The sequence below is a fragment of the Podarcis pityusensis genome, assembly GCF_964106645.2.
Source record: "Podarcis pityusensis genome assembly, chromosome: 3".
Classification (NCBI taxonomy): Eukaryota; Metazoa; Chordata; class Lepidosauria; order Squamata; family Lacertidae; genus Podarcis; species Podarcis pityusensis.
In genome coordinates this window covers 122897504-123007368 of record NC_138026.1, presented here as the reverse complement: position 1 = coordinate 123007368, position 109865 = coordinate 122897504, and the positions used below count along the sequence as shown (strand labels likewise).

The 109865-nt window shown below is 53.8% G+C and overlaps 8 protein-coding genes across 12 annotated transcripts in view; 4 read left to right on the top strand and 4 right to left on the bottom strand.

Annotated features, from left to right (window-relative positions):
• Positions 1 to 6236, bottom strand: part of ATRAID (all-trans retinoic acid induced differentiation factor) — a 7360-nt gene extending 1124 nt beyond the window's left edge. The window contains exons 1-4 of the mRNA XM_081001239.1: positions 5716 to 6236; positions 3635 to 3706; positions 2608 to 2679; positions 2224 to 2345 (exon numbers count right to left, since the gene is read on the bottom strand). Of these exons, the coding sequence (XP_080857365.1) occupies positions 2224 to 2345; positions 2608 to 2679; positions 3635 to 3706; positions 5716 to 6044 (595 nt within the window). The 5' untranslated portion in view covers positions 6045 to 6236. The remainder of the gene's footprint in view (positions 1 to 2223; positions 2346 to 2607; positions 2680 to 3634; positions 3707 to 5715) is intronic.
• Positions 6237 to 10236: 4000 nt separating this feature from the next.
• Positions 10237 to 18712, top strand: LOC308474515 (uncharacterized protein). 2 transcript variants are annotated; one of them, XM_081000915.1, is made up of 6 exons: positions 10237 to 10367; positions 13470 to 13974; positions 14166 to 14247; positions 14898 to 14980; positions 15727 to 15853; positions 16432 to 18712. In XM_081000915.1, exons 2-6 carry the CDS (start codon positions 13549 to 13551, stop codon positions 18414 to 18416), a joined length of 2703 nt encoding a protein of 900 aa, XP_080857041.1. In that variant the 5' UTR covers positions 10237 to 10367; positions 13470 to 13548; the 3' UTR covers positions 18417 to 18712. The 2 variants fall into 2 exon arrangements, with proteins under 2 accessions (XP_080857041.1, XP_080857040.1); XM_081000914.1 differs by lacking the exon at positions 10237 to 10367 and having other exon boundaries at positions 13191 to 13974.
• Positions 18713 to 28795: 10083 nt separating this feature from the next.
• Positions 28796 to 47505, top strand: SLC5A6 (solute carrier family 5 member 6). The gene is given in 17 exon segments (XM_081001008.1): positions 28796 to 28929; positions 31016 to 31568; positions 32545 to 32610; positions 34593 to 34644; positions 34879 to 34946; positions 35639 to 35793; positions 37049 to 37189; positions 37552 to 37681; positions 38589 to 38677; positions 39541 to 39653; positions 39781 to 39848; positions 39998 to 40084; positions 41657 to 41764; positions 41767 to 41828; positions 43128 to 43231; positions 44922 to 45043; positions 46710 to 47505. Coding segments are annotated over 16 exon segments (1884 nt in total). The 5' UTR covers positions 28796 to 28929; positions 31016 to 31229; the 3' UTR covers positions 46890 to 47505.
• Positions 47506 to 49657: 2152 nt separating this feature from the next.
• On the bottom strand, positions 49658 to 54239 carry TCF23 (transcription factor 23). The gene is made up of 3 exons (XM_081001200.1): positions 53851 to 54239; positions 52415 to 52645; positions 49658 to 51886 (listed from the first exon to the last, which is right to left on the bottom strand). Exons 1-3 carry the CDS (start codon positions 54088 to 54090, stop codon positions 51749 to 51751), a joined length of 609 nt encoding a protein of 202 aa, XP_080857326.1. The 5' UTR covers positions 54091 to 54239; the 3' UTR covers positions 49658 to 51748.
• A 3874-nt stretch (positions 54240 to 58113) lies between these two features.
• On the top strand, positions 58114 to 64292 carry PREB (prolactin regulatory element binding). Its single transcript, XM_081001102.1, has 9 exons — positions 58114 to 58336; positions 59002 to 59215; positions 59603 to 59823; positions 59910 to 59990; positions 61006 to 61130; positions 61211 to 61384; positions 62751 to 62823; positions 63602 to 63752; positions 63846 to 64292. Exons 1-9 carry the CDS (start codon positions 58202 to 58204, stop codon positions 63938 to 63940), a joined length of 1269 nt encoding a protein of 422 aa, XP_080857228.1. The 5' UTR covers positions 58114 to 58201; the 3' UTR covers positions 63941 to 64292.
• Positions 64293 to 65234: 942 nt separating this feature from the next.
• ABHD1 (abhydrolase domain containing 1) lies at positions 65235 to 76455 on the bottom strand. The gene is made up of 10 exons (XM_081001093.1): positions 76234 to 76455; positions 74315 to 74475; positions 73995 to 74174; positions 73106 to 73151; positions 72840 to 72952; positions 69563 to 69736; positions 69340 to 69388; positions 69073 to 69238; positions 68309 to 68986; positions 65235 to 65497 (listed from the first exon to the last, which is right to left on the bottom strand). The coding sequence occupies exons 1-9, from the start codon at positions 76438 to 76440 to the stop codon at positions 68736 to 68738; spliced, it is 1347 nt and encodes a 448-aa protein (XP_080857219.1). The 5' UTR covers positions 76441 to 76455; the 3' UTR covers positions 65235 to 65497; positions 68309 to 68735.
• A 2628-nt stretch (positions 76456 to 79083) lies between these two features.
• CGREF1 (cell growth regulator with EF-hand domain 1) lies at positions 79084 to 86429 on the top strand. The gene is made up of 5 exons (XM_081001183.1): positions 79084 to 79884; positions 80006 to 80077; positions 81418 to 81488; positions 83955 to 84077; positions 85735 to 86429. Exons 1-5 carry the CDS (start codon positions 79808 to 79810, stop codon positions 86106 to 86108), a joined length of 717 nt encoding a protein of 238 aa, XP_080857309.1. The 5' UTR covers positions 79084 to 79807; the 3' UTR covers positions 86109 to 86429.
• Positions 86430 to 87946: 1517 nt separating this feature from the next.
• On the bottom strand, positions 87947 to 107084 carry KHK (ketohexokinase). 4 transcript variants are annotated; one of them, XM_081001156.1, is made up of 8 exons: positions 106901 to 107084; positions 106220 to 106336; positions 101328 to 101471; positions 96079 to 96151; positions 94579 to 94725; positions 92135 to 92223; positions 90718 to 90875; positions 87947 to 88291 (listed from the first exon to the last, which is right to left on the bottom strand). In XM_081001156.1, the coding sequence occupies exons 1-8, from the start codon at positions 107071 to 107073 to the stop codon at positions 88206 to 88208; spliced, it is 987 nt and encodes a 328-aa protein (XP_080857282.1). In that variant the 5' UTR covers positions 107074 to 107084; the 3' UTR covers positions 87947 to 88205. The 4 variants fall into 4 exon arrangements, with proteins under 4 accessions (XP_080857282.1, XP_080857284.1, XP_080857283.1 ...); XM_081001158.1 differs by having other exon boundaries at positions 101337 to 101471; positions 106901 to 107083; XM_081001157.1 differs by lacking the exon at positions 101328 to 101471 and adding an exon at positions 101125 to 101259 and having other exon boundaries at positions 106901 to 107082.
• Positions 107085 to 109865: the final 2781 nt, after the last annotated feature.

Genomic DNA, 109865 nt, shown 5'->3' with positions numbered 1-109865 from the left:
GGAGGAAGAGGACAAGGGAGCGTGACTTCCCCCACATCCTGCAGGTGAGGAATGTTTAAGAAGAGTCTGCGGGATCAGGCCAGTGGCCCAACTAGTCCAGCATCTCGTCTACAGTGGCCAAATACCCCAAAGAACCTCGGAATCCAGGTAGACTGTCTCTGGACCTGGAGGTTCTAGAAGAACAGAAGAGAAGCCCGCTGGGTCAGGCTAGGGGCAAATCCAGTCTAGCGCCCTGTTCTTACACTGGCCGACCACGTGCCTGTTATGGGAAACCTGCACGCAGGATTCGACCAGCCTCCTTTCGGGCTACCAGGGCCAGGCCATGATGTCTCGGTGGTGGAGGCAATGAGACCCCCCCCCAGGGAGCTCCCCAGGTCCTTGCAGGGCTCCCCTCGGTTCCAGCGAGGTCTGAGCAGAACGTCCCACTCAAGGCCACAGGTCTTGTGCAGGAGAAGCTCCTGGCAGCTGGTGCCCCACGAGCCAGATGCATCTGCCCTCCCCTCCTGCAGCCCTTGGCAGAAACACCAAAGAGGGTTTAACCACAGAGCCTAGGGCTTGCCGATCAGGAGGTCAGCGGTTCGAATCCCCACGACGGGGTGAGCTCCCGTTGCTCGGTCCCTGCTCCTGCCAACCTAGCACTTTGAAAGCACGTCAAGGTGCAAGCAGATAAATAGGTACCGCTCCGGCGGGAAGGAAAACGGCGTTTCCGTGCGCTGCTCTGGTTCGCCAGAAGCAGCTTAGTCATGCTGGCCACATGACCCGGAAACTGTACGCCGGCTCCCTCAGCCTATAGCGTGAGATGAGCGCACAACCCCAGAGTCGTCCACGACTGGACCTAATGGTCAGGGGTCCCTTTACCTTTACCTTTAGCCCTTGGCAGAAACACAAAAGAGCTGCCACCATCCTTTCTAGAGTTGTGCCTCGAAGGAAACAGGCGGTCGCCCTGAGCAACTGGGCCATGTGGTATGAGGGATTCTGGGATGGCCCTGGACTCTGGACTGTTTTCCTGCCCTTCCCTGAGCTCTCTCAGCGCTGCTTGTGGCCTGATCTGAACACCAAACAGACACGGCACCATGCCCAGGTCCCAGGGTGGGTTGCTCTCGGCCCACAGGGCAATTCTGGAACCCCTGAATGGTTCAGACCCCCCCCCCACCTCCCACTCCTGCACCTCAGGCTGTATCTCTAAGAATGCACAGTCATGTATTGTCAACCATGAAGAAGGGAGAGCCCTGCCCAGGAAGACCCAGTGCTGGCAGCACTCAAATGCACGTTGTGTGGCATTCACGCTCTCCTGATGCAAAAGGGGTGTTGGAGGAGGAGGGTGTCCCTTCAGTGCACCTTTGCGCTCAGCACGGCTCCAATTCCTACACTGTGGGGGTCAGGTGGGATTGCTATGAGGAATATTGAAAAATGGAGCACGCCATTGTGTCCGCGATGAAAGCATTGCTGTGACTGGGCTTGATTCATTGACAATAATTTCTGATCAAATCCCACAAGCCTCTCCACTTCTGCCCCATCTTCTCTACTGCCCATTTTCTCTACGCCTGACAGGCACGTAAAGCATTCTAGAACACAGACTGGTTGCTTCACCAGGCTTCCTGAGCCATAAAGATAGGAGGTAACTTTGATGTCGCTTTTGTTAATCTTTAGATAGATCTTAAGAGCCAGGAAGAGAGTTTACATGGAGATGGTAAATGCGTCTTTCTTTCCTATGGGTTTATGAGCTCTGGGGGCACTAAATGCATTTCTACGTGGCTCCTGTTTATTTAAATTAACCACATATGCATGCTCAAGTAGGAAATAGTTTCTTTGTAGTTAACAGGATTTCTTCTGATCTGACTTTGTCCCACGTGGGGTTTTTGAAATGCTCAGAGGAAATCTGATTGGTTCTTACGAACACTGTTTAAAAAGTTCTTTTGTGAATAAAACGACCTGGGCCAAGGGCTGGACAGGATTATTATTGCCACCCCTCCCAGAGTCTTGCTGGTCAAGCCTCGTGTGTATTCTATGAATCAGAGTCCAATCCTTCCTTGCTTTGGGAACGCAACACTTCACACAGCATCATCCTGCAGCTCCTTCACTGCGGCGGATATAGGAAGGACTTTGGTGGCTTCCCAAAGCGAAGCTTCCTGCGCCCCACAGCTGCCCTGACCCCCCCCCATTCCACATGAGGCTGCTCCTCCAGCACCCAAGTAGGCCAGCCCCTGCCCACCCCCTCCATACCGAGCCCCCCTGAGCCGTTGCAGGGGTTCCTCTGGCCGTGGCAGATCCGGCTGCTTCCTTGGACGGTGACGTTGTCCCAGCCTTCGTTGCCTCCCGGGCAATCCAGCGTCAGGGGCAGAGCTCTGCGGATCAAGGAGAATTTTGAATCTCACCAAGTCCAGGACTGGTTTCCCCCCAACTGTCCCAGCAGCAAGACTTGGAAGCCATGTCCCAGGGGCCTGCCCTGCAGCACGGGGCCACGGGAGCCACAAAAAGCTTCCCGGCCACCACTAAGCTGCTGTTTCCCAGGAGGCAGCAGCACCAGGGGAAGCCGTCACCCTCGGGCTCAGCTGGCACAGTCCAGGAGAAGCAGGAGCCCCCAGCCCAGCTCTCCACCCCACTCACAGGGTCTGCAGTTGGGTGAAGCCCCGGAAGGCGTCTTCAGGGAGAGGCTCCAGAGGGTTGTCAGTCAGGTCACTGCATTGAAAAGGAGGAAGCACAGTCAGGCCCTGCGCTCTGGTACGGAAACACAGGAAACGGCCTTTTGCAGAGTCAGGCCCACTGACAGGGGCTCTCCAGGGCAATGGTTCTCATACTTTTTTCTCTGCGCCACAGAATAAAAATTTGCTTTGGCTGCACCACCTTTTTAACTGGTAAGAAATACATTGGAAAATGAAAAGAAACTGCTCCTAGCAGTGTGTGATTCATAGCATAGCACCGCACCCTTTGAGAGCCACGGCTCCAGGGTTTGGGGCATGAAAGCTTTTACCAGCCCTTCTTGCTTCTGCCCTCCCCTGAGGTTGAATCTGAGGCCTTCTGCATTCAAGGCACCTGCTCTGCCACAGGGCTGGGGCCCCTTTGCACCCCCATTCACCGCTTCACCTCCTGCCAAGGTCTGCTAACCATTTTTGGTGTGGCACATCACACGGGCGCCACTGCCGCCTCTGGGACTGGGCTACCAAAACCTCAGGGCAAGTGTATCACCTTGAGGCATTATTTCTAGCCTGAAATGGGGTGCAGATGAACAACCCAGAAGAGGGAGCTTGAATACAAACCTCAGGCACCCTTCCTAATACTTCTCTGTACAATGGGGCACCAAGACTGTGACTCAACCCTATTCCAGGGCAGCCTAATCTCTGCATAGTGTTACGTGTGAGCAAGCAAATTCAAAGCCAAGCAGAGACCAGAACTCTGTCATTCCAGCTCCCTCTGAGAAGGCCGGGGGGACAGGACAGGCGACTTCAGGTTAGGACCCAAGAGCTGGATCCGTCCCACCAATCCAGCCTGAACAAAGGAGCCTAAAGAGGGCTTGGAAGGCCAGAGAGTTCCACAGGCACCTGGCTGGCCACTGTGAGAACAGAATGCAGGACTGGATGGGGCCCCTCTGGCCTGATCCAGCAGCCAGGCTCCTCTTAGGTGTTTATGGACTCACATGAGCAAAGCCGTGCTGGCCTCCTGGAAGCTGGAACACGGGTGCTGCAGCGAGCAGTTCCCCAGATCCAGCCTAGAGGGCAAAGAGAGAGGAGCATCAGGTAACAGGAGTCCCCAGTCCCTGCCCTTCCTTCCCTCGCCCTCCAGCAGTTTTGGAGGGGGCATTATTTAAGGTTGGGGGTGAAGCAATAATATGGGGCCCACCCCAAACCTCAGCTGCAGAGCCCCGCACTTCCGTTGGGCCTTTGGAACAGCCGCCAACTGGCAGCATCAGGTCACAATCTGTTCCAGGCTTCCAAGCATAGAATGGTAGAGTTGGAAGGGACCCTGAGGGTCATCTAGTCCAACCAACTGCAATGCAGGTGCCCTCCAGATGTTCATCAGCACCAGCACCATGCAGCTATGCTGGCAAGGGCTGATGGGGGTGCTAGTCCCACAAATCTGGAGCGTATCAGCAGTGCCAGATTACCAAATAGCCAGAGTAGACACCGGTCCAGGGGCCCCACGACAACGGATCAAAATAATATTGATTTCATCCTCAAAGAATTTTTAATTTGGAAGAGAAACTCCCATTAACTCAGAAGCCTACATTATTGCAAGGCCCCCCCCCCCCAAGACTGCCTAGGTGCCTCCACAGGGTTAATCCGGCACTGTGTATCAGGTTGGGGATAGAGGCATCAGTCTTTTGGGGGCCACCTGAGAGCATCATCTCTTCCCCAAGGGCCCACAAGAGATTTTCTGCAGTGCATCAAAGTCCAAGCGGTGATGTGGGCTGAACATTTTCCTCCCCCTGCCCCAGACAAGATGGCCAATTGTTAAGGGATGATGGGAGTTGTAGTCCAGCAACATCTGGGAGGCACAACATCTGCTACGCTTGCCACTGTGAATAATGATAATAATAATAATAATAATAATAATAATTTATTATTTATACCCCACCCATCTGGCTGGGTTTCCCCAGCCACTCTGGGCGGCTTCCAACAAAACACTAAAATACAATAATCTATGACAAGGCATTCACATCGGGCGACTGGAGCAGCTACCCTGCTGCCAGAATCTAAGGTCAGAGAGACAGGTAACATTTCCCAGGTGACTACCCCTTGGGAGCCCACATGCCAGGCAGTGGTGCTGCGAGTGTGACCTGGGAGACCAGAGTTTGAATTCCCACTTAGCTGTGAAGATCACTGGATGAACCTTGGACCTGTCGCTCAGCCTAACTCCGGCTTCCTCAAACTCGGCCCTCCAGATGTTTTTGGCCTACAACTCCCATGATCCCTAGCTGGCAGGACCAGTGGTCAGGGATGATGGGAATTGTAGTCTCAAAACATCTGGAGGGCTGAGTTTGAGGAAGCCTGGCCTAACCCTACCTCACAGGGTTGCTGTGAGGATAAAATGGGGAGGAGAGAACCAAGGCCTTGAGGTCCTTGGAGGAAAAGGTGGGATATAAATAAAATAAATATTTATGCATTCTGTTCTTCAGGCATTTATTTATTAAATGTATATACTGCCCTTCACTCAAGGATAAAGCTACTATTTGCAAAGCTAAGCAAAGTCTGGTGTTGGTTCAAATTGGATTGGGGCCTGCATGTTGACACTGCTGCATTGCAGGGGCTTGGACTAGGCGATCCTTGAGCACCATAGCTGTCAACGTTTCCCTTTCTTTAAGGGAGATTCCCTTATTCCGAACAGGATTCCTAGCAAGAAAAGGGAAAAGTTGACAGCTATGCTTGGGAGTCCCTTCCAGTTCTACACTTCTATGATTCTAAGACACAGCATAAAAGCACAAGATACATAGAATCATAGATCCTGGAATAGTAGAGTTGGAAGGAACCCCAAGGGTCATCCAGTCCAAATTCCTGCGAGGTAGGAATCTCAACTAAAGCATCCAGGACATAAAAACCACACATTAACAGAAAGCAGCGCCCCTCCCGGCATACTGACATCCGATTCGGTGACAGAGGTCAGCGTCTTCATCCCTCCCTCCGCTAAAAACTGAATCATGTCCGGGAAGGGTCCCCTTTTCAAACACGGCCGGGATTCCTTTGGCTGCAGCCCCCCGGCTCCCTCCCGGGCCGGACTCACCCCAGCACCACCACCGCGGCGGCGGCGGCCTGGCCTCCCGAGCAGCAGCAGCGGCCCCGCAGCCGAGCGCCCGGCCTGGAGGCGCACTGCGCGGCCACCGCGGAGCCGTTCCGCACGCGCCCCGGGCAGCAGCCTCCGCCGCACACCGCCGGCAGCTCCGCGCCGCCGCCGCCTCCCGCCGCCGCCAGGCAGAAGCCCAGCAAGGGCAGGAGGAGCAGCAGCCGCCGCAGCCGGAAGAGGCGCCTGGGCGCAGCCATGATGCGGCACGTGACCTCGCCCCGGGAGGGATCACGTGAGCGACAGAAGCCCCGATCCCGCCGAGGGCGCATGCGCAGCCTCCCTGGGCGAAGGGGCGGGGTCTGGGCTGGCCTCGTTTGACATCGGAGCGCGAGGAGAGGCGTGTTGCCGGATCCCGACAGCCCAGGCAGACTCGTGTTCTCGTGGGGGTCCAAAGTCCCTGGGAAACTCGCGATCCAGATAGACTGGCTCTGCCCCTGGAAGCTCCTCCCCGAGGGCAGAAGAAGAAGGAGCCTGCAGCAGGATCAGGACCAAGGGGGACAACAACACCCAAGATACATATATATATATATATATATATATATATATATCTCAATATTGTTGTTGTTGTTTAGTTGTTTAGTCGTGTCCGCCTCTTTGTGACCCCCTGGACCAGAGCGCGCCAGGCCCTCCTGTCTTCCACTGCCTCCCGCAGTTGGGTCAAACTCATGCTGGTAGCTTCGAGAACACTGTCCCACCATCTCGTCCTCTGTCGTCACCTTCTCCTTGTGCCCTCCATCTTTCCCAACATCAGGGTCTTTTCCAGGGAGTCTTTTCTTCTCATGAGGTGGCCAAAGTCTTGGAGCCTCAGCTTCACGATCTGTCCTTCCAGTGAGCACTCAGGGCTGATTTCCTTCAGAATGGAGAGGTTGGATCTTCTTGCAGTCCATGGGACTCTCAAGAGTCTCCTCCAGCACCAGAATTCAAAAGCATCCATTCTTTGGTGATCAGCCTTCTTTATGGTCCAGCTCTCACTTCCATACATCACTACTGGGAAAACCAGAGCTTTGACTATACAGTCCATTGTTGGCAAGGTGATGTCTCTGCTTTTTCAGATGCTGTCTAGGTTTGTCATCGCTTTTCTCCCAAGAAGCAGGCGTCTTTTAATTTCCTGACTGCTGTCACCAACTGCAGTGATCATTGGAGCCCAAGAAAGTAAAATCTCTCACTGCCTCCAATATAAACATTTATAAATACGGACAAGCATGCATTACTCTCATGTTGCAAAAACACATTGAACACCTATATTTGCAGCACACCCAAAAGCCACAGAATCTGTCCATCAAAGCGGAGTGCTCTGAATAATGGCATTCTTGTTTTCTGCCTTGCATGGTTCTTGGGTGAGCAATACTCAGTGGGCAAACTGAAATGAATGAACATGGCTAACTTAAGTCAAGGGGAAATGTGAATTCAGTTGGAGGGGGGAATATGAGATGCCTGGTGGTGCATCCACAGTAGTGGCCAGAAGAGGAAAGACCACAGGGAGAGGAATCGCCCTGGTGCATCTGCAGCAGCAGAACCAGATGCCTTCATCTGCCTCAGCTGCAACGAAACATGTCTTTCCTGTATCGGTTTCTACAGTCACAGTAGGCACTGCAACCTTCTAATGGCTTGGCTTTACCCCTGGAAGAACACTCCTCCATTGTCTCCTGAGATAGACAGATGCCAACCTGTGGTGCCCGCCCTGTGGAACGCCCTCCCATCAGATGTCAAGGAAATAAGCAGCTATCTGACTTTTAGAAGTCATCTGAAGGCAGCCCTGTTTAGGGAAGTTTTTGATGACTGATGTTTTAATGTACAGTGGCACCTCGGGTTAAGTACTTAATTTGTTCTGGAGGTCTGTACTTAACCTGAAACTGTTCTTAACTTGAAGCACCACTTTAGCTAATGGGACCTCCTGCTGCCGCCGTGCCGCCGGAACACGATTTCTGTTCTCACCCTGAAGCAAAGTTCTTAACCCGAGGTACTATTCCTGTCTGTAACCTGAAGCATCTGTAACCTGAAGCGTATGTAACCTGAGGTACCACTGTACTTTTAATCTTCTGTTGGAAGCCACCCAGAGTGGCTGGGGAAACCCAGCCCGATGGAAACCCAGCCCGATTATTATTATCAATAATAGTAATGATAATGATAATAATAATAATAATAATAATAATAATAATAATAATAATATTAATAATAATTCCATTGTGGTGACAATGCAAAAAACAAAAACAGCGTCCTGCTCTCTGTTTCCTCACAGTGGCCAAGCTGTGGGAAACCTGCAACTGCAAGCAGGATCCGAGCACAAGAGCAACTCCCCCTCAGGAGCATTGCTCCCTCTGACGGTGGAGGCAGAGAGGGGCTGGGGAAACCCAGCCAGATGGGCGGGGTAGAAATAATAAATTTTATTATTATTGTTGTTGTTGTTGTTGTTATAGAGCAGAGCCACTGCCAGCCCTCTCCACCTTCATGAGCCCCCCCCCCCCAGTTCTCATTTAAAGTCATCCAGGTTGGTGGCCCTGGCAGCCCCTTGTGGGAGAGAGTTCCGCAGGTGCCTGATGAAGGCTTTGCTTTCCTCCCCCGCCCCTCCTCGCACTCTGGATCCTGGCGCACAGATTGTGTTGCTCCCATGTGCATCCCTCCCTCTGGCAACCTGGCAGGGGTGGGTCTGGTGCTGCTGCTGCCCCTGCAAAGAGGGTCGCTCTCCTGGCAAGCGAGGGGCTGGTGCAGTCGGGGCGCCCCTGCCAGGCACCAGGGGGCACTTGGGCCGCCAGGTGAGCTGGGCTGCAAGGCCTTCCTTGCAAGGGCGGAGGTGCCAACCAGGAGGTGGAGGCCTGCACTGCAAGCAGGAATCACAGAATCAGAGTTGGAAGGGACACCGAGGTCAACCCCAGCTACTTTAAAATGAGGCTGCATTTTAAATTGGTTCCTCCCCTTTCCCCCTAATATATTTCTACTGTGATTTTCTTGTTGTTAGCAGCCCTGAGCCCGGCTCTGGTCAGGGAGGGCGGGGTATAAATAAAAATTATTATTATTATTATTAAATGCAGAAATCTCGACTAAATCACCCATGGCAGGGGCAGAAGCCAAAAGTGGAAGCCAGACTCGGGTTCCAATTTGCAGGGAGATGACAATGGGGAGAGATCTGGGGTTCCGCCTCTGGGGGGCGTGTCACCACCTGCCACTTCCTTCTTCAGGGCCCTCCTCTCTAGCAGGCAACTCTGTCACTATAACCCTTCGCTTTCCAAAACTCTCGCCTTTGTCATTCCTCCTCCTGGATTGAAGAAGGGTGAATGTGTGGCAGGATCCAGGGGGAGGGGTAACAGCAAAGCCTCCTTCATGCAGCGCAGAGTTAAACTGTGGAACTCGCTGCCACAGGAGGCAGTGATCACCACCAACCTTGGATGGCTTTAAAAGAGGACGGGGCAAATTCACGGAGGAGGCGAGGATGGCTCACAACCCGCGATGGCTTTGCTCTGGCTCCGCAGTCAAAAGCAGCAAGGCTTCTGAATCCCAGTTGCTGGACACCACAGGAGGGGAGAGGGCTGATCTTGCGCTCGGATCCTGCTCGTGGTTTCCCTTGGGGGGCAGCTGGGGGGCCAGTGTGGGCGCAGGGTCCTGGGCTAGACGGTTCCCCTGGATCCAGCTGTTGCAGGGCTTGAGGAGTCCAGAATGGAGCCTCCAGGGCCAGAGCCAGTGTACCTTAGAGTACCAGGTGGGGGGGAAGGTGCTCTCTCCCTTGGGGGCACCTGGGTGCCACTGTGGGCGCGGGATGCTGTGCCGGATGGGTCCCCTTTGGCGCGATGCACCTTCCTCAGAGCTCTTCCTGCATGGAGCCTCCCTGGCCAGAGCCAGTCTACCTTAGAGGGCACAAGGCGCTCTCCTCCTGCTTGGGGCGCCTGGGTGCCACTGTGGGCGCAGGATCCTGGGCCGGATGGGTCCCTTTGGCGCGATGCAGCTGCCCCAGGGCTCTTCCTGGTTTCTGAGGAGTCCTGCATGGAGCCTCCAGGGGCAGAGCCAGTCTACCTTAGAGGGCAAAAGGCGCTCTCCTCCTGCTTGGGGCGCCTGGGTGCCACTGTGGGCGCAGGATCCTGGGCCGGATGGGTCCCCCTTGGCACAAGGCACCTGCCCCAGGGCTCTTCCTGGTTTCTGAGGAGTCCTGCATGGAGCCTCCAGGGCCAGAGCCAGTCTACCTTAGAGGGCAAAAGGCGCCCTGTCCCTGATTGGGGGCGCCTGGGGGCCACTGTGGGCGCAGGATCCATAGCTGTCAACCTTCCCTTTTTGGGGGGGGGGGGGAAGTTCCCTTATTCCAGCGCCGCTTCCCGCTGCGATCCCAGATTGTTAGATCTCCCCTAGACTGTCCCCGGACAGGGGAGGCTGCTGCTCCCTTGACAGCTCTGGCCCTGCCTGACTTGAGCCCTGCCTTTTCCCTGCCCATCCCGGGGGGGGGCAGGGGGCTCCCCTTTCTCCTCCTCCGGCCCCCAGGCTCCCCCCGAAGGAGACCAGCTGGGCGCGCCCGGCGGGCCAAGGGTTAAGAGCAGCTGCGCCGCCCTCCTAGAGAGGACAGGAAGGGAGGGGGCGGGTCTTCCGGAGGGCCCCTCTTGTCTCCTCCGGTGAGTCTCCTCTCCCCCCTGGGGGTCCTATGGTGGGGGCTCCTGCAGGGAGGGGCAGGCAGGGCTTTGCAAAGGGGGGGCGAGGGGCTTTCTCCAGCTGGGGCTGGACTACAACTCCCATCATCCCTGAGGCCTGGCCTGGCGAGCGGGGGGTGATGGGAGTTGTAGTCCAGCCCCACCGGGGGCCCCCAGCTGGAGAAAGGCTGGTCCAGATGCTGGACTGATGACCCGGCGGGTCCCCTTCCAGCTCCGCCATGAAAGGGAAGAGGAAGCCTTGGGGAGAAGCCCAGAATCTCAGGCTTGGAAGGCACCCAAAGGACATCTAGTCCAGCCCCTGCAATGCAGGAATCTCGGCTCAGTTCCCCAGTGCAGGCGGCCCTCCACCTTCTGCTCAGAAACCTCCAAGGAAGGAGAGGCCGCCATCAGCCCAGCAGCTCTTCAGTTTTTCTCCTTTCTGCAGGAGGCTGGCTCAGGAGGTCTGGCCATCCCAGAGGAGAGGCCATGGTGGGAAGGAGGGGCAGTGTGGTCTAATGGTTGGAGTGCCGGACTGGGACAGGGTTCGATTCGCCACTCAGCCATGAAGCGTCAGTCACCATCTCTCCGCCTGGCCTTCCTCACAGGGCTGTTGTGTGGGTGAAACAGGGAGCAGGAGAATCCCGTATTCCACCTTGAGATCCTGGGACATAAAAGTGGTCCGGACGTGTAATCAAGAAATGGCAGGGTGCGGGTGGGGTGAAAGAGGCAGCCCCCTCCAGTGCTGAGAGCAATGGGGAGACCCTCTCTCCCCAGCCCCCTCTGCTCAGGCTGCGGCTCCCCAAGTCCCCTGGCCAGGAGTCCCCTGTTAAGCCACCCTGGGAATTGTGGGAAAGAGCGCTTTCCTGTCCACTCACCGCATCCTGAAGAAACTACGGTTCCCAGGATTCTTGGGAGGAAGCCACAACTCTGGAAAGGGCTCTGGTCCTGCTTGGCAGACGCACCACGGGGTCCGGGGTCTTCTTATTGGCCTTTATAATAAGAAGAATAATAATAATTTATTAGTTATACCCACCTGGCCGGGTTTCCCCAGCCACTCTGGGCGGCTTCCAACAAAAGATTAAAAATACATTAAAACATTAGTGAGTAAAAACTCCCCTAAACGGGGCTGCCTTTAGAAACAAGGATCTTAGGAATAATAGGCCCAAATAAATAGGCTGCCTTCTTCTTTCATTTGTGCATCACAAAATGGGCAGAGATCTCCGCAGCCCGGGGTCAGGATGCGGGCTCTTGGTTCGTGAATGGATTTAAACCAAACCAGGAAGAAAGGGGAAAGAGCCCACCAAGCGCCAGGTCAGGAGCGCCTCTGGCTGGGCTGAGATTCAGCCTCCTCGAGAGTCACTTTCCTCCTCTGCCATCTGAAGTCTCTGGGGGGAGGCGGGAGGAGCCGGTGATTGACAGCCGAGCCAGGCCGGAGTGGGGGTGCAGTTCCCCCGAAAGGCCACCAGGGGGCCAGAGCCCCTCTCTCTCTCTGATTGGCTGCCCAGCCAGTCAAAGGGGGCGGAGCCAGCACTTTGGGCGGGAAAAGAAAAGGAGCCGTTTCTGAGGGAGTTTTTAGTCAGGGACAGAGAAGGGAAAAGAGCAAATTATTGATCATTATTATGATTATTATTTTATCATTTATACCCCTCCCGTCCGGCTGGGCTCCCCCAGCCACTCTGGGCAGCTTCCAGCTCATATAAAGCCATAGTAAAACGTCGACCCTGAAAAGCGAAGCTTCCCCAAAGAAGTTTAGTTTAAGAATAACTTAACTTCTACCTGAAAGAATGCCTCTCCTGACCCAACTTGCTTTCACCAACTTTTTGTGTTAAAAAAAAAAGCTTTTCTGGTTTGACCAATTCCTGCCTCAGACTGCAAATCACTAGGTTTTCCCTCCCCGACAGCCTGTGGCAAACAGTAGAAATTTGGTGGGGAACGATAATGAGTGGGCTCTGCTCCAGAGGCTCCTCAGAGATTGGGGTCCAAGTGAACCCCTCATGTCAGCACCTTGAACGGAGCCCCATTGTTGTGGGGACTCAGTGAGGAGGGGTAGAAATGCCATTAATAAAGGGAGCCCAGCCAAACATCTGGGTGCTGCCAGATTGGTCTGGCATGACTTGTTTTCGAGAAACCCCTGCTGGGTCTTAGTAATCACAGCATCCTTTTCTCAGTCCTCACAGACTGACGGTTTAATGATCTGTTCTAGGACCTTCCCTGGTTGCCTGGTATCAATCTCAAGCTCACCGGTCAGTAGTTTTTCCTGTTTTTGAAGATGGGGACAACATTTCCCCCCTCCAGTCTGCAGGAGCCTCTCCTGTTCTCCAGGAATCCTCAGAGCTCTAGATGAAGGCTCTGAGATTACATCCACAAGTTCCTTCAGTACCTTGGATGCAGCTCATCAGGCCCTGGAGATCTGAATTCATTTGAAGTAGCCAGATGTCCAGTTACTCCCTCTTTTCCGATCCTGGACTGCAGCTCCCTCCTTACATCATTTATTCTTTGATTACTAGGCTGGGCATCACTTTCCTTATGCAGCCACACTGTTTTCCTTAGATGCCTCTCACTTTTCTTTCCGGTTGGGACTGCCTGCATTTGGGCCTTCAATATTTCACCTTGAAGAAGCTCCCATTTCTTTTAGCATTTCAGAACATAGGACCTCACCCAGTATCTCCTTAAGTTTTTTTTAAATTGGCCGCCTTAAAGTGAATTCCTGACTACACTCAGCTTGCGTTTCCCTCTGTCTCAGGGGAGGACATGATCACTTCCTCAGTACTTCCACTTGGTTAATCAGTTCCCATCTGTTGTTGAGGACTAGGTCCAAGACAGATGATCCCCTTCTTGTTTCTTCCACCTTCTGGGTCATGAAATTGACAGTGAGGCAATTCTGCATGGTCACTTTCCTTAGACCAGGGCTAGACGCTTCCTTCTCTTTCTTCTTCCTTTTTTCCTGTTAATGAAAGTTCAGAGTCGGGGCTGTGGTGCAGTCCAGCCCTGGCTCCTAGCAAGACTCAGCCACGCTTGCTCAGGAAACATTTCTCTTCTCCTGACCATGTATCAGTCTGATAACAGACCAATATGTTTGCTTTGTAGGCTTTGCTAGCACCTCTAAATCGGACCATCAGAACTTGGCAGAAAACGAAAGGATTCCTTCCGATCTCTTGGAGGCTTCATGAGAGCCCAGATGGATGAGCAAGACTCAGCTGGCCCTGAAGCAGGAGGAGGCCCTGCCCTCCAAACTGGGAGCAGTGGGAGATTATGGGAAAACTCAGAGCAGAAGATCCCGGGTGAGGAGGACCCCCTCTGCTCAGAGGTGCAGAGCCAGCAGTTGACGCAGTCCGGCTCTCAGGAGGCCAAAGGACCCCGAGAGGCTTGCGGCCGACTCCACCACCTCAACTGTCGGTGGCTGAAGCCAGAAAGTCATACGAAAGCTCAGATGCTGGACCTGGTGATCTTGGAGCAGTTCCTGGCTGTCCTTCCGCTGGAGATGGAGAGCTGGGTGAGGGAATGTGGAGCAGAGACCAGTTCCCAGGCAGTAGCCCTGGCTGAAGGTTCCCTCCTGAGTCAGGCAGAGGAGAGAAAGCAAGCAGAGCAGCAGGTGAGAGACACTTTCCTCTGGAAACTCCCAAGGGGCTCCAAGCAAGACAGGGAGCCTTCCAAGATGCTCTCCTAATGGCTCGCCCTCTTTTGAGAAGCAAGGGATGAGATCTGCTCCCCTAGTTTGCTCTGATCATTCCTTTTCTAATCCTTCTCCCCATTCTCTGTTTTAAATCCTTGTTACTCTTTCAGGAAAAGAGTCTCTTTGCAGAAATGGGCCTGGATTCCTGTGAGGCAGAAAAGACTCCGTTGGACGCCAGAGGGAGACCACTGGGTAAGGAGGAACTCGTCTTTCTTCTCATTCTGTGGATCTTGAAACTAATCTTTGGGTTCTGTTCATCTTTAGGGGGGGAGGCACTTGGGGCCAAGAGCCCAAAGGGGGGGAAGATATATTTTGACAGAACAAAAATTTGAAATGGGTACAATGTCAAAATGCACTCAACAAGCAAGACCTTTTCTATGGCACATCTATGGCACTTATCTCCAAGTGCCGAACCTCTAGTTACAGGTAGGTAACCGTGTTGGTCTGCCGTGGTTGGAAAAAGAAAAAAAATTCCTTCCAGTAGCACCTTAGAGACCAACTAAGTTTGTTATTGGTATGAGCTTTCATGGCAGTAAGAGCTGTTCGACAGTGGAATTTGCTGCCAAGGAGTGTGGTGGAGTCTCCTTCTTTGGAGGTCTTTAAGCAGAGGCTTGACAACCATATGTCAGGAGTGCTCTGATTGTGTTTCCTGCTTGGCAGGGGGTTGGACTCGATGGCCCTTGTGGTCTCTTCCAACTCTATGATTCTATGATTCTATGATTCATACACACTTCTTCAGATACACTGAAACAGGCTTCTGAAAGAGACTTCTGTTTCAGTGTATCTGAAGAAGTGAGAGACGCAGGACCTGATGGCTTCCCTTTGACTTTTGTCTCTCGCAGGTGACCGAAGGATGTCCCCCAGACCTCCTCATCCATCTTTTCATGAGAACGGAGGAGAAGCAGCAGCTGTGGAAACAGATCTGGTATGGGGAAAGAGCTTTGTGGGGAAAGAGTCAGAGGAGTGGGGCAGCCAGGGAGCCTCTGGGCCGGAAAGAATTTCTCCTCCTTGGGTTCTGTCAAAGCCTCTGTCCTGAACAAAGATGGACAGTGCCATTGGAGAAGCTCTATGTGCTGACAGGAATGAACAGCCATCTCTCCTTAACTGGGCTTCGGAATGTCACTATTTTTATGATTTATCAGTAGCTGCAGTTATATTTCTATATTGATCGTTAGATGCCAAAATCTAATCAGGCTTCTAAGCAGTTGAGAAGCCATAAAAAACCGTGGCCGGGATTCACCTAAGCAGCCCCATCAGCTGCACAAGGGGAATCCCCCTCCTCCTCCTCCTCCTCCCCCTCTCTGTGCCCCCATGAGCCCCTTGAAGTTGGCTGTAGGGCAGAGGGAGGGTCCCATCGCCCCCCAAGCATCGCACAGCGGGAGTAGAGAAGGGAGCATTCTGTCTGGCAGACAGGAATACTTCCACAGACAGAATAATTTGAAGAACACCATGCGGAGTTCCACCCATTCACACAAAGATTAATACCCATCATTAAAATGCACAGTAAAATAAATCAACTGAAATGCTAAAATAGGCATCCAGACCTAAAATGTGCAGCAAAATAATCCCATTAAAAGAACACAACAATGAATGGGCAGAAAACAACTGAGCAATGTATAGTGGATAATCTTTATGCTGTCTCAGAAGAGGACCTTTTTCCTTTTCCTTCAGGGTCCTCTGTGCTTTGAAGATGTCGCTGTGTGTTTCACAGAGGAGGAGTGGGCGTTGCTGGATCCTGACCAGAGAGCTCTGCATAAGGAAGTCATGGAGGAGAATCGTAGGATTGTGGACTCTCTCAGTAAGGCTTCCAGCTGGATCATAATATATGTTTTGAAATACACACACCCACACCCCCCTACCTACACCTGTGAGAATCCTGCAATATTTTGCTGGCGCTTGACAGCACCTGGGATTCTCATTCCCCACAGCTCACCTTGAATCTACAGTTCTGTCTGCAAGTATTCTTGCCCCACATATGCCTTTTTAAACCATGACCAGGCTGGTCTGAGCTGCCCAGACCTTCTTGAATGTAACTTTCTGTGTGGTGGCAGAAGAAGTAGCAGCTTCTGTGAGGTTTTCTGTTTTTGCTTTGGTCACTTTCTGGTTGACCAAAGAGACAACTGACCTTGCAGATGGAGGAGATTCCATGATTAGGCCAAACAAGATCTATCCTGCCAGATGCCAGGCTGTTTGAATCTCAGGTTCCCATCAATCTGTGTGTCATTGACAGTCAACAAAGGCAGTGAACCCTGTAGTAAGACCTCAGATCTAACTTCCTTCCGTTCTTCATCTATCACAAACATTCATTAGCAGTCTTCCATAATTTGGGGCTCTATTTCTTCCTGAGGCTCTAATCTGTTTCTCTCTTTGATTCAGGTGCTGATGGATTGGAAATTATGAACAAGGGGAACCGTGACAACATTCACACAGTGGGGAAGTTGTATAAATATTTGGAGTGTGGAGAGAGTTATAGTCTGAGCTCCCATTCTACTTCCCATAAAATATATCCTACTGGGAAAAATCGTTATCGGTACTTGAAAGATGGTAAGACGTTTCGTCAGAAGACATTTCTCACTTTCCCTAAAAGAACTCACAGCAGGGAGAAACCCCATCAGTGTTTGGAATGTGGGAAGAGCTTCACTCGCAAGAATAGTCTCACTTTCCATAAAAGAATTCATACAGGGGAGAAACCCCATCAGTGCTTAGAATGTGGGAAGAGCTTTAGTCACAGGGCTGTGCTCAAGGCCCATCAAAGAATTCATACAGGGGAGAAACCATACAAGTGCTTGGAATGTGAAAAGGGCTTCAAACTGAAGAGACATCTCACTTATCATCAAGCAATTCACAGTCGGGAGAGACCATATCAGTGCTTGGAGTGTGGGAAGAGCTTCAGTTGGAAGGACCATCTCATATACCATCAAAGGATTCATACAGGGGAGAAGCCATATAAATGCTTTGAATGTGGAAGGGGCTTCAGGAAAAGGGTCCATCTCACTTCCCATCAAAGAATTCATACAGGGGAGAAACTATATCAGTGCTTGGAATGTGGGAAGAGCTTCAGCCAGAGGGGTCATCTCACTTCCCATCAAAGTATTCATACAGGGGAGAAACCATATCAGTGCTTGGAATGTGGGAAGAATTTTAGTCGGAAGGGTACCCTTACTTCACATGAAAGAATTCACAGAGGAGAGAAACCATATAAATGCTTTGAATGTGGAAGGGGCTTCATTAGGGGCTGCCAGCTCACTTCCCATCAAACAATTCACACTGGGGAGATACCCCATCAGTGCTTAGAATGTGGGAAGAACTTCACTAGCAAGAATAGTTTCACTTCCCATCAAAGAATTCATACAGGGGAGAAACCGTATCAGTGCTTGGAATGTGGAAAGAAGTTCACCTGGAAAAAAAGTTTCACATCCCATCAAATAATTCATACAGGGGAGAAACCGTATCAGTGCCTGGAATGTGGAAAGAGCTTCAGTCACAGGCAGGGTCTCACTTCCCATCAAAGAATTCATACAGGGGAGAAACCGTATCAGTGCTTGGAATGTGGAAAGAGCTTCAGGCAGAAAGCTAAGCTCACAGATCATCAAATAATTCATACAGGGGAGAAACCACATCAGTGCTTGGAATGTGGAAAGAGCTTCAGTAGGAAGAGAAGTCTGACTTGCCATCAAAGAAGGCATACAAGGTATGAACCCTATAAATGCTTGGAGTGTGGAAAGAGTTTCAGTCGGAAGGACCATCTCATATCCCATCAAAGTATTCATACAGGGGAGAAACCATATCAGTGCTTGGAATGTGGGAAGAGCTTTAGTCGCAAGGATAGACTCACTTCCCATCAAAGAATTCATATAGAGGAGAAACCATATCAGTGCATAGAATGTGGGAAGAGCTTCAGTCGGAAGGACCATCTCATATCCCATCAAAGTATTCATACAGGGGGGAAACCCTATAAGTGCGTGGAATGTGGAAAGAGCTTCAGGCAGAAAGCTAAGCTCACAGATCATCAAAGTATTCATACAGGGGAGAAACCATATCAGTGCTTGGAATGTGGGAAGAGCTTCAATCAGAAGGCTTTGTTCACAGCCCATCAAAGAAGTCATACAGGAGAGAAACCCCATCAGTGCTTAGAATGTGGGAAAAGCTTTAGTCGCAAGGATAAACTCACTTCCCATCAAAGAATTCATACAGGGGAGAAACCATATCAGTGCTTGGAATGTGGGAAGAGCTTCAATCGGAAGGACCATCTCATATCCCATCAAAGAATTCATACAGGGGAGAAACCATATCAGTGCTTGGAATGTGGGAAGAATTTTAGTCGGAAGGATACCCTTACTTCACATGAAAGAATTCACTGAGTGGAGAAACCATATCAGTGCTTAGAATGTGGGAAGAGCTTTAGTCGACAGAATAGTCTCACTTCCCATCAAAGAATTCATACAGGGGAGCAGCCATATCAATGCTTGGAATGTGGAAAGAGCTTCAAATGGAAGAAAAGTCTCACTTTCCATCAAGGAACTCATAGCAGGGAGAATCATGGTATTTGAAGATGGGTCTCCTATGTCTTCTCAATCTCCTCTTTTCCAGTCTAAGCCTACCCAGCTCCTTCTATCGTTCCTTAAAAGGCTTGGTTTCCAAATGCTTGATTATATTGGTCACCCTTCTCTGCACAGATTCCAACTTCTCAATATCCTCCTTTGATTGTGACATCCAGAATTGAGCACAGGACTCCAGGTGTGGTCTGACCAATCAGAAAGGAACATAGTATTACTTCCCAGGACCTGGATATTAGACGCCTGTTGAGGTAGCCTAAAATAGCATTACCTTATTTTGCTACTGACTCACCTTGTTGACTCACGTTAAGCTTTTGGTGTCCTAAGACCCTTAGATCCTTTTCACATGTGCTGCTGGCAAGTGTGGTGTTTCCCACAGAATCATAGAATTGCAGAGGTCTAATGGTCTTAGTGGACCACAAGCTGAACATGAGTCAACCGTCTGATGGCATCCAGCATGGAATGTGTCCCTCCATTTTTCAGCATTTTTAGTAGTCTATAGCAGTCTCTGCTCTTTTTGCCTTCCCTGGGAGGAAGGTGGAGTGGATGTCTGAAACTCAATGTCAAACTGAAACTCAATCCAGATAAGACTGAGGCAGTTAGTGGGTGGTGCCCTAGACCAGATGGGTGGGAGATGGCCTGCTCTTAAAAAAAATTAAATTGGTTTTACATAAAGTTATACATGATACCTGTAACCTTTCCAAAACATAAACAGTAACAAGGTTCTTTCAGACCTTCCACCACATGGGTTCCAGTTCTAAATATCTTTTCCCTTTTTTCTGCATCTTTTACCATTATCCATCTCTTATGTAACCATAGTAACCAAAGTTCAGTTCACATTACAAGTGTCCTTGTATCCCTGCCCATGATTTTAACTGTCTACAGTGGTCTTTCAAGTAAACAATAAAATTATTCCAGTCTTTTAAAAATACTTGTTCTTCCTGGTTTCTGATCTTTCCCCTTAGTCTCGCCATTTCTGCGCATTCCATCAGTTTGGTCTGCCGCTCTTCTTTAGTCGGTACTTCACCTTCTTTCCATCTCTGGGCCAAAAACATTCTGCTGTCGTTGCATACGTAAACAGTCTCTTATTTTCTTTGGTAATTCATCACATATTATATTATAACAGAAAAGCCTCTGGTTTTCTGACAAAGGGTGAGGGGAGAGACTCCATCAGGCAAGGCCTCCTTCCACCTGCCTTGCCCCACCCTCTGCTTCTCAATGTGCCTTGTATTGTTTTGTCTACTGTGGCTTGCCGTTGTTTTATTGATTACACTGGTCAACAACAAATTTGTTGTCTGCGTTTTTTCAGCTGATTTAGGATGAATCTGATGTGCTGAATCCAAAAATCACATTGGTTTTGCTCAATCAGGTCAAGTTTTTGAGCTATGGCCACATGTCTTTTTTTACGTTTTTGTTCACATGTACGCTTGTGTGGAGCATTTTAGAAGAAGTTGCTGGGGGTAAAATGCCATGTCGAATAATTGTTTTGATTGGAAATGATTATTTTAATGACAAGAAGTATTCAGGTCCAATAGTTTTGGGTGATTATGTCGAAAAGGGATCAGTTTGAAGTCATAAAGCCTCGAAATCTACCATAAATTGGTGCGGCAAAGCATAAAGTTGGGGGATCAAAACCCCTGGCTCACTCGAGTACATTGAAGGAGAATTATGAAGGGGTGAAGTATGTGCTGGAGAAAATTGGTTATGATCAGCATAAGTGGTTTATTTGTGTTGACCTGAAGATGGTGAACTGTTGGGACAACAGTCTGGCTTCACCAAGTTCCCATGTTTTCTGTGCATGTGGGATAGTAGGGACCGTGCTCAGCATTACACGAAGAAGGACTGGCCTGTGCGGGAGGAATTGGTGCCTTGAAGAAAAAGGAACGTCATCAACAACCCTCTGGTGGACAGAGACAGAATACTCTTCCCACCGCTGCACACCAAGCTCGGCTTAATCAAGCAGTTCACCAAGGCTCTGGACAAGGATGGTGACTGCTTCACTTACTTGTGCCAGGCTTTTCCAGGATTGACCATGGAGAAGTTGAAAGCTGGCATCTTTGATGGTCCTCAGATCCGTCAGCTCATCAGAGATCCAGAGTTCGGAAACTCAATGAACGAAGTGGAACTGGAAGCGTGGAAGGCATTTGTTCTGGTAGTGAAGAACTTTCTGGGCAACAATAAGGCCAGAAACTACGCAGAACTTGTCAACAACATGCTGACTGCTTTCAGAAACCTGGGCTGCAATATGAGCGTCAAGATGCACTACCTATTTTCACATATGGACCGGTTTCCTGAGAACCTGGGTTCAATGAGTGACGAGCGGGGGGAGAGATTCCATCAGGACATGAAAGAGATGGAGACCAGGTATCAGGGTCGCTGGGACGCAGTCATGATGGCTGACTACTGTTGGACTCTGAAGAGAGACCTCCCTGCCGCTGAGCATTCCTGGAGTTCCAAGAAATGGAAGTTCAAGCCCTGAAGTTTGAAAAATGGTGAAGCAACATGCAATTTACGTGTACTTACCTTTATCAATGCCCACCATTCAGTTTACAGTAATCGATGTTTCTATCAGGTCATCAATATATGTTGTTGGAAAAAAGATTTTTTTCTCTTAAAAATATATTTAGGATTATATGTGTTGACAAAAATCAGCTGATAATGCCACAAAAATGTAATCGATTTTGTCACAAGATCTGATTTTTTTCAAATCAACATAGCACAAAAACCTGACCTGATGGAGAGAAACGGATGCCATTTCCTGATTCAGCAGTGCAAAAATACCCTAAATCAGTTGTAGAAATCTAGACAACATTCAAAAAGTAAAGAATTGTTGCCCAGTGTTATACTTTAGATATTATTGTATCTGTTGAGTGGATTTCTGTTTAACTTTTATATGTTATTATTATGTTATACTATTCTAAGTAATGGTTAAATGTTGCTATTTTGATGTAGGCTGCCTATTTTAAAGTTATGTTTTGTATTGCATTAGATTGTTAGAAGATGTACATTTTCTGTTTCTTCAGCTTGTAAACCGCCTTGAGTATTGTAAGATAGAAAGACAGTATACAAATTAAAATTGATGATCATAGAATCATAGAGTTGGAAGAGACCACAAGGGCCATCGAGTCCAACCCCCTGCCAAGCAGGAAAGACCATCAGAGCACTCCTGACATATGGTTGTCAAGCCTCTGTGCTTAAAGACCTCCAAAGAAGGAGACTCCACCACACTCCTTGATGATGTTGGTGATGACAAAAGTTTTCTTAAACGCTTTCTTTAATTCAGTATATATCATTTCCCAGAACGCTTTTACCACTCCACAGGACCACCACATATGATAAAAGGTACCTTCTTTCCTTTTACATTTCCAGCACAAATTTGAGCTGGTTCTATACATTTGTGCAATTTTACTCAGTGTTAGGTACCAACAGTACATCATTTTCATATAGGTTTCTTTCAACAGAACCGCAAGCCGTAAACTTCATATCCTCATTCCATAACTTTTCCCGTGATAAAAATTGTATATTATAACCAAAGTCTCTTGCCCATCACTGATTTAACTTCATCATTTTTAGTATACCATTCTAGGGAGATGGCCTGCTCTTGATGGGGTTTCACTTCCTCTGAAGGAGCAGCTTCATAGCTTGGGGGTCTTCCTGGATCCTTTCCTGTCGCTCCAGGCTCAGGTGGCCTCCGTGGCCCAGAGTGCCTTCCATCAGCTTCGGCTGGTGGCCCAACTACGCCTCTGTCTGGACAGGGATCACCTAACTACTGCTGTTTATGCTCTGGCAACCTCAAGGTTAGATTACTGCAATGCGTTACACATTGGGCTGCCTCTGAAGACTGTTTGGAAACTTCAGCTGGTTCAGAATTCAGTGGCCAGGTTGCTCACCGGAGCAAGACGGTTTGAACATATTGCACCAATCCTGGTCCGACTGCACTGGCTGCCAATTCAGTGTGCTGGTTTTGACCTATTAAGCCTTAAATGGGTCAGGACCACAATTCCTCAAGGACCGCCTCTCTCCCTATGAACCTACCCGGACCCTGAGATCATCTTGTGAGGCCCTTCTTTGTGTCCCTCCTCCTTGAGAGGTCTGGAGGGTGGCAGCACAGGAACAGGGCCTTCTCTGCAGTGGCTCCCCATGTGAAGAATGCTCTCCCCAGGGAAGTTCCCCCAAGCGCCTTTGTTACACACCTTTAGGCACCGGGCAAAAATGTTCCTTTTTAACCAGGCCTTTGGTTGATTTGATTGACATCCTATGGCCTTTTAAAATGTGTTTAGGGGGGAGGGTTTATCGGGTGGTTGTTGTTTTTATTTTGAATATTCTGCGGTTTTATATCCTGTTTTTATTTTGTGAATTGCCCTGAAAGCCTGCAGGCATAGGGCGGTATGTAAATTTAATAAAGAAGTAGAATGTCTCCTCCCAGGATTCTCTCCCCCTCTGGATAAACAGCTCCTGCTGAAGTTGGAGAGGGGCAGCGAGAGCGGCAGTAGCGGACCCAGCACCCCCCTCTTGCGCCCCAGAGGCGCTTGCTCTAAAGGGGAAGGGGAGGCCAAGGCAGCCCCCCTTTTCCTGCTCAGTCCAACACGTGGACCTTCCCTTCCTCTGCTGGGGGAGGCAAGGACCCCTGGACGGTCAGGTCCCGTCAAAGGCAACTGGGGCGCAGAGCTCATCTCGCTTCAGGCTGAGGGAGCCCAGGTTGGTTCACAGACAGCTTTCCGGGTCATGTGGGCAGCAGGACTGAACCGCTTCTGGTCCAAATGGACACCGTGAGAAGTGCCAGAGCGCACAGAAACACCACAGTGGTACCTATTTCTCTACTTGCGCTGGTGTGCTTTGGAACTGCTAGGTTGGCAGGAGCTGGGACAGAGCAAGGGGAGCTCAGTCATGGGGACTGGAACCACAGACCTTCCGCTGGGCAGCCCAAGTCTCAGTGGCTTATAGACCACAGAACCCCCTGCGCCCCACGACCTTCCCTTTTTGGGGGGGAAATCCCCTTATTCCAGCGCCGTTTCACGCTGCGATCCCGGATTGATAGACATCCCATAGACTGTCCCTGGGACGGGGGAGGCTGCTGATCCCTTATTTTCAAATCTGAAAGTTGACAGCTATGGCAGGATCCTGGGCCGGATGGGTCCCTTTGGCGCGATGTAGCTGCCCCAGGGCTCTTCCTGGTTTCTGAGGAGTCCTGCATGGAGCCTCCCGGGCCAGAGCCAGTCTACCTTAGAGGGCAAAAGGCGCTCTCCTCCTGCTTGGGGATGCCTGGGTGGCACTGTGGGCGCAGGATCCTGGGCCGGATGGGTCCCTTTGGCGAGATGCAGCTGCCCCAGGGCTCTTCCTGGTTTCTGAGGAGTCCTGCATGGAGCCTCCCGGGCCAGAGCCAGTCTACCTTAGAGGGCAAAAGGCGCTCTCCTCCTGCTTGGGGCGCCTGGGTGGCACTGTGGGCGCAGGATCCTGGGCCGGATGGGTCCCTTTGGCGAGATGCAGCTGCCCCAGGGCTCTTCCTGGTTTCTGAGGAGTCCTGCATGGAGCCTCCAGGGCCAGAGCCAGTCTACCTTAGAGGGCACAAGGCGCTCTCCTCCTGCTTGGGGCGCCTGGGTGGCACTGTGGGCGCAGGATCCTGGGCCGGATGGGTCCCCTTTGGCGCGATGCAGCTGCCCCAGGGCTCTTCCTGGTTTCTGAGGAGTCCTGCATGGAGCCTCCAGGGGCAGAGCCAGTCTACCTTAGAGGGCACAAGGCGCTCTCCTCCTGCTTGGGGCGCCTGGGTGCCACTGTGGGCGCAGGATCCTGGGCCGGGGGGGGGGTCCCTTGGGCGCGGTGCAGCTGCCTCGGGGCTCTTCCTGCAGGAGCCTCCCTGGCCAGAGCCCGTCTCCCTTGGCGCGGCAGCTGCCCCGGCTGGGGGGCTTCCCCTTGGGCTCTCCCTTCCTGGGGTCTCCCGGCTCCTCCCGCCCCGGCGGGGCTCCCTCTTCCCGGCGTCATCCCCGCGCGCCGGGCGGAGGCGGCGCCTGTCCTTGGCAATGTCAGCTCCGCCGCCGCCAAGCAGCGCGCCCTCCGGCCGGGGAGGAGGAGGAGGAGGAGGGACCCGGCGGCGGCACGTGGGCGGCCCGAGCAAAGGTCTCTCTCGTGGGGCTGCCGGGCGGAGAGCGCGATCCCCGGCGCCCAGGAAGCGCGATCCCCGGCGGACGCCCGGCTGGTAGGGGCGCGCTGGCCCCGCACGTGGGAAGCGGGCCGGCGGCGCGACGCGTGTTCTCTCTCCCTGCCCCTCTCTCTCGGCGGATCCTCTTCGGGGCGCGGGGGGGGGGGGCTCCGGGCGGGGGGCTGCCCGGGTGGGGGGGGGCCGCCAGGGACCCTCCGAGATCCTCCCTGCCATTGAACAGATCCAGAAGGGAAGCTGGGCGCCCGCACGACAGCCCCGCGGGGTGGGCTCGCCTGAGAGAGGAGGGGAGCCGGGCTGCCGGCCCCGCAAGAAGGGAGCCCCCCAGTTGCCACCCGCTGGTCTCTGGGCACAGGCTGGGGTGCCCATTGTGCCCGGGGGTGGGCATGGAACTGTAATAATAATAACAACCGTAATAATAATAATAATAATAATAATAATAATAATAATAATAATAATTTTATTATTTATACCCCACCCATCTGGCTGCATTTCCCCAGCCACTCTGGGCGGCTTCCAACAAAGATTTCCCTGATGCGCCTCTTCCAGTGCAAGTTGTTCCAAGACTTTCTCTTGCTCAGCTGGGGGGGGGGGGTCTCCCCTGTCTTCTTTGGGGTCTAAGTCTCTCCTATTTTTATCCAGAAATTCTCTCGCCTGAAATTCTGATGTCAGTTTATATCTCCTCTTCATGTATGTAAAAGAAAGACCCTCAGGGAATTCCCATTTATATCTAATGTCGGTTCTCCTTAGAACTGTTGTCAAAAACCGGTATTTTGTTCTTGAGATTAAGAATAAAATGGAAGGGACCCCAAGGGGCATGTGGGGCAGCAGGAGTCCCAGCCTTGCTTAGACCCATTCTGGCTCGGTTCCATTCCCCTTCAGAGGGGTGGAGGCAGGGCCAGATTTACCTATAAGATAAGCAAGCTATAGCTTAGGGCCCCACTCTCTTGGGGGCCCCCCCAAAATCACTATTAATATACTTCTTAATTGTATTTCATTTCAACAATTACTTTGATAAAATACATATTTTGTTATGTGCAAATGGCTTGAGATACCTATTAGGTCCATAAATGACCATATAGGTTATAAAGGTAAAGGGACCCCTGACCATGAGGTCCAGTCGTGGCCGACTCTGGGGTTGCGGCACTCATCTCGCTTTCTTGGCCAAGGGAGCCGGCGTTTGTCCGCAGACAGCTTCCGGGTCATGTGGCCAGCATGACTAAGCCACTTCTGGCCAACCACAGCAGCGCACGGAAACGCTGTTTCCCTTCCCGCCAGAGTGGTACCTATTTATCTACTTGCACTTTAACGTGCTTTCAAACTGCTAGGTGGGCAGGAGCAGGGACCGAAAAACGGGAGCTCACCCCATCATGGGGATTCGAACCGCCGACCTTCTGATCGGCAAGTCCTAGGCTCTGTGGTTTAACCCACAGCACCACCCACGTCCCTATATAGTCAATATATTCGACACCAAAAACAGGGACAATTTGTTGTAGAAAGGGCCCCCTTACCTTCAGGAGCTGAGGGCCACATCAAACCTCAATCAGGCCCTGGGTGGAGGTGTAGGAGAGGACTGGCCTTCTGGCTCCAGGCCACCCCGTCCCCCTTGAGCCCCCCCACTCCAGGGGTCTGGGGGGGCCGCGTGACACAGCGTGGTCATCCTGCACATGAGGTGCCACGTGATGCCGACAGTGTGAAGGGACCCCCCCTTGCCTGCCTGCCCCAAAGAGTCAGGCTGGGGGGGGGAGTGCACCTCTAGCCGCTGGATGCGTGACCCGATCCTAGGATCCTAGAGCTGTAGAGTTGGGCAGGGACCCCCAGAGGTCATCTAGTCCAGCCCGCCTGGAAGGCAGGAATCGCAGCTCCAGAATCCCTGGCAGGCGGCTGCCCAGGCTCCGCAGAAAAGCCTCCAGGGAAGGAGAGTCAAAGGGGGCTCTTCTCTCCCCATGAAGACCCCACAGCCCTTGGGCAAGATATCAGGAGCGTCCTCTGAACAGTACGATCTGTTTGGCAGTGGGGCTGGCTGTGGGGTGGGGAGGGGGTCGCTCTTGCTGGAGGGGGTGAGGCAGAGGGATTCCCCGGAGGGGCAGAAATGGCCCCCGGCAAGCGAGGCTGTAGCTGGTTTCCACTGAGCGGCGGGGTGGGCTGGATGTCCTCTGGGTGCCCTTGCTGCTTTAACATCCTTTATTTGCAACAGCAGAGCTCTGGGTGACTCATTGGAGCCTTTGGGAAGAAGCCAGCCTGTTCCTAGCGGACCCCCGGTGGGCAGGAGGCTGGATTGGCAGAGCACCCTTGAGCTCCGCAAGTTGCAGAGGGGATTGGGGCCACTGGCCTGGGCGGTGGAAAATCCCCACTCACTCAGCCGCCTTGCTCCCTGTGAGGTCACGAGTCTCCCTCTCCCCCAATTTGGAGGCTCCAACGCAGCTCCTCGGATGCTGTCCTTGGCTGAAGGTCAGGAAAGCCTAGAGGGGGCCCACGGAGGGCAGGGGGCAGAAGGGGGAGCCCACCTTCCCTCCCCCCAGACCCCCACCCCTCTGACTCATCTCTGGGGTGCAGGAGAATTCGGCTGGGCTGCCAGTCACGTCTCTGGGCAGAAGCAGTTCTTTAATTCTGGAAAATCAGCTGAATGGCGGGGGGGGGACCATTTTGCGGCTGGGCAGGCTTCTGGGAATAGTGAGGGCAGGGAATACTGCTGGGGCAGGTGAAAGACAGGGGAGTCCTGAGGCGGGGGGGGCAGCTGGCCACACATAGCACCCCTCCTTATTCCTGCCCCCCTGTCAGCCGTGGAGACCCCTGAACTCAGAGGGCCTTGAGCCGCTTGGCACAGCTGCAGAGAAGAGGGAGTGCCTGGGTTGCGTTTGCAAGGGGGGGCCCCCCATTGTGGCCTTTGCGTGGCTGCTGTGAGGGCAGGATGCTGGTCTGGGGGGGGGCACTTTGGCCTGATCCAGCTGCAGCCAGACGCTTCTTTGCTTCTTCTGCTGCAAGGCCTCAAATGCCGATACTCTTGCAAACGAAATAGGAAGCAGACATGGCAGCAGCAGCCCCCCTTTTGCACTTCACAGAAAGCCCCCTCCTCGCTTCTCCGGGGCCCCTATCCTGACCCTCAGACCGGCACTTCGGCTTTTCTCCTGCTAGGATCAGACAAGCCCTAGCAAGCCACTGTGGGCCGTAATCCCAGGAACTATGCATTCGGCATTCTGTGGCTCAGTGCCCTGCAGGATCAGTGCCCTCCCGGCTGCGTTGCTCAGCGGCTTCTCCCCCCCACCTCCAGAAGTCATTTTCCTCCATGGTATTGTCTCCCCCCTCCAACTCTCCTTTGAACTTGCAGCCTGGAGGCTGGCTGACTCCTCAAAGTTTGCCAGTTGTAGAGGCTAATCTCCCTCTCTCCCTCCTGCTTAAATGCTTAATCTCTCACCGAGTTTCCCAAGCGCTGTGGCTGGTGATTAAGGAGCCCTTTCCCAAACCTGAGCTTGCTAGGTGGAAGCAAAGCCCTTTGCAAGATAACTCTGCCCCTGCTGCTTGCTTTGCTAAACCTGAGCTGCTCAAATGCTGCGCCTCAGGTCTTGCAATGCACCCGTTGCCTCGGTTTACCCAGAATTTGTTTATTTGCTAGCCGACTAAGCAGAATTTACTAGGGAATGCGGGTGGTGCTGCGGGTTAAACCACAGAGCCTAGGACTTGCCGATCAGAAGGTCGGCGGTTCAAATGCGACGGGGTGAGCTCCCGTTGCTCGGTCCCTGCTCCTGCCCACCTAGCAGTTCGAAAGCACGTCCAAGTGCAAGTAGATAAATAGGTACCACTCCGGCGGGAAGGTAAACGGCGTTTCCGTGCGCTGCTCTGGTTCGCCAGAATCGGCTTAGTCAACCTGGCCACATGACCAGGAAAAACTGTCTGCGGACAAACGCCGGCTCCCTTGGCCAATAAAGTGAGATGAGCGCCGCAACCCCAGAGTTGTCTGTGACTGGTCCTAATGGTCAAGGGTCCCTTTACCTTTACTAAGCAAAATGTCTCCTTCCTCACTCTTTCTCTTCACATGGCTCTTTCTTATTGTAAAATCACAGGCTTGCCGTGTGGGACAGCTCTTTGCCTTCTTAAAATACTTTACAAATATTGGTCATGCCTAGATGAGAATGTGCAAATTGGGAGAATAACAAAGGCTGACATGTGAGTCTGGTTGAAATGCGAGTCTTTCTTATTCTTTTCTGCTCTGCCCCGGGAAGGCTTCCAAGCCACACAGAGGAGCCTCGCTTCTCTTCTGGGGGGGGGGGGTCCAAAGAGGGCAGCCTGGCAGTGCCCCCCTCCTCTCCACGCTGACCCTCGTTCCCCCCAGCCTGCCCTTGCAGGTCCAGCTTTGGGGTCCTGAGCTCAGATTCCAGCCGTGCATCCTGCATGTGGGACCCCCACAAATGAGCCTTCCTCCCCCTTGCAAGGGGCCTGTGCTGCTCCCCCCCCCCCATTGGACGGAGGTCTGCTGGGCTCCCTCTCCCCATTTCTGCTCAGGCTACCAGGAGCTATTTGGGGCTGCAGTTTCACAGCTGGCTCCATCCTGCTGAGTCCCCACATTCTGGGATCTCGGCCGGGCCAGACCGCCTTCCTCCTCCTGGCTTTTATGGGGGCTTCACTCTGTGGAGGTTTGCAAACAGAGGCTGGGTGGCCATCAGGCAGGGATTCTTGAACTGCAGTTCCTGCATTGCAAGAGGTCAGACTGGATGAGCCCTGAGGGTCCCTTGCGACTCTGCCGTGCTGTGATTCTATGAACTCTTCCCAGGCCCCCTCAACAGGGACACCCCCTTTCTCCTTAAATGGCCTTCCTCTCCCCCCCCCCCAAGCCAGGGCATGGATGGTTCCCTTCCACAGTCTCTGCTGGGAGGCCAAGCGGCCCCTCTGCAAGCGGAGAGCAAGCAGGGCTGGATCAGGCCCCTTTTCTGTCCCGTCCCTTTTCAGAGCCCTTGCAAGATCTCTGGGCTTTCCGTGTGGTTGAGAGGACATTCTGTGCAGCTGAGCTCAGGAAGCGTTTTGCCTTGCAAACCTGAGCAGAACGTAAGAGAAGCCCGATGGAACAGGCCAATGTCACAGTGGCCAACCAGATGCCCATTTTGGGAAGCCCACAAGCAGGATTTGAACACAGGAGCCCTCTCCCCCTCCTGCAGTTCCCAGCCGCTGAGATTCAGAAGCATCGCTGCCTCCGAATATGGAGACAGAGCAGAGCTATCCTGGCTAATAACAATAATAATAATAAATTTATTATTTATACCCCACCCATCTGGCTGGGTTTCCCAAGCCGCTCTGAGCCAACAATATAAAAACATGATAAAAGATCAAACATGAAAAGCTTCCCTAAACAGGGCTGCCTTCAGATGCCTTCTAAGAGTCAGATAGTTGTTTGTCTCCTTGAAGTCTGCTGGGAGGGCGTTCCACAGGGCGGGCGCCACCACCGAGAAGCCCCTCTGCCTGGTTCCCTGTAACCTCACTTCTCGCAATGAGGGAACCGCCAGAAGGCCCTCGGTGCTGGATCTCAGTGTCCGGGCTGAATGATGGGGGTGGAGACGCTCCTTCAGGGATACTGGGCTATCCATAGCCCTCTGCTCCTCCATGAATTTGTCCAACCCTCTTTTAAAGCCGTTCAAGTTGGTGGCCACCCCAGTCTCCTGTGGGAAGGAGTTCCACTGTCTAACTGTGTGCTGTGAGAATAACGCCTTTCTTTTCCCGTTCTACAAGTTCTGGTGTAGGAGAAAGAAAGAAGAGCTTTTCTCCACCCCTCCCTCCAGGCGTCATGTTATAAACTCCCATCGCATCTGCTCCTACTTGCCTCTTCTTTTGACTAAAACGCCCCAAATTCTGCTTCTCCTGGGCTGGGCAGATGGCGCCAACAGATTCGTCTCCTGGCGACACCCCCCACTGCGCCCTGGACACCCGGAGGCTGCTTTTGGGCGGCTCAGGCTGTGTGCTTTGGCCCGGGCGCTGCTCCTAGGGCGCTTCTCCGAGTCCTCCCAGCCCCCTCGCTGGGAAGGCCTGGCTCCCCGGTGCCAAAAACACTCCGGGCCGTGAAGATTGGCAGCCGGCGCTTGCCTCACTTGGGGTCCTGCCAGAAGACTTGCTCCCTCTCCGCCTCCCAGTCCTTGAGACAGGGAGATTAGCAGCGGTGAAGGTCTGCTGCCTCCCAGAGCTGGGGTGTCTGGAGGAGGGGGTGCCGGCTGGGTCACGCGCTCCTGGGTCCTTGGGCTCATTCCTCCCTCCCTCTCTCTTCCAGATCGCCTCGCCTGGGTCATGGCAGCTGCAGCGGATCTCCGGCAGCGAGGCCATCGCTTGGCAGGCTGGTGACGAGCCGGCGCCCGGTTTTGGGAAGGCAGGCTGAGTGGCTGGAGCCGGGTTTCAGCGCAGGGGCCCCTCCCGTGATGGCCAAGGGACAGTAGAAGCCCCTCGCCCTCCAAGAGGCTCCGGAGAGCCAGCGCGTGGGGACAGCCATGGCGGTGCTGACGTTTGGCGTGGCCGACTACGCCATTTTCGTCCTGCTGCTGGTCTTCTCGGCCGGGATCGGACTCTTCTACGCGCTGAGTGGCGGGAAGCAGAGGACCACACAGGAGTTCCTGCTGGCCAACCGCAGCATGGGCTTCTTCCCCGTGGCGCTCTCCCTCCTGGCCACCTTCCAGTCGGCCGTGGCCATCCTGGGCGTCCCCGCTGAGATCTACCGCTTCGGCACCGAGTACTGGTTCCTGGGGTGCTCCTACGTCCTGGGGCTCCTCATCCCGGCTCACGTCTTCATCCCCGTCTTCTACCGCCTGCGCCTGACCAGCACCTACGAGGTGAGTGGCAGCGGGTGGGGAGTTGAGGGTCTCCTGGGAGATGGGCTGGCCTGGAGATGGGGTCAGAATTGGACCCCTGGCCCTCTTCCCTCGGGGTCTGTCTCCCGCTGCAGCCGGCATCGAGGCACAAAGTGTGGTGCTCTTTTGGTGTGGTGGCATCTACACTGTGGAACTCCCTGCCTCTTGAAAATCAGGCTTTGTTGCACTCTTTTCGGCACCTGCTAAAAACACACTCTTTTTTATATATAAATTTATTTATTTGGTTTTTCAGTTTAAAATTTTACAGAGATGTATCAGACATAAAAACAAGATTCCAAAGAATCTCCTGGGCTTCCCTCCTCCCCTTTGTGGGTCCTATTATTTATCATTTCCTCCTGCATCTTTTATGATAGTCCAAATCTTTCACATCCCCATTATATTCAGAATTCCCCCTGAAACTACAAGTGATGTTCCAATCCTATTAACCAAATATTCTCACTTAGACAAGCCTGTTCAGGCGTCTGGAAAGTTGGTCTGTTTTTATTTTGTTGTCCTTTTAACTTTTTGAAAGTCTTACACTGTTGGTGTTATTCATTCTTCTTGCTGACACTTTTATCACATTGTCTTCTTGGCAAAACTGAATTGAGATATTTTCTTGGTGGGCGCTGCTGAGTGGAGTCCTGCAAGGAGGCCGGCCGGCTTAGAGCCCTACTGGGAGGCCGGCAGTTGGAGGTTTCTGGCTGTCTCTGGGTCTTCCCTTCCTCTCAAGTGGTGCCTGCAGCTGGGGGAAGCCTATGGGGACGTGGTGGGTGGGTGGGGGTCAGGAATGCTGCCCCAGATGCCCCAGGAGAGCAGGGGGGCTGTGCAGGGGTCCTTGGGCACCATCTTGTGGGGCTCCTGCCCTCCCACCAACAGGGCAAAGGCTGCACCGGGAAGCCAAGCCATATTTGCTCTCTGCCCTACTGACACCCCCAATTCTCTTTGTCGCCCCACCCAGTACCTGGAGCTGCGGTTCAACAAAGTCGTGAGGGTGTGTGGAACAGCCACCTTCATCTTCCAGATGGTGAGTGCAGAAAACTACCCTGGTCTCTCTGCCTCCTCAGTCGTGGGGAAAAGGAGGACTCTCCTTTTTAAGCTTCTGCCTCAAGCTCCCAGTCCTCCTGCTTAAAACTTTCCACGTCTCCCTCCCTCTCCTTCCTTCCTTCCTTCCTTCCTTCCTTCCTTCCTTCCTTCCTTCCTTCCTTCCTTTCTTCTGTTGCAGGAATTTATGTATACGTTGGGGGGGGGGGTTGCCCCTCCAGCAGATGTCATGCACATGCAGCCCACTACCAAATCACTTTTGTGACTTTTGTGATTTGTCCCCACAAAACACTTCATCACAGTTTTTTCCTATCTATTCAAAGGGCCTTTCTTGCACGATACCAAATGGAATAATTCACTGATCAATGTATCTCTGTACTGGCTCACTGGGAAAACTTCAGAAATTCCTATAGACCTGTGAGCTCAGCTACTCAGCAGCCCCTCTGCCTGAGGGATAATTCCTGGCATCCTGATACCTGAGTGCCAGACAGGTAGCCATTCCAGAAATAAAAAACCCAGATGGAGACATAAGGCTGGGAAACAGGGAAATGTAAATATTTCTTTTGTTCCACTGGATGGGTGTTTGGTGGAGGGCAAGGGGAACCATGGGGCAGGGTCCAGGATGCTCAGATTCCTGCCACCAGACCTCCCCTTTCATGATGTAACCGTGATGTATGAGTGATGTAGTTGGGGGGTGACCGAGCAACGGGAGCTCACCCCGTCACGGGGATTCAAACCGCCGACCTTCTGATCAGCAAATCCTAGGCTCTGTGGTTTAGACCACAGCGTCACCCACACGTCCCTAACATGGGGATTAGCAGCTAATAAAAGTTTGGGGGCTCTTTTGTTCGGGGCTTCCATCTTGTTCCACCTGGTGGCAGATATCATGCACATGCAGCCCACTACCAAAATCAGCACAATCACTTTTGTGACTTGTCCCCACAAAACACTTCATCACAGTTTCTTCCTATCTATTCAAAGGCCCTTTGCTGCACGATACCAAATGTAATAATTCACTGATCAATGTATCTCTGTACTGGCTCACTGGGAAAACTTCAGAAAATCATCTAGACATGTGAGCTCAGCTCCTCAGCAGCCCCTCTGCCTGAGTGATAATCCCTGGCCTCCTGATACCTGAGTGCCAGACAGGTAGCCATTCCAGAAATAACAAACCCAGATGAGGACAAAAGGGTGTAATGAACTTGGCTGGGAAACAGGGAAATGTAAATATCTCTTTTGTTCCACTTGATGGGTGTTTGGTGGAGGGCAAGGGGAACCATGGGGCAGGGTCCAGGATGCTCAGATTCCTGCCACCAGACCTCCCCTTTCATGATGTAACCATGATGTAACCATGATGTAGTTTGGGGGGGTGTAACATGGGGATGAGCAGCTAATAAAAGTTTGGGTTCTCTTTTGTTTGGGGCTTCCATCTTGTTCCACCTGGTGGCAGGTGGGAGTCCTGTTGCGACAGTCTTCAATCAAGACCAAGCCTCCTGGCTGCTGTTTTGCTCTGGTCTTCCGGGCTGGTGTCCTTGGTTTTGGTCCAAGGGAGCCCTCAGATTTCTCCATTAACAGTTCCTTCCTTCCTTCTTGCCTTTCTCTTCCTCCTTCCCTCCCTCCTTCCGCTTCCTTCTCCCCCCCCCATGCTGTCTCCCCCGTCCTTCCCTCTCATTCTTCCTGCCTCGGCTGTGGCGCTCAGTGGTTGGCGCAGAGCAGGTTCTTCTCTCTCAGCCTCCCTCCCTCCCAGGGCTGTTGTTGGGCAGGTGGGGGAGGGAGGGAGACCCAGAGACCCTGCGGGGGGGGGATCAAGGTCACGATTCTCCTCTGGAGTCAGCTCCCCCCCCCCCCGGCATGTGGGGTTGTTGTCAGTTGTACGCTGCCTCATCCTCCGATCTCGGGGCGGCTCACAAGCCAAAAAGGGCCTGTGGGGTCCACTTCACAGCGGGTCTGCCTTTCTCCCCACAGGTGGTGTACATGGGGGTCGTCCTCTACACCCCAGCGCTGGCTCTCAATGCAGGTGAGGAAGTGGACCTGATCCTGGTGGGCAAGGCTTTTCCGCACTGCAGCTGGAGCATTTTGGGTGGTCTGGGGGCAGGGAAAGTGGGTAGTCTGGACCCAGCCCCCTCTTGGCTGGCCCAGGGGGTGGGAGCCAGGCCTCCGGGGAAGGGGGGGTCTGATGCTGAGCTGCTGCTCTCGAGGGGCAGGCGCTCGGCCGCTGGGCCCCTCCCTGAGGACTTTTCCTTGCTTGCAGTGACCAACTTTGACCTCTGGGCCTCTGTCCTGACCATTGGGCTGGTCTGCACCCTCTACACCGCCCTGGTGAGTAGGGACCCCGCAAGGGGCAAGGGGGCAGCCTGAGCCCCCCCAGAGATTCTGGGCTGCAGGAGGTTGTGGGCTCCACGGGGCCCCCAAAGAGGGCAAATTCTTAACCACCAGCCATAAACAGAGTGGCCCCTAATTGGGGGTTGGCTAAATGTCCCTTGGGAGTCCCAGCTCCACAGGTCTATGATTCTGGGGTGGGGCTGGAGGGTCTGGTGCCCCTGGGAAAGTCTAGATTGGTGGCTTCTGGCCCCCTTGTTCCCATAAGACCACCCCCAGTACCCCTCACCCTATAAAGTGCATTGCAGTGTCTAGATGGACAGGTTATAAATTATTATTATTTATACCCCGCCCATCTGGCTGAGTTTCCCCAGCCACTCTGGGGAATATTTATTAATTATTATTATTATCATTATTATTAGCAGTTTGCACTCCCCACTAAGGAAGAGAACGACACGAGAAAATCCTAGACAGCGACAGTTAATTCCGTGCTTATTCAAAATCCCATTTAAACCACAGAATGGCTGGACTTGATCCAGGGAAGCCTGATACTCAGGGACCCCCTCAGAGCCCCCCACAAAATCCTATTGCCCACCCGCCAGGGGGCAGGACCACCCACTGTGGAAACCGTGGGACAGTGCGATCGCCCCGAATGTTGCCCCCCGTTAACCGCCCCCTCCTTCCCTTTGCAGGGCGGCCTCAAAGCCGTGATCTGGACGGACGTTTTCCAGACCTTTGTCATGTTTGCCGGCCAGGTGGCTGTGATTGTGGTGGGCACCGTCAAAGTGGGCGGCATGGGGCGCGTCTGGCAGCTGGCGGCAGAGAAGGGCAAGGTGTCCGGCATCGAGTAAGTCGGGGGGGGCAGGAGGGGCGGGGGGGCTGGTCCTTCCGTCTGCTGCCCCGCGGGATGGGCCCAGCAGAACCCAGAATCGGGGCCCCGAGGCCCCTGGCCTTAGAGCCACGGGTGCAGATCCTTCCCTTTGCACTACACCTCTGCACAAGGAAAGCACCTAGGGAAAGGATCTGGGGGTCTTGGTGGACTCCAAGCTGAACCCGAGCCCAGAGGGTGATGCAGCAGCAAAAAAGACCAGTGCTGTTCCAGGCTGCATCTGCAGAAGTCGAGGGTCCGAGTCAAGGGAAATCAGAGTCCCACTTGATTCTGGAATATCGTGTCCAGTTCTGGGCACCACAATTTATATTGGATATTGACAAGCTGGGAGGTGGGCAGAGGAGGGAGACCAAGATGATGCAAGGTCTGGAAACCGAGCCTGATGAGGAACGGTGGAAGGAATGTTTAGCCTGGAAAAGAGGAGACTGAGAAGAGCTAGGGTAAAGGTAAAGGGACCCCTGACCATTAGGTCCAGTCGCGGACGACTCTGGGGTTGTGGCGCTCATCTCGCTTTACTGGCTGAGGGAGCCGGCGTACAGCTTCTGGGTCATGTGGCCAGCATGTGGCAAACCAGAGCAGCGCACAGAAACACCGTTTACCTTCCCGCCGGAGTGGTACCTATTTATCTACTTGCATTTTGACGTGCTTTCGAACTGCTAGGTTGGCAGGAGCAGGGACCGAGCAACGGGAGCTCACCCCCTCACGGGGATTCGAACTGCCGACCTTCCGATCGGCAAGCCCTAACCAACACGCCTGCTATCCAAGCTATCCCAGCCTGCTTAGCCCCCTAAAAACTCTAATACCCCATTTTTAAAATACAATATACTCCCATAGAGACTCCTTACACTGCGTTTAAAACCAAAATTGCATTTGGATAGAAACTGTTTCTCAGGCGGCCAGTCCTAGTCTTTATAACCCTGTACCTTCTCAAGGGCTATCACATGGAAGATGGAGCAAGCTTGTTTTCTCCTGCTCTGGGGGCAGGACTTGAACCCATGGCTTCAAGTGACAAGAAGGGAGATTCTGACTAACATCAGGAGTAACTTGCTGGGGGAAGGGACTCCCTTGGAAGGAGCTGGTGGACTCCCTTTCCTTGGAGGTTGGATGGCCAACAGCCAGAGATTCTTGAGCATTTGGGGGTTTGGGGTTGGTCTAGATGACCCTTGGGGTTCCCTCCCGCCTCGACCGTTCTCTGCTCCCCTTCCCTCCCCAGCCTGAACCCCGACCCTTACGAGCGCCACACCTTCTGGACCCTGGCCTTTGGGGGCGTCTTCATGATGCTGTCTCTCTACGGGGTGAACCAGTCCCAGGTCCAGCGATACCTCAGCTCTCGCTCGGAGCGGCAGGCCGTGCTGTGAGTGGGGCGCCGTGGGGCGGGGCGGGGCGCTTGGGAGACGTGGGGCTGAGGTGACCCCGCCCAGAAGCAGGAAGGGGGCAGCTGGGAGGAGGCTGGGGGTTGGCCTGAGGATGTCCTGGGAGAGAGAGAGAGAGAGAGCTATGGGGGGCTTCTATCTGGGGGGCCTGACCCCTTTTCCTGGCTGCTGGGCCAGAGTTGCCTCCTTTGGCCTGATCCAGCAGCCTCTTCGGGTGCCCTTGTGGAGCCTCCAGCTCCAGTGGCAGTCTATCTGGATTCTATGGGGCCTTTTGGGGGAGAACAGGATGCTGGGCCTGATCCGGCGGCCCAATCCTCCCTCCCTCTTTCTCCCCCCCCTCCAGGTCTTGCTACGCCGTCTTCCCCTGCCAGCAGGTGGTCCTCTGCCTCAGTTGCCTCACCGGCCTGGTGATGTTTGCTTACTACCAGGAGCATGAGCTCAGTGCGGAGCAGAGCAGTGCCTCCTCCGATCAGGTGGGTCAGGCGCTTGCTTACACCCCCCCCCCCCATAAAATCCCAGAGGGGCATTGCGGCTGCCGGTCAGTGCAGGCAATACTGTTACACACAAAAATGGAGTGGGCTTTTGCCGCCCAGCTCCCCATCCAGGGACCCAGGACCCCCCATGTGCGTTATTGATCAGAGAAGAATGCGTGGGGTCTCTGTCCCAGCAGCTGCCCCAGATGATCTTCACGGGCCAGCTCCTGTTGGGGGGGGGCAACTGCCCTCCCTGAGTTGCCCCCTGATTTGCATCCCCCCCCCACTTTGCAAACCTTTACTTTGTTGTTGTTTTTTAAAAATTATTATTATTATTATTGAAATTTCCCAACAAAATTTACCATAATCACTACTAAAAACAAAAACACAAATTGTATTTAGTAATAATAATAATAATAATAATAATAATTTATACCCCGCCCATCTGGCTGGGTTTCCCCAGCCACTTTTACGTTTCTATTCCCGTCTCCCAACTTCCCTTTCTGGTTTATCACTTATTCATTTCTTCTGTGTGTAATTTTCCATACCTTATATATTGAAATTGAAATCATACTTTATTGACATATTCTTAACATTTTACCCTCATATTTATATTTTCTGTTTATATTTGTCCATTGTAAATGTATTACTCGAATCCTGCAAGTGAGTTCATTTCCGTACGTTATTTCTGTATGTACATCATCAAAGGTTCCCAATCTTTCTTAAAGTCCTTATTGTCCTTATCTTTGAGTCTTTTGAGTCAATCCACTTTGCCATTTCTGCGTATTCCATCCACTTTTCTTGCCATTGTTCTTTCATCGCTTTTCCATCTTTGAGCTAATAAAACACTGGCTGCTGTTGTCACCTACGTCAATAAATTCTTCTTGTCTTTTGGTCACTCTGGCAGATGGTCCTCTACTTTGTGATGGACGTCCTGCAGGGAGTGCCCGGCCTCCCCGGCCTCTTTGTGGCTTGCCTCTTCAGCGGCTCCCTCAGGTGAGCTCAGCAGGCAGCCAGCCCTTCCTTCACTGGGGATCTTGAGGACTAGAACCCTTCATTCTGCCCAGAGAGGGACCAGAGCGCAGGGCTTGGCACGCGGGCTCTGCCAGGTTCGGTCACTGCCGGCAGCATCTCCAGGGAGGGCTGGGGGAAAAGCCCCGGAGGGCTGCTGCTGCCGGCCAGTGTTGACATTACGTGAGGCCTAGGACCCACGTATCTATGGGACCGCCTCTCCTGGTCTGCCCCACGGAGGACCTTATGGTCCACAAATAACAACACTTTTGGTGGCCTCAAGGAGGTTAGATTGGTCTCAACTAGGGCCATGGCTTTTTCAGCTGTGGCCCCGATCTGGTGGAACGCTCTGTCCCAAGAGACCAGGGCCTTGCGGGACTTGACATCTTTCCGCAGCGCCTGCAAGATGGAGCTGTTCCGCCTGGCCTTTGGTTTGGACTCAGTCTGACCCTTATGTTTCCCTCCCCTTATGGTCTTGATCTACGGTCTATTTTAAAATGAGGCTGCATTTTAAATTGCATTTTAACCTGTATTTTAAATTGGTTTTCCCCCCCTTCTCTTTCCCCCCCTATTATGTTTTTATTGTGATTTTATTGGTGTTAGCCGCCATGACCCGGCTCTGGGGAGGGCGGGGTTTAAATAAAATTATTATTAGTATTATTATTATTATTATTACTATTACGGAGCCTGTGTTCCTGTGTAGATCTTCCTTCGGAAACATGAGGACTAGAGCCTTGTGTTTATTTCCAGGGAAGTGCATTGCGTCTCCCGGGAGGGCTCTGCCCAAGGGGCTTTTTCTGCCCCCTTCCCTTCGCCTGACACCCCCCCCCCGCCTCTTCTCTCGGCAGCACCATCTCCTCCGCCTTCAACTCCCTGGCCACCGTGACCATGGAGGACCTGATCCGCCCTTACGTGGCCAGCATCCCCGAAGGACGGGCCACGCTCTACTCCAAGCTGCTGGGTGAGCTGCCCCTGGGGGAGAGGGGTTGGGGGGCAGGCAGCAGCTTCCCAGTGCCCCCAGCTCCACGGCTCCGGCCACACAGCCCAGGGGTGCCTCTCCCTCTGACTGGACCCCCTTCTCCCCCCAGCTCTGGCCTACGGACTCCTCTGCCTGGGCATGGCTTACGTCTCCTCCATGATGGGTTCGGTGCTGCAGGTAAGGGGTCAGTAGAGGGGGCGGCTGGGGAGGGAAGAGCTGGATTTGGAGGTGGGGCACGTTGATTTTTTAAAATAATAATTGGGCTTTGGTCTGGATGACCTTTGGGGGTCCCAACTCTACGGTTCTCTGATTCTCTCCCCCCTTAGGCTGCCATCAGCATCTTTGGCATGATGGGGGGCCCTCTGCTGGGAGTCTTCTGCCTGGGCATGTTCTTTCCTTGTGCCAATTCCGTGGTGAGTATTGCTGTTTATTTTTTGGGGGGGGGGGTTGTTAGGAGCTGTTGTTCCCTCACCCCTCTTTCTTTGGGGTCAGGAGCCTTCCCTTCCTCTTCCCACGCTCCAAAGGGGGCAGCCAGGGTTGCAAATGGCAGAATAGCTGGTGGGGTTTTTTTGTGGGGGTGGCTTTTTTAAATTTCTTTTTTATTCAAAGTTATAACAAAACATATTTTCCAAAAACATATCCTTATTCCCCCCCATTTTTCCTCCCCCCACAAAACCCACCCCCCACCCCGCCCCCCGACTTCCCTCAGTTCCAGTCTTTGGTTTCTCCAATAATGCTATTTTCTGCATGTTACAGAGTTGTATAGATCCTCCAACTGTTTAGCTAATTATTATCAGTTTAAAAAAATTGTGGATGTTTATTCAAAACCTGCCAAGGAGTCCAGTTCACTTTGTTGCGTCTTCAAATACTTTGTGAAAGGTTCCCATTCATCCTCAAAGTCACAGTTATCCTTGTCCCGTAGCTTATGTGTCAATTTTGCCAGTTCTGCATAATCCATCAATTTTTCTTGCCATGATTCTTTAGTTGGGATTTCTTCAGTCTTCCATCCTTGTGCTACCAGAACTCTCGCGGCCGTTGTCGCATACATGAAGATGTTTTTCAACTTTTTTGGCAGGTCTTTCCCTACAATCCCCAACAAAAATGCCTCGGTTTTTAAACAAATGTTAAATGGAACATTTTCTTCAGTTCATTGTATATCATTTCCCAATTTTTTAAAATTACTTTACAATCCCACCACATATGATAAAATGTTCCCTCCTTTTCCTTACACTTCCAACATATGTTTGAACTAGTTTTGTAATGGGGGCCTAGCTTGCAATGGGGGGTCAGGATCCCCTTAATACTCTCTTCCTCTCAGTGGGATATTGGCTCTGCCCAAGGGAGGATGGAGAGCAGCAGCAGCAGCTGGGAATACGCAGACATAACATTTTACAAGGACAGAATAGTCGTCACACACAGGAGGAATAAGGATATTGTTTGAATCCTTCACCTATGGGTTTATAAACCATTTAATGTGTCTAGACGAATGGATGTCGTTAATATTGCAGTTGTTGTATAAGGGATTGCTATTTTGACTGGAACGTAATTGAGATGAACAAGATTTTGGGACTCAGAAACAAAGCAACGTCATCAAACCATCAATTCCAGCATGTGGGGGGGGGGCACCTAAATTATATAATTTGGCATCTGAATGGTTGGGATTGGTCATTGTATTATAATTTGGCACTGTTATAATGAGGCTGCCATTGGATTATTGTAATTGAAAACTAATAAAAATTATTGTCAAAAAAACACCTTCAATTATTATTATTCCCAGCAGATGTCAAGGCAATAAACAACTACGGTATTTTACTTTTAAAAGACAACTGAAGGTGGCCCTGTTTAGGGACGTTTTTAATGTCTGACACTGTGTTGTTTTTAATATTTGGTTGGAAGCCGTCCAGAGTGGCTGGGGAAACCCAGTCAGATGGGTGGGGTATAAATAATAAATTATTATTGATTATTATTATTACTCTCTTCCTCAGGGTGCCGTCGCTGGCTTGGCTGCCGGGCTGGCCATGGCGTTTTGGGTGGGCATCGGGAGCTGGGTGGCCAACCAGGTGTTTGTGCCCCCCGGGACTGGCGCCCCCAACTGGACGGAAACCTCACAACGGCCGTCATGACGACGCTGCAGACCTTGACGGCGACCCCACAGAGGTAATGGGGAAGGGGGCCGGGGGACCCCAGGATGTGTGTGTGTTTAGTAGAGCTTACTATTATTTATGGCATTCCTATCCCACCCTTTTCCCCAAGGAGGCATCCATGCTTCTCCGCGCTCATTTAACCCCCACAACGACCCTGCGAGGTAGACCAGGCAGAGAGAGGCAGGGAAGGAGGGGGGGGATGTGAGCCCATTTAACCCCTGCATCTCCCCTGCCCAGAGAGGAGGCGTCTTGGGTTGGGCTCCTGTTCCCAGAATGCCTTCCCCATGTTTGCTTATAACCTGAACGTTGCTGGAAAGAGAGGTTTGGTTGCCCAGAGCGATGGGGCTGTGGGTCACAAGGGATTCTGGGATGCTGCTCTGGACTCTGGGCTCCCTGTGCTGCGGGCGGGAACTGAGCACCCAAAGCCCCCTGCCCAGATCCCAGCGTGGGTCCGTCTCTGGGCAATTTGTGGTTATTTTGCTGGGGGAATGCCTCCTCCGTCTGCCCCAGGATTTCCTCCTCCTCCTTTTCCTCTCTTACCTCCAAGCTCTCATCCTGCCATTTCCTTCCAGAACTGTAGAATTGGAAGGGACCCCTGAGGGTCATCCAGCCCAACCCCCTGCAATGCATGGTTCAGGCATCCCTGGCAGGCAGCCCCCCTCCCCAGGAAGGAGAGCCCACCGCATTCCGAGGGAGTTGGTCCCACTGCCCAACGGCTCTTGTGCTCGGATATTCCTTCCGAGTGTGGAGTCAGAATCTCCTTTCTTGCCCCGTGAAGCCGTTGGGTCGGATCCTTCCCTTTGGAGCGGCAGAAGACAGGCAGGCTCATCAACAGGCGAGGGGGGCAAGCCGCATTCGCAATATGGGGGGGCAGCACTGGCCAGCCCTAGAGGGTTGTTGTAAGGACGGCTCTGCTGGGTCTGGCCCGGCGGTTGGCTTCCCCAGCGGCCCCCTGGGAGACCCCCAAGACCCCCTGCGGCTGGTGGTTGTATAAAAGCCCCCTCCCATGCGCTCTGGGGGCATTTTCCCAGTCTCTGCTGCCCCCTTTGTGGAAGCCCCTCGTTCCCCCACCATCCTTTGGACTGGGGCAGGCAGCTGCATCTTTCTTTGATAGATTTTATTAAAGTTTGAAAGAAGATTTATGAAGGTTAATTTCCAATATCCAAAGGTTAAAGATACTGATGTAAATACAGACTCAAAGCAGAAGAAGGGAGGAGGGAGAGAAGAAAAGAAAAAAGAACTTTCTGTGCTTTGTAGAAAATTATTCAAAACACTCTCTTCAAGATAAACACCTTTCTGCCTTTTGCCGCAGGGTCACGGGGCTGCGCAAGTTCTACAACCTGTCGTACTTGTGGTACAGCGCACACAACTCGACCACCGTCATTGTCGTGGGACTGCTGGTCAGTCTCCTCACAGGTAGGTTGGGAGCGCGGGTGGCACTTGATTTTGTGGTCGCCCCACAAAGCTAAGTATTGGACGATTCGGAACGGAGGAAATTTGAAAGGACTTCTTCTTGCGGCTTGTCGTTAACCTGCGGAACTCTCTCCCTCAGGAGGCAATGATGGCCGCCAACTTGGATGGTTTTAAAACGGGATCAGACAAATTCATGGAGGGGAAGAGGGCGATTGATGGCTCCCCGCCAAGATGGCTCTGCTCTGCCGCCAAAGTCAGAGGCAGCAATGCTTGTGAATCTCAGTTGCTGGAAACCACAGGAGGGGAGAGCGATGCTCACAGCCTAGGACCCTCGTACTTACGGGACGGCCTCTCCTGGTCTGCCCCGCAGAGGACCTTAAGGTCCATAAATAGCAATAAGGTCCCGGGCCCTAAGGAAGTTAGATTAGCCTCAACCAGAGCCAGGGCCTTTTCAACGCTGGCTCCGGCCTGGTGGAACGCTCTGCCTCACGAGACCAGGGCCCTGCAGGATCTGATTTCTTTCCACAGGGCCTGTAAGACAGAGTTGTTCCACCTGGCCTTTGGCCTCTTTCCTTTTTCCTTTCTCCTTCTGTGATGGAACTGCTATTTGGGGACTTCCCTGGCTTTTTTCTGGCCCACGTAGGACCAGTCTGGATAGTTGGCCTTGGTGAAGACTTGACGTTTTCATCCCCAAAAAGTTTTTGATTTGAGTTTCTACTGAAATGAGGCTGCATTTTTATGTTTTAATGTTGCATTTTAATCTTGTTTTTAAGCTGTATTTCAATCAATTGTTTTTATATTTGGTGTTAGCTGCCCTGAGCCAGGTCTTGGCTGGGGAGGGCGGGGTATAAATAAAAATGATGATGCTGATGCTGATGATGCTCGGATCCTGCTTGCGGGTTTCCCATAATGGGCACCTAGTTGACCACTGTGAGAACAGGAGACTGGGCCTGGTGGGACCTTCAGAGGCTCTTGCGACTGGAGGAGCAGAGCTGGCCCAAGTCAGAAGAGGCCAAGGGGGCAGGTGCTGGGGTCTGGGTGCGTATTCTGCCCCCAGCAAGCCAGGGTGCACAGCCTCTGCCCCCCTTGCCATTGCAGACTAGTGGCCTTCAGCAGAAGGGGGGGGGGTGGAATCCTTATTTCATTCCTCTTAGAAGCTTCCACCAGCATTTTATAGTGTGGGGGGGTGTTCAATAATAATAATAATTTATTATTTGTATCCCGCCCATCTGGCTGGGTTTCCCCAGCTACTCTGGGCGGCTTCCAACAAAGATTAAAAATACATTAAAATGTTACACATTAAAAACTTCCCTACACAGGGCTGCCTTCAGATGTCTTCTAAATGTCAGGTAGTTGTTTTTTTCTTTGACATCTGGTGGGAGGGCGTTCCACAGGTGGGTGCCACCACCGAGAAGGCCGTCTAATAAATGTATAAAATCAAGCCTCACTAATGTATAAAATCAGCCTGGAGTTGGGGGCATGGAAGGCAGAAGGGTGGGGGGGGGGTGTCTGTGGGGCCCTTCCAGCCAGCACCCTTTGTGCGCCTTCTCTGTGCCTTGGCATTCTGCCTGGCGCCTGGCTCATGCCACACTGCGGCTGCCTAGGAGGCCGAGCAGGGCTGCCTCTCCCGGCCCCATCAGGAGGGGGCGTGACGCTGCCGGAACCCAGTAACGCTGCCTTCTTCCCCCCCCAGGCCCCACGCGGGGGGACGACGTGGACCCCCGTACCATCTTCCCCGTGCTGCCCCGCCTGTTCTGCTGCTTGCCGGCGAGGTACCGAGAGAAGCTGCGCTGCGGGGTCAGCAGCCCCCGAGAGGTGAGGTCTTCTGCGTGCGCCTTGAGGGGGGGGGAGTTCTGGGAGGGGGCAGGCTGGGCAAGGCGACCTCCCATGCGCTTTGGAGCCCTGCGGAAGCGCGGCGAGGGGGGTTGGAGCAAAAAAAGAGGGGTTGTGAGGAGCTCCAGAAAGACCCCCCCCAAACTGAGAAAGGGGCGCTAAAGCAGCAAATGCGAAGAAGGGTAAGCGAGGGGGAAGTTTAGTGTCCTCAGAAAAGGGGGCAAGTGGGGGCTGCAGGCTCCTGTCCTGGGACCGTTGTTGTTCAGCGGCTTTCTAAATGACTTGGGTGGCGCTGTGGGTTAAACCACAGAGCCTAGGACTTGCCGATCGGAAGGTCGGCGGTTCGAATCCCCGTGACGGGGTGAGCTCCCGTTGCTCGGTCCCTGCTCCTGCCAACCTAGCAGTTGGAAAGCACGTCAAAGTGCAAGTAGATAAATAGGTACCGCTCTGGCGGGAAGGTAAACGGCGTTTCCGTGCGCTGCTCTGGTTCGCCAGAAGCAGCTTAGTCCTGCTGGCCGCATGACCCGGAAGCTGTACGCCGGCTCCCTCGGCCAATAAAGCGAGATGAGCGCCACAACCCCAGAGTTGGCCGCGACTGGACCTAATGGTCCTAAGTGGGACCTAAATGGTCCCTTTACCTTTTAAATGACTTGGATGAAGGAATCGAGGGGATCCTCGCCCAATTTGCAGATGGGGTAGCTGATGCTACAGAAGTCAGAATCGAAAGGACCGTAATGGACTGGAGAACTGGGCGCAAGCTAACAGAATGAATTTCAATAGCAAGAAAGGTTCTGCATTTAGACAGGAAGAACCAGATGCACAAATATAAGGTTATTATGATTATTAGATTTATATATCGCCCCTCGTGACAAAATCTCAGGGCAGTTCACAAGGTGAGGGACACCTGGCTTGTGAAAAGGATCTGGGGGTCTTAGTAGACCACAAGCTGAACATGAGTCAACCATGTGATGCAGCAGCAAAAATGGCTAATGCTATTCTAGGCTGCATCCACAGAAGTCTAGTGTCCAGATCAAGGGAACAAATAGTCCCACTCAATTCTGCCTTGGTCAGACCCCCACCTAGGATCCTGTGTCCACTTCTGGACATCACAATTTGAGAAGGATGTTGACAAGCTGGAAGGTGGGCAGAGGAGGGCAGCTAAGATGATGAAGGGTCTGGAAACCAAGCCATATGAGGAACGGTTGAAGGAGTTGGGTATGTTTAGCCTGGAAAAGAGGAGAGTGAGAGGAGATAGGAGAGCCATCTTCCAATATTTCAAGGGCGGTCACATGGAAGAGGGAGCAAATTTGTTTTCTCCTGCTCTGGAGGGCAGGACTCGAACCCATGGCTTCAAGTGACAAGAAAGGAGATTCTGACTCAACATCAGGAAGAGCTTTCTGACCATAAGAGCTGGGACTCAGTTTCATTGGAGCTTTTGAAGCAGAGGTTGCATGGCTGTATGTCATGGATGCTTGAGCCGAGATTCCTGCCTTGCAAGGGGCTGGACTAGATGGCGCTTGAGGTCCCTTCGAACTTTAAAATTCTGTGGTTCCAAGTGATGCAGATGGTTCTGCTGGTAAAGAAAAACCGCATCCCTGCAGAGCTGGAGTCTGACTTGTGCCCTCTCTCTCTCTCTCTCTCTGCCCAGGATGGAAACTGCTCAGAGCCGGTTCCCCTGACTGTGGAGAAGACCAGCAACGGGCTGCTGAACGGTCTGCCGGAGGGGCTGCCCCTTGGCGGGGGCGATGAGGGAGAGGAGCCCCCCGGGGAGGGGGCGGCCCGGCCAGGCGGGAGCCACAGCTACATCCTGCGGGAGACAGCCCTCTGAGTGGGACAGCGGGAGCGTCTGCGGGGCTTGGCTCTGTCCCGAGAGAGGACACCCCCCGGGAGAATGGGGTCTCGGACCCTCCTTGGGCCGCTCTGCCTGGATCCTGGATGAGCACTGGAGGGGGGTCAGGCCAGACCCCACGCCTGGGTGATGGAGCAGCCCTTTCCGGGGTCCCTCCTGCCATACTGCGAATGTGCCAATCTCTTAAGTGTGGGTGGGGGGCTGCTGCCCCCCGTAACTCAAGCACACTGGGCGAGGCAGGAGTGTCTGTCCTCCTGCCACCCAAACGCCCTCAGAGCCCTCCAGCCCACCCACCTGAGGCCTCACCAAAGAAGCCCCCCTGGACCTTCAGTGGGGTGGGGGGCGACCCTCTCATTCCATTCCCCCCTCCAGCAGCCCTTCCACCAAGTGGGGGGGGGAGCACAGACATTCCTCCATCTCAGTGACTCCCTTGACGACAGCCCCCCCCCCATCCGCTCGTGGGCCTCGTCATCCCCTCTCCTTTTCTGTTTTCTGTACCCCGTGTTGCACTTCCTCTGAGCGGTTCTGTTTCCTTGCCTTTCTGACGATGCTCAGAGAAGGATTTTGGCTGCTGTTAATAAAAACGGTTCTTGTTGCTGCTGGCTGCTTCATGGGTGGAAGCTGGGCGCTGGGGGAGCCGGGTTCAAATCCTGTCTCGCTGGGCTGCTCTCGGAAGACGTCTGGGGCTCTGCTCAAGGGGCGCCGCTGCGCATGTGGGGCCCGTTGTTGTGTCCGCTGGAACTTATTTATTATATTTATAATACGGGACTGCCTCTCCTGGTCTGCCCCGAAGGTCCACAAATGACAACACTTTGGAGGTCCCAGGTCGCAAGGTGGTTAGATTGGTCTCAACTAGGGGCAGGGCCTTTTCAGTACTGGCCCCGACGTGGTGGAACGCTCTGTCACAAGAGACCAGGGCCCTGTGGAACTTGACATCTTTCCGCAGGGCCTGCAAGACGGAGCTGTTCTTCCTGGCCTTTGGTTTGGACTCGGTCTGACCCTTATGTTTCCCTCCCCTTATGGTCTTGACTTTTGAAATGAGGCTGCATTTTAAATTGCATTTTAACCTGTATTTTAATTTTTTTTTTTTCCTGGCTGGGGAATAAATACATTTTTTTTATTATTATAACAACCCACTTTTGCTCCCCAGGAGCTCAACGTGGAGCCCACCGTTCTTTCCCCCTCCTCCTAATCCCCACAGCAACCCTGTGAGGTAGGCCAGGCGCAGAAAAAGACAGAGAATGGTCACGCAAGGAGCTTCGTGGCCAAGTGGTGATTTGAACCCTTTTCTCTCAGATCCCAGTCCAACACTCTAACCACTACTCCATACTGCCTCATGCAAACAGCAGTCAGGGATGCAGGCGGAGGGAGGAACCTGGAAATCACAGGCTGGATAGACCCTGGAAAACAGGAGGAGGTGGTGGCCAGCCCCTTGGGAAGAAAATAAATGCGTGGAGGAGAAGGTGGCTCTGGGTGGAAACTCGCCAGGGAGTTCGAATCCTTCTTGCCCGCCTCCCACAGCCCCCTGGCTGGCCTCTGCGAGAACAGGATCCCTGCACTGCAGCGGGTTGGACTAGATGACCGCAGGCTCCCTTCCACTCTGCAATTCTAGGATTCTGTGTCTAGATGGGTCCCCTTTGGCCGGATCCAGCAAACAGGCCCTTCTCTGCCAGGAGGCAAGAGGCAGCAAGGCAGCTGTTGCTGCTGTTTCCTCCTGGGTTTGGGGGGGTCCCTGGCAGGGCTTCCATCTTCGGGAAACTCAGGTTGGTGGGTCCCTGGTGTCCCTCCCCATAAAAGAGGTCAACACTGGGGCGGAATTGGGGAGGCAGCGCAGAAGCAATGGTGTCTTCCCAGCTTTGCAGAGAGGACAGGAGCTCCCTGTGACCCTCTGGCTTTTCCTGCAGCCATAGATGCCCTCGTTTAACACCTTGGGGGGGGGTTCGGCTCCCAAATTTGGTCCGTCTCCTGGTTGGCCCGTCGCCTTCAGAGTTAAAGGAGGGCAGCCAGAATGAGAAAGAAGCCAAGCCTGATGAGGAATGGTTGAAGGAGCTGGGTATGTTTGGGTGGAGAAGAGGAGGCACGACAGCCATCTTCAAATATCTCATGGGTTTTCCCATTGAAGAGGGAACAAGCTGGTTTTCTCCTGCTGTAGAGGGTAAGACTCGAACCCATGGCTTCAAGTGACAACAAAGGAGATTCTGACTAAACAGGAAGAAGTTTCTGATGGAAAGAGCTGTTCAACAGTGGAATAGTCTCCCTTGGGAGGTGGTGGGTTCTCCTTCCTTGGAGGTTTTTAAGCAGATTGAACGGCCATCTGATCTAGTTGAGATTGCCGCATTGCAGGGGGTTGGACTAGATGACCCTTGGGTCCCTTCAACTCTGTGATTCTTTGAAACTGTGGAACTTCCTCCCCGACGCCCATTTTGGGAAACCCACAAGCAGGATTCGAACCCCAGAGCCCTCTCCTCTCCTGCCCTTTCCAGCAACTACACAAAACAAATGAAATACCGCGAAAATGCCTGAAACGGGAAGTAATCGACTAGAAATATTTATTATAGAAATAAACGAAATCATAAAAATCAAAAAGTTTAAGGAAAAAATTGGAAAATTGTACAAAGCCTTAACGGGATGCCGGCTACAAACCTCGTAACACTTTGTACAATTCTAGGTTTTTCTAATTTTTTCCTTAAACTTTTTGATTTTTATTATTTAGTTTATTTCTGGTCGATTACTTCTCGTTTCAGGGATTTCCACGGTATTTCATTTGTTTTGTGTAATTTCTTGGTTCCGTGACTGTCTTTCCCCCCCCCCACTGCTTCCCAGCAACTGGCATTCAAGAGCCTTGCTGCCTCCAGTGGCAGTGAGTTCCGTAGGTTAACTGCACGAAGAAGTCCTAGCAGCTCCGGAGGCCTTGCCTCAGTGCCCCACATGCCAACCCTTCCCCTAGGCTCCTCTGCCCCATAAGCCGCTCTCCCTGGCTCCGGCTCCGGCCCTTAAGCCGTGGGGAGGGAGGGGCCCAGCTGCTGGGCGGCTGAGCCAACTTTTCCTGGGAATCTCAACGCCAATTCACCCCCTAAAAAGATCTCTTGTCTGGGAGCAGCTGGACTTTTGCAGGGCTGGGTGACCCCTCTTTCCACGGACCTTTGAGGGCCCTGCCTGGAGGAGGAGGAAGAAAGCTCGTTAGCTCGCTCGTTAGGGCAGGCTTTGGTCTGGGGCCAGGGTGAATTTATGAGCTCGGCCTTGGCCCCAGCCCCCTTTCCCAGAGAAGAACAGACGAGGCTGCCTTCCCTCTCCCCCCATCGCCCCACAAGCAGGAACTGGAAGCCTGAGCTCCTCTTAGCCCCACAGGCAGGCCCTGCCAAATGTAGGTTTTTCTCCTCACCCCACGCCTCCCATGGGGTTCTTCCAGAAAAAAAGATGGCCCAAGGCTGCCCAGACCCCCTCCTCAAGGACCCAGGGGATCCACCCCAATCTTCTTGCAGCCGTAGAAACGCACTCTGCACATGCTCAGAGCCACACTCTGCAAAGGATGCAGTTTTGTTAATAGCTGCCACAGATTGCATGTGTTTCAGGAGCTGGCAAAATTCAGTGCAAGAAAAGCATGGTGCAACATCAAGATTTAAGCACTAGGTCTGTGGGTCCCTAAGTAGGGGGTGGGGTTGCCTAGGGGGCGCTGAGAGGGAGGGGGAGATGACGGTCAGCTGGTCTCACCAGATCAAATTCAAATTCAACTGGTTTGAACTGGAATCTGAATAAACTGTGATCGTGACTGGTTTGGATCTGATGGAGTTCTCTTCCTCGGAGCGAGACACGCAAACCGCCATTCTGAATAGGGTTTTCTGTAGGGTAGGGGGCACTGGGGATGCATGGAGGAAACCTAGGGGGCAGGCCCCCAAAAAAGATTGGGACCCACAGCACAAGATGGAAGACTCAAAGAAGAACAGCTGTCCAAAGCTGCTGCAAGTTTCAAAGGCCTGGGGAGATAAAAGGGTTTTGTCCGTGCCAAACCCCCAAAAATTCAGGAAGGCCTTTCTGGGGGAGGGTCTCTGGCAAGGAAAGGCCCGTCCTCTGGGCTCCAGGCCGAGAGGATCCCGCAGGAAGAGGCAGGCCAGCCCCACAGCCTGCTGGCCCCAAACCCTGAAGGGCTTTAGCAGTCAAAACCAGCCCTTTCCATTAGCCTTGGAAACAGACTGGGGGGGTGGCATAGCAGGGGGCCATAAGCTCAGCGCCAGGGGTGGACTAGAGGACCTTTGGAGCCCCTTCCACCTCTAGGGATCCAGCAGGCAGCAGGTCTGAGCACACACTGCAGGAGGGGGAGCCCCACGCGAAGGCAGGCTGCTTATATGGAGTAGTTATAAAAGATGTTTATGAACAAATTCCTGCATTGCAGGGGGTTGGACTAGATGACCCCAGGTGTCCCTTTCCGACTTGAGGATTCTGTGAAATGCTGGAAGTGGTCTTGCACCAGGTCGCCTCCCTCTGACCCACCTAAGACCTCCTGCATTAGGTGATATGGACTCCAGGCCACCCTACAAACGGCTTTTAAGGGGTCCAGAGGGGTCCTGTAACCCGCTCTGGGAAGAGCGCAGCCTGGGAATCGACTGTCCTCCAAATGCAGCCCCAGAGGGCAGAGGAGGGTTTGGGGCATCCAGGCTTTTCCATGAGGCAGGAAGCACCCCATGGCGCCATCATCCCAGGGAGAATCATAGAACTGTAAAGTTGGAGGGATCCCCAAAGGTCATCCAGCCCAACCCGCTTCAGTGCAGGAATCTCAGCTAGAGAATCGTCTCTTCCGAGGGAGTCCGGTCCACCGTCAGATCTTGCTTCAGGGAGACGGGTCATGGCTGTGCCCCCCTGGCGTCTGGACCCATCTGAGCCCACCCGCCGGGGGCAGGCAAGGGTGCGACTGCTGCTTCTGCGGAAGGGCGGCCTCCAGGCCAGGAGCCCACGTAGAGGGCGCAGCGCAGGGGCCACTTCTGCAAGACAGGAAGGTGAGATGGGTGAGGGGGAGAAGGAGAGAGAGGAGCCCTGCTGCTCTGTCGGGCCCCTCCTGCCTCTGGTCTGGGCCAGCCAATCATAATAGGAACAACCGTTTCAAAATCAGTGGTTTTGAGTTTTCCTCTTCCCTCCCTGTTGCTTTTACCTTGCATGCTGTGAGGAGTTTTTTTTGGGGGGGTGTTAGCCGGCTGGCAGGGCCTGTCTCATTTCAAATGTATATAGGTCGCACTGGAAGCCATTTTGGCAGAAGAGCAGGGTGCAAAGGCCAAAAATGAAGCGAAGCAAACAAACTTGGGGGAGGCCCAGGGACCACCACTGCCACCCCCCCCAGGGCTTCCCCAAAGGACTCTGGGACTCTGCCCACCTTGCAGGGCTCCTTGTGAGGAAACCACCAGTGCTTCAGCGTGCAACTTGGGCTTGCCAGTTCCGTGGCAGATGCTGCCAAAGCGAGCTCCCTCCAATGCCAGACCCCAAGAGGGGGAGACCAGCCCTCTCCCCGCCCTTACCTTCAGTGGGTGCAAGAAGGCTGCTGGGGGCATCCTGGGCGCGAGGGGCCCCTGCTGGAGGGTGTGGCTCAGGTGGGTGATGTAGCTGGTGGCCAGGAGGAGGATGTCCAGCCTGGAGAGCTTGGTGCCAGGGGGCACAGCCGGCAGCGCTGCCTGCAGGGCGAGGAAAGCCTGGCGGAGGGTCTGCACGCGGCTTCGCTCCCGGGCGGCAACGGGGGCCTTCCTGCGGCCCTGAGGACGAGGAGACGCAGCGGCCATGCCCAAGCCACACATTCCTCTGGCCCCAGAGCAAGGACATCACATGACCCACTGCCCACAGAACTGGGGGCTTGGCTGAGGGTGCCCTTGTGCTCCTTTTATGTCCCTTTGTTCCAGCTGTTTAGCTGCAATTCATGCACTGCAACGGGGTGGACTAGATGAGCCTTGGGAGCCCCTTCCAACCCTATGTCTCCCTACATTTCCAGCCGCATAAGAGCCAATGTGCCATTACCTATGGGGTAAAGGACCCCTGACCATGAGGTCCAGTTGTGGCCGACTCTGGGGTTGTGGCGCTCATCTCGCTTTACTGGCCGAGGGAGCCGGCATACAGCTTCCAGGTCATGTGGCCAGCAGGACTAAGCCGCTTCTGGCGAACCAGAGCAGCACATGGAAATGCCGTTTACCTTCCCGCCGGAGCGGTACCTATTTATCTACTTGCACTTTGACGTGCTTTTGAACTGCTAGGTTGGCAGGAGCAGAGACTGAGCAACGGGAGCTCACCCCGTCGTGGGGATTCAAACCGCCGACCTTCTGATTGGCAAGTCCTAGGCTCTGTGGTTTAACCCACAGCGCCACCCCAGCTGCATAAGCGCGCCAGTGTGCCACAGAAGTGTCCAAATGGGGCCTGGCAGAGACCAGGGTTCGAATCCCCACTCGGCCAGGAAGCGGACTGGGTGTGGCCGTGGGTCAGTCAGTCAGTCAGTCGCTCTCGGCCTGACCTCCCTGGCAGGGTTGCTGTGAGGCTAAAATGGGGAGGGACAGAACCATGTACACAACCTGGAGCGCCTTGGAGGGTCGTAGCTTAGTGGCAGAGCGGCAGACCTTCCATGCAAAAGGTCCCGGTCTGGGAGAGACTCCGCGCCTGAAACCCTAGAGAGCAGTTGCTGCCGGTCAGAGTAGGCCATACTGAGCTAGATGGAACACAGGCAGCTTCCTATGTTCCTTATGCTCTCTAGTGGGATAGAAGTGCAATCAATCAATCAATCAATCAATCAATCAGTGTTTTGTTGGGCCTTTGTTGGGTTGTTCTATCACACCAGCCTAGCTGCTGGTCAGTGGGGATTCCACCTAGTCTAGCCTCCTATGCCCATTGCGGGAAACCCACGAGCAGGATCCGAGCGTGAGAGCAACCCTCTCCCCTGAGCCATCGGCTGCCCCCTGGCTGCTGCCCTCCTTACCCTCCTTGCAGCTGTGACTGGCACTTCATCCCCGGGCAGCCGGCCAGCTCCTCTGGCTCTGCTGCCCCTTCTCTGGCTCCTGCTCAGCCCCACTGGTCCCCTCCGTCTGCGGCCCGAGGATGAGGACGGCTGGGACTCCCTCTGGCTGCTACTCCCACGGCACAGGAGGCAGGCAGCTTGGGGGGCGCAGGGGCCAAGCGCCTTCTCCCCGGTCCCGGCCACAGACTCCGGCTCAGCCATCCCTCCTGCTGCTGGCCCTGATCCTCCTCCTCTGGGGCCAGATGTGCTTTGCGGCCGCCAGGAGGACTCCCAGCGCCCCTATCCCAGCTGGGAGGATCCGGCCCCAGCCCAGCCTCCTGCTGGGACAGCTCAGGCAGCTCCACCCAGCTGGCTCCAGAAAGAGACCCTCCGTCCCACCCACAGGACCTCGGAGAACGCAGGCCCCCTGCCTCTGTGCCAGCCCTGAGCATGGCAGGGGCACCTGCAGCCCTCCAGGTGAGCCTGGCCAGAGAATCATAGAAATACAAAATTGGGAGGGACCCCTAAGGGTCAACTAGTCCAACCCGCTGCAATGCTGGGCCTTGCTTTGGGGCAGGCAGGCAGGGGCTCAGCAACACACAGAGCACATAAGAAGAGCTTGCTGGATCAGGCCAGGGGCCCGTCTAGTCCAGCCTCCTGTTCTCACCGTGGACAACCATTAAGGGAAACCTTGTTATTAAATATTCCAAGAAAAATGCACACCAAGAACTCTGGCCAATATACGTTTCAATAGTGGGAGTGGTCCCTCCTCGCAAATCAATAGTCAATCGTAACAAAAACTAGTCCATTCAAAGTATGTATTCTGACAAGGATTACAAACTCAGAGATTACAAACTCAAACTCAGAAGGAGTCAAATCTGACTATGGACTAATATGAATTTATCTCTACTCATAAACTCTTATCTTTAATACTGTAACAAATTATTGTGTTATACATATCCTTATGAGTTTGAGTTTGTCAGAATACATACTTTTGAATGGATTAGTTTTTGTTACAATTGACTATTGATTTGCGAGGAGGGACCACTCCCACTACTGAAACGTATATTGGCCAGAGTTCTTGGTGTGCTTCTTACTTGGTACAGTATGGGAAACCTGCAAGCGGGATTCGAACACAAGAGCAACTCTCCCCTCCTGCGGCCTCCAGCAACTGGGATTCAGGAGCAAGGCTGCCTCTGATTCTGGAGGTAGAGCAGAGCCATCCTGAATTTGTCTAATTCTTTTTAAAAGCTGTGCAGCTTGGGCCCCCCCCCTGCCAGCCTGCTGGGGAGCTCTCCCTCCCAGGACCCGCCTGGCTTGCTATACTTAGGGGGCAGGATGGGACCAGCTGCTCCTTGCAGCTCTGTCCTTATGCAGGGGTGCTTGCAAGTAAACAGCCCTGAACACAGCAGGGCTGGCTTGCAAGTAAATCTCTGCAGGATCACATCCTTGGCCTTTTCACCAGTGAGGACCAGCCTGCCTCGTGGGCGCAGAAGGCACTCTTGGGAATTCAAGTATATTATTAATAATAATAACAATAATAACAATAATAATAATTTATTATTTATACCCTGCCCATCTGGCTGGGCTTCCTGAGCTACTCTGGACAGCTTCCAACCAAATATTAAAATACCGTAATACATCAAACATTAAAAGCTTCCCTAAACAGGGCTGCCTTCAGATGTCTTCTAAAAGTCAGATAGTTGTTTATTTCCTTGACATCTGATGGGAGGGTGTTCCACAGGGCGGGTGCCACCACCTAGAAGGCCCTCTGCCTGGTTCCCTGTAACTTGGCTCCTCGCAGTGAGGGAACCGCCAGAAGGCCCTCGGTGCTGGACCTCAGTGTCCGGGTAGAACGATGGAGGTGGAGACGCTCCTTCAGGTATACGGACCAAATCCGTTTAGGGCTTTCAAGGTCAGCACCAACACTTTGAATTGTGCTTGGAAACGTACTGGGAGCCAATCTCAGGACCGGTGTTATGTGGTCCCGGCGGCCGCTCCCAGTCACCAGTCTTGCTGCCGCATTCTGGATTAGTTGTAGTTTCCGGGTCACCTTCAAAGGTAGCCCCACGTAGAGCGCATTGCAGTAGTCCGAGTAGCAGTAGTCCATTTCATTTCTTTTCACTGAGAGATCGCAAGCACAGTGTGCTGCTGGTCCCTGTCCACAGCTTTGGAGGCAGCAAAGGTATTGTGTTGAAAAGAGGTTTACAACAAATTCTGTTAGCTCCCAGAGTTGCTTTGTCTCCTGTTTGGCCCATCTTCTTCACACAGCGCAGTGTTAGACTGTGGAACTCCCTCCCACAGGAAGCACTGATGGCCACCGACCTGGATGGCTTGAAAAGAGGATGGGACAAATCCACGCAGGAGGAGCTTTCGATGGCTCCTAGTCAGGATGGCGCTGCTCTGCCTCCACAGTCGAGGAAGCAATGCTTCTGGATCCCAGTTCCTGGAGACAAGAGGAGGGGAGAATGGTGCTTGTGTTCGAATCCTGACTGCTGGTTTTCTCCTCAGCCGCTGTGAGACCAGGATGTTGGACGAGATGGCCTGATCCTTGGGCCTGATCCGGCAGGCTCGTCTTCTGTTCTTCTGGAACCTCCAGGTCCAGAGGCAGTCTATCTTGGTTCCTAGGTTCTTTGGGGTCTTTGCCGGACCAGATGGGCCACTTCTCTTCCTAAGTCTCTGCTCCCCAGGAGCTTTTGATCAAAAAGTGGCGGTACAGCTGTGCTCCCCCCGGGGAGGGAAGAAAGGGGCGAGCGAGGCAGGAGGGCAGCTGCTGCTGCGGCTGCTTCACTCCTGGCCAGAGCTGGGACCAGTGCTGGATTTACATACAGTGGTACCTCAGGTTACAGACGCTTCAGGTTACAGACTCCGCTAACCCAGAAATAGTACCTCAGGTTAAGAACTTTGCTTCAGGATGAGAACAGAAATTGTGCTCCGGCGGCACGGCAGCAGCGGGAGGCCCCATTAGCTAAAGTGGTGCTTCTGGTTAAGAACAGTTTCAGGTTAAGAACGGACCTCCAGAACAAATTACTTAACCTGAGGTACCACTGTATAGGCTAAACAAACTATAGCTTAGGGCTCCATTCTTTTGCCCCCCCCCCAAAAAAAAAATTAAAGGAAAAAAACTGGATATACATTTCCAAAATGTAAGATAAAAAACAAATGAAATAAAACCTACATACATACAGCAACAGTGTTTTGTGTTGCGCAGGCTCCCAGGATGTAAGTCGTGGCCCCCGCCTGCTCGCCTGCTCCATAAAAGATCCCTGGTTTGCTCCTGTCTTTGTACAGGGTGCCAACATTTGCATGGACTGGTTGCATAGAAACATAGGCTTGAGATGCCTGTGAGGTCCATCAATGACCATCTAGCAGACATTCAACACTAAAAACAGCGACCATTTGTTGTTGGCAAAGGACAGCTGGACCGAGAAAGGGCCCCATTCCCTTCAGGAGCTGAGGGCCACATCAGACCTCAATCCGGCCTTGGATTCAAAGACTATCTTCAGAAACATTGCAAAATTAAGGAATGTTAAAGTGATGTTGGACTGAAAATAAGTGGTTTCCAGCTGCACAGGTTAAAGTCAATGATAGATTAAGATTAAAGATCAAGATTAAAGATGTTTAAAGAAATGGAAATTTGATATTAAAAGGGAAAATTTTAACGTTATATGATATTAAGATCAAGGATTAGGTTTAAAGAAGTGGATATTATATATTTTAACATTTTATTAAATTAAAGATTGGGAGTAAAAAAGTGGAAAAGAAACTGCTGGACAAATAATTTGGACTGGAATACAAAAGAGGGAGGTATGAGGAAGTCCAGAAAATAAGTAATCTAAAAATGGAAATGGAAAAGAGAGTTTGTTTTTAATTGTTATGTTTTTTGTTTTTTGTTTTTTTTATTATTGTTGAGTTTTGTATTGCTTTTTGTGTGTGTTTTCTTTGTTGTTTAAAACTTTAATAAAAATTATTAAAAAAAAAAAAAAACAATCCGGCCCTGGCTGGGCCCCAGGAGAAGCAGCAGCCGCGGCTCGGCCCCAGGCCAGACTTTTGAACCTGCAACTAACTCAGGATCGCGCGCCCCTCCGCAGGCGCAGCATCTCGGAGGCCGCTGTCTCTTTAAGACTCCGGGCTTCCGCCCTTCCCAAAGATGGCGCGCGAGGCGACGGGGGACGGGGCTGACGCCTCTCTCGCCGGCCGGGCTGGGCGCTGACGTGGGCCGGGAGTCCGCGCATGCCCACTCGGGACCTGAGCCAGCGGGGCTGCGGAGGAGGAGGAAGAGGAAGAGGCGAGGAGGGGGCGCGGGCATGAGCTGACCTTTGACCCGCCCGCCATGGCCCCCCGGCGGCCCCCGGAGCTCTACCGGGCGCCCTTCCCGCTCTACGCCCTGCGCGTGCACCGCGGGGCCCGCCTGGCGCTCATCGCGGGCGGCGGAGGCGCGGCCAAGACGGGCATCAAGAACGGGCTGGTGAGGGCACGGGGGGGCACGAAGGGGTTAATCTTCTGAGCAATGGCTGACCTGCCCCCCCTCTCCTTGGCACCCTCGAGTGCCCCCTTGGCAGGGTGGGCAGGGGGGAGGAGGGCCTGGAAGACCCGAAGGGGTTAATCTTCTGAGCAATGGCTGACCTCCCCCCCTCTCCTCTTCCCCCCTTGGCACCCTTGGGTGCCCCCTTGGCCCGAGGGGGAGGAGGGACTGGAAGACCCCCCCAGGGCCCGGGGGAGGAGGGGGAGCCCTGTCCCCGGGGGGGGGATGCACGAAGGGGTTAATCTTCTGAGCAATGGCTGACCTGCCCCCCCCCTCTCCTTGGCACCCTCGAGTGCCCCCTTGGCAGGGGGGGGAGGAGGGCCTGGAAGACCCCCCAGGGCCCAGGGGAGGAGGGGGAGCCCTGTCCCAGGGGGAGGCGCAAAGGGGTTAATCTTCTGAGCAATGGCTGACCTGCCCCCCTCTCCTTTCCCCCCCTTGGCACCCTTGGGTGCTCCCCTTGGCCCGAGGGGGAGGAGGGACTGGAAGCGCCCCCAGGGCAGGGGGAAAGAGGGGGAGCCCTGTCCCGGGGGGGGGGGATGCACGAAGGGGTTAATCTTCTTAGCAATGGCTAACCTGCCCCCCTCTCTTTTCTCTCTCCCCCCCCCCAGCATTTCCTGCAGCTGGACTGGCGAGGGGGGGAGCTGTGCGCCTCGCTGCTCCATGCCCACGACACGGAGACCCGTGCCACCATGACCATGGCGCTGGCCGGGGACCTCATCGCGGCCGGGCAGGACGCCTCCTGCCACATCCTCAGCTTCCGCCTGCAGAAGCCCAGCGGGAAGAAAGCGGAGGCGGGGGCCGAAGGGGCTCCCGACAAAGCAGGTGGGGGCCGGCCCCCTGGAGAGAGGGGCAGAGGGGGATCCGCTGGCGGGGCTGACGGTAGAGTTGGAAGGGATCCCCAAGGGACATCTAGTCCAACCGCCTGCCAGGCAGGAATCGCAGCTCAAAGATCCCGTTTGGTCTCTGTTTATAAACCTCCAAGGAAGCAAAATCGATTCCAGGGGAGTCCATTCTTACCGCCAGAAAGTTCTTTCTGATATTTTGCCGGAATCTCCTTTCTTGGTTTGGGTCCCTTCCGGAGCAGCGGAATGCCAGCTGGCGGCCTCCTCCTTTGCAGTCTTGCTCCGTCTTCCCTGAGGCAAGGGGCATGGTGGGCGGCGAGTGGGCAGAGTTGGCCACAGCCCTCAATCTCTTCCGTTGCGCCCCCAGGTGCTGGCGACAAGGGCCCCCGCAGGCGCAAGGCCCCCACCCCCAGCGGGTCGGGCAGCAACGGCGGCATGCGCAGCGAGACGAGCGAGGTGGCCGTGGAGACCCTGCACTGCGTCCAGACGGACACCAGCCCAGACGCCCTGCAGAAGGCCGTCTGCTTCAACCACGACCACACTCTCCTGGCCACGGGGGGCGTGGACGGCTTCTTGCGTGTCTGGGAGGTAAGGGGAGGGCGCCTGAATGGGTGTTGTGATGGTGGGGAGGGCAAGAGGTGCCAGTGGTGCCAAATATCTCCTTTTGTCTGCAGTTCCCCAGCATGAAGAAATCCCTGGAGTTCCAGGCCCACAACGGGGAGATTGAGGACATAGCGCTGAGCCCAGACAACAAGGTGAGAGGGTGCTGGTCTGGTCCCTGGGGGTCTGTTAGGGGGCACCGCAGAAGCACCCGAGATCCCCACCCTGGTGGTCCTTGGAAGAGTCACTCGCTTGCAAAGGGAAGAGGCGCCTTTGCTGTCTGGGTTCAGAGACCCAGAGAGAGCAGGAGGAGGGAGATGGGCGATGCCAAGGCAGGTGCCCTTGGGGTGCCCATGGGGCCTGGGGGTTGTTCCTCTTGTGACTGTGCAGAGGGGTCTCCAGCATATGACTTCCTGGAGCAAGGGAGGGGGGCTCCAGAGACCCCCAGAAAGGCAAGTTGAGCAATGGATTTGACCCGTTCATGGCTCTGCTGTGCCCCCCACCCCCGGCCAGTTGCAGCCAGCGATGCTTCTGAACGCCAGTTTCTGGAAACCGCAGGAGGGTGGAGAGCTCATGCGCTCAGATCCTGCTCGCTGGGTGCCCATGGGGACTTCCGATCGGCCGCTATGAGGCCAGGATGCCGGGCCAAATCTAGCAGCCAGGCTCTTCATGTGTCAAGGAAATGAAGTGTGTTTTTTTTGGTTGGGGAGGGCTTTGCATCCTTGTCTCTCCTCGTCTCTCAGCCCAGGGGCTCAAAGCAAATGGCCCCTTTTAAAAAGTGGGGCAGGCGATGGGTCTGCGCTGCACAGCCAGGCCCAGGGAGCAAAAGGAATGCGTGGTTCTGAGCCCGCGTGGTCCCCTCCGCTGTTGGGTCGCTAGGCCTTTTCCAGCCCTTCCTTGAGGCCATTGGGCTTCCTGCAAAATGCTCCCCCTGGGGCAGCGTACTGTGAATAGGGGCCAAAGTCCCTGCTTGTGGAAATGAAGCTCTGAGTTCCAATCCAGACCTTCCAAGTCTCCCAAGGCTGGGTGCAGAAGGGAGCTAAGGCTGGAAGCAGCCATCGCTTTGCCTTCCTTCTTCCTCCAGCAAGGAAAGCAGCGGACCCAGGAGGGGTGGGGGTGTTCCTGGGGTCCCTCCTCCTCCCTGAGCCCCGCCCTCTTGCCCCTCCGCAGGTGGTGACGGTGGGCCGGGACTTCCAGTGCTGCGTCTGGCAGCGGGACCAGATGGTGACGGGGCTGCACTGGAACGAGAACCTCCCGGGCATCCCGGAAAAGGCCTACCGCTACCAGGCCTGCAGGTAACGGGCTGGGCAGGCGGGCAGGCAGGGCCCTGCGTGGGCTGTCCGTCCCCTGACGCCTCCTCCCCCTTCTGGCGCAGGTTCGGGACGGTGGAGGACCAGGCTCAGGCGCTGCGTCTGTACACGGTGCAGATCCCCCACAAGCGGGAGCGGCGCCCACCCCCCTGCTACATCACCAAGTGGGACGGGCACAGCTTCCTCCCGCTGCTCACCAGGCCCTGCGGCAACGAGGTCGTCTCCTGCCTCTCCGTCAGGTAGGGCCACGCCTCTCTTGCTTTCCTCCGGCACTGAGGAGCTCCACTCCCCTCCTCCCTGACCATTGGCCTTGCTGGCCGCTGGGGGTTGGAATCTGACGGTGTCGGAAGAGGGGCCGGTCCCCTTGGCCGGCTGCTGGAGCAAGACTGATACTGAAGCTCCCCGCTGCCTGCAAACTGTACTGTCTTGGGCTGAGCCCTTTCTCCTTTAATCCCAGGTGGACGCTGTAGTTGAGATTCTTGCCTTGCTGGTTTGGGCTAGATAATAATAATAGTAATAATAGTAATAATAATTTATTTATACCCCACCTATCTGGCTAGGTCTCCCCAGCCCCTCTTGCTGGCTCCCAACAGAATATTAAAAACACAATAAAACATCAAACGTTAAAAGCTTCCCTAAACAGGGCTGCCTTCAGATGTCTTCTAAAAGTCTGGTAGTTGTTCTCTTTGACATCTGGTGGGAGGGCGGGCGCCACCACTGAGAAGGCCCTCTACCTGGTTCCCTATAACTTGGCTTCTCGCAGTGAGGGAACCGCCAGAAGGCCCTCGGAGCTGGACCTCAGTGTCCGGGCTGAACGATGGGGGTGGAGACGCTCCTTCAGGTATACTGGACCGAGGACTCTCGGGGTCCCTTCCAACTCCACAATGCCATGAGAGGCCCCTTGGAAGTCCTCAGGGAGGGAGGCTGCCTTTCTTAGGAACCGTACAATCACAGAACTGTAGGATTGGAAGGGGCCCCCCGGGCCATCTAGCCCAACCCCCTGCAAGGCAGGAACCACAGCTAAAGGGTCCCTGGTGGCTGGTCCTCCGACCTCTGCGTAAACACCTCCAGTGAGGGGTTCTTCATGCGCTCTGGGGGCGAGATGCGTCTGGCCTTGAAAGTAAAAGTGCTAAAAAACTTTTGACATACTTGCCAATTGCTGTTCGGCAAACAGAAGCGCAACCCAAGGAGCCGTTGCGCAATGCAGCCTGGCAGGCCTGGCGTCAAGAGCCCTTGCGACACGGCAAGCACCCACAACCCACGTTTGCTGTAGGTTAAAGGGAGTTTATTTTAATCTGCCTCCGGATCATGCAAAGAGCACCTGTCTGAAAACGCCAGAACAATTTGCCTTGCGCGATCTTCTCCCCATTGAGGTCCAGCTTCTGTTTTTGCATTTGCAGTGACTTTTGCCTCCCCGTGATGTAAGATTTCCAAAAATGTGGTGCCAATGCTCCTGTTCTCCTGTTTTGTTAAGTGTTTTATGCCGCCTTTATATTTCCCGTGCAATGGAAGCGATACTAATTACATCTTTTGGTGTGGGGGTCCCCCCAAAACCTGCCTGCCTGGTTCTGAAGCTGACGCCTGTCTGTCTGTCTGTGCTTGCAGTGACACGGGCACATTCCTGGGGCTGGGCACTGTCACGGGCTCCGTGGCCATCTTCGTGGCCTTCTCCTTGCAGGTAGGCAACTTCCCGCTCCTTCCCAGGCAGCTCCTGGCCTCGTGGGCAGCCTGACACTGCCAGCCCAAGGGCAAGAGAGAGCCAGCAAAGGCCCTGGGCAGGTCCTGGACCACAGAGAGGGCTGGAGTCAAGCTGGGAGGAATCCACCGTGCGGTGCTGGTGTCAAAAAAGAGAAGCCCCCCTAAGCCGGCTGGGCAGGGCTGGGGCTGAGCCTGAGGACAGGCACGCTGCAGGCACGGCCAGCTGCTTCCCTCCAAGGGCTGGGGGCCCAAATGGCACCGGGGAACAAGTGCAGATCCTGAGAGACCCATCACTGTTCGATCACCCCCCACTCCCTCTCTGGAAGACCTTCACCCGAGGCCTAGGACCCTGGCACCTACAGGACCGCCTCTCCCGGTCTGCCCCACAGAGGACCTTAAGGTCCATAAATAGCAACGCCCTAGAGGTCCCGGGCCCTAAGGAAGTTAGATTAGCCTCAAGCAGAGGCAGGGCCTTTTCAGCACTGGCCCCGGCCTGGTGGAACGCTCTGCCTCATGAGACCAGGCCCTGTGGGGTCTGATTTCTTTCCGCAGGGCCTGTAAGACAGAGTTGTTCACTTGGCCTTTGGCTTGGAATTAATTTGATTCCAGTTTCCAGTTTCCGGACTCCGGTACAGGAGGGGAGAGGGGAGCTCTTGCGCTCAGATCATCTTGGGGAATATGGTTGGCGACAGTGAGAACAGGGTGTGGGGCATGACGGCCCTTGGCCTGACCCGGCCGGCTCTTCTTCTCTCCCGCAGAGGCTGTACTACGTGCGAGAGGCGCACGGCATAGTGGTGACGGCGTTGGCTTTCCTGCCGGACACCCCTGACCTGCTCCAGGACAACGAGGCGGCCCTGCTCAGCGTGGCCGTGGACAGCCGCTGCCGCCTGCACCGCATCCCTTGCCGACGTAGGTCGGGGGTGGGGCCCCTGCCTTGCCAGCAGGAGGGCTTGGGGGTCCCCTCCCCTGCTTTGCTCAGTCGTCTCCCCTCTCTCCTCGCAGGGAGCTTCCCCGTGTGGCTGATGCTGCTCTTGTGCGCTGGACTCATCGTGGCCTCGGTCCTGCTGCTCCAGCTGGCCTTCCCCGGCTTCCTCTAGGCCTCGGCTCTGCCCTTTCTGCGCTGGGGGGCGCCCAGCCCCTCCTCATCCCACAGACTGCAGAAGGCCCCGGGGTCCGGGGCGAAGGCTGCCCCCTCAGAGCCTGTGGACAGGTGTGCTTGGCTGAGCCAGGGGGGCAGAACCCCCACAGATGAAGTCTTGGGGTGGGGCATGAACTCTCGTCGTCGTCCCTCCCCCCGCTGGTGACTACCGGGTGGGGCAGCCCCACTTCTCCCTTCTGGACTGCCACGTTGAAACATTCCAGCCTCGGCTGCGTTGGGCAAGCGAGGCCCCTCCCAGACCCACGACGGGGGTCTTGCAAGTTGCCATTAAACAAGATGATGGAGCCAGAGCTCTGCTCCCTGCCTGCCTCGTCTGTCCCCTCCTGGCTGGGGCGGGGCTGGAGCACCCTGCCTGTGGTGCGCGAGGGGCTGTTTTGCGCCAGGATGGAGCAGTGGAGGTGGTCTGCCACGTCGGACCCCTTCCCCGCTCTAATAAACAGCTGCAGCCTGGCACCCCCACCTGGCCTTGTGCCCATGGGGTCAGGGCACAAGGTGGAAGGGAGCAGGGGGGCTTGTGCCTTTTGTGGGTACATGCGCTTTTTAGGGGTTGCATGTGCCACCAGGCTGCGGAAATGCTGATCAGCGTTCAGATTCTTGCCTTGGAGCGGGTTGGACTTAGATGACCCACGACTTATGCGATGACCCAACAAAGCCACTAAAAATTCCCCTAAGCTGTAATCTGACCTCCTTCCTCTTGCTCAACTCCAGTATCTGTTTTTCCTCCGTGTAACTCTAAACCTCTCCCTTCCTGCGGCTGAGATGATCCTTTGCTCCACCATGTGCAAAGCCTGTCAGGAATCTCTCAGCTGCTGCTGGGCTCCTCCAGCTTCCCAGGAAGCTCACATTTCTGCAGATCAGCTGTGAGGATCCTGCCTGCTGATGCCATTGGCTCCCAGTTGCCGTGTCCTGAAATGACGCCAGCCCTTTATTTTCCCAGCAATGAAGTTGTATTACGAACGGCCTTTGCATGCCACCCAATGACCTCTGCCCTCATTGAGGTGCAAGCAAGTCTTACCTGGTTCAGCGGCAGCCCAGGTGTGCTCTGAGCTGGCTGCCCATCACCCCCTGAGGGAGTGAACCAGGAAATCAGAGGCTGGAGGGGGGCAAGGCCCAGAGCAGTTGTGGAAAGGACAATGAATGGTCTCCAGAGGGTCGGTCTCCACACAAGCCCACACCTGCTGCCCCACATGCAGCCTGGCTCTGAGCGGCACCGAGAGATTTTGTGCGGTAGGTGGGGGTAGAATGTCCACATTTGTGTGTGTTTATTTTACAGGAAATCGACCCAACTCAATCAAAGATCTCAGCTCTTTCTCTCCTTTCACCAGTTTGGCCTCCTGTGGTCGCTGCTGACTGGGAGTGGCTCTCTTGGGTTTTATTATTATTATTATTGTTATTGATTATTGATTAAATTTGTTAGTAACTTAGGGCAACCCAAAGCGACTTGCGACCATTTTAGATGGGTGTCCTTTGCCAGCTGTTCTGACTCTCTATAGTTCTTTAACTGGCAGCTGTTGAATTGATTTATTGGTTTGGCGTGACCCCCGCTAATTGATTTACGATCCACAATTAGCTCTTTATGCCCGGCGCGCTTCCTCCGAGCTGCGCCACTCAGCTCCGTCTTCAGTAGCTCTCAGTCACGCCTCAGCAGAGTTAAACACAGCGGTGAAAAATGTCATGTAGCTTCCACTTAGCTTCCGACAAACACACAGAGACCAGGTTTGTCTATTTATCAGTCCTTTATTCCGACTTTCCCCAGGAATCTCCTGGGCTCACAGCAGCCATGACAAACTGCCACCTCTTCTCTCAGAGAACCAGAGAGGAACAGAAACGAAACTCCTCCCAGACTCCTCCCAGCTTCTAAAACTGACGTCAGAATGCTGAGGCATCATGGGAACTTCTTAACCTGTTAAGTTCCAAACCCAACACCCCCTCTTGCCGAACCATTCTGACAAGACCTTTTTGAGTTCAACACCTTCCCCTTTGCCTTGTGCCCTTTCCCGGCATCTTTCCCAGGCACCTGTTGAACCCCTTCAACACTCCCAGAATCACACTGTGCGACACTTTTTCACGCACTTGTGACCTGATACCCTACTGACCCATTTGGGCCAGCAGTTGTGTCTTCTCCGTCAGATCCTTCCCCCTCTGACTTGACACCCTGTTTGTGAGCTTTCTCCATTGCACTAACCGGAGATGAAGCCTCACACCTGGACACTCCTTTCACAACCTTTGGAGATGCCCAGACCTGCCCTGAACCCTGATCTTGGACCTGGTCCCCATCACCGGGTTCTGAACCCTGATCTTGGACCTGGTCCCCATCACCGGGATCAGCCTCTGGCTCCCTTTCCTCCTCAGAATCAGACAGACATTCTGAGAGAAAAATCAGAACTATCCCTGAGTCTTGAACACCCACCCTGTTCACAGAACTCAGCCTGCTTACTGACCAGCAGCTTGGTTTGATCACCCTCTGGGTATGCAAACTTCCACCCATTGGTTGCAGGATCATATCCACAGAAGATCATGTCCTGAACCTTTTGGACCACCTGCCTCAAAGAGCTCAAAGGGCTCTTTGGCTACCCTCCCAAACCCGGGAAAACCATGTACCTGTGCACCCTTGCATGCCCTGCACCCTAGGGACCTCCCACATTTCCGGAGTTTGTACCCTTTTGTGCACCTGTGCAGCTTTTGCACATGACTGGGAACCTTAGCACACTGCACCTGTGCTTTTCCAGCATTCCCACCACCCTCGAGAGGTGACTCCAGAACAAAGAGATTGTTCTGCCCCCTTTTCACGTTGGCCACTTGTTTCCCCCCAACGTAGACCTCTAGCTCCTCCTGTAAAGGAGAAAAAGACATGTTAGCCACAGCAGAAACAGATTTTCTCATTCCGTCTGCTAACATCACAGTTGTGTCCTGTTGAACCAGCCCTGCAGTTCCGCATTTCGCCAGCAGGCTCGCTTAGCAGGTGCTGACCAACAGCAGTATCCAACACCCAGCGCGTCACCGTGTCCTGGCTGGAGTTGTTCTTCACAGTTGCCATAGAAGCAGTGATAAGAAAACAACCCTCCCCAGCGTCTGAACCACGTCTTTCCCTTGCGTTCCCACGCTGGCCTCCTCTCCGAGACTGATTCCCATGAGAACTCAGCTGGTTGACCTTGGGACCTTCCTGCCCAGCTGTCTCCGCTCTCCATGGGCAGCAACGACGAACTCCAGTGGAAAAACACTGCCCGGGGCTCCTCCCAGCTGGCCTCCTTCTCCTTCTTCCAGAAAAGCACTCCTTGCCAGCTCCGCCCCCTCTGGCCTGGCTCCCACTGCGGCTTTCTGGGAACCTGCTTTGTTGACATTCCACTCCAGCACGCACAGTGGACAACTTTTGAAGTGGCCTTTGGAACCTTCGCCCCCCCGACCTGCTCACCAGCACTCCTTGAGGCTAAAGCATCAGGAACAGGGGCTGCAGCCATCTCTAGGCTTTTCTCAATACTTTCTTCAGGGCTCTGGCCTCCTGCTGAAGCTTCACAGCACACGCAGCAGCACATTCCCAGACAGCCCTTGCTCAACTTCTTAGAGTGAGCCTTTGAAACGCAATGTCCTCCAAGACCTGGCTACCTGCCATTGTCTTCCGTTCTCCCAAGGGGCCCCAAGCTGTACTCACAGATCACAAGCTCCTCCGGCACCCATCCGTGGGGAAACGATTTTCCAGCTGCTCTCAGCTCCCAGCACTCAGCTCTCAGCACAGGCAACCACTTAGTGTCTTTCAGCTGCTCTGAGCTCCGCAGCTCTCCTTTGCCTCTTAACACCAGGCAAAAACTCCTGCCAGCGACTTCAAACGCATTCCGGCACTTCAAAGCGTTCCTGTGACAGTTTTTACGATCGGTGATTAAGGGTCCATAACCTGTTGCAATTGATTTATTGGTTTGGCGTGACCCCCGCTAATTGATTTACGATCCACAATTAGCTCTTTATGCCCGGCGCGCTTCCTCCGAGCTGCGCCACTCAGCTCCGTCTTCAGTAGCTCTCAGTCACGCCTCAGCAGAGTTAAACACAGCGGTGAAAAATGTCATGTAGCTTCCACTTAGCTTCCGACAAACACACAGAGACCAGGTTTGTCTATTTATCAGTCCTTTATTCCGACTTTCCCCAGGAATCTCCTGGGCTCACAGCAGCCATGACAAACTGCCACCTCTTCTCTCAGAGAACCAGAGAGGAACAGAAACGAAACTCCTCCCAGACTCCTCCCAGCTTCTAAAACTGACGTCAGAATGCTGAGGCATCATGGGAACTTCTTAACCTGTTAAGTTCCAAACCCAACAGCAGCCGCTCTCCAGGGCTTCAGACGGAGAGTCTTTTTCCGCAGCCCTCCCTGGAAACGCTGTCAAAGGCGTTTGAACCCAAGACCTTCTGCAGACAGAGCAGCTGCTCTGTCCCTGAGCTCTTGCTCCCCCCCCCCCCAAAGAAAGAGGGGAAAGGGCTCGTCACGGGTGGAAGCAAGTTTCTGGGCGAGAAAAGTGCAGCTTCCTTTGCGCCCGGAATGGAAGCAGCCTCACGCCAAGGTACTGGAAAAGCCATCTTGTATTCTGCATGGTCCTGGTCCCAGCAGCGCCAGGCTCTTGGAGGGGCTGCTGGCCTCTGGTTTCCCCCCTTGGAAGGAGCAGGGCAACAGGCTCAGGCCCTCCACCTGTGGGGCTCACAGGGCCTGCGCTGGGGGCCACAGGGACCCTCCTCCTCCCTGGTTCTGCTTAGGAGGTTGCCACCTGGGTGCCCGGCCCCTGTTCGTGGCGCTGCTGCAGCTGCTGCTCCTGCTCAGCTGCCACGGCGGCTGCCAGTTCTTCCTGGTGCTCAAAGACGGCCCCCGCAAACTGGGCGAAGACGCGGTCCATGTAGCTCTGGTGGCGCGGCAGGAGCCCCTCCAGGAAGCCAATGTGCCCTCCTCGCGCCGTCACCAGCAGCGCCAGGGTGGAGACGCTCTGGGCTTCCTTCACGGGGATGGCTGCAAGGAAGGCGGATGGGGGTCAGTCGAGAGCAGGAGCCCGGGGGGAGAGGGGCGCCCGCCGGGGGGAAGGCCGGGGGACTCACCGTGAAGCGGGGAAAAGGGGTCATCGGAGGCGTTGAGGCACAGCACCGGCACCCGGAAGCTGTGCACCTTCTGGCAGGGGCTGGCGGCCTGGTAGTATTCCTCGCAGGAGCGGTAGCCAAAGGCCACGGCCGTGTAGCGCTCGTCAAACTCCCGGATGCTGCGCGCCTGCAAAGAGAGCACAAAAACGTTCGCTGCGGTGTCGCAGGGGGGCTGGGCTGGATGACCCTCGGGGGTCCCTTCTAACTCCACCAGGGAGGGGGCAGTACCTTCAGCACGTGGTCCACGTCAATTTGCTCAGCAATGACCTTCCTGTGCCTGAAAATAGGGTTGAGGTGTGAGCAGGGAATGGAAAAGGGGGCAGCTGGGGGGGAAGGGGGGTTCTGGGAAGGAAGAGCCGAAGGGCAGGGGGGTCTTGGGGCCCCTCCCTCCTGGAAGGGGGCCAGAATGCCAGACCTGCCTCTGGTCCGTCCCCCCCCCCCAGCAACGCACCGCTGGATGAGCTTGCGCAGGTTGGCCGTCAGGTGCTGGTTGAAGAGCAGCTGGTTAAGGGGGCTCTCGAGGGAGTGGGTGGTCTCGAAGGAGTCCCAGCTGACGGAGCACGTCATGGCGGCCACCAGTCCGGCTTCCGGGCCCTTGCGCCCCAGGTAGTTCAGCACCAGGATCCTGGGGGCAGGAAGAGGAGGAGTTGGAGGAGTTTGGACTTGATAGCCCACCTGATAGCAGTGAACCATCTCCTTTCCCTTCCTCCCCCCCAACAAACACTCTGTGGGGTGAGTGGGGCTGAGAGACTTCAGAGAAGCATGACTGGCCCAAGGTCACCCAGCAGCTGCAGGTGGAGGAGCAGGGAAGCGAACCCCGTTCACCAGATTACGAGACTACCGCTCTTAACCACTACACCACACTGGCTCTCCAGAGGGATGCTTCAAATGGATGGAGGGGTGGCTTTGCCCCTGGTACGTTCTGGGCACAGCTGGACCATCAACCCCTGTCCTGCCCCCCCCCCAAAGCCCCTCTCTATCGCAGGCTGCCACTCTGATTGGCCAGCAGCTCTCTGGGAAGCCCTCTCAGTCTGGAGAAAAGGCAGCACAATAGAAGTTTATTAAATGGAAAAAAAGTCCTTTATGTAGCACATAGTTAAAGTGTGGAACATTGCATGATTCAGGATGGATTTTTAAAAAGGACTTCTTCACACGCCACAAAGTTAAACTATGGAACTCCCTGCCACAGGAGGCAGTGCTGGCCACCAACGGGTGGCTTTGAAAGAGGAGGAGACAAATTCATGGAGGAGGAGAGGGCCGTCACTGGCTACTAAGCACGATGGCTCTGCTCTGCCTCAACACTGAGAGGCAGCAAACCTTCTGGATTCATAGAATTATAGAGCAGAAAGGGAGCCACGGGACATCTAGTCCAACCCCCTGCAATGCAGGAATTCCCGTCACCGGAGGGGAGAGGACTCATGTGCTTGAATCCTGCCCTTTAGGGCCGTTGGGGGAACAGGATGCGGGACTAGAGGGGCCAGTGGCCTGATCCTGCAGGCCCTTCTTGCGCTTCTGTGCAGTGAACTGTGAACGGCACCCGCACCCTCCTCTTTTGGCCCAAGACTCAGGGCAGCTTCCAGGCTGCTCAGAACATTTCTTCAGGTCCAAATGGCTGCAGGCCAAAGGCTGGCATCCCTCCCAAGGGAGCTGCTCCAGTAAAAGCCCACCCACCCCCTTGAGCCACTTCCGTTTTGCACTTCCGGGTCCTGGTTTCGAATTCTCCGCACTGGCAGGAGAGCGTGGGCAGGTTCTGGAGGAGGAGGCCTGCCAGTCCAGAGGGGCAAACGGGGCAGACCTGGAACATCTGGAGCCATCAGATCTGCCACACCGGGGCTTATAGGAAACAAACACCAATGGCTGCCACAGGCCACTTCCAGGGTCACGCCGGAGCATTCCTAGCAGTCCTGGGGGTCCCTTTCTCAAGTAGACCATCTCTGACTGGCAGCCCAGAGCTGGACTGAGCCTCTTGCTCTTTTGGGTCAAGGTTATCAGCTGAATTAAAAACACCTGCTCCTTGGGAGAAAAGCAATGGCAAACCTCGACAGCATCTTAAAAAGCAGACATCACCTTGCCGACAAAGGTCCGTATAGTTCAAGCTCTGGTTTTCCCAGCAGTGATGTATGGAAGTGAGAGCTGGACCATAAAGAAGGCTGATCGCCAAAGAATGGATGCTTTTGAATTCTGGTGCTGGAGGAGACTCTGGAGAGTCCCATGGACTGCAAGAAGAGCCAACCAACCTCTCCATTCTGAAGGAAATCCGCCCTGAGTGCTCACTGGAAGGACAGATCCTGAAGCTGAGGCTCCAAGACTTTGGCCACCACATGAGAAGAGAAGACTCCCTGGAAAAGACCCTGATGTTGGGAAAGATGGAGGCACAAGGAGAAAGGAACGACAGAGGACGAGATGGTGGGTCAGTGTTCTCGAAGCTACCAGCATGAGGGAGGCAGTGGAAGACAGGAGGGCCTGGCGTGCTCTGGTCCAGGAGGTAAAGAGGCGGACACGACTAAACAACAACAACAAAATCAGCTGTACTTCTGGGAGGCTGCCCAGGGGCTTCCCTGCACCCCAGCTGGCAAACGTGCTCTTGCTAGTAAGGGAAACCTTTCTCTAGCATCAAGCAGAGACTGAGGCTGCTGGGAGCAAACGCCTGAGTCATAGGAGCAGGAAGGCTGACTCACCGGCTCCCGTAAACACCACAGCCGGGCAAGCTGGGCTCTGCCTTCCCTTTCACCCAGATGATCAACCGCAGCCGAGTCCCAGTTGTGTGGGCGCAAAAGCCTCTCCAGCATTTCAGTTCCCCTCCCCTCCCACCATGGCTGGATTCGGAGACACAGGAGGTCAGGCCTGTGGGTCCCTTGAGCGAGGGGAGCCTTCCACCTTCTAAAGGGTTCCCCCCAGGACACCCTCACTCCTAACTGGCTTAAAGAGAAGGGGCAGGAGGAGCCTTTGGGAAAGAGACCCACTGGCAGGAGAATCCGCTCCAGAGTGTCCTCGCCCAGGACTTAGGCGCTGCCCGGAGCTGTTTCTGTGCCCTTTGCCCCGCCACCCTGGAAATTTGTTTTAGGGGAGAGGCAGCTTGGCTCATAAAAAGAGTCCTAGCAGGAGGCAGAGGTCATTCTCCAGCTCCTGCCTTGTGGGTGGGCCCTGGAGGGAGGCTGGCAAGAGAAGAGCAGGATCTGACCAAAGGGGCCTTTTGAGTCCAGCCCCCGGCTCTCACAGGGGGCACCCAGATGCCCAGAAGCAAGCGGGAGCTGAGCCCCACAGCCCCCTGTCTCCTTCCTGAAGTGCCCAGCAGCCAGGATTCAGGGGGGGCACCTTGGCATTGCCTGGGGGGCAGAAGGAAACCCAGCCTCAGGCCAGAGGGGGGGGATTCTGGGGGGGGGGGAGGCCCAGGCTTCTTTCAGCAGGTACCTCCTAGCTCGGCTCAGCAATACTTCTGAATCTCAGTTCCTGGAAACCGCAGAAGGGGAGAGTTACTCTTGTGCTCAACTCCCGCTTTTGGGTTTCCCACAATGGGCACCTGGTCGGCCTCTGTGAGGTCAGAATCCTGGGCTAGAAAGTTCATGGGCCTGATCCTGCAGGCACTCCTGGTGCTCTTTCCTTCCTACGAGAGAGAGGCCCAAGCTGGGAGGCAACAGGACTCCCCATCCTGGGGCAACGGAGCCGCTTCTCTTCAGCGCAGCTCCCGTTTCCCACCCGCCTCCCCCCTTGCCCCGCCGGAGCCTCACCCGCCCAGCGAAACGCCCACCGCCATCAGGGGGGCCCGGGGGAAGCGGCTCTTGATGTGCCCCACCACCAGCTCAAGGTCTTCGGTGTCGTTGGCGCAGAAAGCCCTGTGGGTCTGCGGAGAGAGAAGGAGAGATGGCGGGTGAGGCTTGCCTCTTCTGCAGAGACGGAGTCGGGTGTCCATCTTGCCTTCGCCTTGCAGTCCCAGAGCACCCTCCCCTCCCCCAGCACCCAGGGGTGCACCACCCCCAGCTATGGCCCCACTCACCAGCAGCTCCTCTCCTTTGCAGCCTCGGTTGTTGAACACAACAGCCCTGCGAGGGAGACGGGAAGAGAGTGAGAACCCAGGAAAAGGCTAGTTGTGGCTGCAAATCATGGTGGCTACATGCTATGCCCCTTGCTGGGAAACAGCAGCTGGGGGGAGGGCACCTGGTTGGCCGCTGAGGGAACCTGGACCCGATGGCCCCCCTGTGACCAGACCCAGCAGCCGGGCTCTTCTCATTTTTTTATGATTACTAAATGGAACCTCCATAGACAGAATCAGTTTACCTTAGGGTAGTAAACAAGAATGGGAAAAGGCAGCGGCGCGTAATGGTTAGAATGTTGTACTAGGACCTGGGGGTAAAGGTAAAGGGACCTTTACCATTCGGTCCAGTCGTGGCCGACTCTGGGGTTGCGGCGCTCATCTCGCTTTATTGGCCGAGGGAGCCAGCGTGCAGCTTCCGGGTCATGGGGCCAGCACGACTAAGCCGCTTCTGGCGAAACCAGAGCAGCGCACGGAAACGCCGTTTACCTTCCCGCTGGAGGTTTATCTGTTTATCTACTTGCACTTTGACGTGCTTTCGAACTGCTAGGTGGGCAGGAGCAGGGACCGAGCAACGGGAGCTCACCCCGTCGCGGGGATTCAAACCGCCGACCTTCTGATCGGCAAGCCCTAGGCTCAGTGGTTTAACCCACAGCGCCACCCACATCCCAGGACCTAGGGGAGCAGGGTTCAAATCCCCCCCTAGGCCATGAAACTCGCCTCTCAGCCTACCCTACCTCACAGGGTTGCTGTGTGCCACCTGGAGCTCATTGGAGAGAAAGGTGGGGTGTAACACAACAAGTAATAGCACCGCCAATGCCAGGACCCCCCCCCCCCGGGCGCCCTTTCCCACCTGTAGCCCCGTTGCTGGACGCCCAGGACCATGTGCAGAATGTAGGTCTCCTGGCTGTTGCCCGTCAGGCCTGGCAGGAACAGGACAATGGGGCAGCTCTCTGGGTCAGGATGTTGCCCGCTCTCGCCATCAGCCCAATCCAGGAGCAGCTGGCCTCCGTCTGCGGTCCTCAGCACTTCACTGGATGGGAAAGGGCAAGGAGGAGGAGGCGGGTGAGACGGGCTCCCTGGCATCACAGCCCCATGCCCACTATCTCCCAAGCAGACTGGCACCGGCCCCCACCCCGGGCCTGGCTCCCTCCCCCCCCCCGTCCGGCTGACCTGCGGTAGGAGACGGGCGGGCTGGACTTGAGGAAGACGCGGACGATGGTCTGGAGCCGTCCTTCGAAGCACCAGGGCGTGGGGTAGAAGGTCTCGTTCACAATGGGGCAATATTTCTCCAGGAAGGAGCGGAAGGGCTGGCAAGCCACCAGCAGCGGGGGCTGCAGGGGGGGGGAAGAGGAAGGTCACAGGGAGCTCAAGCTCAGCGCTGCTCCAGAGCTCTCCTTCCTTGGAGTTCAATAGTCCTGCATTGCGGGGTTGGACTAGATGACTCCTAGGGGTCCCTTCTAACTCTACCATTCTAAGCTGCCTCTGCTGCTGCCCACACAGAGGTTGCTTTCCCGCCTCTTGCCAAAGGGCCTCCGGCTGGCATTTGTTATGCCCATAGACAGTGTCCTCTCCTGGCTCCACAGGGAGACTTTGCTCGCCCTTTCCTGCAAAAACGCCTTTCACAGTCAAACACCTCTTGCTGCCCAAAAATCCTTCCTAATGTTTAGTTGGGATCTCCTTCCTTGTCGTTGGAATCCATTCATTTGGGTCCTACTCTCCAGAGCAGGAGGAAACACGTGACAGCCCTTGAGATATTGGAAGATGGCTATCATAATAATAATAATATAATTTATTATTTATACTCCACCCATCTGGCTGGGTTTCCCCAGCCACTCTGGGCGGCTTCCAACAAAATATTAAAATACAGTCATACCTCGGGTTGAATGTGCTTCAGGTTGAGCGCTTTTGGGTTGCACTCCACGGCAACCCAGAAGTAACGGAGAGTGTTACCTCCAGGTTTCGCTGCTTGCGCATGCGCAGATGCTCAAAATGACGTCACGGGCATGCGTGGAAGCGGCAAAACACGACCTGCCCACATGTAGACACACCGTCGCATCTTATGTTCTGTTCAGGATGCAAACAGGGCTCCGGAACGGATCCCGTTCGCATCCCAAGGTACCACTGTACAGTAATGCGTCAAACATTAAAAGCTTCCCTATGCAGGGCTGCCTTCAGATGTCATCCAAAAGTCTGGTAGTTGTTTATCTCTTTGACATCTGAAGGGAGGGCGTTCCACAGGGCGGGTGCCACCACCGAGAAGGCCCTCTACCTGGTTCCCTGTCACTTGGCTTCTCGCAATGAGGGAACCGCCATATCAGTGGCAGATTTGGGGGTCTCCAATTTCTGGAGTACCATATGTGCAACACCAATATTTGAGCCAGTTGTGCTTCCTTAAATCTGCCTTTGATCACATTGTCTCTCGGTCTCTTTTCCAGCCTAAACACCCCAACTTCCTCCACCGTTCCTCACAAGGCTGTTTCCCAGACCCTTCACTGTCTTCTGCCCGCCTTCCAGCTTGTCCATACCCTCCTGAAACTGAGCTGCCCAGAACCTCAGAAGGTGCTTCTCTGCCCGGGAGAGCCAAAACCAGGCGTGGCCACCGGGCTGGGAGGAATCTAGTTTCTGTCCCTGATTATTGTTGTGGCAAACACCTAATGAATACTTCCGAACCTGTTTTCCAAAGCGGGGGTTTGCTTCACGTGTGTCAGCCTCACACGCCAGCCAGAGGCAGGTGGGCAGGCAGGCAGCCCACCCCGCCGTCTGGGGCAAATGTCAGGCTTGGCCCCGAGACCCCCGAGGGAAGGAGCGAGGCACGAGCAGCCTCTGGAGCAGAGATCCCCATCTCCCCGTGACCCTCCCGGTGTCTCTTGCCTCCACCTCGGAACCTGGCCAGGGGTCACGTCGGGCTGCCGTCGGGGGAGCTGGGCTGGTGGGGGTGGGAGGAAGGAGAAGGGTCCCCCCCAGCCTAGTCCCTCGCCCGCGAGAGGGGTGCCAAGGATGCCCGGGGCGCCCTCTCCCCCGGCCAAGAGGCTCAGCCGCCGCCCGCCCCGTCGAGGCTGCCCGGAGCAGCGCCCGCTTCCCCGCCTGACCTTGGGGACGCGCGCCCAGTAATAGGCCAGCCAGCCGGTGCTGAAGCCCAGCAGCAGCGACAGTCCCAGCATCTCTCCGCCGTCCGCGCCGTCGGGCTGCTGCTGCTGCTGCTGCTGCTGCGCCAACGAGGCGCCCGCGAAAGGGGCCGGGACGGGAAGGCGCTCGCGCAGGCGCACCCAGCCGCCCGGCCTCACCGGCGAGGCCATCTTTGGGACGGGCGAGAGGCCGCGCCCCGCCCACCCGCGGCCATCTTTGGGGCGGGCGCCCCAGTCCAGCCTGAAGGAGCCCAAAGGGAGGGAGGCTCCTCCTTAGCCCACTTTCTGAAGGAGGAGCTGGCCGGACCCGGGGAGCGGCACAAGGGTCCCCCTCGGAGAGCTCTGTGCATGCTCAGAGGCACTCTTCTTTCCCTCCCTTCCAGGCTGAGCAAGGGAGAGAGGGAAGGAAAGATGATGATGATGATGATGATGATGATAATAATAATAATAATAATAATAATAATTTATATCCCGCCCATGTGGCTCAGTTTCCCCAGCCACTCTGGGCGGATTCCAACCAAATATTAAAATACAGTAATACACCAAATATTAAAAGCTTCCCTAAACAGGGCTGCCTTCAGATGTCTTTTAAAGAGAAGATAGCTGCTTATTTCCTTGACATCTGATGGGAGGTCGTTCCACAGTGCAGGTGCCACCACCGAGAAGGCCCTCTGCCTGGTTCCCTGTATCCTCACTTCTCACAGTGAGGGAACCGTCAGAAGCCCCTCGGCGCTGGGCCTCCGTGTCCGGGCAGAATGATGGGGGTGGAGATGCTCCTTCAGGTCTACTGGACCGAGGCCGTTTAGGGCTTTAAAGGTCAACACCAACACTTTGAATTGTGCTCAGAAACGTACTGGGAGCCAATGCAGATCTCTTGGGACCGGTGTTATGTGGTCCTAGCGGTCACTCCCAGTCACCAGTCTAGCTGCCGCATTCTGGATTAGTTGTAGTTTCCGGGTGTTACCGGAAAAATCCGAGGGCTCCCTTGGACAAAAACAAAGACACCAACCAGGATAACTTGGAGCAAAACAGCAGCCTGTAGGCTTGGCCTTTATTGAACTGTTGCAACAGGGTGTTCCCCTCACTTGCAGGAGAGAGGAAAGACCCAGAAAGATGGTGTGCAAGACCTTATAAAAACTTTTGAAATTCCCATCCTCTAGGTCAAACCCACCCCCAGAAACATCATGCATACATTACAGAAAGGAGGGGTTGAGGGAGGAGTTGTGGTGGTAACCTGAGTGTCCTGTCACCTGGCTGGTTCCCCCTTTCCCCCTCCCCATGAGTCACTTCCAGGAGACAAAGGGGAGTTGGCAGTTTCCTGCCCCCAGAGGGAAGATCTGATCATTGTCCTTTGTTTCAGTCCATGCTGAATCCACTCCCATATGCAAGTTCTTTGTGATCTTGATGGTCTTCTGTCTAGGACCATCAGGGTTGGCATAGCAACTGGGCAGGGCTCCTGTGGATGTGCTGGGATGGTGAAGGGATTATGGCTGACCAGAACCAAGCCACCCCCCCCCTTTGATAGTCCTTGTCATATGGAGTAAAATAAAAATGTATGGTTGATTTTTTCTATGAATTTATAACAGAAGTGTGGCATATGTAGTGTGTGAGTGTGAGTGTGTGAAGTTTGTACAAACTGAATGATTGGGGTGGGGGGGTTCCTGCTACACGGGTCACCCTCAAAGGTAGTCCCACAGAGAGCGCATTGCAGTAGTCCAAGCGGGAGATAACTAGAGCATGCACCACTCTGGCGAGACAGTCTGTGGGCAGATAGGGTCTCATCCTGCGTACCAGATAGAGCTGGTAGACAGCTGCCCTGGACACAGAACTGACCTGCGCCTCCATGGACAGCTGTGAGTCCAGAATGACTCCCAGGCTGCGCACCTGGTCCTTCAGGGACACAGTTACCCCATTCAGGACCAGGGAATCCTCCACACCTGCCCGCCTCCTGTCCCCCAGAAACAGTACTTCTGCCTTGTCAGGATTCAACCTCAATCTGTTAGCCGCCATCCATTCTCCAACTGCCTCCAGACTCTCACACAGGACCTTCACCGCCTTCACTGGTTCTGATTTGAAAGAGAGGTAGAGCTGGGTATCATCCGCATACTGATGAACACCCAGCCCAAACCCCCTGATGATCTCTCCCAGCGGCTGTCTTTTCCTTCACAAATCCTGTCTTAGGGGTATGTCTGTGTATGAATAGGGTGAGCCTGTGACCTGGCTCTGGAACTAAGTATTTATCATTACAAAAGACTGGCCAGGATCCCCATGGTATCCAATCAAGTGAGCATTAAGAGGTAACCTGCCAGACAGGAGATAAACAACACACTCAGATTTCTGTGATTTCTTCTGTGATGTAGGTATGATGTATGGAGGGGTGGTCTTGGACTCCAGGGTGGGCAATTTAAAATGTCTATTTAAAGGCGGGCACACCTTTGTCCTGGGTCCTCCTCCTTCTCTTGCGTGTGAAGGGATCTGTTGCAACAGATCAATAAAGATCAGGCTTCCGAGCTGCTTTGCTTCTCAATATTCTCTGGCTGGCCTCTGTTCTTTTCTCCGACCGATGGAGAACACTCTATACGGGCTCTTGTGTCCCCCATAAGGGGATAAGGGCAGATTTCCGTTTATTACAGGTGTCCTCCTGGCAGGAATTCGTCCTGCGTGGCAGGGGGTTGGACTAGATGACCCCTGGGTGCCTTCCAAGTTCTACGACCCCTAGTTCCCATAAAAGCTACTGCACGGAGCCTTCCCATCTTGAAAACAACTAGATATCTCTCTATGCCTGCGTGTCTGGTGCCTTTGCATCATCTCCCGAGGGTTCCTTGCGCAGGAAAGTCCCCTCCCTCGGAGAGCGCCACGTCGGAGCCGCCTGCCGCCCAGACCGGCTGCGAGGCCCAATGGTAGGAGCGCCTGGCAGGCAGCTCTCGAGGGAGGGCGCCTGGGGCGCGCCTGGCAGCGCCCGCCTGCCCCGCCACGTGGACCCAGGACGGCCGCCAGCAGCCGGGGGTCAGCGCCGGTCGTTCGTGGATCCCTCGGTCTGCCCGTCATCCCCACGATCCACGCGTGGAGAGGAAGATTCCTCGTGTTGCGCAGCCGGGCAGGGCGAGGAGGAAGAAGGAGGCGGGCGGGCGGGCGGGCGGTGGCATCTCCTGGGAAGCTCCAGTTTCCCCTCTCCCCGGACCCAGGTCCTCCTTTCCCACGTGCAGAATATTAGACAGGCACGCAAGGTGATCTCCCTTTCCCCGCTGCAGTGGTACAGTCCATTCTGCCGCCGCGGCCGCGCGCATCCTCACATCTTGGGGCGTCCCCGGGGGAGGCGCGTGCCTGCGTGTGAACGGGGTCTGTCTGTCCGCTGTCGGAATCCGTGTTCGGGGTTGTCCCCTGCCCGTGGGAACGCGTCCCCCTGGGCCCTCGCCACCTCCGGCAGCTGTTTGGCAAAACCCCGGTGCCCACCGAAGCGACGAAGCGGGCAGCCCGCCGCGTTGGCAGGGCATGAGCGGACGGCGGGTTCCTGTGCCAACCTCTGCACGGTGCCAGGATGAAGGAAATGCTTCTGGCCGCGCTGCTCCTCGCGGTGCCAGCCAGCTGGGCGGCCCCAAAGGAGGGCGCTAACAGGTACCAGGTGGGAAACTGGGGGTGGGGAAGGAGGCACGGTGGGGTTTGAAGCTGGGGGGGGGGGCTGGGGAGGGGGTCCTTGGTGCCCCCTCCAACAACACCTTCTCTTTGTGCCCTTTAGGTCGGAGCCCCTCCCCAGTGCCAGGGAGCAGCCCATTCCGAACCCCCTCGACCCAGGGCAGGAGTCCGCCAGGTGAGTTCCTTGCCCATCACACCCCTTGCCCCCACCCCTTTGCCCCTGGGGAGGACGCTTTGGGGGGGGGGGAAGACTGGCAGAGAGGGAGGCAAGGTCTCTCTGCCTCTGACCCAGTCAAATTCCCACTCCATTTTTACCCTCAAAGGGCCCCCCAGGCTTGAAGTCGAGGAACACCCCCCATAGAACCATAGAAATATTGAATTGTAGAATTGGAAGGGACCCCAAAGGTCTTCTAGTCCACCCCTCACAATACAAGTGGGCAGCTCAGTCCTTGTCCCTCTCCAGGCAGAGAATGGGCCCCCTCCCCTCTACTTCTGCCTCCCCCCCCAGCAGTCAGTTTTCTTTTTTAAAAAGACATGATTTTTATTGAGTTTTCCATATTTCATTTCATTTCATTACACATATCACAGCTTCTATTATTTGCTCAGACAGAGCATTGACCTCCTTCCCTCCCTCTTTTCTGACTTCCCTATAACTTTAACATATCTATCGCATTTCCATAATCACTTATTTATCTTATATCAACATTCAAGAATCACTCTCTCATTTGTAAATTGGCATCTTAATTTCACATTACCAAACATTTCGTGTTAAAGCTACAAATGTTTTCAAATATTTACAATTTTATTTCAAATAATAAATAAATTTGCTCCAGTCCTTTTGAAACCTTTCATCGGGTCGATTCCTGATTTTCCCCGTCAACTTTGCCAACTCCACAAATCCTGCCATCTTCATCTGCCAGTCCTCCAGCCTGGGGAGTTCTTGCTGTTTCCATCTTTGGGTCAGGAGGATTCTTGCTGCCGTTGTGGCGTACATGAACAAATTTACATCTTTTTAATGAATTTCTTCACTAATTAACCCCGATAAGAATGCCTCTGGTTTTTTGCTGAAATTATATTTTAATATCTTTTTTAGTTCATTTAGCAGTCAGTTTTCAGTTAGGCCTGGTGCTCACACAAGCCCCCAAACCAGGCATCTAGTAAGGCAGCTTCTGAACATATACAGGTAGTTCATCCCTGGCATATAGTAAGAGGGCCTCTGAGCATGTGCAGAATACGCACCCTCCCCAATGAGGAACTGCAGGTGTCCCTCCCCACCCCTTCAAGGCGCAGTTTCCCCATCGGGCATTTTGATCCTGAGCAAACAGGAGCGGCCTAAAATTCTTTGTCTACAATGCCTCAGTCTGCCGGTCCCTGAAATGGGCAGACCTTGGCTCCTTCCTGACCGTTGCGCCCGTTGCCCAGGCCCAGAGGCTCCCTGCTGCCCCCTGCCCTTGCCAAGCCCCACAACCCTCCGCTGCCCCCTGGTTTGCTGACCTGTGGCTTGGCCTGGTGTAGGTTGATACAGGAGTACCTGAAGAACGTCGGGCAAGAGGATGGCAAGGCCAGCGCCATGAGCAGGAAGCAGGGTAAGTTGCAATGGGGTCCCAGGGCCAGGATGGCGTAAGATGGCACCTCGGGGCCTGAGTGCCAGGGCCTGGCAGGGCGGGGAGCGTGAGCTGGGGGCGAGGGTAGAAGGCTGGCCCTGAGCACCCGGGGGGGGGCTTTTTTTCCAAGAGGGGCCTCAGGGAATCCCCTGGGGCAGGTGACACTCTCCTGCTCACTTTATTTGGGTTGGGAACAAGTGTTTTGGGGAAGAAATGGGTAAAAATGAACAAATTCTGCTGGGGGAGCTGAGCAAACCTCAGAACAAGCACAGGTGTGTGTAGCAAAAAGCGGGGGGGACGGGACAGCTGGAGCAGCAGCTGATTTTGGCAAGAGGAAAAAAGAAGAAGAATAGAACTGTAGAGTTGGAAGGGAACCGCAGGGGTCATCTAGTCCAACCCCCTGCAATTGAGGAGTCACAACTCATTACACACACACACACCTGACGGATTACAAGCCAAACTCTGCTTGAAAACTTCTGACCCAGGAGTGTCTCCACCCTCTTCCACCCTCAAAGAGCCCTTGCAGCCAGAAAATCCTTGCTAAGGTTTAGTTGGAATCTCCTGCCCTGTAATTCGAATTTGGGTGCCGCCCTCCGGAGCAGGATGTAAACAGAGCAAGGGGAGGGGAAGCGGGGAGCCTGTCTGTGTATGGCAGGAGAGGGGAAGTCAAACAGGGAAACTAATGGGAAATAGGTGCTTTGGGTCTTGAAGAGAGAAGGGGGGACCCTGATCATTTTGCTGGGGGGGGGGGGCTCTCTCTGAGCCAAACCAGCAACCTCCACACCCCTTTTGAAGTTGTTAACGGAGAAATCTGAGGGCTCCCTTGGACAAAAACCAAGGACCCCAGCCAGGAATACCAGAGCAAAACAGCAGCCAGTCGGCTTGGTCTTGATTGAAGACTGTGGCGACAGGACTCCCACCTGCCACCAGGTGGAACAAGATGGAAGCCCCCAACAAAAGAGCCCCCAAACTTGTATTAGCTGCTCATCCCCATGTTACACCCCCCCAAACTACATCACTAATACATCACGGTTACATCATGAAAGGAGAGGTCTGGTGGCAGGAATCTGAGCATCCTGGACCCTGCCCCATGGTTCCCCTTGCCCTCCACCAAACACCCCTCAAGTGTAAGAAAAGAGACATTTACCTTTCCCTGTTTCCCAGCCAAGTTCATCACACCCTTATTCCTGGAATGGCTACCTGTCTGGCACTCAGGTATCAGGATGCCAGGGATTATCCCTCAGGCAGAGGGGCTGCTGAGGAGCTGAGCTCACAGGTCTATACGAATTTCTGAAGTTTTCCAGTGAGCCAGTACATAGAGACATTGATCAGTGAATTCTTACATTTGGTATCGTGCAGCAGAGGACCTTTGAATAGATCGGAAGAAACTGCGATGAAGTGTTTTCTGGGGACAAATCACAAAAGTCACAAAAGTGATTGTGCTGATTTTGGCAGTGGGCTGCATGTGCAGGATATCTGCTGGAGGGGCAACCCCCCCAACCTGTACCTAAATTCCTGCAACAAAGTTAAACCACTCAATAAACAGAAAAAGACCTTCAGGTAACAAGGTGTCACTATTAAAAGCACCCTTTTTAAGGCATAGCAAAGGATGCTGGGAAAGGGGCCTCCTTGCTCCAGAGTCGTGGCCCCCGCAGATGGCCAGCATCTTCCCACTGAAGCACAGCCTGTGATTATGCAGAGCCTAAAATAAGTCCCTGGCTGCCCACACAGCCCAGCCGGCTTTGCTCTCCTTTCCCCAAGGGAGCGGAAGGAAGGGAGGATTTCGATTCGGACACCCAGAGGAGGCAGCCAAGATGGTCAAGGGCCTGGAAACCCAGCCGGATGAGGAATGGTTGAGACAGGTGGGGTGTTTGGCCTGGGAAAGAGGAGGCTCAGGGGAGATAGGAGAGCCATCTTCAAAGATCTCAAGGGCTGAACCATGGAAGATGGAGCAAGCTTGGGTTTTTTGCTGCTCCAGAGGTGAGAACCCAAAAGAATAGATTGAAATGCTAGAATAACAGCAGATCAAGTTGATGGATTATGCCAAAATGGCTAAAATGCCGGAAGAATCAGAAATCAGGAAAATCAAAATTTTGAATTTTTGAATATGTGACTGTGAAATTTTGATCTGAAAAACCAAATAAATTTAATTATTATTTTTTAAAAAAGAAATGCAAGAAAGGAGATTCCCAGTGAAGCAGCTGCAACATCTGCCCAGCAACTCTGGTCTGAGTGCTGGGGACATCCTGGAAAATAGGGGTCGTGTTGTGGTGAGGAGGGCTCTGTGGGACAGGAAGGAGAGGTGAGAGGGTGGTGGGAGTCCCAGGCCGCAGGAAGACCTCAGCCCCACCGCTGGAGTCACCTCACTGGCTCTTGCTCTGGGCAGGATTTGGGCTCCTGTGCCCTCTGGCTCAGCCCCCCAATATCTCACCCCTCTGGTGTTTACAGCTCTGTTGCTCCTCTTCTTCCTCCACGACTACGACAAGAGTGGACGGCTGGACGGGCTGGAGTTCATGAGGCTGCTGAGCGAGATGCCCTCCCAGAGAGACAGTTCTGTGCCGGACTCGGTAGGTGCCGCTTTCACTCCTTGGCCTTTGGTGTGCCAGGCAGAGGGGGCATCTCTGCCCAGGCTGCAGGGGCTGTGAATCTGAGTGCCTTCCCTGCTGTGGCTGCCTCTGCCTGCCTGCGATTTCAAAGCTCATCCGCTTTGTTGTTGTTGAGTCATTTAGTCGTGTCCGCCTCTTTGTGACCCCCTGGACCAGAGCACGCCAGGCCCTCCTGTCTTCCGCTGCCTCCCTCATGCTGGTAGCTTCGAGAACACTGACCCACCATCTCGTCCTCCGTCGTCCCCTTCTCCTTGCGCCCTCCATCTTTCCCAACATCAGGGTCTTTTCCAGGGAGTCTTCTCTTCTCATGAGGTGGCCAAAGTATTGGAGCCTCAGCTTCAGGATCTGTCCATGGAGTTTTCTTGGCAGGGATACTGGAGTGGCTTGCCGGTTCCTGCTCCAGGTGGATCACGTTTGGTCAAAACTCTCCTGCACAGCATGGCTCATAGCTTCTCCGAGTTATTCAAGCCCCTTCGCCACGGCAAGGCAGTGATCCATGAAGGGGCTCATCCGCTTAGACATAGGCAAACTCGGCCCTCCAGATGTTTTGGGACTACAACTCCCATCATCCCTAGCTAACAGGACCAGTGGTCAGGGATGGTGGGAATTGTAGTCTCAAAACATCTGGAGGGCCGAGTTTGCCTGTGCCTGGCTTAGAATCATAGAATTGTAGAGTTGGAAGGGGACCCCTAGAGTCATCTAGTCCAGCCCCCGCCAGTGCAGGAACCTCAGCCAAAGCATCCGGGGCAGAGGGCCATCCAACCTCTGCTTTGACACCTCCAAGGATGGAGGCTCTCCAGTCCTCCATTTCTGCGTACACTGGACAAGCAGAAAAGTGTCTGGAGTCCACGGTCAGAGGCAGCTGGGCTTCCGAAGGACCATCGCTGGAGACCACAGAGGAGAAGAGTTCCTCTTGCGCTCAAATCTTGCTTGCTGGTTTCCCCTTGGGGGATCTGGTCGGCCATGGGGAGGGCACGATGCTAGACTAGATGGGCCATTGGCCTGATCCAGAGGCCCTCTCCTCCTAGCCCCCTCCATGAATTTGTCTAACTCTCTTCTAAAGCTATCACTGCTTCTTGTGGCAGTGAGTTCCAAAGTTTAATTACACGCTGCATAAAAAGTCCCTTTTTTAATCTGTCCTGACTCTTCCAACATTCAGCTTCAATGGATGTTCATGAGCTCCAGTGTGATGAGAGAGGGAGGAAAACTTCTCTCCAGGCATAATTTTATGAACTTCTGTCCTGTCGCCTCATCCTGGTGTTCTCTCTACGCTGCAACCTTTCCTCACAAGGCAGTGGCTGCATTGCCTCAATCTTTTGGGTGGCCCTTTCCTGAAACTTCTCCAACTCTTTAAGAGAGAAGTGCAAATTCACTGCATGCCAACCGTGATGGGCACCTGCCACCTGCAGAACCAGAGGTGCCTTGCCTGTGCAAAACCTTTTCCCGGGGTCTCAGCAGGGCAGAGGCCTTGCAGGGACACTCCGGTCCTCTTAGTGGGCTTCTGTTCTTACTCATAATTTTATGGTTTTATTCTCCTTGAGGTGGGGTTTTATTTTTCCAATCAAGAGGTGTATAAAAGTTATGAAATAAATGGAAATGCCCCCCTTGACCCCTGCAGGTAGTCTTGATGGTGGACAACATCCTGGCAACTCAGGACCTGAACCACGATGGGCTGCTGGAGCCGTCAGAGCTGCTTCAGGGGCCCTGGCACAGCCAGACCCCCACCCTCCTCGCTGCCCCCGATGGAGAAGAGGGCAGCATCCTGCGGGCACCCCCTGCACCTGATGGACAAGGCGTCGGCCACCCGGATCCTCTTGGCCAGCAAGGCACTGCTGAGTCCCCGGCTGCGTCAGAGGCGGATCAGGACCAGGGCGTGATGGAGGCCCCTTCGCTGAGCCCCCCGGCACAGAATCAGGGGGGGGCACCGGGGCAAGGAGAAGCAGCTGAGGCACCTCAGCCACAGGAGACTGGGGAGCCTCTCATGCCAGGAGACTGAAACACCCCCCCCCCAAGAGAAAGAGGGGCCAGCGGAGGAGGACTGAAAAGCAGAGGCTGCGCAGGGTGGCAAAGCTGACTCCCGGCCACCCGTCACCTAAAACCACAGTTGGAAGGGGCAGCCAGGGTCAACCTCCAGCAATGCAGGAATCACAACTGAAGACTCCTTGGCCGATGGACGTCCAACTTCTGCTTAAAAATTTCCTCCAAGGAAGGAGAGTCCATCACCTTCAGAGGCAGTCTCTTCCACTGTTCAGCAGTTTTTACTGACATAAAGTTCTTCCTATTCTTTTTGTCAGAAATACATTTATTGCCATTTGAATCCATGGGTTTGAGTCCTACCCTCCAGAGCAGGAGAAAGCAAGCTTGTTCTCGGTTCCACTTGACAGCCATTAAAATATTTGAGGGATGCGGGTGGCGCTGTGGGTTAAACCACAGAGCCTAGGGCTTGCCGATCAGAAGGTCGGCGGTTCGAATCCCCGCGACGGGGTGAGCTCCCGTTGCTCAGTCCCTGCTCCTGCCAACCTTGCAGTTCAAAAGCACGTCCAAGTGCAAGTAGATAAATAGGTACCTCTCTGGCGGGAAGGTAAACGGTGTTTCCGTGCGCTGCTCTGGTTTGCCAGAAGCGGCTTAGTCATGCTGGCCCCATGACCCGGAAGCTGTATGCCGGCTCCCTCGGCCAATAAAGCGAAATGAGCAATCCCAGAGTCAGTCACGACTGGAACTAACGGTCAGGGGTCCCTTTACCTTTAAGATATTTGAAGATGGCTCTCATATCTCCTCTCAGTCTCCTCTTTTCCAGGTTAAACATATCTCAAGTTTCATTAACCGTTCCTCATATGGCTTGGTTTCCAGACCCTTCATCATCTTAGCTGCCCTCCTCTGCCCACCTTCCAGCTTGTCAACATCCTTCTCAAATTGTGATGTCCAGAAGTGGACGCAGGATCCTAGGTGGGGGTCTGACCAAGGCAGAATAGAGAGGGACTATTCCTTCCCTTGACCTGGACACTAGACTTCTGTTGATGCAGCCTAGAATAGCATTAGCTTTTTTTGCTGCTGCATCACATGGTTGACGCATGTTCAGCTTGTGGTCCACCAAGACCCCCAAATCCTTTTCACATGTACTGATGCCACACGTACTCTTCTCATGTTCTACTTGTAAGCCAGGCGTCCCCCATCCTATATTTGTGCACCTGGTTCTTCCTGCCTAAGAGCAGAACCTGACTTTTGTTCCTGTTGTAATTCATTTCATAATTTGGGCCCAGCTCTCCAATCTGTTAAGGTCATTTTAAATTGGGATTCTGGCATTAGCTACCTGGTGCCCCCCTGCCATGGAATGCCCCACAAGATCAAATGACCCACCAGCAGTTCTTCGTAGGACCTGGTGCCCCCCTCCTCAGCTCTCTCGATTTATGCAATCTCTTCTCCAGCCCGGCAGGACAGAGCTCCTTCCCTCCCCCCTTGCTGTGGGTCACCCTTGGGGGAACCGGTCCTGAGTGTTGCTGCAGCTGCAGAAGAGAACCCTGCCCCCCGCGCCTTGCTCCATCCTTGCTGCTTTGGGCTCCCTCTTCTGCAACCCCCACAGCCTGTGCGTCTCCCTCTACTGTGCTTGCAGTGTCAGGTTATGACTCAGGTTCGAATCTATGAAGCCACGAAGCCGACTGGCCCTGACTGTTAGCCTAATCTGCTTTACAGGGATTAATTGAGGGGGAGACCCATGCATGCCACCCAGAGCTCAGAATATAAATGCAAGAGAGAAATAAAACATCTGGGGCAGGCCAGCCCTTTCCATCCTGCCCCTTCACCCTACCCACACAGGTGGGGCTTCCACACAGAGGCCACTGGTCCAAGCATTTTATTGATCGGCCTTTGCAAAGAGGCAGCGCGGGCAAGTCTCTCTCCAGATCCAGGCCCAGCCAGGACACACAGGGCGGCCCGGGCACAGCAGAGAACCGGCTTTGGTTGCCCAGCCCCTCTGGACCTTTCAGAGAAACAGCACGCTTCTTCCTCGCTGAGTCAGGGGGGTTGTGTGATTTTGGTCCACGGCTTGATGAAGGTCCCCAGAAAAGATGGGCAGACATGGCTTGCTGCTTGCAGCTCACACGATGCCATCGTAGCCATGCACACCGCACTTCCGTCCGGCCACCTGACACCCGTAGGTGATTGCCTCGGCCAGGGGTCTCCCTGGAGGGGGGGAGACAGAGAGGGGTCAGTTGAGCTCTGAGGCAGAGAGGTGCCCTGGGGTTCAGGCAACAAGAACTCTCCCCGGCAAGACCCCTCTCCAGGGCAGAATTCAGGGCGTGCGAGATTTACCGTATTTTTCGCTGTATAAGACTCACTTTTTCCCTCCTAAAAAGTAAGGGGAAATGTGTGTGCGTCTTATGGAGCGAATGCAGGCTGTGCAGCTATCCCAGAAGCCAGAACAGCAAGAGGGATCGCTGCTTTCGCTGCGCAACGATCCCTCTTGCTGTTCTGGCTTCGCCCCTTCCATTGCTCCTCCCGCTTTGCTGAAGGGGTGCTGCGCAGAGAGCGAGAGAATATTTTTTTTCTTGTTCTCCTCTAAAACTAGGTGCGTCTTACAGTCGGGTGTGTCTTATAGAGCAAAAAATATGGTACTTGTTTTTCTGCTAAGAAGCCAAAGATCCACCAAGCGCAAAATTGTGGTCAGAGGAGGGAGGGGGCAGAGCACAGAATGAAGGGACATGCTCTGTCCATGCTCAGCTGCCCCAGGAATTTGGGCTACCAGAACTGAACTCACAGTCCGAGAATCATAGAATTGAAGAGTTGAAAGGGTCCCCTAAGGTTCCTCTAGTTGTTCCTGCTGCAGTGCTGGAACCATGGCTAAAGAAATTCTGTCTGGCAGCCCCCCCCCCCACCGTTGAAAAACCTCTCATGAAGGAGGGGGCACCACCTTCAGACGTCTCCACCCCACTGTCAAATGGCTCTAACAGCCAGAAAGTTCTTCCTAAAGTTTAGCTGGAGTCTCCTTTCCCGTCATTTGAATCCATTGGTTCAGTTCTCTGGAGCCGCAGAAAACAAGCTTGCTCCATGGTTCAGCCCTTCAGATAGTTGAAGATGGTTCTCATATCTATTCTCAGTCTCCTCATTTCCAGGCTAAATATCCCCAGCTCCTTCAACTGCTCCTCATCAGGCTCGGTTTCCAGACCTCGCATCATCTTGGTCTCCCTCCTCTGCCCACCTCCCAGCTTGTCAATATCCAATATAAATTGTGGTGCCCAGAACTGGACACGATATTCCAGAATCAAGTGGGACTCTGATTTCCCTTGACTCGGACCCTCGACTTCTGCAGATGCAGCCTGGAACAGCACTGGTCTTTTTTGCTGCTGCATCACCCTCTGGGCTCGGGTTCAGCTTGGAGTCCACCAAGACCCCCAGATCCTTTCCCCATGGGCTTTCCTTGTGCAGAGGTGTAGTGCAAAGGGAAGGATCTGCACCCGTGGCTCTAAGGCCAGGGGCCCTGGGGCCCCGATTCTGGGTTCTGCTGGGCCCATCCCGCGGGGCAGCAGACCAGCCCCCACCTCCGCCCCCTCACCCCACCTGCCCCACCCGACTTACTCCTTTCTTGTCACTTGAAGCCATGGGTTCGAGTCCTACACTCCAGAGCAGGAGAAAACAAATTTGCTCCCTCTTCCATGCAACAGCCCTTGAGATATTTGAAGATGGTTCTCATATCTATTCTCAGTCTCCTCATTTCCAGGCTAAACATCCCCAGCTCCTTCAACCGTTCCTCATCAGGCTTGGTTTCCAGACCCTGGATCATCTTGGTCTCCCTCCTCTGCCCACCTCCCAGCTTGCCAACATCCTTCTTAAACGGTGGCACCCAGAATTGGGCACAGGGCTCTGACCAAGGCAGAATAGTGGTACTACCACTGGTGCCAACTCCAGGGGGCCCTGGGCACCTACGATTGTTTTGTGGGTGCTCAGCGCCCGCACCACAGGGCCTCCGACACGACCTCTGGGGCCCCGCAAGGAACTGGAAGTTATGTCTGAGGCCTTGTGGGGCCTTGGAAGCCTTCTGGGGCTCCTAGGCGCTGCAACGTGAAGTCACGATCTCACGTTATGTTGCACATGTCGCTGGGCACCCATAATGTGGGGTCCAAGTTGGCGCCACTGGGTGCTATTAATTCCCTTGATCTGGGCACTAGACCTGCTGGTGCAGCTGAGAATAGCATTCACTTTTCTTGCTGCTGCATCACACGGATCATAGAAAGCAAAGCCAAGCAAGAGACTTGTAAGAAAGCAAAGAAAAGCTCAAAGCAAAATTCATAAGAAACAAAAGCAAAGCAAAGCAAAGCAAAGCAAAGCAGAGACTCATTTCCTCCCCCCAACTCCAGTCCTGGTCTCCCCCCCCCCAAAAAAAACCCCTTTCTTCTTTGCAGAGCCTAATTTTGAAGCAAGTTTGGGCAAGCTTTTTTGTTGCTCCTATAGTTAAAACTGACAGACAGTCCGAAGAGCATGGCGATCTACTGCAGACCCTGGAGATCTCTCCGTAGATCCCATGTCTGATGAGCAGGTTGCAGAACAGATCACAAAGGGGAGATATGGACATGCAGGCGACAGGGAGGAGGAGAGAAGCCCCCGCGACTCACCCCTGCTGAGGGCCAGGATCACGGCCGCGTTGAAGGTGTCCCCAGCACCCAAGGTGTCCACCACCACCTCGGGGGAGAAGGCGTCCGAGTGAACCAGCACCCCGTCCGGTCCCATGGCGTCGGCCCCCTCCTCAGCCCAGGCACAGACCAGGGTGGCTCTGGGGGGGGGGGGAGAAAGACGAAGGAGCCTTTAGCCTTGGGACAGAGACCCCGCAGGTGCCTGGGGGGGGAGGCCCAGGGGGCAGACGGAAAATGGGGGCACCCCCCAAAACACCCTCCCCACCTCCAAAAGTCCTGGTTCTTTCTCCCAAGGGAGCTGGGCTCAACAGGGCCTGTTTGGTTCAACCCAGGGAGGGGGAACCTGGGGGGGGGGTCCGCCAAGGCCCAGCAGCCAGGATGATGAAGTCCCATCCTGCAGACCAGCTTCACAGGTCATTTCAGCAAGTAGAATTGCATAATAATAATAATAATAATAATAATAATAATAATAATATCCACCCTTTACCCTAAGGTTCCAGGGCAGGTTGCAGCGTTGAAAAACATATTAAGCACTACGTAAAACAACTTACAACCACTTTAAATAAGATGGCTCTGAAAAAACAGAAACCCCAAGTGTCAGAAGTTGCTTTATAATTTTTTTAAAAAAGTAACTAATTTTTAATGTTTGCTCTAATAATAATAATAATAATAATAATAATAATAATTTATTTATACCCCTCCCATCTGGCTGGGTTTCCCCAGCCACTCTGGGCGGCCTCCAACAAAATATTAAAATACAATAGTCTGTCAAACATTAAAAGCTTCCCTGAACAGGGCTGCCTTCAGATGTCTCCTAAAAGTCTGGTAGTTGTTTTTTCCTTTGACATCTGGTGGGAGGGCGGGTGCCACCACTGAGAAGGCCCTTGCCTGCTTCCCTGTGACTTACGGATATTTTATGGATATGGATATTTTAAATGAACATTTTAAGATCATCTTTTTGCAAACCACTTGGGAGCCTTCAAGGTTTAGGGCAAGCGGCGTAGATACATTTTGTTAAATAAAAACATTCTGTAAAGAAAAGATGGAGGGAAGAATAAGGAGCAGTTCTGGAGCGTTGCGTAGAACTGTAGAATTGGGAGGGACCATGAGGGTCATCTAGTCCAACCCCTGCAAGGCGGGAATCCTTTTGCCCAACTTGGGGTTTGACCCCACGACCCTGAGGTGAAGAGCCTCATGCTCTAGCGACTCCCCTAAGTTCTTTGCAGCCCCCTTGGCATTTCCCACAGAGAACCGAAGGGCCAGTGGCCAGCTGCGCATTAAATCTAGATGCTGGAGTTGGCACGAGTTCCCCTCCCATGCCAGAGGGTGGGCAGGGGGGCTGAGGGGCACCCAGAGGCAATCCAGCCTGCCCCCTTCTCCTTGGGTAGTCTCCACCTACCCCGGCTTCAGATATCTGTGGAGCCCCTTGACAGCTTCGGCGGCCGAGTAGAAGCCCCTCGCCTTGGCTACGTCCTTGCTGACAAAGACCTGGAGGGGGGGAAGAGAAGCCAGAGTCACCTTCTCCTCTTGGTCTCTCTCTCTCAGAACACTAGAATTCCCAGGCGCCCAAGGAAGATGAATGTTGGAAGATGCAGAAAGGACTCAATCCTGCAGCACAGTGTTAGACTGTGGAACTCCCTCCCACAAGATGGCCACCTACCGGGACGGCTTTAAAAGAGGATTGGCTAAACTTATGGGGGAGAAAGGGGCTCTCAGTGGCCACTTGCCAGGATGCAGAGATGCTTCTGAATGCCAGGGGCAGCAAGGGAGAGGGTTGCTCTCGTGCTCAGATCCTGCTTGTGGGTTTCCCGTAATGGGCATCTGGTCGGCCACGGTGAGAACAGGAGGCTGGACTAGGTGGGATCCCCACTGACCAGCAGCTAGGCTTGTCAGGCAGAGGCTCCAGTTCCAGAGGCAGTCTAGACTCCTGGGGTCTTAGGGGCATTTGGCCACTGTGAGGCGAACAGGATGCTGGTCCAGCAGAGCTCATTTCATGTTCTGAGGTCAGTCCTCCACCGCCAGGGCAGCACTGCCTTCCTGCTGCTCAGCCCAGGCAGTGCTTCACAAGCAGAACTTAGAACGGGAGAGTTGGAAGGGACCCCCAGGGGTCATCCAGCCCTGTTGTGGTTCTGGACAGTTGAGAGTTAACACTCCCAGGAGGCCTTCTTATTAACTGGGTGCACTGCCCATATAATCCGGGCATTTTCCTGTGGGATGAGCTCTCTCTGAGTGCAGACTGTCTGAGAATGTGAGCGAGATAGTTTCAGTTCTGTTGGAGACAGAAAGGTTTTCTTTTCTGTTTTGTATGCTTCAAAATAAAGAGTGATCGATTAGAAGCACTGGTGTCGAGATGAGTTATTGAAGACACCACGCAGACACAGACAAAGCCACAGTTCCTGCATGACCCCCTGGCATAGCTGTCAACTTACAGATTTGAAAATAAGGGACCAGCAGCCTCAAAAATCAGCAGCCAAAATCAGCAGCCAAACTAAGGGATTTTCAGAGCACAGGTATATTCAACTTCTGAGCCCCTCCGAGCCAAAGGCAGAAAGCCCAGCCAGCAGCCAAAGGAAGCCTCAAGCGGGGGTTCCCACAGCGCAGCAACCCGGCAAAGGGGATGCAGCAAGGAAAACCACCGTCACCTCTCCGCTGGGAAGCGCTGAGCAAAGGCGAGTCCCCAGGCAAAGCGGCTGATTTGATTGGCACAAGGCATGCAAGCTCCACCCCCCAGTCGTTCTTAGACTCCTTATTGGGTGAGCAACGCAGCCAAGCAACCCAGTTGGAGCCTCCCTCCTCCCTGGCCAGCAGGGAGGGAGGGAGGGAGAGGAGCTGCTTCCTTTGAAACCCGGGAAATTTAAGGGACATCATCAGTAAGGGACAGCAGCAGGACACGGTGCTGGGATAAGGGACTTTCCTGCCAAATAAGGGACGGTTGACAGCTATGCCCACTGGGTCAAAGGATTTACGACCCACAAACTTTAACAAGCCCAACCCCCAGCCATGCAGGAACCACAACTGAAGAATCCCTGGCAGATGTCCATCCATCTTTTAAATCTCCAAGGGAGTCCGTTCCATGTAAGGAGGACGTTCTGAGTATGGAGGATCCTGCCCCCAGGACGAGGAGGTCTGCCTGGTCCAGCCTGTGGCTCTTCGGAGCCGCGCAAAGGCCTCTTCCTCAGCCAAAGGCCTCTTCCGTGCCAGAGTCAGAAGCAGCAGCTGCTGTGCTCAGAGGCTTTCCCCCTTGTGCAGAGGAGGCTGTGGGGCAAAGGACCCGGGCAACGCTGGGCAGCGCCAGGGAGGGGCAGCCAAGCCCTGACCCTGAATGAGGGCTCCTGCTCCGAAGTCAGGGGGCTGTTTGTGGTCTGTGTGTGTGGTTTGGGAGCTGCACGGCCAGGGAAAAAACAATGCTGTCCAGGGTTGTCAATACTGCGGAGAGAATAATTGGGTGCCCTCTTCCCACCTTGGATCAAATCTACACTTCCAGGTGCCATAAGAAAGCTGCAGAGATAGCGCAGGATAGTGCGCACCCTGGAAATGATCTCTTTCAGCTTCTGCCTTCTGGAAGAAGCTCCAGGGTTATAAAGACCTGCCTGAGAAACAGTTTCTACTCAAATGCGATTTTGGTGTTAAACGCAGTGTAAGGTAGTCTCTATGGGAGTATATTGTATTTAATTCAGAGTTTTTAGGGGGCTAACCAGGCTGGGATAGCAGGCGTGTTGGTTTTTGAATGTCTTACGTAGATTTTTCAATTTTCTTGTTCTGTACGGGACAATGACAATAAAGATTAGCGTCTCGTTTCTGCCCCATCATCCTGGCTTCTCCCCCAGACAGAGGCTTTCCTACCACGTCTCCGTAGCCAAAGAGCTGGTATATCTCTGGCCGCGTCTTCTCCACTTCCACGGACGTGGTCACTCGGTCGGACGGCGGGCAGGTCCTGTTATACGCCTCCACGCGCTGGATCATCTTCACCTGCTCAGAGGCATTCCTGCCCTGGGGTTGGGAGAAGGTGGGTCTCAGAGGGAGGCAGGAACTCACCCTGACATCCCAGGGAGCTTCCGTGGCCAGGACAGCTGCACCCACAGCCAGAAGGTTGTGGCCACGGCAGTCCTGGCATTCATGCTCTGCTGAGCTCTAGATTACTGCAATGCCCTCTCCGTGGGGCTGCCCATGAAGACTGCCTGGAAATGCCACCCCTCCGGGCACCAGAGGGTTAATGGCCAACAGCTGGCATCCTCAAGGGCAGTGACTTATAGGCAGTGGCTCCCAAATTTTCCTGGGCCTCTGCCCCCTTGGTTCCATAAAGTCCCTCCCAACGACCTCTACCCTATAAAAAGCATTATTCAGCGTGCACACAGAGGAGGAAAACCCAATAAAATTCAAAACTGGAATGATTGCACATTTATTCAAAATCCAATTAAAAACTAGTTAGTTTAATTAACTCGACAAAAGTGATAAACTTGATCCAGTGATGCCAATGAAGTCTGATAGGTCATGAATAGCTCCAGCGCCATGGAGCCCCTCCTTGACTCTTCGTGCCTCCCTCCCAGTAACCCCACGACTCTAAGATCCAGTAACAACAGACTTTAAAGGGGGCCATCTCTGAATCAAGGCCCTGCAAACGCGACACGAAGCCCCTTTCGCAAAGAGGTTTGGCCCTGTCGCCTGCAGAGTGAGCGGCCTTGTTTTCAAAACCATTGCATGTGTTGACTGCCTCACAGGAAGTCTTGTTCCCAAAAGCTGTTTCTGTGTGCGAATGGCCAGTGTTGAAAACTTATCAATGGCCACCTGTAATAATCATAATCATAATAATTTATTATTTATACCCTGCCCATCTGGCTGGGCTTCCCCAGCCACTCTGGCCGGCTTCCCACAGAGTATTAAAATACAATGGTCTGTTAAACATTAAAAGCTTCCCTAAACAGGGCTGCCTTCAGATGTCTTCTAAAAGTCTGGTAGTTGTTGTTCTCTTTGACATCTGATGGGAGGGTGTTCCACAGGGCGGGCGCCACCACCAAGAAGGCCCTCTGCCTGGTTCCCTGTAACCTCACTTCTCGCAGGGATGGAACTGCCAGAAGGCCCTCGGAGCTGGACCCAGGTGTCCGGGGTGGAGATGCTCCTTCAGGTCTACTGGGCCTTTGAGGCCGTTTAGGGCTTTAAAGGTCAGCACCAACACTTTGAATTGTGCTCGGAAATGTCCTGGGAGCCAATGTAGGTCTTTCACCTATACTTTTCCGTCTTCATTTCCTGCTGATGGCAACCCCTTGTGGCACCTGCAACTCAGGAAGACCCTTCCTCCCTCTTGCCCCCCCCCCAATCTCCCCAGCAAGGGCTTCCTTCACTCACCTCCCAGTGGATCCACTTGTATTGAGACAGGTTGACCTGCTCAAAGTCAGCAGCCGTCACGTCCGGCAGGTTGCTGGTTGGGGGTGGCGGGGAGAAGGCGGAAGGGTGGGATGGGGGGGGGTTTACAAAGGTCTATGAGATGCAATGCCTTCACAGCCTCCTCTCCCACCCGAGATTATTCATTTGAACAACCCTGATCTGGTCATTGATTGAAAAGCACAAAGCAAGGTCTTGTTGTCTTGGCCTCCCACTGTAGCACAAGCCAGACCCAACTGCTGGGATCCATGCAGCCAGACACCCCCTCCCTATGGGCCCCCAGGTGCCCCGCAAAGTATGTGAGGAGGGGGCATCAAGGCAACAGTCAGCCCCTCTTCTCTCCCCCCCCAGGGTCCTATCAAGAAGCCCACTGCCTCAAAAACACGGAGGGTCCATCTATGTCTTGGATGCAAGTCTGATCTTGCAAAGAGGTATGTCCACTTTGATCCCCTTCTATGTACAGTAGTGCCTCGGTTCCCAAACACCGAAAACCCGGAAGCAAGCGTTCTGGCTTTCAAATGTTTTTTGGAAGCCAAACGTCTGATACAGATGTCGGCTATTGTTTCTGGGGCGCCTGCACCAATCAGAAGCTGCGCCTTGGTTTTCGAACATTTCGGAAGTCAAACAGACTTCGGATTAAGTTTGGCACTTTTGTTTTTGCCATTTATTTTGTGTTTTTGCTTTTGAGGTTTTTCCGGTTAATTTGTTTTTGTGACTGTATGGAACCCAGTTCAGCTACTGATTGATTGATTGTGTGACTGCGGAAATGGATAAAAGCAAGCAATGACTATCATCAGTGCAGGTGAGGGAAAAAAATAATTTTAATTTTAATCATCTACAATACGGTCTTATTTATTTTATAGTACAGTACATTGATTATTGCTTTCATTTTATGGATCAATTATCTTGGTTAGATAGCAAAATTCATGTTAAATTGCTGTTTTAGGGGTTGTTTTCAAAAGTCTGGAACGGATTAATCCGCTTTGCATTACCTTCTATGGGAAAGCGCGCCTTGGTTTTGGAACGCTTTGGTTTTGGAATAGATTTCTGGAATGGATTAAGTTTGAGAACCAAGGTACCACTGTATGCTGGGACCCAGGCAAGGTGCTGGCTTCGATCTGCACAGTCCCAAAGAGCTGGACTCAACATTATTCATGGGCTGCCTCTGAGCCTGCGGTTCCTGTATTGCAGGGGGTGAGTCGGATGGCCCTTTGAACACGACAGTTCTGCGATTGTGGCCGAAACCCTCACATTTGGATAACCAGAAGGAGCATCATCATAAGAACCTAATAAAAGCCTGCAGGATCAGGCCAGAGGCCCATCTGGTCCGGGATCCTGTTCTGACAGTGGCTGACCGGACCCTTGCGGGAAACCGGCAAGCAGGATCAACACTCTCCCTGCCTACAGTTCCCAGCATCTGGTCTTCAGAAGCATCCCTGCCTCCTCCATGAATTTGAGGTGAGCAAGGAGGGCTATGGGGACACCACAGAGGTTGACCAAAGAGCAGGGAGGAGATGGGAGGGAGAGAGACGTTCTTCTTCCTCTCCTGTAGAGGCAGTGACGGCCACCAACTTCAAAAGGGGAGCAGGCCAACAACGTGAAGGTCAAGAGCTACAAGTGACTGCAGAGTCACAGAACTGCCCAGTTGGAAGGGACCTCCAGGGGCCATCTAGTCCAGCCCCCTGCAATGCAGGAATCACAGCTCAAGGATCCCCCGACAGATGGCTGCCAGAGCACCTTGGGAGGGAGTCTGTTCCGCGGTCATACATCAGAAAATCCTTCCTGCCACAAGATCCCAGCAGGGAAGGACTGTGTGTGTCGTCCCCCCCAGCAGGCTTCCTGTTGGGGGATCCGGGAGGTCCCTGGAGGAGCACTTTCCTTGGGCCTGATCCGTCTGGCTGCTGCAGCCAGATGCTTCCCACATTCTGAACTCTTTGCTCCATGAGTCCCTTGCACTGAAAACTGGGGGGGGGGGGGGCGCTGTGGGTGGAGAGGCACCTACTGCAAAGGGTTAACGCTTGGCTCCAAGCCCCCTGACCTGTAGCCTCTAAGAGGAACTTTCTCAATGATTAACAGAGCAGCGGATCCTGCCCCCTGAGCAAAGGCCGGCCAGAACCCCATCCAGGGCTCAGCTGCCATTTCTCCCCCTGGCTGAGAGGGGGCAAGGATCAAGTCCAGCAGATGTCTCCATCTGGGGAGGGGGTCCCAGGGGGCAGAAGGAGGGACCCCTCCCCAGCCCTCTTCTCTCCCCAAAACAGTCACTGCCCCCTCCCAACACCAGACCCCGCTTTCCAAAAAGCAAGAGGAGGGAAACCCCCCCCGCCTTCCTCTGCCCCCACCTGCCCCTAAGAGCCCCCATTTGCTCCCTCCTCCAGACCAGGCAATGACCAGGAAGGCAGATCAGGGACGGATTGAGGGAGATGATTGGCTGCTGCATCTGGGCTGAATTATCAGGTGAATCTGCCGAGAATTATTGGGCAAGCATGGCTGTGCTTTCCCCTCTTCTCCCACTGGGTGGCGCCACTCAGGGAATGCGGGGGGGGGGGCATTTCAACTCCAATTCAGGCCATAAAGGTAAAGGTAAAGGGACCCCTGACCATTAGGTCCAGTCATGGCCGACTCTGGGGTTGTGACGCTCATCTGGCTTTATTGGCCGAGGGAGCCAGCGTACAGCTTCCGGGTCATGTGGCCAGCAGGACTAAGCCGCTTCTGGCGAACCAGAGCAGCGCACGGAAACGCTGTTTACCTTCCCGCCGGAGCGGTACCTATTTATCTACTTGCACTTCATGCTTTTGAACTGCTAGGTTGGCAGGAGCAGGGACCGAGCAACGGAAGCTCACCTCGTCGCGGGGATTCGAACCTCTGACCTTCTGATCGGCAAGCCCTAGGCTCTGTGGTTTAACCCACAGCGCCACCCACGTCCCTATATTTCAGGCCATAGCTGTCAACTTTTCCCTTTTCTTGCAAGGAATCCTATTTGGAATAAGGGAATTTCCCTTAAAGGAAGGGAAACGTGGACAGCTATGGCTCAGGCTTCTCAAGCAAACCGCTACCCTCTGAACCGGGCCGTAAGCCAGAGGGTGCAGAGAAGCCTCAGGCCGCTTGGCCACAGGTGTGGCTCAAGGGATCGGAATTAAATGAAGTTCCATTTATGATCACTTTGATGTGTATTTTGGGGGGGGGGTAAAGGGGGACAGGGGAGGGTTTTAGACCATTTTATTTACTTTTCCTATGTCCAGTTTTCCTGTAGTTATTCTGTCTCTCACAGCTACAATAAACCTACCGTTAAAATTATGTACTAGTCATTTCCTCGTCAGAGGGCAAATGGGCAAATTTAGCGGGGGTCAAATACTCCCCCCCCCGACTGTAACTGGTTCATTTTTTAAAAGTAGTTTTAAAATAAGTAAAGTCGGTGAGAGGGAAGCTGGAGGTCTTGGCAGCTCAGCCGCCGACTTCCTCAGAGGCCTCTCGGCCTCAGTGCTTCCAGTCTGTAAAATGGGAAGAGAGGATTTGAGCAAGGGGGCTGGGGGGGGGCTGGGCAGCTTGCCTTTGGGAACTGTGGGGCAAGCAGAAATTCAGCCACTGCAGCTTTGCACCCGAGCAGATCGGCTTGCAAAACTGAGCTCCTTTTGCTTGTGTAGCAGCTGTTAAAAGCTCAAGAAAAGGCCTGCTAGGGGGAAAAGTGGAGGGAAGTAACCTTTCTACTATTAATGATCAAATGCACTTTGCACGTTAATAGTCCAAGATTAATGATTAATATTAGGAATAAGAAGGGGGAGGGGGCAGAAAGAGAGAAGGTGACATTGAGCTGCCCCTTTGCTCTCACGCAGACCTTGCTCACGCACTCTTGACAATTTATTTCTCATTTACTGTATTTTTCCGTCTATAAGATGCCCCCCTGTATAAGATGCCCCTTATTTTGGGGGGCTCAGATTTAAGAAAATGGGGGGAGATGCATCCGTGTATAAAACGCCCTCTAATTTTTGACATTATTTTTTAGGGGAAAAAACTAGTCTTATACATGGAAAAATACGGTACAGTCATACCTCGGGTTACAGATGCTTCAGGCTGCGTTTTTTTGGGTTAGGTAAAGGTAAAGGGACCCCTGACCATTAGGTCCAGTCGTGGCCGACTCTGGGGTTGCGACGCTCATCTCGCTTTATTAGCCGAGGGAGCCAGCGTACAGCGTACAGCTTCCAGGTCATGTGGCCAGCATGACGAAGCCGCTTCTGGCGAACCAGAGCAGCGCACGGAAATGCCGTTTACCTTCCCGCCGGAGCGGGACCTATTTATCTCCTTCCACTTTGACGTGCTTTTGAACTGCTAGGTTGGCAGGAGCTGGGACCGAACAACAGGAGCTCACCCCGTCAAAGGGATTCGAACCGCTGACCTTCTGATCGGCAAGCCCTAGGCTCTGTGGTTTAACCCGCAGTGCCACCCACCCGGAAGTACTGGAACGGGTTACTTCCGGGTTTGACCGGTTGTGCATGCGCAGAAGCACTAAATCACACTTTGCACATGCGCAGAAACACTGAATCGCAAACCCGTGCATGCGCAGGTGCACTGCTGTGGACTGTGAACGCTGCAGGTTGCAAACATGCACCCCGCGCGGATCACGTTCGCAACCCGAGCATCCACTGCTGGATTGTAAAAATGGCAACCTCAAAGCGGTTTACAAAACTAAGCACCATATGAATTTTTCCTAATTGATAAAAGGGTTGGGACCGTTTCTAGAGAAAGCTGGGTCAATGCCCGCCCCCCCCCGGGATGATTGACAGCATGTCTGCCCTGTGGCAGCTGGCAAGGTTATTGTTTTGCTTATGTATTTCGTACCCCCCCCCATCTTATATCTTTATGCCCCGAACCGCCCTGAGGTCTTTGGGCAAAGGGTGCGATGCAAATTCAATAAATATTAGTCGGCAATAATAAATAGAGGGAGCCCTGTGGCGCCACCCAGTGGCAGGGTGGGGAGTTGGCGAGCGGGGGCAGCAGCTGCCCGCCTGGCCTTACATGTCATAGAGAGTGACCGTCCGAGAGCCGTTGTGGCAGTTGACGAGACAGATGGCGCAGGGCATCTCCCCCCGGCTTTGCCTCACCAGGTGAGAGACATCCACGTTGTAGCGGCGGAAGTCGGAGAGGATGAATCTTGGGGGCAGCGGAGGGGAGAGAAAGAGGAGGTTAGAGGCTGTGGCCCGGGGGGGGGGACCCCTCACCCTAAGCACCTCGCAGCGTGCAGGATGGTCCGGGTGCCCGTCGTGGAGTTGCTGATCACCATGGAGGTGGGCAGGGCGCACGCCGGGCGCGGCACCACGTGGGCAAGATCCACCTCGTAGCGCTGGAAATCCTCACGGACGAAGCTGGGTGGGCAAAGAAGAGGAGCCCCCTTAGGGGTGGGGAGGGCGAGAGGGGCTGGAGACCCCCTTTCTCACCCCATCTGGCCGCAGTGATCCACGCGACAGGCACCTCCAGGCTTGACTACTGTAACTCACTCTATGTGGGGCTGCCCTTGAAGCTGACCCACAAACTCCAGCGGGTGCAGAATGCTGCAGCGAGGCTCCTTATGGGGTCTCTGCCATGGGATCACATTCACCCAGTGCTTTACCAACTGCACTGGCTCCCGGTGGAGTCTAGGGTCAGGTTTAAGGTGCTGGTTTTGACCTTTAAAGCCCTATATGACCTAGGACCCTTGTACCTACGGGACCGCCTCTCCTGGTATGCCCCATGGAGGACCTTAAGGACTTTAGAGGTCCCAAGCCTCAAGGAGGTTAGATTGGTCTTAACTAGGGCCAGGGCCTTTTCAGTACTGGCCCCGACGTGGTGGAACGCTCTGTCACAGGGCCCTGCGGGACTTGACATCTTTCCGCAGGGCCTGCAAGACAGAGCTGTTCCACCTAGCCTTTGGTTTGGACTCGGTCTGACCCTGATGTTTCCCTCCCCTTATGGTCTTGATCTATGGGCTACTTTTAAAATGAGGCTGCATTTTAAATTGCATTTTAACCTGTATTTTAAATTGGTTTCCCCCCCTCTTTTTCCCCCCTATTATGTTTTTACTGTGATTTTATTGGTGTTAGCCGCCCTGAGCCCAGCTCTGGCCGGGGAGGGCGGGGTATAAATAAAATTTATTATTATTATTTATTATTAAGGACCCAGAGATGCGTTTTAAATAAAAGGGCACATTCTGCTTATGTAAAAACACGCTGATTCCCAGACTGTCTGTGGGCTGGATTTAGAAGGCAATTGGGCCAGATCCACCCCCAGGCCTTAGTTTGCCTACCCATGATAGAGAGTGCTAGGAGCTGCAGGCACCATTGGACCATGAAGGTAAAGGTAAAGGGACCCCTGACCATTAGGTCTGGGGTTGCGGCGCTCATCTCACTTTACTAGCCGAACCAGAGCAGCGCATGGAAATGCCGTTCACCTTCCCACCACAGCAGTACTTATTTATCTACTTGCACTTTGACGTGCTTTCAAACTGCTAGGTGGGCAGGAGCTGGGACTGAGCAACGGGAGCTCACCCCGTCGCGCGGATTCGAACCGCCGACCTCCTGATCGGCAAGTCCTAGGCTCAGTGGTTTAACCCACAGCACCACCTGCGTCCATGAAAGAGGGCCCCAAATCCACTCTGAGCCCGGAGTGCAAAATCTCTGCTTGGGGAGCAGAAGTGTCTCACAGAGAAGGTGGGAATTGGGTGAGGATTCCTGCAGGTACATGGGGGCAAAGCCTTTGTCTTCACCTTCCCATAAAAATCTGGGTCCAAGCAGGCAGCGACAGAGGGATTTCTCAAGATCTGCAAGACCCAAATACTTACATTCAGCTTCTCAATGCAAGAGGTGTCTGGGCTTGTGATTCTTGGGTGATGTTCTACTGCTGGAAAGCAGCTGCCCCTTGCTCTTTAATCCAGCTGTGTGGTGACTAAAGGAACTCTGCACATGCTCAGAAGGACCAGGGAAGGTGTGTGGGCCTTTATATTTCACATACCCAGAGCAGAGTCCCAGGACTCTTAACGGATCCTTTCTTAAATAACCACATCTGCCACATCTCATAGAATCACAAAATTGTAGAGCTGGAAGGGACCCAAGGGGACATCTAGTCCAACCCCCTGGAATAGGATGAGGCCTCCTTCTCCCAGGCTGATTCTCTCCCCATTTTGCAGACTGGAGTCCTACCATTCAAACTGGTTCTCAGAGCTGAATTCTGCCGACTAACTTCTTGGGGAAATCCAGCCACTGCCTGGAAGAAAACTGCAGGCCCTGGAGTCCTCTGGGGGTCTGTGCCTCTCCCTCACCCGCCCAGCACAGCACCAGGATCTGACCCTGCTCCTCAAAACCAGCAATGGATGGTGGGATCAGAAATCACAATGGGGTTTTTTTCTGGCATGTTTTGATTTGAGAAACTTTCTGTCCCCCTGAATCTAAAGAGATCTGATTCCAGCATGTACAGCTGACACATATTTCGTAAAGAAAACTCACAAGTATGTAGTGCTAACTTCACATGCTGTAAAAATCTCGGTACTATATAAGTATCTTAAAAGTACTTCTAATTGTCGAAAGTAGCTGAAATCGAAGGGGGTTTGGATGACCGTTGGGGGTCCCTTCCACTCTACAATTCTTTGAGGCCTGGCAAGTGAAGAAAACAACCGAGGAAGCAGACAGAAGCTCAGGCTGCCTTTTACTTGGGAGTAACCCTAATAAAATACAATTTGACTTACTTCCAAATAAACGTGCAGGGGGATAAACTATGCCGTTGGAACAAATTTTATTGTGGATAAAGCTTTTGTGGCAAGAGCCCACTGTGTCTGATGCAGGTGTGTTCACGCCCAGGTGTGGAAAAAATGGCAAGGTGTGAGGTCCGATTTGCAGACATCAGGGATGTCCAACAGGTAGATAATAATAATAAAAAAATTATTTATACCCTGCCCATCTGGCTGGGCTTCCCCAGCCACTCTGAGCGGCTTCCAACAAAATATTAAAAAATACAGTAATGTATCTAAAAAAGCCAATGCAATTCTGGGCTGCATCAATAGGAGTATAGCATCTAGATCAAGGGAAGTAATAGTGCCACTGTATTCTGCTCTGGTCAGACCTCACCTGGAGTACTGTGTCCAGTTCTGGGCACCACAGTTCAAGAAGGACACTGACAAACTGGAACGTGTCCAGAGGAGGGCAACCAAAATGGTCAAAGGCCTGGAAACGATGCCTTATGAGGAACGGCTAAGGGAGCTGGGCATGTTTAGCCTGGAGAAGAGGAGGTTAAGGGGTGATATGATAGCCATGTTCAAATATATAAAAGGATGTCACATAGGGGAGGGAGAACGGTTGTTTTCTGCTGCTCCAGAGAAGCGGACATGGAGCAATGGATCCAAACTACAAGAAAGAAGATTCCACCTAAACATTAGGAAGAACTTCCTGACAGTAAGAGCTGTTTGACAGTGGAATTTGCTGCCAAGGAGTGTGGTGGAGTCTCCTTCTTTGGAGGTCTTTAAGCAGAGGCTTGACAACCATATGTCAGGAGTGCTCTGATGGTGTTTCCTGCTTGGCAGGGGGTTGGACTCGATGGCCCTTGTGGTCTCTTCCAACTCTATGATTCTATGATTCTATGATTCTATGATCTACTGGCAGGTATCTGTGGTAGATTGTGGGACCCCCCCCCAAAAAAAGCTCTAGAATTTTGACTTCCCAAAAAAAGCTCAACAACTTTGGCAGATTACTGCCAGTTTTTAGTAGATCTCAGTCTGTTGAAAGTTGGACATGCCTGGGACACCTGAATGGAGTGACCACATTTGACCTCAGGTAAACAGAGTGACCATTTACACAGAAGCAGTTGCTGCTAACGCAACCAGCCTTTCCTTGCCAAGCGAACGGAGCATCTCTGTCCATGCACAAAAGGGTCCTCTCCCCTGAAGGCCCAGATACAGTTGCAGGATGATTCTGCTGCTGGAAAGGGGCCACTGCTGGGCTCACCATATTTACGCCACCTTTCTCTCCAGAGGACCTCAAGTTGTTCCCCACGGTTCTCCTTCCCCCCATTTCATCCTCATAACCAGTGCTTTTTATCTGGGGGGGACGCATACCACTAAATATTTTGTGGATCTAAGTTTGGCCTCATTAAGTGGCAGGATTTCAATATGAGCAGGAGAATGAGAGTACCCCTATTTTATTTTTTTTTAGGAAAAAAGCACTGCTCATAACAGTGAGGTAGGTTAAGCTGGCTCAAGGTCACCCAGTGACCTTCATGCCTGAGTGGGGATTCGAACCCTACTCTCCAAGGTCACGGTTTGATACTCTAACCCAGCGGCTCTCAACCTGGGGGTCCCCAGATGTTGTTGGACTACAACTCCCATCACTCCTGAGCTTTGGCCTTGCTAGCTAGGGGTGATGGGAGTTGTAGTCCAACGACATCTGGGGACCCCGAGGTGGAGAAGCGCTGCTCTAACCACTACTCAACACTTGTCAGTCCTAGACATTGATACAGAATTCTCACAGACTGCCCTTCTTGAATTTCATTGCCGTTTGACTCAGCACCTTATATTCTCCACTGTCATGGATGCTGAAATTCCTGCATTGCAGGGGTTGGACTAGATGACCCTCGGGGTCCCTTCTTTGACTCTGCCCTTCTGCCCCAACACCTGCCAGCTGCTGAGCCTTAAATGGCTTCACTTACTCATTAAAGTAAGACTTGGCTATTCATTTGTCATGCTACTTATTAATGTTAGAAGATGAATTACTAAAAGTAGGGAAAGGGCTCTGGGGGAAAATCGAGGAGTGGAAATTCCCCAGCCCTCCCCTCCCCTCTCGGAAAGGGCGTCAGGGGTCAGGATGGGACCAGCACCCAAATCCTGCCCATGCCAGAGCCACGTGCCAGGCTGGCTTCCACCCTGGGGCCCCTGACTTCCCTGGAGGAGGAGGAAGAGAAAGGATGGATCCTGCAAGACAAGGAGCCCATCACAGATTTGCGGAGCTGAAAGGGACCCCAGCGGGTCATCTAGTCTGACCCCAGTCCAAAGGACACCTGGCTGCCTCCTTTGCCAGGGTGCTGGGCAAAGGGCCCGTGGCCTCGCCCACCCTCCCCTGAAGGAGACCCACAAGGCTCCCCCCCAGTCACTTACTCTGCGGCGTGGCCGGGCGCCAGGGAGCCCATGAAGGCGCAGGGGGCGCCCAGCAGGGCCAGGACGGTGCAGGTGTTGGAAGCGTTGCCCCCGCGCTGCCATCGCTGCAACAGGCACCTGCCAGCCAGGGAGGAAGCAAGAAAGCAAGGAAGGCTGTCTGTCCCGGGTGCAGTGCAGCGGGCGGGACTAGATGACCCCCGGGGGCCCCTTCCAACTGTGCTTGAAGGAAGGGAGCCAAGCCGGCAGCTCAGCCGGGACAGGGAAGCCGCGAGCCCACCGCCCGCCCGCCCCTGGCACCCGGCGCGTCCCCAGGCCGGGCGTCTTCCAGCTCCCGGGTGCCAAGGCAGAGCCAGCCGCCCGCCCGCCCGCGGGGAGCCGGGCATCTTTCCCCAGTGCCAGCTCGGCCCCGAGACCAGGAGTGCCCAGGGCCCTGGTGCCATGCAGCGTGCATGGCCCGGGCTCCTGCCTGCGGGATCCTGGCAGACCCTCCGCCCGCCCGCGGGGAGCCTGGCATCTTTCCCCAGCCAGCGAGGGCGCACGAGTGCCAGCTCGCTCCGAGACCAGGAGTGCCCAGGGCAGGGGTTGCATGCAGCGGGCATGGCCCTGGCACCCAAAGTGGTGGGCGCCCGGCCCCTTCGTGGGGCATGTGGTGGGTGCCCGGGCACCTCTGCCAGGGGGTACCTGGTGTCCGAGTCCTCGGCCGGGTATCTCTCCACCACGCTGATGATGTCGAGGCACACCAGCCCCACGCACAGCACCCGCTTCTCGCCCATGGGCGCCGCTGCTGCCAGCCCGGCCCGCTGCTCCCAGGCTCGGCTCTCCCAGCGCAGGCAGGCAGCGCACTCGGCAGCCATTGGCCGGCCCGCGCCCCGCCCACCTCCCGGGGCTCATGCAAATCGAAGCCTCCCTATTGGCCGGGCGGGGCAACGCCCCTTCGCTCGCCAGCCCCGCCCCGGGATGTGGGGCCGCCAATCAGGAGGATGGGGGAGCAAAGATGTACATTGGGAACAAAGGAGGGGATTCCTGCGTCTGCAAAACCGAGTTAGAGATGAGCTCGCAGTATCTCCAAATCTGGGAGAGTTGTGTACAGCTATGCACCAAATAGTTTGAAGCTTAACATCAAAAAAACGAAGATCATGGCAACTGGGCCCATCACCTCCTGGCAAATAGAAGGGGAAGAAATGGAGGCAGTGAGAGGTTTTACTTTCTTGGGCTCCATGATCACTGCAGATGGTGACAGCAGCTACGAAATTAAAAGATGCCTGCTTCTTGGGAGAAAGGCGATGGCAAACCTAGACAACATCTTAAAAAGCAGACACATCACCTTGCCAACAAAGGTCCGTATAGTAAAAGCCATGGTTTTCCCTGTAGTGATGTATGGAAGTGAGAGCTGGACCACAAAGAAGGCTGATCACCGAAGAACGGATGCTTTTGAATTCTGGTGCTGGAGGAGACTCTGGAGAGTCCCATGGACTGCAAGAAGATCAAACCTCTCCATTCTGAAGGAAATCAGCCCTGAGTGCTCCCTGGAAGGACAGATCCTGAAGCTGAGGCTCCAAGACTTTGGCCACCTCATGAGAAGAGAAGACTTCCTGGAAAAGACCCTGATGTTGGGAAAGATGGAGGGCACAAGCAGAAAGGGACGACAGAGGACGAGATGGTGGGACAGTGTTCTCGAAGCTACCAGCATGAGTTTGACCAAACTGCGGGAGGCAGCAGAAGACAGGAGGGCCTGGCATGCTCTGGTCCAGGGGGGTCACGAAGAGGCGGACATGACTAAATGACTAAACAACAACATTCATCAAATGAAAAACAACAAAGCCAGCAGACCTGATGGGATACCTGCTGAAGTCTTCAGAGTGGGCGGGATTGAATTTACAGAACAACTTCACATGCTCATCAAAAAAATTTGGGAGAGAGAGGAGATCCCAACAGACTTTATGGATGCCAAAATTATCAATATCTTTGAGAAAGGTGCTGCAGGAATTTATGTATAGGTTGGGGGGGGGGTTGCCCCTCCAGCAGATACCATGCACATGCAGCCCACTACCAAAATCAGCACAATCACTTTTGTTAATTTTGTGATTTGTCCCCACAAAACACTTCATCACAGTTTCTTCCTATCTATTCAAAGGGCCTCTGCTGTAGAATACCAAATGTAAGAATTCACTGATAAATGTATCTCTGTACTGGCTCACTAGGCAAACTTCATAAATTCATCTAGACCTGTGAGCTCAGCCTCTCAGTAGCCCCTCTGCCTGAGGGATAATTCCTGGCATCCTGATACCTGAGTGCCAGTCAGGTAGCCATGCCAGAAATAACAAACCCAGATGAAGACAAAAGGGTGTGATTAACTTGGCTGGGAAACAGGGAAATACACTGTATCTCTTTTGTTCCACTTGATGGGTGTTTGATGGAGGGCAAGGGGAACCATGGGGCAGGGTCCAGGATGCTCAGATTACTGCCACCAGACCTCCCCTTTCATGATGTAACCATGATGTATTAGTGATGTAGTTTGGGGGGGTGTAACATGGGGATTAGCAGCTAATACAAGTTTGGGGGCTCTTTTGTTGGGGGCTTCCATCTTGTTCCACCTGGGGGCAGGTGGGAGTCCTGTCGCCACAGTCTTCAGTAAAGACCAAGCCTTCTGGCTGCTGTTTTGCTCTGGTATTCCTGGCTGGGGTCCTTGGTTTTTGTCCAAGGGAGCCCTCAGATTTCTCCATTAACAAAGGTGACAGAACTGATTGCGGAAACTGTCAAGGCATCTCTCTATTCTTCTTTGGCTGTGGCCGGCAAAATTCTTGGAAGGATCTTAGCAAACCGTCTCTTAACTATATCCGAGGTGCCCCTTCCTGAATCCCAAAATGGTTTTCGGCCTTCTAGGGGGACAGTGGACATCATTTTCACCCCTTGACAGCTTCAAGAAAAATGCAGAGAGCAAAACCAGCCCCTGTATATGGCGTTTATTGACCTGACTAAGGCTTTCGATACTGTAAATCATAATGCCCTGTGGACTGTCCTTCTGAAAATTGGCTGCCCAGATTAAGTTGTAAATATCATTCGGCTCTTCCATAATAATATGACAGCAACAATCGCAGATAACAATGGCTCTCAAAGTGAACCATTCATAGTGGGATCAGGGGTTAAACAGGGTTGTGTTATTGCCCCAACTCTATTCATTACTTTCATTGCCATGATCCTACACTTTGTCAAAGGGAAACTCCCCACCGGAGTAGAAATCATATATCGAACAGATGGAAAGCTCTTTAATCTGAGCAGGCTGAAAGCAAAGAGTAAGGTTACTGTAACTCCCGTCATAGACCTTCAGTATGCTGATGACAATGTAGTGTGCGCACACTCAGAGGATGAGCTCCAAACCATTCTAAATATCTTCACAGAAGCTTACAAAAAGCTTGGCCGGTCGCTCAACATCCCCAAAACCAAAGTGCTGCACTGACAAGTACAAAATACCCCTCTGCAGCGCCACAAATCCAACTCAATTGTGGAATGTTGGAAAATGTCAATCACTTCTCCCACCTGGGCAGTTATCTTTCCACAAGGGACAGCATTGATGCCGAAATCCAGCATCGCCTGAGCTCTGCAAGTGCGGCTTTCTCCCGATTGAAGGGCAGAGTGTTTGAGGACC

Excerpts from the sequence above, each read along its gene's own strand:
- CGREF1 (XM_081001183.1), top strand. The coding sequence starts at position 79,808 with ATGAAGGAAATGCTTCTGGCCGCGCTGCTCCTCGCGGTGCCAGCCAGC. Across the intron at positions 79,885-80,005 it reads CCAAAGGAGGGCGCTAACAG|GTCGGAGCCCCTCCCCAGTG; the intron begins GTACCAGGTGGG and ends TGTGCCCTTTAG. Across the intron at positions 84,078-85,734 it reads TTCTGTGCCGGACTCGGTAG|TCTTGATGGTGGACAACATC; the intron begins GTGCCGCTTTCA and ends CCCTGCAGGTAG.
- TCF23 (XM_081001200.1), bottom strand. The coding sequence starts at position 54,090 with ATGGCTGAGCCGGAGTCTGTGGCCGGGACCGGGGAGAAGGCGCTTGGC. Across the intron at positions 52,646-53,850 it reads CAGTCACAGCTGCAAGGAGG|GGCCGCAGGAAGGCCCCCGT; the intron begins GTAAGGAGGGCA and ends CCTCGTCCTCAG. Across the intron at positions 51,887-52,414 it reads CCTTCTTGCACCCACTGAAG|AAGTGGCCCCTGCGCTGCGC; the intron begins GTAAGGGCGGGG and ends CCTGTCTTGCAG.
- LOC308474515 (XM_081000915.1), top strand. The coding sequence starts at position 13,549 with ATGAGAGCCCAGATGGATGAGCAAGACTCAGCTGGCCCTGAAGCAGGA. Across the intron at positions 13,975-14,165 it reads GAAAGCAAGCAGAGCAGCAG|GAAAAGAGTCTCTTTGCAGA; the intron begins GTGAGAGACACT and ends TTACTCTTTCAG. Across the intron at positions 15,854-16,431 it reads TAGGATTGTGGACTCTCTCA|GTGCTGATGGATTGGAAATT; the intron begins GTAAGGCTTCCA and ends TCTTTGATTCAG.
- ABHD1 (XM_081001093.1), bottom strand. The coding sequence starts at position 76,440 with ATGGCCTCGCCGGTGAGGCCGGGCGGCTGGGTGCGCCTGCGCGAGCGC. Across the intron at positions 69,737-72,839 it reads GTGGGCGTTTCGCTGGGCGG|GATCCTGGTGCTGAACTACC; the intron begins GTGAGGCTCCGG and ends TCCTGCCCCCAG. Across the intron at positions 68,987-69,072 it reads CCCCTTTTCCCCGCTTCACG|CCATCCCCGTGAAGGAAGCC; the intron begins GTGAGTCCCCCG and ends CCTTCCTTGCAG.
- KHK (XM_081001156.1), bottom strand. The coding sequence starts at position 107,073 with ATGGCTGCCGAGTGCGCTGCCTGCCTGCGCTGGGAGAGCCGAGCCTGG. Across the intron at positions 94,726-96,078 it reads ACAAGTGGATCCACTGGGAG|GGCAGGAATGCCTCTGAGCA; the intron begins GTGAGTGAAGGA and ends TCCCAACCCCAG. Across the intron at positions 92,224-94,578 it reads TCTTTGGCTACGGAGACGTG|GTCTTTGTCAGCAAGGACGT; the intron begins GTAGGAAAGCCT and ends CCCCCCCTCCAG.
- PREB (XM_081001102.1), top strand. The coding sequence starts at position 58,202 with ATGGCCCCCCGGCGGCCCCCGGAGCTCTACCGGGCGCCCTTCCCGCTC. Across the intron at positions 59,991-61,005 it reads CGCTGAGCCCAGACAACAAG|GTGGTGACGGTGGGCCGGGA; the intron begins GTGAGAGGGTGC and ends GCCCCTCCGCAG. Across the intron at positions 61,131-61,210 it reads TACCGCTACCAGGCCTGCAG|GTTCGGGACGGTGGAGGACC; the intron begins GTAACGGGCTGG and ends CTTCTGGCGCAG.